General features: G+C 39.8%; 8 protein-coding genes, 1 long non-coding RNA gene and 2 pseudogenes across 38 annotated transcripts in view; 4 read left to right on the top strand and 7 right to left on the bottom strand.

Moving 5' to 3' along the window:
- Positions 1–1,720, top strand: part of LOC103710682 (chlorophyll a-b binding protein 8, chloroplastic-like) — a 3,207-nt pseudogene extending 1,487 nt beyond the window's left edge. Inside the window, exon 3 of the transcript XR_015975523.2 lies at positions 1–1,720. This exon is cut by the window's left edge and continues 166 nt beyond it. The product of XR_015975523.2 is annotated as a chlorophyll a-b binding protein 8, chloroplastic-like (transcript).
- Positions 1,721–16,154: 14,434 nt separating this feature from the next.
- Positions 16,155–23,765, bottom strand: LOC103710642 (uncharacterized). Of its 3 annotated transcripts, none has more exons than XM_088716381.2 (4): positions 23,598–23,765; positions 21,956–22,341; positions 19,844–21,071; positions 16,155–19,124 (listed from the first exon to the last, which is right to left on the bottom strand). In XM_088716381.2, exons 2-4 carry the CDS (start codon positions 22,105–22,107, stop codon positions 16,407–16,409), a joined length of 4,098 nt encoding a protein of 1,365 aa, XP_088572507.2. In that variant the 5' UTR covers positions 22,108–22,341; positions 23,598–23,765; the 3' UTR covers positions 16,155–16,406. The 3 variants fall into 3 exon arrangements, with proteins under 3 accessions (XP_088572507.2, XP_038983086.3, XP_008794680.4); XM_039127158.3 differs by having other exon boundaries at positions 23,378–23,601; XM_008796458.6 differs by lacking the exon at positions 23,598–23,765 and having other exon boundaries at positions 21,956–23,570.
- A 2,999-nt stretch (positions 23,766–26,764) lies between these two features.
- LOC149768318 (uncharacterized) lies at positions 26,765–39,103 on the bottom strand. Its single transcript, XM_089928164.1, has 2 exons — positions 35,468–39,103; positions 26,765–27,001 (listed from the first exon to the last, which is right to left on the bottom strand). The coding sequence occupies exons 1-2, from the start codon at positions 39,101–39,103 to the stop codon at positions 26,765–26,767; spliced, it is 3,873 nt and encodes a 1,290-aa protein (XP_089784290.1).
- Positions 39,104–41,672: 2,569 nt separating this feature from the next.
- LOC148714806 (uncharacterized) lies at positions 41,673–42,975 on the bottom strand. Its single transcript, XR_015975522.2, has 2 exons — positions 42,420–42,975; positions 41,673–42,158 (listed from the first exon to the last, which is right to left on the bottom strand). It is a non-coding gene; the product is annotated as an uncharacterized LOC148714806 (long non-coding RNA).
- LOC103710641 (uncharacterized) lies at positions 41,929–52,808 on the top strand. Of its 12 annotated transcripts, none has more exons than XM_039127166.3 (5): positions 41,929–42,136; positions 44,235–44,290; positions 44,608–45,649; positions 50,177–50,232; positions 52,502–52,808. In XM_039127166.3, exons 3-4 carry the CDS (start codon positions 44,623–44,625, stop codon positions 50,188–50,190), a joined length of 1,041 nt encoding a protein of 346 aa, XP_038983094.3. In that variant the 5' UTR covers positions 41,929–42,136; positions 44,235–44,290; positions 44,608–44,622; the 3' UTR covers positions 50,191–50,232; positions 52,502–52,808. The 12 variants fall into 12 exon arrangements, 8 of the variants coding, with proteins under 8 accessions (XP_038983094.3, XP_017699172.4, XP_088572502.1 ...); XM_017843683.5 differs by having other exon boundaries at positions 52,499–52,808; XR_003386376.4 differs by lacking the exon at positions 44,608–45,649 and adding an exon at positions 43,560–43,612 and having other exon boundaries at positions 41,935–42,136; positions 52,499–52,808.
- A 493-nt stretch (positions 52,809–53,301) lies between these two features.
- On the bottom strand, positions 53,302–58,054 carry LOC103710681 (putative WRKY transcription factor 2). 2 transcript variants are annotated; one of them, XM_089928989.1, is made up of 6 exons: positions 57,534–58,054; positions 56,925–57,390; positions 55,813–55,998; positions 54,218–55,026; positions 53,984–54,142; positions 53,302–53,860 (listed from the first exon to the last, which is right to left on the bottom strand). In XM_089928989.1, exons 2-6 carry the CDS (start codon positions 57,333–57,335, stop codon positions 53,395–53,397), a joined length of 2,031 nt encoding a protein of 676 aa, XP_089785115.1. In that variant the 5' UTR covers positions 57,336–57,390; positions 57,534–58,054; the 3' UTR covers positions 53,302–53,394. The 2 variants fall into 2 exon arrangements, with proteins under 2 accessions (XP_089785115.1, XP_038983116.3); XM_039127188.3 differs by having other exon boundaries at positions 56,925–58,054.
- Positions 58,055–64,329: 6,275 nt separating this feature from the next.
- LOC103710640 (brassinosteroid LRR receptor kinase BRL1-like) lies at positions 64,330–68,901 on the bottom strand. 4 transcript variants are annotated; one of them, XM_008796457.6, is made up of 3 exons: positions 68,648–68,901; positions 68,473–68,555; positions 64,330–68,375 (listed from the first exon to the last, which is right to left on the bottom strand). In XM_008796457.6, the coding sequence occupies exon 3, from the start codon at positions 68,260–68,262 to the stop codon at positions 64,624–64,626; it is 3,639 nt and encodes a 1,212-aa protein (XP_008794679.4). In that variant the 5' UTR covers positions 68,263–68,375; positions 68,473–68,555; positions 68,648–68,901; the 3' UTR covers positions 64,330–64,623. The 4 variants fall into 4 exon arrangements, with proteins under 4 accessions (XP_008794679.4, XP_088572499.2, XP_088572498.2 ...); XM_088716373.2 differs by having other exon boundaries at positions 68,477–68,555; positions 68,648–68,877; XM_088716372.2 differs by having other exon boundaries at positions 68,473–68,576; positions 68,648–68,872.
- Positions 68,902–80,459: 11,558 nt separating this feature from the next.
- LOC149768317 (secreted RxLR effector protein 161 pseudogene) lies at positions 80,460–81,251 on the bottom strand (annotated as a pseudogene).
- Positions 81,252–89,807: 8,556 nt separating this feature from the next.
- On the top strand, positions 89,808–91,340 carry LOC103715904 (putative 4-hydroxy-4-methyl-2-oxoglutarate aldolase 3). Of its 2 annotated transcripts, none has more exons than XM_008803697.6 (2): positions 89,808–90,096; positions 90,680–91,340. In XM_008803697.6, exons 1-2 carry the CDS (start codon positions 89,932–89,934, stop codon positions 91,181–91,183), a joined length of 669 nt encoding a protein of 222 aa, XP_008801919.4. In that variant the 5' UTR covers positions 89,808–89,931; the 3' UTR covers positions 91,184–91,340. The 2 variants fall into 2 exon arrangements, with proteins under 2 accessions (XP_008801919.4, XP_008801920.3); XM_008803698.5 differs by having other exon boundaries at positions 89,957–90,096; positions 90,675–91,340.
- A 1,082-nt stretch (positions 91,341–92,422) lies between these two features.
- On the bottom strand, positions 92,423–113,698 carry LOC103715905 (bifunctional aspartokinase/homoserine dehydrogenase 1, chloroplastic-like). Of its 3 annotated transcripts, XM_088716369.2 has the most exons (20): positions 113,483–113,662; positions 113,019–113,084; positions 112,425–112,492; positions 110,389–111,784; positions 109,986–110,266; positions 108,751–108,839; positions 108,361–108,664; positions 107,971–108,023; positions 107,665–107,879; positions 107,440–107,527; positions 107,248–107,361; positions 98,334–98,432; positions 97,997–98,191; positions 96,658–96,740; positions 94,630–94,855; positions 93,779–93,924; positions 93,419–93,554; positions 93,090–93,173; positions 92,920–93,012; positions 92,423–92,833 (listed from the first exon to the last, which is right to left on the bottom strand). In XM_088716369.2, the coding sequence occupies exons 5-20, from the start codon at positions 110,074–110,076 to the stop codon at positions 92,588–92,590; spliced, it is 2,262 nt and encodes a 753-aa protein (XP_088572495.2). In that variant the 5' UTR covers positions 110,077–110,266; positions 110,389–111,784; positions 112,425–112,492; positions 113,019–113,084; positions 113,483–113,662; the 3' UTR covers positions 92,423–92,587. The 3 variants fall into 3 exon arrangements, with proteins under 3 accessions (XP_088572495.2, XP_008801921.3, XP_088572496.2); XM_008803699.6 differs by lacking the exon at positions 109,986–110,266 and having other exon boundaries at positions 111,410–111,784; positions 113,483–113,698; XM_088716370.2 differs by lacking the exon at positions 109,986–110,266 and having other exon boundaries at positions 113,483–113,685.
- A 6,697-nt stretch (positions 113,699–120,395) lies between these two features.
- LOC149768316 (uncharacterized) lies at positions 120,396–142,375 on the top strand. Of its 9 annotated transcripts, none has more exons than XM_089928987.1 (5): positions 120,396–120,621; positions 123,281–123,369; positions 138,785–138,974; positions 141,204–141,299; positions 142,178–142,375. In XM_089928987.1, exons 1-4 carry the CDS (start codon positions 120,434–120,436, stop codon positions 141,232–141,234), a joined length of 498 nt encoding a protein of 165 aa, XP_089785113.1. In that variant the 5' UTR covers positions 120,396–120,433; the 3' UTR covers positions 141,235–141,299; positions 142,178–142,375. The 9 variants fall into 9 exon arrangements, 3 of the variants coding, with proteins under 3 accessions (XP_089785113.1, XP_089785112.1, XP_089785114.1); XM_089928986.1 differs by having other exon boundaries at positions 120,403–120,621; positions 123,275–123,369; XM_089928988.1 differs by lacking the exon at positions 141,204–141,299 and having other exon boundaries at positions 120,409–120,621; positions 123,275–123,369; positions 138,785–138,892.
- Positions 142,376–142,927: the final 552 nt, after the last annotated feature.

The raw sequence follows: 142,927 nt of genomic DNA, 5'->3' as shown, positions 1-142,927 counted from the left end.
CTAATTCCGGTGGTTCAAGACCGGCGTCATCCCCCCGGCGGGGACCTACGACTGCTGGGCTGACCCCTACACCCTCTTTGTGTTTGAGATGGCCCTCATGGAGTCATGGGGTTCGCCGAGCACCGGCGGTTCCAGGACTGGGCCAAGCCAGGCTCCCTGGGGAAGCAGTACTTCCTGGGGTTGGAGAAGTTCTTGGGTGGGTCCGGGGACCCTGCATACCCTGGAGGTCCCTTGTTCAACCCTCTGGGGCTTGGGAAGGATGAGAAGTCCATGAAAGACTTGAAGCTCAAGGAGGTGAAGAATGGGAGGTTGGCCATGCTGGCTATCTTGGGATACTTTGTTCAGGGCCTGGGGAGTGGGGTGGGGCCCTACCAGAATTTGTTGGATCATTTGGCTGAACCAGTCAACAACAACATCTTGACCAGCCTCAAGTTCCACTAAGATCATGGTTTTAGACTTTTGATCTGAGCTTGGTGTTTCTCCATCTCCCTCCGTGTGCGTGTGACATTTTGTGAAGGCCTTGTGAACGGTGTATCATTAGCTACGGGCATGTTGAAAAAAAAAGGATTTTTTTGCATGAATATCTTCCTAAATATCAGATTTTGCATGAATACTCTTCCAAAATTGATATTTGCATGTATACCCTCGTAAAATACTTATTTTGCCATTCTATCCTTTTTTATTTTTATTTTTTGCATATGCACCCATGCTATCTAACGATGTTAAAAAATTAACGGTTTCAAATTAAAATGACTAAAATACCCTTAATGGGTAGACATGCAAATAGATCACGATCCCGATAGTAGAGAAAGAAAAAAAGCGATAATAGCGTAATTCTAAAATTTTATTTTATTTTTAATTAATATAAATATGATTTTTCTTAACACCGTTAGAACAACCATTATATTACGGGCATTTGTACAATAACAGAGTTTTACGAGGGTATACATGCAAATATATATTTTAGAAGGGTACTCATGAAAAATCTGATATTTAGAAAGCATCCTTGCAAAAAATCCAAAAAAAAACCTATGACCTATGTAGTTATGATCCCAATCTCTGTTAATTAATAACTTGGAGAACTTGTGATGAAATTGAACTTTGAAGATGATGATAGTGGCAAATGGTTGATGGGCGTTGTCCGACCTATTGGAGAGCTCGGAAGGTAATGCTTGCTAATTTTCTTACAATGATAAATAACATATTTGTCGTGGCTGTGGATGCATGGTTTAGGAAAATATATGAAAAATATACCATTCAAAAAATTTTGGCCATCTAGCCATTTGATCCAACCATGCCCTGCTTGTAATCTAAAGATTTGACATGATTCTTCCCTAAAATATAGGCAAACAAAACTACTTGAAGAATCTCCTTTGCTCGAATTCATAATTTTGCATTACAGGCTGTACCAAGATGTGTGGCCCTTCAAGGAGCCATTTAGTTACATGGTTCAACATGCTTTTGAGATAATTTCCTTTAGCTACTATCATGGGACTTCGGAATCCTTGCAGGGTGTTTGATGAGTGTTGGTGTATATGAGCTGTATGTTGGTGTATATGAGTTGTATGATCTTGGGTTGCCATGTTTAGCTATATTGTGTTGGTGTGTGTGAGTTGTATGAAGATGGATGTTGGTATATATGAGCTGTATATTAGTGTATATTAGTTGTATGATCTAGTGTTGCCATGTTTAGCCATATTGTGTTGGGGTATATAAGTTGTATGAAGGAGGATGTTGGTATATATGAGTTGTATGATCTAGAGTTGCCATGTTTAGCCATATTGTGTTGGTATATACAAGCTAATGAAGGAGGATGTTGGTGTATATGAGCTGTAATTGATTATTTATAGGGTTGATTAGATGAGTTACCATTCTTGTATAGCCACCTTTAACTATAAGAGGTAGGCTCTTGTACTCGTTGAAATATACAGAATATATGACAATATTCTTAAAGTTCTTCTCTCCTCTCCCTCTACATTTTTACATGATATTAGAGCCACGTTTGAATCTTGGTATAGGAGTTCCTCCTCTAGCCGACAATCCTGTCTCCCTTCGGTCGCACCTCGTTCCCTCCTCCATGCCATCATAGTCCCTCGCAGCAGCGTCGGAGTGACATCTCCGTCGTCACCGTCTCATCATAGTCCCTCTGATATTTAGAGATCTGCTCCTGTTATACTAAGGAATGATCATGATATTTTGTGTTGTTTATTGATGACTACTCACGGTATACATGGCTCTATTTTTTATGTGATCGCTCTGGGTTACTTGACACCTTTCGTGATTTTTAGCAGATGGTCAAAACTCGGTTTGGTCGGCTCATAAAAGTTTTTCGTGGTGATAATGCCATGGAATATACCTCTATCTCATTCATGGAAGCACTTAAACAAGATGGAATAGTATCCTATCGTTCTTGTCCTTACGCATCTCATCAGAATGGCCATGCTGAAGGAAAGCATCAACACATCTTGGACACTATCAGGTCCCTCTTTTCTGCTGCCTTACTTGAATCTTTCTGGGGAGAGACTGGTCTATACCATCAATCGGGTAACTTCTCCCATGATCTCAAATAAAACACCATATGAGGTTTTTTATGAGAAAGTTTTTTTACTCATTTCTAAAAGTTTTTGGTTGTGCCTAGTTTGTTCTGCTTCCTTCACATGAGCATGCTAAACTTGAACCATGCTCATGTCTTTGTTGTTTTCTTGGTTATGGTATAGAAAATAAATGTTGTCGTTGTTAAGATCATATAGCCAAGTGACTTTGTATATCTCGACATGTATAATTTTGGAAACATAAAATGTTTACTAGTATCTCTCCGCGCTTCATGGGTCTTCCTTAGTATTCTCTTATCTTCAATAACCCCAATGTTGATCTCTTCTCAGACTCTTTTTCTATTGCAGGTGATGGAAGCTCATCAGGTAATCTCTCAACGTCCGATTCCACCAGGTCTAGATCGTCCACTGATTCGATTATCACACCCGGAGCATCCGAGCCTCTCCTCAGTACTACCCTTCATCGCTCTAGTAGGGTAAGATCCATCCTATCTCATCTTAGTAATTACCATTATTTTTATGCCCTTGCTACCCTCTATGAGTCTCGCAATTATCGCGAGGCTAGTTCTGACCCTCTTTTGGCAGAAGGCCATAACTGATGAGCGTCAAGCCCTTCATGATACTCATACATTGAATCTCACTGACTTGCCTCTTGGAAAGACTATAGTAAGATGCAAGTGGGTGTATAAGTTCAAGAGTATGCTAATAGTTTAGTGGAACGCTTTAAAGCTCGTCTTGTGGCTTAAGGATTTACACAGGAGTATGGTATTGACTATGAGGAGACCTTTGCTCTAGTAGCATGACTTACTACTTTTCGTTCCTTACTTACAGTTGCAGTTGTTAAGCAATGAAAGATGTATCAAATGGATGTTAAGAACATTTTCCTCAATGGTGATTTAGTTGAGAAAGTATATTTACAGCCTCCTCCAAGTTTTGCTCATTCGTTTGGAAAGGTTTGTCATATTTGTAAGGCACTTTATGATCTTAAGCAATCTCCTCGAGCTTGGTTTTTCAAGTTCAGTTCAGTTCTGACTTAGTAGGATTTCACTCCTAGTGCATATGATTTTGCACTATTTCTTCAATGATCTGAGGCTGGTGTTGTTATTCTCTTGCTATATGTCGATGATATGATTATTAATGGAGATGACATCTCAGGGATTCATGCACTTCAACAGTTTTTTAGACAACAGTTTAAGATAAAGAATTTAGGATCCTCAGCCACTTCCTTGATCTTGAGGCTACTATCTTTTCCAGTCTAAGTATGCTTCTGAGTTGTTGTCTCGTGCTGGTTGATAGATAGCAAGACTGTGGATAGTTCTCTGAAAATGAATGTTAAGCTTCTTCTCATTGATGGTGAGCTATTGACAAATGTGACTTTGTATCAGCAGTCGGTTGGTAGTTTCATCTATTTGACCATTACACATCCTGATATTTCTTATGCAGTCACCTTTGTATCTACCACTGGCTATTGTTTCTTGCTTGGTTCCTCTCTTATCTTTTGGAAAAGCAAGAAACAGACGGTTGTCTCTCACTTTAGTATGGAGGTTGAGTATCGTGCACTAGCAGATACTACCTCTGAGTTTTATGGCTTCGATGGCTACTATATGATATGGGTGTTCTTTTGACTAGCAGTTCCTCTCTTCATTGTGATAATATGAGTGCCATGCAGATTGCTCATAATAATGCATTTTATGAGTAAACGAAGCATATTGAGATAGATTGTCGCTTTATTCGGCATCATATCAGGCAGGGCACTATTCAGTTGATACATATTGCTTCTACGGATCAGCTTGCGGATATTTTTACGAAGGCCTATCCATCGAGGTCTATCATGATTTGGTTAGCTATCATCTTAAGTTGTCATCTTCGCTACCATCTTGAGTTTGAGAGAGGATGTTAGTGTATATGAGTTGTATGATCTAGGGTTGCCATATTTAGCCATATTGTGTTGGTGTATATGTGCTGTATGAAGGATAATATTGGTGTATATGAGTTGTATGATCTAGGGTTGCCATGTTTAGCCATATTGTGTTAGTGTATATGAGTTGTATGAAGGAGGATGTTGGTGTATATGAGTTGTAATTGATTATTTATCGAGTTGATTAGATGAGTTACCATTCTTGTATAGCCACCTTCAACTATAAGAGGTGGGCCCTTGTACTCGTTGAAATATACAGAATATATGACAATATTTTCAAACTTCTTCTCTCCTCTTCCTCTATGTTTTTACAATGCGTTATATGAATTGTCAAGTAAGGAGTTGGAAGCTTGGAGAGCTGTTCCGTGGGATGCATCATGATCCATTGAATAAGCTAGTGATGGTTTGGTATTATGTAATAAATTATGGAGGAAAAGTTTCTAGTTAGGTGACTCTCTTCTTCAACAGTCTTTGACATCTGATGGTATCTCATTTTTACTTAAATCATACACTAAAATATGTCTATATTCTAACTAGTTTTTTAAAAAAGATACCCTACTCCACCATCCTCCTCCGATATTTCTTTGTTTTTTTTTAAAAAAAAAACAAAGTTACTAGCCCGCCGATCTTCTTCCTTATACTCCTTGAGGACAAATAAACTGCTACCAACCTATAGTCCCAATGAAATAAGCTAGACTAGATGTTGATCTGTGCTTTATTTTATCATTGTTAAGCGACTACCTCATGTAAAGGAAACAGATTGGAATCAAAAACTTTCTTGAAAACTCTTTCGGTACTTCATGATTAATGGACTGACAATTTAACTTTACCACAAACCATAAAAAGCAACAAAACTTTAAACATTAAATTACTGAATACGTAAGGAAAGTTATGGTACCCTTACGCATCACTTTTAACTTTCAGAAATAAAAATAAAAATAAAAATTATACTTTTATGTCTAAATTTTTTTAACTAAAATATATTTAGTATAATTAAATTATTTTAAAAAATATAAATATGGTAGATAATTAAGGTGGTGGAGATGCCCATGGTGTTGATGACGGAACAGTTGTGGTAAGGCAGAGATGGTAATGATGACAATAATGGCGGTTGTTGCGGCGGAGAACTAGTAACGCAGAAAAGTGACCATACAATATGGTGAAGGCAGGAGTAGTGAGGTATAGCTGGAGCGGTGACGATCATAGTAGCAATATAGTGACAATAATAATGATTATGGTAGAATATTAGTAAAAATAATGATGGAAATGGTGGTACCGTGAAGATGGAAACTATAGCGTTGGGTGTGACAGGCACGATAATTATGATAATAATGGTAATGGAGATGGTGTATGCATTCTAAAAATATTTTTTTTTATTTTTTAAAAAAATAAAAGTAAAAATCTCTTTTTTTACCTTTTATAAAATAATAAAATATTTTTTTTTAAAAAATAATAAATAGATTTTATTTTTATTTTTATGATTTTATTTTAAAATAAAAAAATAAGAAATTAAAGTGATGTGAAACATGTTTGGGAACAAAAATCAAATGGGGCGGGCACCGTAGAAGGAAATATAGGGCAGGGCTCTTTTTTGGCACAACTTTTTTTATATTTATCTTAAAGGGAAAATCTAAAAATCAAATAAGAATAAAAAAATTTCTACTAATGGAGTCGGTCAGTCCCCTAATTTATAAAAAAATAAAAAAAATTGCATGCGCTAAGAGAGACCATCCACATCCTCCTTTCTTGTCAAGCCCTTCCTTCTATCCTCTTCCTCATTGAGCCTTCTCTCCCATCTATGAGAGGTTCCTTCTCCTCTCGAGTTTCTTTCTCCATTCCTTCGGAAAACTATATATTGATTTATCTAAAGGTGTATATTAAAGTATTGGATGATTATTTTGCTAAGTGTGTATCACCTGACCGTGCAGTGTGTACTTATGAATAACATATTTTAGAAACTATATATTGATTTACTTGAAGGTATGTATTGAGTTGCTGCTGGGTGTATATTAGAAAAGCTTACAATATGTACTGGAAAGCCGATAAGTATATATCACCTAACTATGTAATATGTATTAATGAGCATCATATTCTGAACTGTGTATCGATTTATTTGGAGGTGTGTACAGTGAAGTTGGATGACTATAGCTGGGTGTACATCGACTAGCCATATATTACGAACTTGTGAACATTTTATTCTCAAAACTATATATCGATTTACCTGAAGCTATGTATTGGGTTGCTATTAGGTGTGTATCAAAAAATCTTATGGTATATATAAGAAAGCCGATCAGTGTGTATTACTTGATGAGAAAGAGAATGTGACTGTATTTCATGCACGATCTCTATTAGCGCGTGAAATCGTTTTTATTTTTTAAGCTATGGAATTGTTGAATTTGTAGAAGAAATATGGCAAAAAAAAAAAAATCCTGTCCCAAATGGTTTTTATTTCTTTATTTCAACGAAGGGAGGCTAGAAAACCTGTGGTGCGAGGATGGAGGCGGCTCCGGTTCAAGTTTTGTCGGGGTGCAGCGAATTAAAACCCCCGTGGATCTTTTTCCCAGCGCGACAATGAAGACGCGGGCCCGCATCTTATGCCTAATCCAACGTGGCAGACCACTATTGGACCACGTCCACCTCCGTACACATCCGTCGTAGTTCTTTCGTTTGATACTCAGCCTCGTAGTTTTTGGGGTCTCGTCGTTCTTCTCCAATCAATGCACGGATGCCGCCTACTCTATAAACCCCTTTGAAGAACCGGCGACCAAGAAACAAACACACAGTAAGTCGGACAGTACGAACTGACCGGAAATAATGAAGTAATACAGAGGCAGTGCTACGGTTGGGCAGCAATGTTCGTAATTGGGAACTTCGCATTAAGCGTCCTCTTCTCTCTCCCACTCTTACTGACCATGTACTCCTTGGACTCTTTGTGCGATAATGCATTCAGAAAAGTTAGTAGGGACGCTTTCACTGGTTCAGACTTTTTTTGTTTTTTTTGGATCAACTGGGAGGACGAAGGCCTTAAGAAAATAAATTATATAGAGCGAATATAAGTACAACGCAAAGTCACATAGACTCAAACGAGCAAGATTTGGAGGAAAGGAAGAGCGTCCAATGAGATCCAAATTTATGTGTTGTCCAGCAAATCAGTCTGCAGAAAAGTTTGCCTCTCTATATACATGATGTAGCTGAGATATTGCTTGGGTTATATCTTGAAGCAAAGGATGAAGTGGGTTGCCCGTGGAAGCTTCTGATATCCATTTAATCAACAGCAGAGTTCCCTTTTAAAATGATCTAATGCACAGATAGAGAAAGAGATGCAGCAGAAAAAACTCTGGAGTCAGCAGTCGATAGAACCTGACCGAGATGATTTCTTACCAAAAAACCAGCACCAACCTAATCTTGTACAAAAGAGCCATTGAAATCAACTTTAACTACACCAGACGTAGGCGGTATCCAAGGAACCTCCTTATCCAATAGTTGAGATGAGTTGCCGAAGTTGCAGGTATCCAAGTGCCCTACAGTAGTTGTAGTCACCTATGGCGTTCTAGCTGTTTCTTTTCCAAAACTAACGACGAAACTGCCACCTTCGGCAAAAGCATGAAAAGGTATCAAACTTTGAAGTACTCAGGGGCTGTTTGGCCGAGCGCGTCTAAGCCTCAAATACTATATCCTAGTTATAGGCGGAATGCAGGTTCTTAATTGGTTGCTTGCAATTGAACCAAATGCAGGAAATTAAGTTGCACCCTAAAATGTTTTTGCTACATCTAGAGATGCAGATAGAAATGGCCCTGAAGGGCTAAAATCATATATTTTCTCTCTCTAATACTCATGTAACAATAATATTACCATTATTGAAGTAATAAAAATTTATTATAATATTATCATGATATGTACATATATAGACATGTACATTTATATGTACGTGTGTGTGTGTGTATGTATATATATATATATACATATATATATATATACATATATATATACATATATATATATACATATATATATATACATATATATATATACATATATACATATATTTATATATACATATATTTATAGGGGATTGATAACCTACTCTCTGTTATGGTAAGTTATCAAGCTACCCATTTTTCATTGGACAAAAAATACCCTTACTTTTTATAACTCTTAAGAGTATTTTTATGTCTTTTTACAATCTCACATTAATTCATACTCTCAATCCCTCAATTAATACTCTCTCTTTGGTGTGTGTATATATATATATATGTGTGTGTGTGTAGGTATATATATATATATGTACATATATGTATACATGTACTTATATGAATACATGTACTTATATGTAGATACACACACACACACACACACATATATATATATATGCATATACATACGTATATATACATACATATATCTATATATATATGTATATATATACATACATACATATACATATATCTATCTATAATATATATATATATATATATATATATATCATCTTATAAAACTCCACCCTACCAGGCTCCCTTCCATTATCATCCATCTACAACAAAAAGTATATTTCAAAAGTATACATGCTATATGATAGAACAATTTAAGATAAATTTAAAGAGTTTCAAAAAAATTTACGAATTCAGCTCTACGCCTCGTATAACTTATGGAGCCTGAAGTGTGAGAAACAATCTGTGATGCTCGAGCAGCTCTACCAATATTGGAATATGTCTTCCCAAAATACAATAAACATGTAATTTATATAATATATAAATTTCTAATCTATAATAATAATAAATACAATCTAAGGTATTGAAAAAATATACACAACCTGAGCTCTCTCGGAAAACTAGTAGTGGACAAGCTCCCTCCACTGATGAGAGATTACATCTGGAGGACAAACACGGACCACCTCCTCTTCAGTCATGCCCTTGTGCTTCCAATCCGTCTTTAGCTTCGCCTTATATTCTTTCCATTTGTGGTTGACGGACTTCAGCACCCAATCATGGCTATTTGTAGGAAGGACAATTTTTTTCTACATTAAAGTCAAAAATGTTATATCAATGTTAAATCAAAAAATAAATGAAAATAGTAAGCAACTTCAATTCTTTACCTTAATAACTTTAAGAAGCTTAACCTTATACAAAGAAAGCATTTCATTCCATTTCGTATAGTTGAGCGGACACAACTATCCCTTCCACGCAACCAATCCTAAAAAAGTAGATAAAATGCTTGCAGCCTTCTTGATGGGCTGCCCCAGTTCGTTGCAATGGACGATGATCTTCTCATCCTCACGTAGGGTCTACACGTCCCGTGCTCGAGTGGGCCCTCGTGTTCTCCTCACTCTCCCCAGTCCATCTATAAAATAAGAAGTCCATTAAAGGCAAATGATTTAAAATAATTAGATTGTAAGAGGAATTAAAATAAAAACTATAAATCAAATTATCCAGGACGTCCACGTCATCCGTGTCTGGACAATCTGAAGGTGGCGTGTGCTCAGACTGGAACTCGGGCTGAGTATGGGGCATATCGGGCTGCTGGGGCTCGTCGGACTGCTGGAAACGATCAGAAGTAGATCCCACGGATGTGTGCTGAAACTCAATATCTCTGAAACATTTTTCTCGCGGCATGTTGTAATCTAGTATGCACAAAAAAGAATCAATATTAGTTAAATATTAAAAAAAATTCAAAATTGCAAAATAATTTAATGTATAAAAGTAATGTTTTTCTTACCATGCAAAAACTAGCCAGCTCTCATTCAACATCCATCCGAACCAAACTAGTAGAATTCAGTTCATCAATTGACGCAACATTAAAAGGCATATACTAAGTATAAGTCTCATCATCCTCCTCTTCTAACTCTTTTTCCATATCATACCAGTTCCTAGGTTTAATCTTAATAACAACAGACCAATCTTTATCTTTCGAGTCTTTCACGAAGAACACTTGTTGAGCTTGAGATAAAAAACAAATGGGTCATCTTTCAATAGCACACCAGTATGTATCAACTTTGAAAAATTTACTAGTGTGAAGCCATTTATATCTTGCCTTAAACCTCTAGATGAGTTTATATCCACCCAATCACATCGAAATAATACTATCTTAAAGTTTCCGTTATAATCCAACTCATAAACATCTGTTAGGGCACCATAATAAATTTTTCCATCCGCCTCAACTATAACTCTACTATTTTGGGTTTTTCTAAATTTTTCATATTTTTTAGTATGAAATTTAAAACCATTTATAACGAACCCATCATATCTGTTGACAATATTGTTCGGACCTCGAGCAAGGACTATTAATTTATTGGAACAATGTCTCTCCATCATGGTCGGTACCTAAAAAAAATTATAGAGGTAATGATTAATTTTTCAAAGTTCCAATCGTAGAGTATAATAAAAGACCTAATAGGATTAAACGTCTAACCTATTTTAATAACCATTCAGGAAATATCTCAACCAATCATCTTTGCTCAATCCCTGGGGTAGGATGAATGTTATTGTTGGCGCTTCACTGAGCCACTAAAAATTCTCTGCACGAGCAAAAATGTATTTGTTTTGAATATTATATCTGATATGATAGTAAATTGTGATTTCTTATAACCATACTGGCATGTGATACTCGGATATTAAGTCACTGTGAAGTAAGACATAACGATGTGCCTGTGCCAATAATTTGTGATGAATTACAGTACTTTCAGCTTTCCCTAGAAATCTTCCACCAGATGAGATCTTGTACTCCTCTGCATTCTGTACAATATCGTAATTCCTTTGTGGTCAATTAAAAGCAGTTTCAACACCTTTAAGGAATTTCGAGCAAAATGTCAAACACTCATCAGCAATATATTCCTCAGCAATCGATCCCTCGGGATAGGCTCGATTGTGTATATATTCCTTTAAGCGCACAAGATACCTTTAACAATAAATTTTAATACTCAATATCAACATCGAGGAAGATAATAGGATACATATCCATATTAATAATAAATATGGACATTCGAGTTTAGAAAAATCACATCTCAATAGGATACATCCAACGATAGTGAACCAGTCCACCATGTTTAGCTTTCTCAACCAAGTGAATGAGTAGATGAACCATAATAGTAAAAAATTCAGGAGGAAAGATCTTCTCCATATGGCATAGTGTAAGTACAACATTAGACTCCAATTTATCAAGATCAAGAACTTTGGAACATAATGCCTTAAAGAATGATGATAACTGAGACAATTGCAAGAACTTGTTTCTGCATTGACGATCTTAAAGCCAATGGAAAGATATCTTGCTTCAAAATATAACCATCGGGACTTTTAAGATTCGAAAGTTTTTCTCTCTTTAAGATTAACACATCTTGAAATATTCGATGCATACCCATCTAGAACCTTCATATTTTTCAAAACCGTTAGAAAAAAGATCTTTCTCTGGAGTAGACATTGTGTAACATGCAGGAGGTATAAAATACTTATCATTGGGTTGTTCTTTCGGATGAAGCTCTTGTCTTATGCCCATGTCTTTCAAATCAAAACGCGTTTTAAAGTTGTCTTTGGTCTTTCCTTCAAGATTTAACATTATTCCAATCATATTATCATAAACATTCTTTTCTATATGCATGACATCAAGATTATGTCGAAGAAGATTGTACTCCCAATAAGGTAATTAAAAAAAATGCTCCTTTTTCCATAACTGCTTCTGTGTAGATATCGAGTTTGTGTCATCGTCATTTTTCTGTCCATAAACGTTGTCATCATTCTCGAAGTTGTCAGCATCCTTAAAAACCTGTGTCATTAAGCTGCCCTTCCCCGCTTCTTTGAACTGTTGGATACCTTACTGGGTATATAGTTAGTGCCATGAGTTTGTTTAAGAACTTCAGACCCAGTTGGCGGAATAGGGGCACATCGCAACTCTATGGTACCATCAAACTGATTATTCTGATGTCGAAATGGATGGTTTGCTTCTAACCATCGACGATGACCCATATAACATAATTTTTTTTCTATATTTTAACCAATATGTATGAGATGAATCTCCATAAGAAGGGCATGTAATACGCCCCTTAGTGCTCCAACCGGATAAATTAGCATATGCAGAAAAATCATTGATTGTCCAGATAAGAGATGCACGCAATTTGAATGTTTGGCCAATGAAAGCATCAAATGCATTAATACCCTGCAATAACTTTTTCAATTCATCTATTAAAGGTTGCAGAAAAATATCTAACCATTATCTGGGCTCTTATCACCGGGAATAACCATTGACAGAATGAGTGAAGACTGTTTCATACACATCTATGGTGGCAAATTATATGGAACCAAAACAACTAGCCAAGTGCTGCATGTAGAACTCATCGTTGGAAATGGATTAAATCCATCAGTAGCCAAACCCAGCCTAACACTACGAACATCAGAAGCAAATTCGTGATAGCTATCATCAAATGTTTTCCATGCTAAACTATCCGCTGGATGTCTTAACATTCCATCCCTTGTACGTCCTTTATCATGCCATCTCATTAAGGAAGCCGTCTTTGATGATGCATACATCCTTTTCAATCTAGGTATGAGAGGAAAATACCTCAAAACTTTAGCCGAAATTTTTTTAGACTGTGCAGCATCCACTTCATTCGACAAATCATGCTTGTCTTCATTTTGTTTTTTCCATCGTGAAGATCCATATGTTCAGCACGAATCTTCATTAATATTTTCACCACGGTATAAAATATAGTCATTTGGACAATTATGTATCTTCTTATATCCAAGATTCAAGTCTTTTACTAGTTTTTTGGCTTCATAAGAAATTGACGGCAAAATAACACCTTCTGAAAATGCATCTTTTAATAATTGAAGAAGCATAGTAAAAAACTTCCTAAACCATCTATTCAAATATTTCAAATGGAATAAATGCACCATAAAAGAAATCTTCGTAAAATTCTTACAATCCGAATATAGTTCTTTATCACAATCTTTCAGCAAGTTATGATATTGAGTTGTGTTATCTTCAGAGTCTATAGGTTCCTCAACATGTATAGATTCAGTAACAGTATGCTCGTCACCTATTTGAGCTCCTTTTTGCTCTCCACTAAAATCTGTTAAATTTCTAATATTATATTCAAGAGCATCTCTGAGTAAGCCCCTCATATCATCTTCTACAACAGAATTTCTGTCTGTGTTACTAGATCCAATACTAGCAGTGTGTTCCATAATTAAGAGTTGGTTAGATGAAGACGACAATTTAGACTCTCCATGAAATATTCATTTTGTATAACCCTTTAGAAAATCATTCCATACCAAATGTTCTTCAACAGTTTGTGGAGCGATAGCAAAATAGTTTACACATTTTTAATATGGACAAAAAATATTCTCATTCATTTCAGATTTCTCAAAAGCAAATTTAACAAAATTATGAACTCCATTCAAATATTCGGCACTGGATCTCGACTTATTTATCCAACTTTTGTCCATTCTATTAAAATACTGATTGAACTGCAACTAATATAAAAAAATAATAAACATAATTAGGGTATGAATCACCAATACGAACTCATGGTATAAAAATAACTATGCTAGCTCAAAAGCGAGACAACATGTTTGATTTTGCATCATAATTTAGCATCAGTAGGCAGACGCATCACATAATACACACACACACACACACACACACACACACACACACACACACATACATATATGCATGCAGATCTAACTGTTGATTCTAAACTTATCTCCTATAGATGAATTCTACTTGCTTTGATTGTTAATCAAATTTATACTTCATATACTTCATTCTACCCAGAAAATGAATTGGTCTTCAAGTTTCTCCTATATATAAAATGTACACTCATGAAAATAAGCCTTATCCTTTATGAATGTATATCCAATTTTCTTTTCTATTTCACCATAATCAGGCAATGGTCACAGCCACGAGGCTAACACAACATAGATGGGTATATCCAAATACTTAAGATCATATAATATTAAGTGCACACTGTAAACCTGAGAGAGACCGCAGACGAGTGATGCTAAAAGCTTCTTGAGTGCATTCAACCTACAATGAAAATCAAGGGGATTATATAATGAAACATGCAGTTGTACAAGTTCCCATACAACAGAAATTAGCTGAATGTTCTAACAATTACCAACATCAATGTATCTAAAGCTATCAACTATAATGATTTTCTACTTGTTTGAATCTTATATTTCTCCTCTTGCCACATACATAAATTAATGAGCAGAAATGACTTCCCTTAAAGGTGCTCCTCCGACATACATGAAAGTAGAGAGCTGCCTTCTGAGGCATAAAAATAATTGTGCACATTCAAAGTAATTTTTGTTGTATATTGAACTGTTAAGAACAATTACTGTGCCCTAATGGTTATCGGTACTGTTGTCAACAGAGCTGAGCTTAGCTCATGCTTGCATGGAAATAGCAAAACCGAAACACAAGCAAAAAACCACCCACCAACTCACATGGACCGGAAGTTGAAATCTCTCTCTCTCTCTCTCTCTCTCTCTCTCTCTCTCTCTCTCTCTCACATGGACCGGAAGTTGAAATCTCTCTCTCTCTCTCTCTCTCTCTCTCTCTCTCTCTCTCTCTCTCTCTCTCTCCAAAAGACTGAAAATGATAAAATCTCGTAAAGAGACACCACAGATGCACCAATAAGAAGGGCAAGATTGACAAACTTCTGTATCAAACTTCAATACCTTATCTAATGGTAGAGCATACAAACTCTTATCTATAAAAAAACCCGTCAAAACCCTAATCCAATATCTTCTACGGATCCACAAAAACAAAAATCCAACAAAAGGTTTCTTCCCAAATGATCAAACACAAGAGAGATTCAATCAAACATACCAAGAATATGATCAAACCGAACGAAAACAATGGAATCGAAAAGGGAAAGAACAATTATACCTTCAAGGCTCTCCTGGTCGGCACCGCAGAGGAGGGAGTAGGAAAGGAGGTTGCACTGCAGAGGACGGAGGAGAGGAGGTCGCTTGACGTCAGAGAGGAGGGAGAAGGACGGGACAAGGGTCGTCGTCGGAGAGGAGGGAGGAGCAGGGAGAGGAGGGTCGGCTATTTTAAGGCTTGATATATCGATCGAGGATGGAGGAGGGGGGTGGCCGCGGGTTTTGATGAAAATTCGATTTTCAACAACGCGAATTAGCATTGTCGTAGGACAAATCTACGACGACGCTAATTAGTGTCGTATATTGCCGACGCTTTTAAAAGCGTCAGCTATTTTTAGCGCTATATGGAAAATTCAAGCGTCGGCGAAAAAGCATCATTAAAACCTCTTTTTTCTGTGGTGTATGTTAATTTCTAAATTATCCTCACATAAAATCTGATACAATCTGATACCATGTGCATTTGCATGCATCCAAAGCATAAGGAAGAGGACTAGCTATGGCTCTAGTAAGGAGAGCAACTTAAAAGACATTTTCTTCAAATGTTAGAAATCATTAGAAAAGGATGGTTGTCGAAAATAGTTGATAAGGATTCATAAAAAATGAATAACTTCAAGGCCTAACCGAAATTAAAATGAAATTGATCTGCCATGATCACAAGTAACTACAATTCTTTCCACAAGACCAGTTTGACCACAAGCCATTAGTTATTTCATGCACTGTAAATTCCATGGAAGAAAAAATATCAATATGGTCCTCACTCAAGCAGTATGAAAAATGAATGAGGACCATAAAGAACATGTTAGGGGATTTCCTCAGAAAAGAAAGCTACATGAAAGCTTTCTCTAGTTCAATAAACCGATCACAGTCATGGATTATTCTGAGCTTACACATAAAACATACTCAGAATAAGAGTAAGACCATCAATCCAGAGAGGTAGTCGCAACATTTAACATCATTTTTCATGCTTTTGAAAAGACATTCAAAAAAATTACAGCTCCCCATAATTCAGTTTCTCCGCTTTCACGCTTTCAGTCACCACGATAAGACGAGGTCCTGGCTTCATTCCAAGGTCCGACTATAATACAATGATGGTGTGAGACGGGCTGTCAAAGGTGATCGGAACATATAAGAGCTGCATGGAACCGAGCCTTCTGAAGTGCTATCATGCTCAACAGGGATATAAGCATCGGCCTTCGGATATGAGATGGAGGAAGGCCTGATCATTCCAGAGACCTCTCTTGACATATACGGGTTCTTTGGTGGGAAACAGGAGGAAGGCCTCGGAGGAATAAGATTGGAACCTGGAAAAGCTGGTGGTGAAGTTACTACTGGGCTAGATATGCTTCTGTTTGGTTCGGCCTCGATGCCAGGAGAGTCGTCAATTACAGTTACATCTCTGTTGGGAGCTTGAGCAGAAGAAATCTGGCGATGTTGAGATGCAGCCCTTCTCTTTATGCTACATGGCAAAGAGGTATGGAGTTTCTTTGCTCTCTTCTGCTGAGACTTCATTGAAGCAACCCCCACGAAGCGGCTTATGTGCTGCTGAGTTTTTGATGAAGCCTTGCTGGGGATTGTAGAGCCACTTGAAATCTGATGTTGTTGGTATGAGAAACTAATCTTCCTTGACCCATTATTCGTAGAAGTAAATCCAAGAGGTACAGATTTCATTGTCGAGGCACAGTCTGAATCAGAAGGGAGAACTGTAAAATGTTTTGCCAACTCTTCTTTTTTCACAATTAGATCCTTGCCCATCAGCCTCAGTAATGGATTGGAAGAGGCCTGGCTCTGAGCCTGAGAATATAGACTTGGTGGCCCAGAATCACTCCCTAATGGGAGTTTAGAAGCAAGATATGCAGGAGTTTTTGTTAAAATGGATTCAGCTAGCGACTCCAGGATGGGGGCAGACACTTCACCAGATCTCAAACCATGAGAAGTACTGGAAGACAAGATGGTCGGCCTAATGCACAGGTTGGATACCGTCTGCTTTATTTTTGAGTTAGTCATGATACTTTGTCTTAAGGGCTGTGGAGATTCTTGTGAAAGACTTTCCCTGTGAGAGCAGCAGCAAGGTTGATCATCTGACAATTTTTCAGGTTCCTCCGCCACTGCAGTTGCCTTACCTTTTTGATCCCTTTTCTCTTTCTTCATTCCTTCAGTTCCTCTAATGCTTACAATGGATGGCAATTCTGAGTTATTTGACAAGCTTGAGCTCAAATTATCCTGGTCAGCATTATGTTTCATGCATTGTTCTTCGTTGGTATCTTCTGAGTGGGGAACTTCAGGAGAAGGGAGAGAGATGTTTGAGGAAGTTGAAGGAGAAGCAGATGCTTCTACACCACCAGCCAAATTAAGATCTTGATTTGATGTCATCCTTACCGAGGCTGCTGATGAACTCTTTTCAGGAGATTCAAGAACCATATCCACATGGCAAATCAAACAAGCAGAAGACCGTTTAATGGAAGTGTCTGTTTGGTCTTCTGATTGCATAAGTCTTAACAAATTTCCCTCTTCGCCCACCCTTTCAATGTCCTTATTAATGATTCTGGCAACATCACGACAAAGCACGACCTGCTTATCAATCAATCCACCTTCCACTGGTGCTTCAGATCCACAGAAATATTCTAGGTGTTCTTGTCCAGATGGCCATGGGTCCAATCTGGGACTGGAAGCTGATGTCAAATGTTGAATAATTAGATTTTCACTGCCACCATGTTCATCAATAGCTTTATCCATGGAATGTTCATTTGCAATATCTTCACAGTCCAAGGGCTCATGCTGCATATCTGAAGCTTCAACATCAAAACCATAACAGTCAGCTCCCAAAAGCAACCTCTTTTTATTAGACTCCTGCTTAGCCATTGTACAGAAGCCATCTCTTTCTCGTTCAGATTCTAGGACACTGGGGATTGTTATATTCTCAGAGAAATTGGGGGGATCGACATTACTTGTCTCAGTAACTCGTGGAGAGTATTCAAAGCCAAAATATTCAGTAGAACCATGCAGTCCTTTGTTGATGCCAGATGGTGACTTTTCTCTCCATTTACCAGTGCTTAATATGGATCTTTGCCGACCGAACTTCCAAACGGTCAATCTTTTCTCACTCTCATCACCTTTGCTCACTTCCAAAGAGGATGATTTTCCTAGCGAAACATTATCCTTTGGCATTAATCTTTTTTTGGTTTTAAGTGAGGGATGACAACTTCCAGAAGGTATTATAGTAACGTCAGGAGAATTATCAGACTTACGTATGATGCTCGAGTGTATCTCTTCTCTTTTTCTCCATGAAGAAGAAACAAAATTCCTCGATGATCTTGTCAGTTTCTGCATAAGACCACCATCCGAAGAAATGTTTTGAGGGGATACTAATCCAGAATTCGAATCAAGAGGTTTTGGAGGCATTGTCTTCCCATTGTACGTGGCATGGACAGAATTAGATAGAACATCCACTCTCTTGGTTTTTGTAGAAGACAGCAAATCCTCGGATGACCTTGAAAGTTTCAGAATATGGCTTTTAACAGCAGAAGAGTCAGCTCGATTTGACTGATTACCTTCCACAAAAGTGTCCAGAGTGCTAGGCACAATGTTTTCCATGCTTTTATCATAGCCCTTCTTGTTAATTTTTCTAGAGGGACCCGAGCATTTAGAGCATACCCGCTGTCTTAAAGTTCCAGGACCACGACCCTTGGCTTGGTCTTGATCATTCAGTATGCATGATAGGGATTCTTCCTTCTCTTCATACGTGCTTGAATGACAATCTCCAATTTGTGTCACTCGAGTCTGATTAGAAAAGGAGAAGGAGAAGAGATACACAAGCCATCACATCTCATATCATGCTACAAGAGTGAAATTCCATGACGACTCAAACTAATCAGTAGAACCATGCTGAGGTACAAAAGATTCAAATATGAGTACCAAATGCTCAAACAAGAATTAGTTGTTTACCATTTAACTTCACAAGAAGGATTCAAATAAAAATGGACATTATGAGTACCAGACAATACCAGAGTTTTGCAAGGCTAGAACCTCTCAAAACTACAGAAAGTTGAATGGTAAGCATAAGCAATGAGCATGACATCACAATCATGAGAATATTGTAACTATATTGAGACTTCAGTGCAGTGCCAAGCAGTCCTAATTATGGGTTACTAGCTGATGACCACATCAAATATCAGCCAATAAAAAAATAAAAAAAGAAAGATTATGGTTACTTCATGCTTCAGATTGCATTTGTTGAAGCGGAAATATAAATTTTGAAACATCTGACAGAAATATTGGAACACTTTAAGAGATGACAGCAAGACAAACTTATGTTCAAGATGATAGATTAAATCAAAGGTCTCCAATCAACCACATTCTACTGATTTTGGGAGATCAAACAGCAACCACATATTGATTCATCATGAGTTCAACTAAAGGATAAGGCTTCTAGGTTCGCTCAGATTTAGCAGCATGTTGTTCTATTTGGACTTAAAAAAGGAAAAACTAGTGCGGCATACCTTCCCATTAAACAGCTCAAATGAGCGTAGTCTTTTGTTCCGTTGATTAATTTTTGTACACTTTGAGTACTTTGATTTGAAACACTCTTTCTGGCTAATCAAAGAACTCCTGCCTGCTTTAATGCCTTTCACATGCTTCCTCAGCTTAATATTCTCCTTTGTAATCACTGGTGGTACATTGTTGAAAGATAGAATTCGAAGCTTCGTCCCATTTGAATCAACATAAACAGCTTCTTCATTTCCATCATCTGTAGCACCTGATATTGACAGCTTTGATCTTTTGACTTCAGTGCTAACCTCCCTGGTCGGTGCCACCAAAGTTAAATCTGTAGCCCAGTTTGTGCCATTTCTTCTGTCAAGGTCTTCAATGGTGCAGTGGGGTGCAGTTGTGTAGATATCCACCATCAACCTTTTCTTCCTTGGTTTCACTTTCAGTTTCGGGAGTTTGGTCATGACCCGCATGGTTTTAAAATCCTCAGAGAGGCACTGATCGATGTGAGCATTCAAAGTGGTGTTGGATGTCGATGCGAACATCTTACAAACAGGGCAAACCTTCGAAGCCATCGGATCTGAAACAGTGCTAGAAGTGGATACTATGTCTTCTCCCTGGATGGTCTCGGAAGTGCTGCTCGACTTTACTATTAACTTGCACTTCTCTGATGATTCACGTCTGACGTCAAGCTTTTCCAGCAGTACAGGAGGTTCCTCAGCCTCTAATGCTAATGATCCTGCTGGGGCACTTCTAGTTACATGTACTGTGCAAGGAAGCTCACTGATCTTACCTGAGGTTCTCTCGATCTGATCATGACTCATAATGGTGGAGATAGGTTCAGCTTTGACGCTAACCAGTTCATCACCTGAATGGATTTTGTGATCGACCTTAGATTTCATTGATTTAGAGAATAAGTTTTGAGCTTGATTTGAGCACTCTATAACCAATTGATCTGCTGGCAAGCACAACTCATGCTTGATGATATTGGGCTCCTCCTCAATTCGACCAACATCTTTAGTTTCAAGTGATTTGACCTCTGCTGAGATTTGTTCACTGTATGAGCTTTGTTGCTGGGATTCCACTCTTCTTGTGCAGAACTGGGCTCTTACCAAATCAGGCGGTTCAAAAGGTGGCAACATATCTTTGATATCATACTCTAAGCAAAGCTGCAAAAATTTGCAAGGAAATGGCCAATTCTTCACGACATCCTTGCTCCGCAAATTGAGAACATAATCTCTGCAAGACAAACCACAAATCTTCTGGATCAACCTCTTCATTTACAAAGTTACATGGCTAATAACTAATTAAACCCCATCGTTGAAACCTCACATCCCATCTTCCCATTCAAAGAAAGATTACATTAAAATCTAGGAAGTATATCCATCACTTTTTTTTTCTCTTCAGAAATTTTCAGCAAACTTTTCAATGAATTATCTAAAACCTTGTCACATGTAAACTTCGATTTTTTTTTTTTTTTTTTGGTACATTGGCGGTAAACTTCAATTATTGGAAAACAAAAATAAGCCATGGAACTGAACATCGATCGCATGACCGGTAGGCCCGCCAAATTAGTCACACCATTAAGAAAGAAGCATACTTTTTAACTCCCGATATTTTGATAGAAATGAATGGAGAATCAGAACCATAGAAAAAACACAGAGGCATCTGGAGTAAGAAGCAAAGAATTCATGAAAATTCATGCAACCAATTCTAGGCGCTTGCAATCTCGAAGGACAAGACATGAAATCATCATGATAGAAACTGGGAGAAAAAAGATTTGGAAAGCTCAAAATCAACAATTTTTTCCCCCTTTGCAAGCAGCAGCCACCATAAGATTCTTCTGACCGAACCCAAGAAAAAGGTTCCTGCAAGGACTTCCTCAAAACCATGAACAAAATGAAGATGAAAACCCTGAAACCACATACCCACATAAAATTTAGCCCCACATCCAAAAAAATTTGCAAGACATGAACCAAGATATGAGGAAACAAAGACATCTTAAGTCTTCCAGAAGGAGAACAACCCAGCCTCTGATCTGATTGAACCTACTAAGATTCTCTCATGGAAGAAAGAGTCCATGACATGACAAAGGCTTTTTATGTGGTAAGAGAACCAGTTACCTTATGGAAAAATGAGAGGGCTGGGTCTCGGCAAGGCCTGCTGGATCTGCTGCCTCTTGGAAGACAAGCTTATCAGAAGCCCTCTCATCACTTTTCAATGCCGAAGCCTTGCAGGGAACCAAAGGGTCTGAAGGGTTTTCAAATGACAACATTGAGCTCGAGGAAGGCCTTCTCTATTTTCCCAATGCTCCAAATTACAGCAGTACTAGCCTTAAGTGCTTTACTGCAACTGGGCCTGCTCTAATGCTCAGCCTCCAGTTTAACCAAGGACTTTGAGCTCCGAAGCAACAGCCCTCCATGAAACATGCTGAGAGAGCACCAAACCCCATACAGCAAAAGAGACCCGCCCCGCCCTTTTTTTTTCCTCCCCCCACCTGATTTGATGCCTGCAAGACATAAGTAAACTGGAAATTAGACTATATACGGTAAGGAAAACGGATAATTCTGGGAACAATAATAAGGTAGAAAAACAAGGAGGATCGCTCCAAGGACATCATTTTATGTAGCCGTAAGACAGAGAGAGATTTGAGGACTCGGAAAGCCATGGAATCAGATCAGACTCCTCTCAACTTGAAAGCCATGAAAGCAAATAAGTGTTATTTTATGTGGTGAAAAAGGCGAAGGAATCCATGGAAGCACATAGAGCTCTGAAGTAACCGATCAGAAAAGTAAAACAGCGGATCCAAAATATCAGGAGGAATAAATCAAAGAGAGGAAAGGAAAGATTGCAGCAGCCAAATAAATGCCATCACATGAAATATCAGCCATGTGAAAAAGAAAAAGAAAATACAGATCTGAGTGGAGTGAATTATAGATTGGGGGAAGAAAAAAAAAAGCAAACTATAAGGCAAACTCGCCTACCAGTTTTGCTAAGAAAGAGGCTAAAATTTTTTTAAACATAGTTTGCACAAAGAATTAGAGACAGAACCGAAAGAATAAGGAGGGAGAAGAGGCAACGAAATCGCGGAAGATTTCGATGTTGAACTTTATTTTGATGGCTTCCTACCAGGATCAGATAAAGAGAAGAAGAGGGGTTGCACTCAAAACGGAGTGGTACGTACGGATGATTCTAGAGCCAAAAAAGGCACATGGGCATAATCATAAGCAAATCTACAAAAGATCCATCCTAGATTCCCTCTTAGAAGGTCCTAAGACGCCATAAAACTCCGAGATCCAAGCGAAAGATAGATGATAAGAAAGGAGAGGAGGGGAGCAGAGAACTCAGAGAAAGGGTGAATGGATGCAATATCACAAGAGAATCTTTATAAAAAAAAAAAAAGGCCAGTTTCCGAACGACAAGCCTGAAAGACTCGCTATTTTTCTTCCAAAATAAAAAACAACAAAAGAATAAGAGGAGGAAATGAAAGGATATAAAGACCCAAGAAGAACAGTTATACAAAAAACCTCTGCTCCTAATCTTACCCCCTCATGTATTTCAACTTGTCTGCAAAACAGAGCAAACGCTCAAACATAGTAGATGAGATTTTTTTAGGGTCCCTTCAGGTGCTGAAAGGAGGACAGAGGAAAGAACATGGAGATTCACATATGAGGGGAGAGAGAGAGAGAGAGAGAGGAGGGTGGGTAGGGGAAGAAGATTTTGGAGAGAGCAGCTGTTGGGGAAAAGAAAACACCACCCACTCACATATAGAAAGGCATCTAGGTTGTCCATCCCAAAGCAGGACGCAGTACACTGAACAGTAACCCACAATGAGAGAGAGAGAGAGAGAGAGAGAGAGAGAGGGAGGAGGGGAGATGGAAGGGGCGCTGTCCTGTACCATACGTAGTTTGTCAGCTTTTCTTTTTTCTTCTTGTTTTTTCTCTTTTGCTTCCCAGCTTTATTTTCTTTGGTATCGCGCATGAATGGCGAGGGTGCTTCCATTGTGCAGACACCTATTTAGTTTAGGTCAGTTTGGTAGATAGATTTTAAGTATTTATATAAAATTAAAAAATTTAAATAGTATTTTTTTATTAATTTTTTTAGATAAGAACTTAAATTATAACAATAGTATATGTGCGAATTCGATTTATAGTCTATATGGACTAGTAAATACTACAGTAGAAATTTATTATGGTTAGCTATGGACCGACCATGATGCTTATGATTAGATTTGAATGAATTTGATTTCTTAGTTTTAATGAGGATGTCAGGCTTAAACAGAAAAAACATGTGGGGATCCGTGCAGGCATGTGACTGGTCTTTTTGAATGAGTTTCATAGTTGTGATATCTTCCTCTGACTATTTTGATTGGCTAAAATACTCCAAATATAATTAATAACGAAAAGTTCGAATTAGGGCTTTCTAGTGTAATTAATTGGAGCGTTCGTTTATCTCAGTCAGATATAAAAATTCAGAGAAGTTTCACTTTTATAAAACTTGAATAGAATTCAGAAAATTTTTATTTTTATTAAACTTAAATCGCTGATATCTCGAGGCATTGAAAATTCCTCTACTTTGCGATTGATTAGGAGCGATCCGGTTCATCATCATCATCATATACGGTAAGAAATTGAACTATTAAAAATAATTGAGAAATAAATATTATAGCAGATATTAAAGTTAATATTTGTTCGTTAATTAAAATTTTATTCCTTATAAAAAAAAATCAATATATTGTGGTTAGAGGAGTCCATAAATTAGCACATTCTTGTTATACAAAAGTTTGATATTTCGAGATACAGCAATTTGCGGCATATAATTTGATATTTTGGTTTGCGATGGACAACATGACGGCTGCTTTGGAAAAATGAATGATGTGATTTTTAAATAATTTTATGCATTGGAATAAAAAGAGAAAGCATGTTGATCCAAACAGTTATGGCATGTATAGCTCCCATAACTATAAATGTAAAACAAAAAGAAGAACGGTTGTTAACAAGAGGGATGAATTTTCAGTTAATCTCATCCCATTAGTCATAACCTTAACCCTTGGAAATTCCGGATTTATGCTATCAAGATATCCTATCTGGGACGAACTATCTGGTTGACTTAATTTTCACGTAGTTGATTATTTTCATGCATATGATTTTATGCGAGACCTCTATAAAATAACTAGCTTTGCATGACTAGTAGAAGGTCAAAGATTAGGAAGATAAGAAAGAAGTATTACGACAAATATTTAAAAAAAATAGTGTTTAGTAATAAATAACATCCACTGTTATTTATATCCACTGTTATATACAAATTTTCGTGATTTGCTCTATTGAGAACAACTCAATAATACTAGCCTCGAGGAAATTAATTAACAAAGAGTATACATGAATGAGTCTTCACGTATTTGAAAAGAGTTTTCTCGAGAGAGCACGACGTTCTAAATTGTTTCCTTTATGCTATATCTATATATAAATATATAGATATATATATATATATATATGAAAGAAGACATAAGAAGCCAAAATGTGGAGTCTAAGCTAGCAAAAGAAATATTGCCGGGTTCATTTATTATTAGTCAATCCTTCTAAAGGCCCATTCTTTGGTAGATAAATATCATAAAAAAAGTTGGTCGGCTTTCCCATCGACTAAGTTACCTCTGTTCTTATGCTTCGTAATTTTTCTATGGTTAGCATTTACCCATAAAATTAGAAAAAAAAAACCTTATCCACCTAGAAGATAGAAAAGTCATTTTTCCATCAGCTGAAAAAATAATTTTTTTATTTTATTTCTAAAATATTTCAAACTAAAATTCTCTGGAGGTTGCCCAGTGGCTGAAGGGGGGCTGATCTATAGGGAGTGCAATAGGGCATGTGGAGAACAGAAATGGGCTCACTTGTCCCCCGTGTGATGGGCTTGCTTAGGACGTAGAATCTCTTGTCCTGAGATAGATCTCCAAGATCTATGAACTAAATGGAGAAGATCTCATTTCTCCAAGGATCTGCAGCCGGCTAGTTTTAGATTTATGGCTGCCTTCATTTGGCGTTGCTGGTAAAAGAGGAATGCTCATATCTTTGCTTCTATCATCGCTTTTAAAATCTAATATATATTTTTAGATTTTGGTATGGTTTGGAGATGATTAAAGGTACCGGTAGGTCTGCTGCCTTCACAAGGTGACGGGATCCTTTTGGTGCTTTCATTGATCCGCTGATGTTGCTTCCATTTGTGACTCCGAAACTCAGCATCTTTAGTTTGGTTTTCAATCTAGCATGTCTTGACTGAAGTTTTCTTCAGCACCCGCTATTTGTTTTCTTCCTCAGATCTCTTGTTATCTCTGCTTCTCTTGGGTGCGATTACCCATTTGTTTTCGTTACTATATTTCTGCTATTAGCTTTTCTTTTTATTATCCTCTGACCTTGTATCTTTGTTTCCATGCGCATTCCTTTCATGGTGGCATTCCTTGCTTTAAATGCTGACGGTCTCTCTCCCCTCTCGATGACCGCCGACGGCAAGCCGCCGGAACGAGAAGGGCCAGCTCGGAAGGGGCAACCGCCGGTCCAAGGTCCCTCCCTCAACCCCATATTCAGCTTGATTTCGCCCGTTTTGGGAACACCCAATTCTTAAAATATGTTGCTTGGGATGATTTTTGGGTGATGGATTTCTGCTTCTTGGGCTCTCTCTCTCTCTGCAGTTTAATGACGGTGGTTTGGAATCACTCCATCGGTTGTGTTCGAGGTTTTTTTTTTGATCTTTTCTATTGTTATAGTTCAGAATTAATTCGGGCAATGCCTTTGATTTCTTGATTTTCTTTAGCAATTATTTGATCTAGCTTTTATGTGATCTTGATTTTTTTTTCGAAAATAGGTTTTGAAGTTCAGATTAGTGATAACGGCCAACTTTTCTATTTTTTTTGGTCAAAACGGCATTTCATATCCAATAAATCAAGATTGAGTACATCCTGCCAGATCAAAAGACAAAAGGCAGTGCAGCAAATGGGGAACGACTGCTAGACTGGTCCATATGACGTCCCCGGAATGACGAGCCACATATGAGGCGACCCAGTCTGCAGCTCGGTTCACCTCACGATATACATGACCAATCTGGACAGCTAATAACTCCTGAACTAGTCTGCGTGTATCCCGAATCAAAGGGTGACCATCACCATATCTATCCACTCCCTGTATCCAGTCAATCACCGTGGCAGAGTCTCCCTCAATGCACAGTCTGTCGGCCCCCAACACACATCTCGCATATCGGATACCCTCCCAGGTAGCTCGTAGCTGTAATAACCCTAAAATTTTTATTTTTTTATTTTTTTTTTTTAAAGGGATAGAATAGTCCTTTAAAATTGATATAAGGGGTAAAATTGGGAGAAATCAAAAGATAATGGCATAGTTGTAGATCCGTTGAAGTGGTAAGGGTAAAATTGGAAAGGAATCAAAAGTTAATGGCATAACAGTAGATATGTTGAAGTGTTAGGGGCAAAATGGGAAATTAATAATATTAAAAAAAAGGGTGAATAGTATTTTGATGTGACTTAATTGGAGGGTTTGCTGTGGCTTTGGAATGAAACCGGGAGACAGAGAGAGGGGGTTATCAGGCGTGGAGGAAAAGAAGGAAAGAAAAGGAGAAGAAGAAGAAGAAGAAAGAAGAAGAGGAAGGGGATTCGAGGAGGAGGGGGATCCCGGTTGCACTTCCAGCTGAAGGGAAAAACGTAGATCTCCTTCCCCTCTACGCAAGGACCTCGATTTCCAAAAAGAAAAAGGTAAATATCCGTCCCTATCTAGTCTTTTGATGACATTAGGCTATACAAAGGGTGGATATAGTCTAGAGGGGTCGGATAAGGGTTGTAGAGGTGGTTAAAAGAGGAAGAATCGGATTTTAAAAAATTTTTCCGGCACTACGAAAAAACTGTGTCGAAGTCCCAACTTCGGCGAATTATTTAGGGGGTCAAACGGCCTCCGATGATGATGCATGTTATCTCTTTGGAATTCTCTATGAGTGTAGAATGTTAGGTAAAAATTTCATCAAATTTGGAGTCCTGAAAGTGGATCAAAACCGGGATGAAGTAACCCACTGTCAGTTCGGGTTACTGTTCATCCGGGTGGAAAATAAGGGATTTCATGCCATAATAGGGTATTAAGCCTAGATTAGGCTAAGGGAGACCTTGTACTCGTGCAAGGGAGTCCCTAATACACATAAATGATGAGTTAATTAATAGAAAAAGAAAAAGAGAAAGAAAAGAAAAGATTTAGGGAACGGGGGAGTTGAATCAATTAAAGTTCCCTATATTATAATTGGCACGTAGATTATAGCCCTTGATACAAGACTAAATGTATTGTAAATGCATGTCACAGTTGGGCAAGAAGCTAGGGAACAAGAGGAAGAAGTTCCCCACTGCCTGCTGTAGATTTTCGGAGGCGTATCAGGGCTGTGCCGGATTGACAGGTGAGTGGGAGTCATGTACTTTGCACTATGAGCATCCTTAATTCATTTTCATGAATGTCGCCAAGTGTGAATTGATTCCACTTGAGCATATTGATTGATATTGTAGTAGATTCCTCTATAATCTTGATTCTCCATGCTTGATTATTCTGTACATGCATTTGAGGGAACATTGAGAGGAATTACGAGGGGTTGATGAGTAATCAAATTGATTCCGAATTGTGAAATGATTTCTTTTGTAAATTGATTTCATTTCCTCTATTTTAAAGACTTGTGAGTCGTAGCTTGATTATACACTTTTATGAGTAATTAAATTGGTTCCAAATTGTGAAATAACTTCTTTTGTAAATTGATTTCATTTCCTCCATTTCAAAGATTTGTAGAGCCTTCTTAGTGGTATATTGAGTTGTATTGCACTTCCTTGACCCTCACTCCTAACCCTGATGTTAGTTTATGATTGGGTCATGATCGAGTGAGTGGTAGTCTTGATCATACTCCTTTTTAGTAGAGTATTGGGAGGGTGCATTATGGCATTTATGCATGGCTTGGCAGTATCTGCAGGACACCTATAGTCGATGGGGTTGAACATCGGCCTTTGTGCACATAGTAGCCTTCTGGGTGGGCGGAGCCCAGTCCCTTCCTAGGGGGGGACACGGCCCTAGGCGTAGGATCGGCCGGTCCTACGACTTATATTCTGCTTGCCGCCGGGCATAGTAAGACCCCGCGAGGTGCAGTATGGCTTTCCGCGGATGTAGAATTCCCGCGAGGTGCCGTTTAGTATGTAGATGTGAGATGGATTTCTGTTCTGGATACTGGCCAGCATTTATATGATCAGTGTGGTGTCTTATCCTGCATATGCATGTGACAGTAGGGAGTTGTTGCTGGTTCGCCTGGGGCGTAAAACCCACCTCCCGATAGCTGTCTAGCATTTATGTTATCGATATGGTGTCTTATCCTGCATATGCATGTGACAGTAGGGAGTTGTTGCTGGTTCGCCTGGGGCGTAAAACCCACCTCCCGACAGCTGTCTAGTGATGATTTACATATTGGTGTGGTGTCATATTCGATATATGCATATGGCAGTAGGGAGTTGTTGCTGGTTCGCCTGGGGCGTAAAACCCACCTCCCGATAGCTGTCTAGTGATGATTTCAGCATATTGACACCTGATTTGTATGTTCCAGCATTATGATCTGTTGAGCATATTCATGAGTAGCATATATGTTTACTTGATTATTCCATATATGCTTCAGATGAGTTGATATTGATTGTGGTGATATTGATGATTTACTCCATATTCTCTATGTTGAGATCATGTTCATCTTGTTATTGATCTTGAGATTTCATCTCGAGCCATGATTATATTCTGTCTCATGTGCATAGTACTCTCTACTCCACTCACTGAGTATTTATATACTCACTCCCCAGTTTGGTGTTTTTGATTGCAGGGCAGGTATTGTATAGAGAGGAGCAGGGTTAGAGATTGCCTGCTAGCTGTGCCGCTCCATAGTATAGTATAGTATAGTATAGTATAGTATAGTATAGTATAATGTAAATAGAGGTTTATACCTTTTGGTGTATTATAAACCTTCTATTATATATAGTGCATAGTTACAGTCATAGATCCTGTTGTGGATATGGGTTTGACCATGGATGGATTGGGAAGCAGGTATATATATGTGTGCAGATCAGTTGTGTGCCTGTGATAATGTATTGCTATATATTGTCCAGGTTTATATGTGACAGATTATGTGATTGCTGCTCTGACAGGTAGTGTGTTTTATGTATTGAGATAATCCTGACAGGTCACTATAGGAAAAGTGATCATTTTGTGCATGCATCATGCCAAATTTTTTCAAGATTTATTGATGATTGATAGGTAGTAGGGTTCTACGCGGTGGCTGGTGGCCTTATGCCTACCCGCACCCTAGGACCGTCGTGGCGGCCCGCCGGGAATGGGGCGGGGGTCGTGACAAAGCTTGGTATCAGAGCAAAGGTTAAGAAGAGTCCTGTCAGAGCAATAGGATGAGTCAGGATTAAGTATAGGATTATACTATGGAGCATAGGATTTTTCTGTATGTTATTTTATGAGTCATTTACAACTCAGTAAAATATATCATGACTCAGTGTGTAACGACCATCCTCTCTTTTTGACTTTTTTAGAGAGATATAAAGAATACCTCCAAGGAGAGGACCTACTCGTCCTGGAAAGAGGATGGAGCCAGATATAGCATTGGATGTGGGTTCTGCACATGTCGAGCCCCAAAGAGAAAAATCTCCTCCTGCTGATAGACGGAGGGTTGATGATCAAGGAGAGGTAGGAAGTAGAGATGCATTGATGGAATAGTTACTGGCGGAGAATCAGGCTCTGAAGGAGCAGATTGCTCGGGGGAAATCTCCTGCCCTGTCAGTAGTATCCATCCCACCTCCTGTAGTTGTGCCAAGAAGTTTGGCCAGGCGGGCTCTAGATGATGAGGGGATTACTGTACAGGAATTTCTGAGGCTCAGAACCCCGGAGTTTAAGGGGAAAGAAGGTGAAGATCCTCAGAGATTTCTGGAGGAGACTGAAAAGATGATACGGAGACTGCCCTGTTCTGATGCAAGAGTTATAGAACTTGTAGGGCTTACAATGAAGGAAGATGCCTGGGACTGGTACCAGAGACAAGTGGAGGACAGATTGTACAGTAGGAATCCTCCAACCTGGAAAGAGTTCAGGCAAGCAGTGATGGATGAGTTTTTGTCTCCGGCTGAGAGGCAAAATCGGGCTCTTCAGTTTGAGAGGCTGAAGCAGATGCCCGGAATGAGCGTATCTGAGTACGCTCGTGAGTTCACTAGATTGGGAAAGTATGCTCCTTACATCATCCCCACTGAAGCTGTCAGGATAGAAAGATTCAGGCGGGGTCTGATTTCCCCGCTTTATAATGCGGTGTTGGCAGTAGAGGTCCCCACCTTGTCTAGGCTGATAGATAAAGCAAAATAGTGGGAGACCAGAAACAAAGAGGAAAGAGCTGAAAGAGAACAGAGAAAAATGAGTGTGGGGAAGGAGCAAAGCAGAAGAAGTAGATCTGAGGGAGTAGATCTCTCGGAGGGCCCGACGGAGCAGTCTGTATGCTCAACTCCACCTGCCCCACGTAAGAGGAAATGGAGGGAAAGAGGTCAATCACAAGATACTTTTCTACCATCAGTACCTCGTCCTCCGGTCACTATGGCCAGAACTGAATCTAAGTTTCAATCATGGCCAGTGTGTGGCATATGTGGGAAGCAGCACCCTGGCAGATGCAGAATGGGTCAGGGAGTGTGCTACAGATGTGGACAGCCGGGTCATTTTGTCAGAGAATGCCCGCAGGGTGCCACCCAGCAGTTTGTGCCTTTGGCATCCTACCCTTCTGTGCAGATGGACGGGCCTAGTAGTAGGGGGCCTGTAGGCAGAGGCAGAGGTCAAACACCAGCATCACAGCAGAGTGTTGGACCATCTCAGCCATCAGCTCCAGTAGGTAGAGGGCAAGGAAGGGTGTTCACGGTAAATCCACAAGAGGCACAGGCATTAAATGTAGCTGTGACGGGTATGCTCCTCATTGATAAGATTAAAGCTAGAGTATTATTTAATTCTGGAGCTACCCATTCATTTGTGTCCCTTTATTTTGCTAAAAAGTTAGCTAAGGATAAGATATTAATTCATATTCCCTTAGCTATTAGTACATCTGTAGGGGATAGTATAGAAGCGAAGTATGTGTATCCTACCTGTGTGGTAGAGATAGAAAGTAAAACACTTCTAATTGATTTGATTTCCAATACCACACCGAGCAGAATATGAAAAGCAGATACACTCACCCCTTTGAGTAATCAGGTAATTTACTCTTTTAAATTCGAGGACGAATTTTATATAAGGGGGGGAGGATGTAATAACCCTAAAATTTTTATTTTTTATTTTTTTTTTTTAAAGGGATAGAATAGTCCTTTAAAATTGATATAAGGGGTAAAATTGGGAGAAATCAAAAGATAATGGCATAGTTGTAGATCCGTTGAAGTGGTAAGGGTAAAATTGGAAAGGAATCAAAAGTTAATGGCATAACAGTAGATATGTTGAAGTGTTAGGGGCAAAATGGAAAATTAATAATATTAAAAAAAAGGGTGAATAGTATTTTGATGTGACTTAATTGGAGGGTTTGCTGTGGCTTTGGAATGAAACCGGGAGACAGAGAGAGGGGGTTATCAGGCGTGGAGGAAAAGAAGGAAAGAAAAGGAGAAGAAGAAGAAGAAGAAAGAAGAAGAGGAAGGGGATTCGAGGAGGAGGGGGATCCCGGTTGCACTTCCAGCTGAAGGGAAAAACGTAGATCTCCTTCCCCTCTACGCAAGGACCTCGATTTCCAAAAAGAAAAAGGTAAATATCCGTCCCTATCTAGTCTTTTGATGACATTAGGCTATACAAAGGGTGGATATAGTCTAGAGGGGTCGGATAAGGGTTGTAGAGGTGGTTAAAAGAGGAAGAATCGGATTTTAACAAATTTTTCCGGCACTACGAAAAAACTGTGTCGAAGTCCCAACTTCGGCGAATTATTTAGGGGGTCAAACAGCCTCCGATGATGATGCATGTTATCTCTTTGGAATTCTCTATGAGTGTAGAATGTTAGGTAAAAATTTCATCAAATTTGGAGTCCTGAAAGTGGATCAAAACCGGGATGAAGTAACCCACTGTCAGTTCGGGTTACTGTTCATCCGGGTGGAAAATAAGGGATTTCATGCCATAATAGGGTATTAAGCCTAGATTAGGCTAAGGGAGACCTTGTACTCGTGCAAGGGAGTCCCTAATACACATAAATGATGAGTTAATTAATAGAAAAAGAAAAAGAGAAAGAAAAGAAAAGATTTAGGGAACGGGGGAGTTGAATCAATTAAAGTTCCCTATATTATAATTGGCACGTAGATTATAGCCCTTGATACAAGACTAAATGTATTGTAAATGCATGTCACAGTTGGGCAAGAAGCTAGGGAACAAGAGGAAGAAGTTCCCCACTGCCTGCTGTAGATTTTCGGAGGCGTATCAGGGCTGTGCCGGATTGACAGGTGAGTGGGAGTCATGTACTTTGCACTATGAGCATCCTTAATTCATTTTCATGAATGTCGCCAAGTGTGAATTGATTCCACTTGAGCATATTGATTGATATTGTAGTAGATTCCTCTATAATCTTGATTCTCCATGCTTGATTATTCTGTACATGCATTTGAGGGAACATTGAGAGGAATTACGAGGGGTTGATGAGTAATCAAATTGATTCCGAATTGTGAAATGATTTCTTTTGTAAATTGATTTCATTTCCTCTATTTTAAAGACTTGTGAGTCGTAGCTTGATTATACACTTTTATGAGTAATTAAATTGGTTCCAAATTGTGAAATAACTTCTTTTGTAAATTGATTTCATTTCCTCCATTTCAAAGATTTGTAGAGCCTTCTTAGTGGTATATTGAGTTGTATTGCACTTCCTTGACCCTCACTCCTAACCCTGATGTTAGTTTATGATTGGGTCATGATCGAGTGAGTGGTAGTCTTGATCATACTCCTTTTTAGTAGAGTATTGGGAGGGTGCATTATGGCATTTATGCATGGCTTGGCAGTATCTGCAGGACACCTATAGTCGATGGGGTTGAACATCGGCCTTTGTGCACATAGTAGCCTTCTGGGTGGGCGGAGCCCAGTCCCTTCCTAGGGGGGACACGGCCCTAGGCGTAGGATCGGCCGGTCCTACGACTTATATTCTGCTTGCCGCCGGGCATAGTAAGACCCCGCGAGGTGCAGTATGGCTTTCCGCGGATGTAGAATTCCCGCGAGGTGCCGTTTAGTATGTAGATGTGAGATGGATTTCTGTTCTGGATACTGGCCAGCATTTATATGATCAGTGTGGTGTCTTATCCTGCATATGCATGTGACAGTAGGGAGTTGTTGCTGGTTCGCCTGGGGCGTAAAACCCACCTCCCGATAGCTGTCTAGCATTTATGTTATCGATATGGTGTCTTATCCTGCATATGCATGTGACAGTAGGGAGTTGTTGCTGGTTCGCCTGGGGCGTAAAACCCACCTCCCGACAGCTGTCTAGTGATGATTTACATATTGGTGTGGTGTCATATTCGATATATGCATATGGCAGTAGGGAGTTGTTGCTGGTTCGCCTGGGGCGTAAAACCCACCTCCCGATAGCTGTCTAGTGATGATTTCAGCATATTGACACCTGATTTGTATGTTCCAGCATTATGATCTGTTGAGCATATTCATGAGTAGCATATATGTTTACTTGATTATTCCATATATGCTTCAGATGAGTTGATATTGATTGTGGTGATATTGATGATTTACTCCATATTCTCTATGTTGAGATCATGTTCATCTTGTTATTGATCTTGAGATTTCATCTCGAGCCATGATTATATTCTGTCTCATGTGCATAGTACTCTCTACTCCACTCACTGAGTATTTATATACTCACTCCCCAGTTTGGTGTTTTTGATTGCAGGGCAGGTATTGTATAGAGAGGAGCAGGGTTAGAGATTGCCTGCTAGCTGTGCCGCTCCATAGTATAGTATAGTATAGTATAGTATAGTATAGTATAGTATAGTATAATGTAAATAGAGGTTTATACCTTTTGGTGTATTATAAACCTTCTATTATATATAGTGCATAGTTACAGTCATAGATCCTGTTGTGGATATGGGTTTGACCATGGATGGATTGGGAAGCAGGTATATATATGTGTGCAGATCAGTTGTGTGCCTGTGATAATGTATTGCTATATATTGTCCAGGTTTATATATGACAGATTATGTGATTGCTGCTCTGACAGGTAGTGTGTTTTATGTATTGAGATAATCCTGACAGGTCACTATAGGAAAAGTGATCATTTTGTGCATGCATCATGCCAAATTTTTTCAAGATTTATTGATGATTGATAGGTAGTAGGGTTCTACGCGGTGGCTGGTGGCCTTATGCCTACCCGCACCCTAGGACCGTCGTGGCGGCCCGCCGGGAATGGGGCGGGGGTCGTGACAGTAGCTCTGCCCCAACAGCCGTCAAACCTGGCGTGCTCCGACCACCGGCTGCAATAAACCTACCATGCTGGTCCCTGATAACAAAGCCCACTCCTCCAGAAGCTCTATCCATGGCCATACCACCATCAAAATTCATCTTAAGATAACCAGGGGGTGGGGGTACCCAAGAAAGAGAAGCATACCCAGTCGCTGCAACAGCAAGAGAGGTACCCCAGATATCCCTAGCCAATAAAGATGAATTCGATGAAGTAATCGAAAAGACCTCCGCCGCCTGTGTCATAGCTCTGTCCACCACAAACCTCGGGGCCGACCCTCGCCCCTCAAACAAGCGTCCATTCCTATCCAGCCATATATGAAATGCCAAGTAAGCTGCCATGATCCCCTGTCGTACTGTACTAGTTCTCCTGGTGGAATCCCGCAAGAACTGTAACAAATCCTCCACTAACTCCCACCTCGGAAGTGAGAGCCCAGATAAGCTACTCCAAATCTGTACAGCCCTAGGGCACAGAAGTAAGACATGATGAATAGTCTCCTCGGTCTCCACGCAAACCTCGCAAAACTGTGTCATCCTCAAACCACGCCTAACCAGAACACTCCTGGTCGGAAGGCAGCCCCAAGCCACCTTCCAAAGGAAGAGCGCTACTCGAGGATGCAGCCTCAACCTCCATATCCAACCCACATCCATCTGCCTATAAGGCATCCTACCAATCCGAGCATGAAGATCCCTGGCTCGGACTCCCGATTTGCCCGTCGGCTCCCAAATCAGTCTGTCCGGCTCCTCCCGCGATGGTACAGGTAACGCCATGACTCTCGCCGCTAACTGCTCTCCAAAGACCTCCCGTATCAAACCCTCGTGCCATCGTCCCTCTCCGGGATCAATCAGATCACATACCCTAAACCCCTGCAACCTCTCTGTGTCCACCATCGTCGGCATCTGACTGATAGGGAACTCCGTCACCCAGCTGTCCTCGAGTACATCAATGGATCGACCATCACCCACCGCCCATCTGATCGCCGACAGCACCATCGGACCTCTGGCACAGATCTCCCTCCAGATGGGGGACGAGTGGCGCCCTGCACGGGTGCCAATAAGTAGTCTCCCATATTTGGCCCTCATCAAGGAGGACCACATACTGTCAGGCTCCAATAGAAATCTGGCTGCATGTCGCATCACCAATGCCTCCTGTCTCAAAATCAAAGAAGTCACGCCCAAGCCCCTCTGCCTGATCGGCTGGCACACCACCTCCCACGCCATCAGATGAATGCCACCTCTGTCACCCCGCCTACCCCATATAAAGTCTCTGATAAGCCTCTCAAATGATCTCAACAACGCCACTGGGAGTATGGAGCTAGACATGAGGTATATCGGAATGGAGCTCAAAACTGTCCGTGCCAAGGTAACCCTGCCCATCATAGATAGAGTATGTGTCTGCCAACCCTCCAACCTGTGTCTGAAGCTAGTCTCTAGTGAAAGACAATCACCTCTGCGTAGTCGTCGACCCGTGATCGGAACTCCCAAGTATCTCAGGCCACTGTCCTGCTGCCTAACCCCCAAGATCACCAAAATAGCTGCCTTCACTTGTGGTTTAATCTTCGGGCTAAAATGTATCGTTGTCTTAGCAAAGTTGACTCGTTGTCCAGAAGCAGCACAATAATCAGAAACAATCGATCTAATCACCTGAGCAGCCTGCCTGGTCGCCTGGGCCAGGAGTAAACTGTCATCTGCAAATAATAGATGGGATATCGACCTGGTCCCCCGTGCCGGCCTATATACCTCCAGCCGCTGTGAGTCCGAGGCACCCCGCAAGGCCCTAGAGAGAGAGTCGGCACACATAATGAAAAGTAAGGGAGATAAAGGACATCCCTGGCAAAGACCAACTGAGGACTCAAAGAAATAGGAAGGAGTCCCATTTACCAATATAGCAAAGGAAGGGCCCCTCACACATCCCATAACCCATCTAATCCATGTCTCATGGAAACCAAAGCTCTGAAGGGAATGCTGAACAAAGTCCCAACTCAATCTGTCATATGCCCGCTCCATGTCAAGTTTGATCCCCATTAAGCTTCCCCGTCTAGGAGCCCTGCCAAGGTCATACATAAACTCCTGGGCAATGAGCACATTATCAGTAATGCTCCGCCCAGCGACAAAAGCACCCTGCTCTGGGCTGATGAGCCTGGGTAGTATATCTCTCAATCTCACAGCTAAAATCTTTGCCGTTGCCTTATACAATGTGGAGCACAAACTGATGGGGCGAAAGTGGCCCGGCTCAGTGGGGTCCTGTCTCTTGGGGATCAAAGCAACAAAGGTTCTCTGCCAATCAGATGACATCGCCGCCGTACGGAAGAACTGCTGGATAGCCTCAATCACATCCTGCCCGACTAGCATCCAATATCTACGGAAAAATACCGGGGGAAAACCATCCGGGCCGGGTGCCTTGTCCCCCGCAAGGGACCATACTGCCTCCTGAATCTCCCTCCCCGAAACCGGCCTAGTCAGCACCGAAGTCTCCTCTGCCGAGACCCCCACCGAAGGCAAGGGTAGATCTGTAGAAATCCCACTCCCTGTCTGCTCGGTCCACCTAGCTCTGAAGAACTGCTCCACCACCCGTATAATCCTGTCCGGCTCCTCTGTCAACTGACCATCCTCTCTCCTGATAACCCTGATCCTATTCCTCTGCCTCCTGACTAGTGTAGATCGATGAAAGAATTTAGTATTTCGATCCCCTTCTAAAATCCATTGAACTCTTGATTTCTGCCTCCAAAATATCTCTTGTTGACGAAGAAGAGAATCATGCAAGGATAGAAGAGATCTAAGTTCTGTCATCTCCCCTGCCGATAACCCTCCCCTCAGTACCTCCTGAGACTGTAGTCTAGTGATAGCCTCCTCGATTTCTTCTATCCTTCTAAAAATGTTCCCAACCTCCTCCCTATTCCACCTCATCAATCGTCTCCTTGTCAGCTCCAACCTCCGAGAAACTCGATACATCGCATCACCCCTAACCGGCATACCCCATGCCTCACTCACTACTTCCCAAGACCGGGGATAGCAACACCAAAACTTCTCAAATCTGAAAGGACAACGGTGTGGAATAGGGATCTCCGTACTCACCAATATAGGGCTGTGATCCGAAGCAATCCTCGACAGATGCTTTACCCGATACTCTGGAAATTCCTGAATCCATTCAGCTGTAGCAAAAGCTCTGTCTAGTCTCTCCCAAACACGAGCCGAGCCCTGTTGGTTGTTGCACCATGCATACCTTGGCCCCACAAAACCCAAGTCAATCAATCCATTCCCCGAGATAAACTCTTGAAACTCCCTCACCTTCCTATTGTAACTGAAGTTCTTCCCCCCCATTTTTTCCTGTGGATCATCAATGCAGTTAAAATCACCTGCTATCAGCACTGGTGCTCCCTGATCAACCACCCTGGATGCCTCCTCCCACAATGTCCTCCGACCCCTAAAATCAGTGCTGGCGTAAACTGCTGCAAATATCCATGGCCGTCTACCCCCCTCAGATATTACCATAATAACTTCTTGATTACACATATTGAAGATATCCAAATTGCTAGAATTTAGTCTCCAAGTAACTATTATTCCACCCGATAGCCCAATGGAGTCCACTGCATAAAAACCCCAAGATCTCGGCACTGCTCTCCTAGCCTTCTGTAAACTACTACCGGACAAACGAGTCTCGAGCAAGACACATATGTCTGGACTATGCTGCTGAACTAATCTACGGAAAACCGGAGCAAAAGAAGGTTTCCCTGCCCCCCTGCAATTCCATAGTATAATCTTCATGAATCACTCGAGATAACGACACGGCCCTCTTCCTTGGAGCCGTTCCCACCACTAGCTGAAGAGCCTGCATCACAGATCACCTCATCTGAACTTTTCTGCACAGAGGCCATTACCTGGAGCAGCAGCTGAACATGGCTGGAATCCCCCTGCACACTGTTCCTTTGTGCCATCCGGCACGCCTCATCCACAGTAACAGACCCCTTCACTATGGCCGATAGCTCCTCTGCCACCAGCTTGCCAACCTTGCCTTCCATTGCCGTGGTCTGCGCCGTCACACCCTCCATCTCCGGCGATGGCGTACCTCCCCCAGCCATATGCGTCGATGAATCTTCCGCGGAGTCGAGCCGAGAGGTCCCGCCCGGCTTAGTTTTTTCACCCTCTCGTCCTCCCCCAACTACCAGCCCTGTACTGGATGGCCGGCTAGACTCCGGCGAAGTCGGTGGAGGGGAGCTCCAACATCGCCGGCGACCCTTGCCTTCAAATCTCCTCATCCCCTCTGCCGGGAGTTTCAGGCCGTCGGATCTGTTGAGATACAGATCATCAACCACCATCAGGCCAGAAGTCGGGCTCCTCACCCGTTTGAATGAGCTCAGATCAGCCCCATTTAACCCGGGTGTAGCGGGCTGGACCATGTCGACCAGAGGCGAGCTTACTCCAGCCCATTCCCGAGTCGGACTCTGGCTAACCCGCTTCGGATGTTGCCCACAAGCCTGCTCACCAAACGGTTCGACCGCGTCACGACCCCCGACTTGGTTGATGCGGCTCGACTCAGCCTGAGACAAAGCTGCCCCACCGGGTCGACCCGCTCCGCCGGACGGGACCACCGAGGGAGCATCCGCATAGGATTTCCCGGATGCTTTCCGATGAGCAAATTTTGATGGTGTCTGCCAGCCGTCTCGATCCTCCGAGCTGCTTGCAGCACCCTTTCCCTTCACCGCCGCTCTCATCTCCGAGCTCGCCGGCATCGCCGCTGAAGTCGACCCTCCACCAGACTCAAAAATCTTCTTCGGTCGGTTCCCTTCTTTCACCGGCCGAGGGGGACGAATTCTATGTGTGACTAGCCAAGGGCCGTAAGGCATCGCCCCGGTTGTTCCCTTCCCCTTTGCCTTAACCTCCCCATTGCCTGGAGTTTCCGTCGGGTTGATCCCATCCACCGTCGTTGCATCACCTAAAATCTCCACCGGTTCTGGCTCCATCGTTGCCGGTGGGCTCCGTCTACAATCCTCTTCCAAGTGACCCACCCGACCGCACTTGTAGCAAAGGGATGGCAGATTTTCGTAGAGGAAATCCTGCCAAAACTTTGCTTCCACACCATCCTTCCTACCCTTCACGAAGATGCCAGGTCTCAGAGGCACCTTGAAGTCTAGTTCGATCTTCACTCGTGCAAAGCCCATCTTCTTCCTCTGGTCCGTGAACGAGTCCACCTCCAGCGGCTTCCCGGCCATCGCCGCCATCTTTAGAATGATCGGCGTCCGCCAAAACTCTAGGGGTAGCCTGGGCAGCCTCAACCATGCAACACCACTACCGATCTCATCCCTGCCAGGAACGAAATTTGGACGCCATCGTTCCATAGCATGGAGCTGTCCGGCCACCATCCATGGACCAAACCTCACCGCCGCCTCCCGGTGCTCCACACTAGCCAAGCGGAGGGTCATATAACCATCCATCATCATAAAACTCTCAGGATCATAGTCAAGCTTCAAGGTACGGCGAACCTCCTTCACAACCCATTCCGCTGGGATCTGTCTCCCCAAACTCCTCACCAGAACCGCCACATCCTTCCAAAAGCCCTTGATTCTATTCATGGCTTGGAAGGTTGTCTTGATTCTATGGCCCGTCATGTGGTCGTGAATTCTTGTACTTGTTCAAGTTGTTGTCAAGTTGATGCCTTTGGAATTTCTGGTAACGCCCTTGATCTTGCTAGCTTTTCTATGATTCATGATGGTTGCAAGGTGGATTTTGGGGTACCTATTGAAGTTTGCAGGGCTTCTTGGGCTCTACGTGTTACGTATCTAACATCCAGCCTTTCAATGTACCTTTATCTTGAGCTGATTGATGCCTTAGTTTATTCCAGAAAACCTATATTAGGTTATTTGTTTCTTGAAGTATACGGTATTTTCTTGGTTTTGCAAAATTAATGGTTATCGATGGAAATAAGTTTCTCAGTTCTTCAAGTATTGCCCTAGAGTTTTAGGGTTTAAGAGTTTTGAATGAGATTTTGCAGAAAACCAGTTAGTGTTCCTGACAAAAATTCACATTGAGTTGTCGACAAGTATTTCATTGATTTGCTACAGACATGTTTCTTTTATGAGGCTAGGCATATAAACTTGTCCTTGTTTACATTTGGGATAAGGTTTCTATAATTTTGAAACTGAACGAAATGAATCAAGTTCCAGATTTAAACTGAGTGGGCTTTTTCAGAAGAAATAACTATTAGCAAAACCTCCATTAGATAAGAGTCGTTAAAAGAATTCTTCAAAGCTCACCGTGATAATAAATTGAATTGTCTTTGCCAATAAAGCAAAATTTAAGTTTTTGAGTGCTGCAAATGAAACAACTTTTCAGCTGGTGAGATTAGAAGAGTATTTCATTGTCAACAATGGAGTCAATGAGCCTGTTCTCATGTTTTTGTGATTTTACTAATGTCAGAGACACATGGAACAGAGCAGAAAAGGGTGGCAGGGTTGGATCATGTATGCAATACCTGGGCCTTAAAAAAAAATTAACTGGGCTTATATTAAACATTGGCCCAGAATATGTAATAGGCCAACTGAAGCCCATGGTTGGCAGACTATTTGATGGCTGCCACCTCTGGGGATGGAGGTGACAAGGGCCAATCAGAGGAGGGCGCCCTTCACGGGAGAAGCTGGGGGTGACACCTCACCTCAGTGGTTGCACCGCTTAAGGATGCCTAATTAAACCCTTTTACCGTATCTGGTGTTCCCTCAGAACCTCAGGAACCCGTCAACCGGCGAGAGCGGTGTGAGCGGAGGCACCGGAGCACGGGATACTGCAACCTCTTTCGGAATCAAGGTAAATCCCTCCCGGCTACATCCTTTTAATTTGTTCAGTATATGAATTAAAAGAAAGAAAGAAAGAAAGAGAAGAAGAAGAAGAGGGAGGGGAAGAAGGAGGAGGGGGTTACCCATGAGCGGCCGGGGACGTCGCCGGCCTCGGCTCGGCCGCAGGTACAGGCCGCAGGCCGGCCGCAGGAGTCAGCCGAGGATGCCGCCGGCCGTGGCCTGACCCCCAAGCTTGGCCTCCTCCCGTTCGAAGAAAGAAAAAAAAAAAGAAAGTAAGAAGAAGAAGGACTCACCTGGCCGCCGATCGCGAGCGCCGGCGCCGGCCGCGACCTCGGCCGCAGGCCGCAGGCCACCCGCCGCGGCCGTGAGCCGCCCACGCGGCCGCCCTCCGACCGCGCTGCCGTAGGCCGCCCCGCCGCTTGCGCGGCCGCAGGCCCGAACGGGCGCCACCGGCCGGCCGGGGAAAGGGGGGGCTGCTCGGCGTCTCCCGAGCGTCCTCCTCTTCTTCCTTGAGAAGGGAAGAGGAGGAGATTAGAGTGGAAGGAGGGTTTTGGAGAGCCTTTCTGGAGGAGGAGGGGAGAAGGAGGAGGGAATGGGTTAACGGGTTGGATTCGGGTTAACTGGTTGAGTCTGAACAATCCAATCCGATTTAAAGAAATTAAATGGATTTGGGTTAGCTCGGGTTTGGTCTGATTTAAATCCAACTGGGTTCAATCAGATTGGGATTTAAATTGATTAAGCCAAATAAAGTTTAATAGGGTGAGTCCAAGTTTAATTGGGTCTGAACCTAATTAAATTGGATTGTGCACTGATTGGACTCGGGCTGGCCTTGGGCCGAGCCCAAAGTATTTTAAAATGATGGATCAAATTGGATTCAGTGGACTCGGGCCGGCCCTAATTCAAGCCCAAATCAACTGTTTAGAGACCAAATTAGCCGCGGGCCGACTCTGATTCAAGCCCAAATAATTTAAATTAACCCTGGACCAAAGTTAGACCTAATTAGACCTTGGACTGAGCCCAATGACCCAATCGGAAGACCAATTTGACCCAAAAAGGACTAGACTTAATCCTGAACCAGGCCCAATCCCGTAATTAAAGACCAAATTGGTCTATGTGGACTCGATTTGATTTTAAACCAAGCTCAAGCATTCCAATAGTGGGTTAAATTGAGCTGGGACTAGCCTAAAATTGAGCTCGGAAGCCTTGTGACTCAAATTACATGAAATTAGGTTAAAGGCTTGCAAAATAAATAAAAACCCTACATCCTAAAAGTTCAATAAGCAAGAAATTTTAAGAGGATTTCAATCTAAGTTCTCCATACGACTCGAATTCAAGCAAAACCCCTACGTAGGGTCTTAATGACTCGATTAATTATGGAATTAGGGGAAATAAATAGATTACTTACTAAATAAATGTCCTCTTTGACATGATAGGCGATCAAAGAGCCAATTAGCAAGTTTAAAGGGATTTTTGAACAAATTAAAGGGTAAGTAATCTGCCCTAATCTTATTGTTTTATAGATCATGAAAATGCTTTGTTTATAGAAATTATAAAGTATTATTTATGCATTCTAAATTATGCACTACATGAATTATGATGTTATGAGTACATTAAAAATAGTATTTGTGGCATGAACATAAGATTAGTTGTTTAAGATGCTATTAATGAGTTTTCACTGTACTTATGAGTATGATTTGTGAAAAGTACTACTTATAGGCTCTCAGATGCTATGAATGGCCCCTGCCAGTGGGTAAGAATAACTGAGCATATGAGCCTCTGCTAGTGGGTAAGAATAACTAGGCATAACGATCCTTACTGTGGGAGTTAAGTACGGTCGTAGCTAAAAATCTGAGAGTGTAGATTTTAAACCTGAATTACCAGCATATAGTTTTACGATGCATTCTCATGAAAAGATATGTTGGTACATATACCGATTTACCGGCTCAGTATGAATATTTTATTATGAAAAGTTGTTATTTGATGCACATATTAGCTTCTCAAACCCAAGTATTAAAAAATGTTTAGTATTATATTTGATTCGGTAAGATTATGCATGATTACTTACTGAGCCGTATAGCTCATACTAATTTATTTATATTTTCTTTCAGATCACCGTCAGTGATAGCGGCAAGAGACACTTTTTACATCAGGGTTTCATTTTGGGGTAAATATATTTTTTTTGTACATAAAATGTTATAGAAGCTTTGTACTCTGAATTATCCAGTAAGTTATATCGGTAATGTTATACACATGAAACTTGACTACCCTGTTATTCGTATATGAGGCTTCGTGCTATTGTGAGCGGTAGTTGGCAATAGCGAGGCCGTGTCACGGATTCGGATCCGGGTCGGGACATTTAGTGGTATCAGAGCTCTAGGTTTAACAAGATTGTAACCTCAAAAATTTTGGGCAGTGGGTAGTTAAGATTGTCATAAATACATTAATGGAAGGAAGTAACTTATTTTAAATTTTTGACTGCAGGTAGTCGTAAACAATATGGAGGATGAAAGAGAAATGAGAGCACCTTCTCCAGACCCTAGCAGCCAATTAACTACACAAACTACTCCACACTCCATAGCAACCCAGGCAGACCTAGCAGGAGTGTACCAGTTAATGGCACAGCTGCTTCAGCAACAGCAGCAGATGCAGTTGACTGCCCGACCTATACAGCCGACGGATTCCTATTACGAGAGGTTCTGTAGGCTGAACCCACCGATGTTTGACGGTGGATTAGACCCTTTGACTGCTGAGATTTGGATCTGGGAAATGGAGAAGATGTATCAGGCACTTCAATTTCCCGAAGAAGTACAAGTCAGACTAGCTATTTCTATGTTGAGGGGAAATGCAGAATTTTGGTGGTCAGCCATGGGGGCAGCATATGAGGTCAACGAAATGACCTGGAGAGAGTTTAAAGGGTTATTTTATGCTCAATACATTCCGGACTCAGTCAAGCAGACAAAGCAGAATGAGTTTTTATCACTGACTCAGTCCGAGCATATGACTGTTTTGGATTACGCCAACAAGTTCAATGAGCTGGGCCGATTCTGCCCCCAGTTCATGGAGGACGAGAGGAGTAAGGCTAACCGGTTCGAACAAGGGCTGAGATATGAGATCAGGTCCCGGACATCCTCACATTTATTCACCAGTTACCAGGATATTTTGGACAGAGCCCTGAAAGTGGAGGCTGAATTAAAAAGATCTGATAGGGAAAGGGCTGACCTGAAGAGACCCTGGCTAGCGGGGAGTCAGAGTGGTAGGCCAAGAAACTTCAGGGGGCCTCTGATTCAGAAGAGGCATATCAGGGTTTGCACTTACTGTGGCAAATCCCATAGTGGGCCCTGTTTAAGGAGAGTTGGGGCATGTTTTAGTTGCAGGCAGATTGGACACTTGGCACGCGACTGCCCAAACAAGAGGATGAATGAGCCCCGACCTCCTGTACTTGGGGACCAGAGGCCAAGGATCAATCCTCGAGTCTTTGCACTGACCCATCAGGATGTCAGCGCCAGTGACCGGATGGTGACAGGTACATTACTAGTTAATTCGGTTGATGCTTCTATTTTGTTTGATTCTGGCTTTACACATTCCTTTGTTTCAGTTTTTCTAGACAATTACATTGCACAACTGAGAAACTAGAAGAACCATTGCATGTTGCTATACCTTTTCAGAAAACAATAATTGTTGACACTATATACAAGAATTGTATAATTCAGATAGGGGTAAGAGAGCTAGTGACAAATCTTATACAACTTGACATGCAAGACTTTGACATTATTTTGGGAATGGATTGAATGTCTCAGTACCACTCTCAAATTGACTGCTACAGTAAAAGAGTAGTATTTCAGATACCTGAAGAACTAGAGTTCTTCTTCCAAGGCAAAGCACCCCTGCAATGTCAATCAGCATTACATTTTATTTCTGCCTTGAATGCCATGAAGGCATTAAGGAAGGGGTGTAAGGCTTATTTAGCCTGTGTAACGGATACCCGAGAGGACACCAAACTGCCTTGAACGCCGTGAATTATCGGGATTATCCCCTGATCGAGAGATTGAATTCACCATCGATCTTGCACTAGGAGTAGGACCTATTTCCAAAGCTCCTTATCGAATGGCCCTTGCCGAGCTGAGAGAATTAAGGACCCAGCTATAGGAACTCCTGGACAAGAAGTTTATCCAGCCTAGTGTGTCTCCGTGGGGAGCCCGTGTCCTGTTTGTAAAAAAAAAGAAAGATGGGAGTATGCGGATGTGTGTCGATTACCGAGAATTGAACAAGGCAACAATAAAGAACAAATATCCTCTGCCTCGAATGGATGACCTATTCGATTAGCTGCAAGGTGCCCAGGTTTCTTCTAAGATAGATTTGCGGTCTGAATATCACCAATTAAGGATAAAAATTGATAATGTACCGAAGACCGCATTTCGAACTAGGTATGGGCACTACGAATTCTTGGTTATAACTTTTAGACTAACCAACGCTCCAGCTGCTTTTATGGACTTAATGAACAGAATCTTCAACCAGAATTTGGATCAGTTTGTGATAGTCTTCATTGATGATATACTGATCTACTCAAGGAGCAAGGAGGAGCATGTAGACCACTTGAGAGTGATACTACAGACTCTTCGGGAGAAGGTTGTATGCCAAGATGAACAAGTGTGAATTCTTGCTAAGCAGTGTGGCATTTCTTGGGCATGTAATCTCTGAGGATGGAGTGGCAATGGACTCCACGAAGATAGAAGCAGTGGTGGATTGGTCTCGTCCCACCAATGTCAAAGAGATTGGAAGCTTCTTGAGACTGGCTGGTTATTATCGACAGTTTGTGGAAGGATTCTCCCGCATCACCACCCCTTTGACTCGTTGACTAAGAAACGAGCCAAGTTTATTTGAGACGACGATTGCGAGGAAAGCTTCCAGAAGCTGAAACAGAGGTTGGTATCTGCTCCAATTCTGACCTTACCATCCACTACTGGAGAAATTCACTATTTACGGTGATGCTTCCAAGAATGGGCTAGGCTGTGTACTCATGCAAAATGGCAAGATGGTGGCCTATGCCTCCAAACAGCAGAAACCTTATGAGCAAAATTACCCGACTCATGATCTGGAGCTAGCGGCAGTGGTCTTTGCCCTGAAGATTTGGAGACACTATTTATATGGCGAGCACTGTGAAGTATATACAGATCACAAGAGCCTGAAATACATTCACATAGAATGAGTTAAATATGAGGCAGAGAAGATGGCTGGAACTATTAAAAGACTATGACCTTAGCATTAAGTACCATCCAGAGAAGGTCAATGTTGTGGCTGATGCTCTGAGCAGAAAGTCAGCAGTGAGCTCCACCGCATTACTCACCACTCAACCGCAGATTCAGAAGGATTTTGATAGAATGCGGGTTGAAGTGGTTACACAAACTGCAGGGAGTCTACTAGCCACTTTGATAGTGCAGCCAACACTGATTGATAGAATAAAGGTTGCTCAGCAGTCAGATGCACAAATACGTCAGCTCAGGGATGAAGTGGAGAAAGGGTTGCGACCCAAACTCCAGATTCACCCAGATGCACATATACGTCAGCTCAGATTGACGTATGTTAATTTCGAGGACGAAATTTATTTAAGGAGGGAGAATGTAATACCTAGGCCCCAAAAAATCAACTGGGCCCATATTTGAGCATTGGGCTAGGACACGTAATGGGCCAACTGGGGCCATGGTTGGCAGCCCATTTGATGGTTGCCACCTCATGCCTTGAGGATGGAGGTTACTAGGGCCAGCTGGGAATCAGAGGAGGGCCAAGCTGTTAGGCCCTTCATGGGGGAAGCTGGGGGTGACACCTCACCTCAGCTAAAAGTGGTTACACTGCTTAAGAATGCCTAATTAAACCCTTTTACCGTACCTGGTTCTCCCTCAGGACCTCAGGAACCCGTCAACGGGCAAGGGAGGTGTTGGAGTGGAGGCACCGGAGCACGGGACACTGCAACCTCTTTCGGAATCAAGGTAAATCTCTTCCGGCTACCACCTTTCAATTTGTTTAGTATATGAATTAAAAGAAAGAAGGAAAGAAAGAGAAGAAGAAGAGGGAGGGGAAGAAGGGGGAGGGGGTTACCCATGCATGGCCGGGGACGTCGCCGACCTCGGCTCGGCCACAGGTACGGGCCGCAAGCTGGCCGCGGGCACGGCCATGGACACGGCCATAGGAGTCAGCCGCGAATGCCGCCGGCCGTGCCCTGACCCCCAAGCTCGGCCCCCTCCCGTTCGAAGAAAGAAAGAAAAAAGAAAGAAAGGAGGACTCACCTGGCCGCCGATCGCGAGCGCCGACGCTGGCCGCGACCTCGGCCGCAGGCCACCTGTCGTGGCCGTGAGCCGCCCACATGGCCGCCCTCCACTCGCGTTGCCATAGGCCGCCCCGCCGCTTGCGCGGCCGCAGGCCCGGTCGGGTGCCACCGGCCGGCCGGGGAAAGGGGGGGCTGCTCAACCTCTCCTGAGCCGCCTCCTCTTCTTCGTTGAGAAGGGAAGGGGAGGAGGTTAGAGTGGAAAGAGGGTTTGGGAGAGCCTTCTGGAGAAGGAGGGAATGGGTTAACGGGTTGGATTCGGATTAACTGGTTGATTCCGAACCCGAACCAATCCAATCCGATTTAAAGAAATTAAATGGATTTGGGTTAGCTCGGGTTCGGTCTGATCTAAATCCAACTGGGTTCAATCAGATTGGAATTTAAATTGATTAAGCCAAATAAAGTTTAATAGGGTGAGTCCAAGTTTAATTGGGTCTGAACCTAATTAAATTGGATTGTGCACTGATTGGACTCGGGCTAGCCTTGGGCCGAGCCCAAAGTATTTTAAAATGATGGATCAAATTGGATTCAGTGGGCTCGGGCCGGCCCTAATCCAAGCCCAAATCAACTGTTTAGAGACCAAATTAGTCGCGGGCCGACCCTGATTCAAGCCCAAATAATTTAAATTAACCCTGGACCAAAGTTAGACCCATTTAGATCTTGGACTAAGCCCAATGACCCAATCAGAAGGCCAATTTGACCCAGAAAGGACTAGACCTAATCCTGAACCAGGCCCAATCCTATAATTAAAGACCAAATTGGTCTTTGTGGGCTCGATTTGATTTTAAACCAAGCTCAAGCATTTCAATAGTGGGTTAAATTGAGCTGGGACTAGCCTAAAATTGAGCTCGGAGGCCTTGCGACTCAAATTACATGAAATTGGGCTAAGGGCTTGCAAATTAAATAAAAACCCTACGTCCTAAAAGTCCAATAAGCAAGAAATTTTAAGAGGATTTTTATCTAATTTCTCCATACGACTCGAATTCAAGCAAAACCCCTAAGTAGGGTCTTGATGACTGGATTAATTATGGAATTAGGGGAAATAAATAGATAAGTATACTTACTAAATGAATGTCCTTTTTGACATGATAGGTGATCAAAGAGCCAATTAGCAAGTTTAAAGGAATTTCTAAACAAATTAAAGGGCAAGTAATCTGCCCTAATCTTATTGTTTTATAAATCCTGAAAATGCTTTGTTTATAGAAATTATAAAGTTTTATTTATGCATTCAAAATTATGCACTACATGAATTATGATGTTATGATTGCATTAAAAATAGTATTTGTGGCATGAACATAAGATTAGTTGTTTAAGATGCTATTAATGAGTTTTTACTCTACTTATGGGTATGATTTGTGAAAAGTACAACTTATGGATTTTCAGATGCTATGAATGGCCCCCGCCAGTGGGTAAGAATAACTAGGCATAACGATTCTTGCCGTGGGAGTTAAGTACGGCCGTAGCTAAAAATCTGAGAGTGTAGATTTTAAACCTGAATTACCGGCATAAAGTTTTACGATGCATTCTTATGAAAATATATGTTGGTACATACACCGATTTACCGGCTCAGTATGAATATTTTATTATGAAAAATTGTTATTTGATGCACATGTTAGCTTCTCAAACCCAATTACTAAAAAATGTTTAGTATTATATTTGATTCGGTAAGATTATGCATGATTATTTACTGAGCCGTGTAGCTCATACCAGTTTATTCATATTTTCTTTCAGATCACCATCAGTGATAGCGGCAAGAAACACTTTTTGCAACAGGGTTTCATTTTGGGGTAAATATACTTTTTTGTACATAAAATGTTATTAGAAGCTCTGTACTCTGAATTATCTAGTAAGTTATACTAGTAATGTTATACATATGAAACTTGACTACCCTGTTATTCGTATATGAGGCTTCGTGCTATTGTGAGTGGTAGTCGGCAATAGCGAGGCCGTGTCACGAATCCGGGTCCGGATCGTGACACAATGTGGGAGTTCAAGCTGCTTTCGCATCTGTTGTAGTCAATGCACCTTATTGGGGATGATGATTCTCTATGGGTATGGGGGGAAAACAGAAGCACTCGCAAGGCATGAGATAGTAAAGGTGCTAATTGACCTTCTAGTTCTATCAAAAATGATAGAAATTCAAATTTTTCTTTATCCTTATTGACTGAAGCCTTAAAAGCCGCTATGTATATCCTGAATAGGGTTTCACCTATGGTGTTTCCTAAAATATCTTTTGAAATATGGAACGGATAAACTAAGTTTAAGACATTTAGACATATAGGGTTGTTCAGTTGAAGTGAGGGTTTATAATCCACACCTACATAAATTGGATGGAAGAATAATAAGTGATTTTTTTATTGGTTATGATGTTAATTCTAAAGGATATAGGTTTTATTGTCCCTCATATACTCCAAGAATTGTTGAGGCTAGAAATGTAAAATTTTTTGAGGATCATGAATTTAGTGGGAGTGAATTTTCTCATATGGTTGAATTTAAGAAAATAAGGGAACAACTTGTGGTATCCTTAAAATAAAAGTTGGTAACTTTTCAAAATAATCCTTTAGATTTCATTGAACTACAACCAATCCAACAACCATCATCTTATGAGGAGCTACCCCATAAAAGAACTGATAATATGGAAACTACTAGTCTAGATACATATGGAAACCACTATTCTAAATATATATGAAACAGTGGGAGCAAGGTAATCCTCAAGAATTAGAAGGCCAGCAATTTCTAGTGATTATATTGTATACCTTCAAGAGTCTGGCTATGATGTTGGACCTAAAGATGATCCAAATTTATTTTCACAAATTATGAGTGGAGAAAATTCCACACTTTGGTACGATGCTATGAAGGAAGAGATGCAGTCAATGGCTAAAAACAAAGTTTCGGATTTCATTGAATTACCAGAAGGAGCCTTAGTCATTGGATGTAAATAGGTTTATAAGACCACAAGAGACTCATCTGGTAATATCGAATGACATAAATCTAGACTTGTAGCTAAGGGTTTCACTCAAAAAGAAGGCATTGATTATTATGAAACTCTCTCTAGTTTTAAAAAAAGATTCATTTAGAATAATCATGGCAGTGGTAGCTCATTTTGATCCTGAGCAACATCAAATGGATGTGAAAACAATACTTTTAAATGGGGGATCTTGATGAAAAGGTATACATGTGTCAGCCTGAAGGTTTTCATTTCGAGAAGGATAGCCACTTAATTTGCAAGCTAAAAAATCTATATATGGACTAGAACATGTTTCTTGTTCATGGTATATAAAGTTCCATAATGGCATATAAAATTTTTTGGTTCTAATTATTTATTTTCATTCAGTTTAGCTTGGGAACTTAAAGCTCATTATTCATGATTGTTCGGACAGGGAGACCGAGGAAAAGATAAGACTGAAGAATTGTTACACACCCTGACATTAACGGTCGTATTCTTTGAAACAAGGGGGAGGTGCGATCATTGAAAGTATCATGTAGGCAACAAGAAAAAAAAAAAGATGTAGACAACTTAACATTAGCGATCACAATCTATGAAACAAGATGTATGATCATTAAGATCATCATGACCAAAAGAACATCACCTTCTAATAGCTCCAGATTCTTTGTGAAGCAATACTTTCCCCAATAATCCTCATGATCTTCCATGGGTAACAAGAATACAAGAATCCCTCCTTTCAATGAATTTTCTTTTCAATTCTTCTTCTGGTAGCCTGTTTGTAAGGAGATGGTAAAACATTGAAGCAAGTTTATTTAATCTCTGTTCTTTTAAAATCCTACAAACTCACAAGGGTGTAAGGTTTTGAATGCAAAGTTAAAAGAGGTTGGAGCAAATGTTTGTGCCAGATTTATTTTAATGCTAAGGACAAGGTTTAGCACATGGAATTGCTTGAAGAATTCAAAGCAAAATAATGAGAGATAGATGTAGCCAGACACTCTCAATTACCATGTACGTACTGTCTGCAGTCTCCTAGTCATAGTAAAGGGCAAAGATGGCTGAATACTATGAATATATGTGACGACGAATTTAATGTTTTACTAATGCAGCAGGGAAAGATTTCTAGGTGAGGGCCCTTCCACAGTGAGAACTCATGCCACAACAACAGTGATATGATCGTATAGAGACAGACGAGCAAACCAGTCGGAGCAGAGTAGAAGTTCGAGTGCAGAACAACATGGTGCCGGAGGATAAGAGCTGACAGAACCCGTCATGCAAGGTTTGGCTCAACGGATGGTGAGAGAAATGTACCAAAAATTGGATGGTGAGAGAAGTCTACTGGTTTGAGTATTTTGTTGATGATGGCAAACCATCGACTTCCTTCCGTCAAATTAATTATGGGCCAAGTATAGCTGAAAACAGATTCGACCATGTCTGCTTTTGCATCTGGTATTCTCTGGATTTATGCATATGCATGAATCCATCTATCCTAAGCATGGATGTAGATTGAAGTTCTTCCTGAATCTAATTATGTAGATAGAAGTTCTATGTTCACAAGCACCTCTTGCATTGTTGGAGAAGATGGTTATCATCCCAAAATTCATATCTTCATTGAACTAAAGCTTTAGACAAGTGCAAATTAATATCTAGTTTTGCGTAGGGCTATGTGTAAGCTTCAGCCATAGAGTACCTTTGTCCAAGGATGAGCACGGGCTAGGCTGGACCTCATCTGAAGTTTGAAGTTCCTTTGGAGGGGCCTGTTAAGGCTGCCTATATATATATATATATATATATATATATATATATATATATAAAGAGCATGGAATGAAGATGGCAAAAAAAGAGCTGCACAAGGAAACAATTGTGGTCTCTGCATTCCTTGTAAGAAGTAACTGATCCATACTTGTCATCCTGTTATTTAGAGCTGAGGTCCCAGAAGTACCCTTCGCGTCATCTGATGATGGTTCATCGATGCGGGCTTCTCCTTGCGTTCGAAAGAGAGGGTTCATGAACCCTCTCCTTCGGAAGCTTTGCGATGGTCGACGCGCAGATACGAGTAACCCGAAGGGGGCACTGGCATTTGCATGGAAGAAGCCAAGGGCCCAAACCCAGCCATTGCAAGGTTCATTGCCATGCCTTTGTTTATCCCAAACGAGAAGCTGGTCGTTGGTGCAAGCTGATCTCTTCCAGATATGCAAGCTCTGCCCGCTGGTGGTGGCCAGTCCAGCCTAGCCAGCCTCTCTTGCATCAGAGCCGCTAGCTCTGGCCTTCTGTGAAGGCTCTGAGGTTGGGGTGCAGAGGTTGGTGGTGCATTGAAGGATCCACAGCTCGCCTGGAAGTTGTTCCTCGCAGCTGGGACCTCATGGTTGTGCTTTCCCTCATATGTTGTGATCACCGACTTGAGATCATGAGATGCCCTCTCAACATGCTTCCGGACTGTGCAACCTGGATTCGTGCACTTGTAATAGCTTCTGCATCGCAGAAAATAACTCAAAAAACTCCCTCTCAGACGCTTACTCCACAACCTCTATGCTTTCTTTCAGTAGAACGAGAGCTAAGATCAGAGAAGAGTCATCCATGATGTACCAACTTACCTGGGATTCGGGTTCCCTTTGACCACCTTCTGTCCATATTTGCGCCAGCGGTACCCATCATCAAGGATATCAACCTCACTAGTGGTTTGGACCACAACCCTCGGTTCACGTACTGCTTTTGATGATGCACTCATTTCTAATTCTCCAGCATCTAGCTTCCTGACCCAACAAATAACGAATGCGATGTCACTCAATCTAGCATCTAAAAGCTACCAGCCAAAGGAAGCTAATTACCTTCGTTTTGGTTCGGTGTCATCTCCCTCGCCATCACAACCTCGCGACATTCTGCCATGGTTTGCCCGGTCGGTCTCATCTTGATTGTTGGATAAGTTGGAGGAAACGTCCATGGCATCTTTGATCTCACAACTGGCGGAGCCCTCTATGACTGCCATTGAATTGGATGCGTCGCAGAATGCAGCAGCTAGAGAAGGAGATGGTGCTGCCTCCGGGCCATCATTCCTCCCATCACGAGCACCGGCCTTAAAGGGTTGTTCCGAGCCCCCAAGCTGCATGCTGCTGAATGAGCGAGAGAGCCTGGGGTGATTGTGAGCTCCCTTGTAGATTATCTCAGTTATGCGGCCTTCTCGGGAGCGCTCCACTTTCTTTTTCACTGGACAATTCGGATGAGTACATTTGTGATAGCTCCTTGGAAATTCACTACCTTTAACGTGTTTCTGTCCATACTTCCTCCAGTTGTAGCCATCTTCGGCTGGAGCTCCGACAGCCAAAGATGAGACTTCTCCTTTTGTATCAGTTTCTCCACCCTGTGGGTCATCAGGAGTTGGAGAGTGTTCACTAACCATGATAGGATAAGTTGCGATCTGGTGGAGCATGGCTTTCTCAGTGGTATCTCTCTGGTTGGTTGAATCATATAAGCCATCTTTTCTTGAAAAAGAGTTGTATGAGCCATCCTCAAGGTTGAGATCTTGCCGAGGTTGGCACTGCAAACTAGCTTCAACACCCCTGGTTTGAGCAGGACAATCTGATTGAGCCAGCTCCTTGAAACTTGGCAAGGAATGCTGGTGATTAGTTGTTGGCTCCGCCTGGAAATAGAATGAATCATTAAACTGATGGGTCATATGATGGAAATAATTGGAAATTCAACTAAAATCTTTATCAGAAAATGCTGCATTTTGACATCCCAGGTATTTCATGAAGCAGGCCATAATTTGAGAACCAAATGGTGTTCAGAGAAAATTCTATTTTGTCCAGGTTTTAGCATGATGATTAAAGAGGAGCATAAAACCAACACCAACTACAAAAGGGTATCTGTTCATCAAAATGATGAATGAAAATTATAAATTACATGATTCATTCGAGCACATATGGACAACAAAATTCCAACATGGTCATCATATCATGAGCAATCCTGACTCTGAACACCTCGAAGGAACAAACGGAAAAGAAAATTAAGATAACCCATGCAAACATTTGGAAGATTCCTTTCTGATAAAATACTTCAATGTTTTCAAAATTTTGCAATCTAATGATAGAATTAAGATGAAATATTTTTACTATTTTATAACTAAGAATATTTTTGAAATGATTTTCAAAAATCTCCACTGCTTCCTATCTGTATCTGGAATGACTTTGGTGCACATAGCATCATTTAGTTAGTTAACCTCATATACACCAGGATGCGCATGCACTGCCTTTCGATATACAAGAATGGCCAGAGAAGCTTTGAGGACTTCTCTACTTTGTAGCTTAAGTAGTCAGTCATCAACTATTTCTGAAGTAATAAGTACTATAATTAACCACAATCTTTTACCAATAAAAAGGTCAAAGAAAAGCTTTTAACAACAACACAAAATGATCGAGCACATTACTTTGTTTTCTGCATATGAAGTATAACAAGAGTTTGATCCAAGCTGAGGCTTAAAGGCAAATAACTGAGGATCCATGTCTTCAACTGTGTGAGTCTCTCTTTTATCAGGAGTGCCCCAGAGAGAAACTGAGCTATTATTAGTGCATTGTGTGAAAGGAAATTTGCCTGTAGTCGGTGAAGGTTCGGCCTGAAGAAGACGATAACAAAATTTAGGTGGCGCAACATTGAAAATAATCGGTCTAAGCTGCAATTTTTGAAGTAAAGTAATAATCAGTTATAATGATCAAGTCTACTTGATTCTACAAATAAAATCATGGGTCTTGATTTAAGAAGAACAAAGATGACAACGAACTTATAGATTCATACATCAGTTCCTGGTGGAATATCTAATGCAAACAAAGAATAGGAATTAAGAACTACCATGGATGCCTGCAACTAAAAGCAAATGATTGATTAGGCTCATGAGTTAAATTTAATTCTTCCAACGGTGCGAGTTTTGATGAGAATGTTTCCGTTGAGATCTACACTGTATACGTGACAATCGAACTTAAGTATTTCATTAAAACTGTACCTCCCAAATCCGATGGATATGTAACTTAAGTTTAATAATGTGCACCTATCCTGCAGAAATCCTCCCTCCAGAAGGAAAAGGAAATGGAAAAAAGAACAGTCAGCTGAGTACAACTATAATGAGTCAGATGCATGCCAATGTTCATGTGGATAAAATTTTAATAGCTAATTCCCTGACCTAACCTTGTGGTAGTAGAAACCTGCTAAATATATCAGTAAATACCAAATAATTTACTCCAGTAAACTGCTTTTACAATAGGTAAGGAAAGTGTTTTTCTTTTTTAAAAAAATAATAATTAAGAATCTTGAAGAAAGATGGTTTCTACATTTTATTACTGTACTTATAATATTAACATACATTCAAGTAAGCTCTCCATGCTAGAAAATTACTTCAGAACCTTGCAGGGATAGGTTCCACTACTCTTCAAAAAAAATTCAGAACCTAAACATTATAAACTATTGAATATTAACTAAATCTTCTTGCATAATTTAACATATATGGCAGTCTCAAATGGCGATTACCATAAATCAAACCAACTTTACCAGAGAAGTAGAAAGAAAGACTGGAGAATTCAACAATGCTGCTGGACTAAGACCGGGAGGAATCGTGATATATAAAGAACAGACATCTGTGGTTGAGGAAGAGAAGTTCACTTGTCTTATCTCAGCTGTATTAAGCCTTAAAGAATTAAAACCAGCTCTTGCTGCTATTCTTTCAGCAAGACCTCCTCGCATGCTTGACTTTTGAACATCCAACGAGCTTGGTTCTGATGAAGAGTCACTATGCTTAAAATTCATAGTCGCATCCTGTTTGCGGGATGCCGGAAATTTCGCCTGATTTCCATCTCGCATCGAGTCGGAGAATGAGCCAGCACCGAATTCAACAGACTTGAAATCTGAAAGAAACGGCATCGTCTCTCCAATTGTGACAGCATTTTCTTCCATTCCAGCCATGATGGGAATCAAATCCTTGTCTCAACTCGGTGAAGCAAGTCTTGTGGGATTTACACTGGAAATCAAAAGTAAAATTAATGACATGAGCTACTATCTTATGTTATCCAAGATAAAATTAATTTCATAAGCTAGCTACTGTCTTAAATCAATAATGAATTATATCGATCTTCATGAAGGATGAAGAAATCGTCGACCTACTTCAGGTCATCTTTTTCAAGTACAAACCAGGCTCCATAAGCTTTCTAGCCAACCCAAGAAGCTCTTCTTTTCCTTTTTGGAGATGACCGTTAGGAGGAAATGATGGAGACGTGCAAGGCCTGAATATTTTTGAAAATATAAAGGAAGAAAAAAATTGAAATAAAAAGTACAGAAAAAACAACGCTCAAGAGACGACCAAGACTAATCGTCCAAAAGCCGCTTAAATGGAATGGAGGTAAAACAAGTCCACCAATTGGGGAATGGAGGAGCATCCGATTGAAACAAATAAACCATAATTAACCAAAAAAATCAAAGATTCTTTACATGTAGGTTGTTGAACCAACTGGAGTCAAAAAAAAAGGGAAGAAAATTACCAGCCAACAATAAATAAATGAAAAACCAGAAACATTTATATAAGTAAACAAAAACAAAACCAAATCAGTTAAAAACCCACTTAGAATAACAAGACATCAAGAAAACGGGAGAATGTGGAATTAAAATAGTAATATATAAAAGCAAAATTAAACAAGCATATCACATCAAGGAAGGAAGATACCAATGATTGGATTTTCTCAGTCCAAGCTAGAAACATAAGCAAATATAAGGAAAGTTGGACAAACAGTGAAACTTATATCATCGAGTCTTTTCAAATTTGAGAAAAGAAAACAGTCCTTCCATTACTTTTGCTCTGTAATGAATGAGAGAGAGAGAGAGAGAGAGAGAAAGGGAACGAGAAAATGGAGGAGGATAGTTTGACCGATTGACCGAGAAATGTGAAGGATTAGTTGGAACTTGGAAGGGCATTAATGAGGAGGCTTTTCGTAACTCACCTCTTTTTTACCACTTTCCTTTTTTTTCTCATTTTTTTTAATGATATCATTATAAGTTTGTTTTTTACTTTTTTAATCAAAAAAAGGTTGGAGCATAAAACCCTGTAGGATCTTGCACATGAATGGTCCAAGCTGACCAATCCGTATGTAAAGACTAATATAAGCATGTATTTAATTTTATTTTAGCTATATACTAAAAAATTTTGGAGTTAGTCTTTTAAAATAAAATTTTAATTTTTTATAAATGGTATCATAATAGATCTGACCTAAACTAGGAAATATATGAATTTATTTAGGATTAACAGTGTGATGATTATGATATTTTTAATTGGACTCGATATAATATAATAATTTGTGGACAATAACTTAAACAATGTATATTATTTTTTTTCCATTGACCGGCAACTATTATTATTATTATAACAATTGTTAATTTAATTAAAAAAATAAAGTAAATTAAATTGAGACAAATAATATAACTACTTCATGATGGTTTTTGTAGAGTTTTCTGAAACAGGATGACTAACTGCTTTATTGGAACCTTGGAAGGTAGCATAGAGTGGGATTAACCAAAGTAGAAGCATATGATTTCCTGTTTTTTTGCCTGTAGCAAACAAGAATGTTCTGGGTGGGCATTGGTGTCGGCGTCCTTCAGATAATGGTATAGCAGCGTGCTTCTTGATATGGACCTTGGGTTAAGAGCTATTTGTCGCATGTCTCCGAGCGCTTCTTTTTCTATTCGATGGGACATGGATTCTGCTCTGAAAGTATTCTCGAGTTTGGTGAAGCCTCCCATGTCTTTCTTCTGTTGAATAGCCTCAGCGTGATGATACTTAACTGGTCAAAAAGTGTTCCCAGTCAAAAATTCATTCTCCAAGTTCTAACTTTAATTACAAACAAATCAGCTGCTTCATGATTGTTTTTGTTAATTTTTTCATCAAATGGGTATCTTAGAAGTTTCAAATTAAGTTTCTAGGCCTCTTTCGCCCCCTTTTAAGATGAGCATTACTGAGCCCAGATTATATTTTTGGTTGGTCAAACATGGTATGGTGCCATCCTGAAAGCTTAGCTCACGCAACTCGTGCTTGACCAAGTCAGGGCATGCTTTATGAAATGGCACTGCACCTGGATAAAAAGCATAACCTGCAGCACCACGAAAGAAGCCATGAATGATAGTCTGGATCAAAAACAAAGCAAGGGAAGCCAGGAAGACCAACTATTTCTTGTTCTACGTGACACAAACGCGGGACATGAAAGCTAAGAACAGACGCTGAAATCCATGCACGTCCAAGTGAAACAGACAGGCACCAGCTAGAAATCCGGAAAACTAGATTGGTGGCGCGCCTGTTAGCGAACCAAAATTAGTAACTATGTAACACGTAATTATAGTAATGCTGTTGGTGCACTTGTAACAACCTATACCGATATACCTCGGGCCTAACCTATTATGGATATACGGATTAATAGGAGTTTGCTATGTGGCCTTCATTGGGGGCACTATAAAGATATTTAAATCTCCTCTGACGGTTGATAGCTGCAATAAGGTGCACATCTGTCTTACTCGGTTATCGAGCAATAAGGCGCACATTTGTCTTAATATTGACTCTTGCCGGTATAGGCAGTACCTAGAAAACCTCTAGATACACTCTTCTTGATGCTTTTCTCCATGCTGGCTTTTTTTTTCTCTCTCAAATCTCTATTGTTTTTTAAGATCCATGCCTTAACAAATTCCATCAAGTGATTTTTTTTTTTTAGTTTCAAGATAGACTATTGATGTTAGACCATCTTCTTCATCTGAGCACAGCCACAACTTTCTCGACAGACTATCTTTTTAACTCGGACCGATCTCGCCGACCTCATCAGCACCAATCTCCAAGTGCCTCATGGTCGGGCCGAATAAAATATCTATGTCAACACATAAAAGAAAGAGACCAAAAAAACTGGCTCTACTGTTTGTGCTGACATAACATTTTTTTTTTTTGTTTTTGTTTTTTGGAGGTGTGCATAGCATCGTGACAGTTCTTAGGCAGTGTATTCTTGGAATGTACAATTATTACTCTAAAATTTATGAAATGGATCCACCTAGTTAGAACATGAAAGTTCTAGTTATCCGAAGAACGTTTCAATCATTTTCACAAATGTAATCCGGTGATTCATACACAAAGTCCTTCATGGTTAGAGGGACAATTCATGAAAGACCAAATCGGACCGATCGTGGTCGACAAGCCTTAGCTCATCTAAGGTTGACGAAATTTTGATCGCTTAGATATGCAGTAAAAATAAAAATTTTAATAGTCATACCAAATGATCTGGGATTAGATTCGGCTTCTTCAAAATATAGACATTAAAAGGAGAGCAATGCACCATTGTGTAGCCCATGCCCTTTCTACAAGAATTTTTTTTTAAAAAAAGAAAAACTAAAAAGTTTAAGTGCCACCAAATATCGCACCCCAAGAAGATGCGAGTTCTAAGAAAAAGAACTTGATATATATACTTAGCATTAATGCGAAACAAGGATATCAAAATGATCCAATGTCAAGTTTAACACTGTGTCTGCGCGCGTACCTTCAGCACAGACAAAATTCACAAAGCTGCTATCAGTAACCTGAAGTATTGATTTGAGAGAACCAGATCAAGAAAATGATTTGAGAGAAAGTGACGCAACTATTTTGTTCGGAAAACTCAGGAGTAAGGACACAGCCCTCGGAAAAACTGCATCTTTATCCTGCCATGAGATCATATGGTCCATAGTGCCTATTGTTTCACAAAAAAGTTATGGTCATGTCATCCGTAAACAGTGTCAGCAGGTATTACGCACAATCTGAAAGCCAAAACATATTCCCTTCCTATAAAGTGGAAATATACGATTGTCCGGTAAATCATACTAGATTATGCAGAGCCTCATAGTACAAATCTTCGTACCTCGTTAATCTGATTAAGTGTTAGCTCATTAGGGCTGGAATTGAGCCAGGGCCGGCCTCGAGCCTATTGGACTGGGCTGACTTCGAATTAGACTATGGGTTAAATCCGAAAAAATTTGAATCTGGTTAGGGCTTAAATATAGGGTCGTATATTTTTCAGGTAGGATTCGGATATATCATTGGCCCGGCCCGAGCTCGGACAAGGCCTGAAATGAAGCCCAAACTTAGACCCAGATCTAGTTCGAACTCAAGCCGAAAACGAAGTCTGAACTTAGGTACTTGTTCATGAATTGCTTAGAAAATAGAAATGTCACTTCCAATTGTGTTACAGCATTTGATCAAAAAACTATGAAGCTACGGTATGAAAGATTGAAAGATTAACCTTCAATGGCATTTGGGCCAACCTAATATTTAGCCCAAATAGATAATTCAGGTGGCCCAATTGAGTTCGGATCAGGGTCGGATCACAATTTTTCAAAAGTCTTCAGGCCTAGCCCAACCCGTTCCCAAGCCTACAGCTCATCAACCATCACGCCAGCAATTATCCTTTGAACCAAACTTCTAGCTTGCAACTACCACGTCTCCTCTTGTTAATCAGATGTTGTAATGTAACGATGAAAGAGTACACATATGGTGAATACCTAACAACTATATATTTCCACTACTAAAACTCTAATCTCGCAGCGATCATGCTCATCTAATTTGCATGCATACCTGAACAGGCGTAAGCCAGATCTACCATGACGGTCAAAAAAGTTGGCAATGACATTAAAATGTTGAAGAATATTAGGTGTGTAAATGGTAAAGGATGATATTGGGCCAACCAAGTAACTCGAGGGACCAAGTTAAAACTTTTTAAACTAGAGAGGATCTGAGTGTCACAGGGGCAAAACTGAGAGGGTGAAGTGCAATTTAAACTAAATTTTAATATACTGGGTCAGGTGACAATTGTTGGATCCCTTCTCTCACACACAGGTCGGCAAATTAGCTTATGTGAAGATGGGCTGGGCCTTGTTATTCGAGTCCTTACATGCATTGACCTACGGGGAAAAGGAATGAACTATTTCGCAGATGACAAGCTTATGAAATGGAAATCCATCCCTTCAATTCCAGAGAATATGGCCTTGTTAAGCTAAGATACAGAAATGGATACTCATGTGGTCCGTGGGAATAATTTTTCCTTATTGAAATATAGGTGATGCTTGGGTTTATGATGTCCGAAAAATAGTTTTTGCATATTTGCTTGATCATGTGAAAATAACATATTCCGGACCAGTTTATGTTTGGTTGATCATTTATTCTTTAGAAAAAGTTGTGTAAAATATTTGTTATGCCCTTAATGAAGGAAAAGATATTATCTTATTCTGTCTAAAGTTTAAGAGTATTTTTTGAAAAATTTTGATGTCCTACAAGAATTTTTTCTTTCCCATAAAAATGTAAAAATCTTATTCCTATAAAAAAACTATTTTTCCATGTCTCTCTTTTGAAATATTACTTTTATCTTTCATACACCAGCTTTCCACCTTTGATAGCTACTACAGGGCATAATTGTAATGGAAAATACCGATCTGTAAGAACTTCTTGTTAGGATTTGATCAGGATTATTAGGAGTCACTCTGTGGAAACATGCTATAAAAGAATCCGACGCGTTGACAAAAGAGGTTTTCCTTCCTCTTGTCTTCATACGTTTTGTCTTGTATACGAAAGTAGATGACTGAATAAAACTACCATCTAAAGAGATGGCAAATCCTTATCATTTCCCTGTCATTGGGGTTGTTTCCTCTAACCTCCATTTTCAAAAGGATTTAGTCTTTGTCTAAGAAGGGACCACTTAGAAGGTGGGTCTTAGTCTCTGGGGGGGTCCCCTAAATAATTGCGTGTACACATCTCCAATCTATTCTCCTTGATTCTAAAGAAACCCTTCCATCCCCAAGCATTGGATAGCCTTATTTTGACTCCAAGGAAAAGCTCCCCTGTTTTGTCCTTTGCTTCATCCTTCTCGGTCATGTTTAGCTCACGTGTATGTCACGACCTGCACATGAACATAGCCACCATCATGGATTCATGGCCAATGAAGGCATCTTGGTCACCCAATACCTAACCTTGTTGATAAAACTATGCACACGTCCCCATTTATGAATTGTGGTATAGATAGCGATAGTTTCCCTTCCCATTTCCTTGTCCAAAGTTTACTTTAGAGAATAATGTCCATGATGCTTATTAGTTTGGTGGCACTTGGCTACAGAGTATGAACCAATTGGTCAGTAAATTATTCGTTTTTGCGTGCATTGGATGAACTTGCTGACGAGTGTGGAGAAAGAATGGTATAGAAAACAATAGATATGTGACAGCTTCCGGCAGGTGGGGTGAGAGCTTTTGTTTGATGATTTTTAAAATGCTGGTCCCTGTATACTGAATGCCGTTTGTACTTGCTCACTAGGATAAAGAGCAAGAACATGAAACACAATGCATGGTGTTATGATTCTCCAAAGTTTGATTCAAAGAAGATATCGAGTGGATTCCACATTTTGAGTTCTTTCTGAAAACCAAAAACATCAAACACTTCTGTAAATTGACACAAGAAACTATATTTTGCAGTATGAATTAACAGGGGGACTCTGCGTTACCTCTGGTTCCTTAATTAGCTCTGAAAAGGGTTCAGAAGAACAATAGACTTTTTAAGGGAACAAACAATATGAATAGTTTTTGTAGCCCAATGGTGATTAAAACAATCAGGAAATTGCCTTCTTTTTTTTTTTGAAGTAAAGAAATGTAAGTGGTCTGCAATCTAGGATGTATTTTGATTGATTACCTCCTACATGCTTAAGCCAGAGTCCATCATTGTTCTGCAAAGAAATACCAAAGCAGAGATGTTTTTAATATTTTAAGTCAGTTCCCAATACAACTTTCTTCATTTCTTTCAGAAAAAAAAAAAAAAAAACTTTGATCACTAAATGAAAAGAATCCCATGGCCAAATTTGTGTCTTAGAACTCATCACATCCACATGCATGATGAACAAGATGGACATATAAACCACACACATAAAAAAAAACAGTGGTTTAACATATATAAGAATCAAAGAAAAGTGTACATGGGACCGTGAAGTAATCCGAGATACCTTCCCTTCCCTTCCCTTCTCTCCCATTGAACAACAAAGGATTTTCTCTGATTTAGTCTACAAACTTTTCTTTCTCCTAAACATTCTTGTGCTATTTACAGTAACGAAAATGGTGTAATCAGACACTTAAAGACTAATTAAATTCCTCTGGAACGGCAGCGACCAACACTCAACCATTCCAAACACAACAAAATTTGCGACATCACTATCTCATGCAGATTTAAGGTGCTTTCTCTCTGGATTCATCGATGATGGTTCTCTCAACAGAAAACCCATCAAGGAAATCGCTGTCGGTGTCGATCTGCAGCTCTCTAAACATTGCCATCACCTGAATCATGGTCGGCCTCCGCAGCGGTCGGTCATCCAAGCACTCGCAAGCAATCTTTAGATACTGGTATAACTCGGCCTCCCCCGACTTCTTCTTCCCCAGCAATTCAGGGTCAAAGATCTCACTGCTTCTGCTCTCCTTCACCATCTGCTTCACCCAACCGACAAGATTGTTGTCGCCAAACTCCATGGGGTCTATCGGCTTCTTCCCCGATAGGAGCTCCAAGAGCACGACTCCATAGCTATAGACATCGCCCTTGGTGGTGCATCGGAAGCTCTGATAGTACTCAGGGGGCACGTAGCCTGGTGTTCCTGCGAGGGTGCTCACGCTGAGGTGGGTGTCGAGAGCATTCATGAGCCTCGCCATCCCAAAATCAGACAACCGGGCCTCCAAGTCCTCGTCTAAGAGAACGTTGCTCGACTTCATGTCTCGGTGTATGATGTGAGGGATGCAGCTGTGGTGAAGGAAGGCGAGCCCCCTGGCCGAGGCGATGGCGATCTTCTTCCTCGCTGCCCAGTCCAGTCTGATAGCATCCCCCTTGCCCCTGTCATGAAGAAGAACATCCAAGCTTCCAAATCTCATGTACTCGTAGACCAGAAGCCTCTCGTCGCCGATCTTGCAGTAGCCCAGCAGGGGCACTAGGTTCCGGTGCTTGATCTTGCCGATCGTCTCCATTTCGGCCGTGAACTCCCGGTCGCCCTGGCCCGTGACGTGGATCAGCTTCTTGATCGCGACGACGCTCCCATCCCTGAGCCGGGCCTTGTAGACCTCGCCGAAGCCGCCGGACCCGATCAAGCTGTCGGCGCTGAAGCCATTGGTGGCCTCGAGGAGGTGGGCAAATGTTAGCTTCCTCAGTGGCTTCTCGAAGGTGGCCACGTTGATGCTGAGAGGCTCGAGAACACCTGAAAGCTTCCAGCTTGCGGTCCCGGAGGTCGGGAGGCTTTCCACATAGGCACCTCTCAGCTCCTTGGTCTTTTGGTGCCGCCTCATTTTGTACAGAGCCAGCACGAGCGACAGTATGATGAGCAGAGACAGAGCGATGCCAATCAGCATGCTCGCGCCGAACAGCCGCCTCCGGCCGCCGGAATTGGAATGGAGACCGCGGTTATCACCGTTGGCCCCGCAGGGGGGCAGAGGGACCCCGCAGAGGCCGGAATTGTTCTCGTACCGTGAAGCTGGGAATGTCGTGAGCTGGCCCGATGTCGGGATCGGGCCGGTGAGATTGTTGTTGGAGACATCCAAGTCGCTGAGGAACGTCAGCGTGCCGAGCGCCCCCGGGATGCAGCCGCTGAGATTGTTGTGTGAGAGGTCGAGCGCTCCGATCATTCTCAGACCTCGGAAGCTCTCCGGTATGATCCCCGTGAGCCTGTTGTGGCCCAAGTTCAGAACTTGGAGATAGTCCATGCCTCCCAGGTTCTCCGGCATCTTCCCCGAGAGCAAATTGTAGGAGAGATCGAGGTAGATCATGCTCCCGTTGCTCGTGAAAGAGTAGACCGTTGTTCCGGTGTATATTCTTGTGGAGGGGCAGGAATGCACCAAGGGGAAGTTCGCAAGCCTCTCAGGGCGGATGCTTTCGAACTCGAACAGAACGCCGGCGCCGGGGCAAATGTTCCCACCCTCGTTCCTCAAGAATGCAAAGTGTTTCCCGGACACGATGCCGGGGACTATGAGCCCTGTTTGCGAGGCGAGGGCGGGCGGGATGGAGCCAGTTAGGCCATTGCTATTGAGGTCGAGCCATATGAGATTCCGGCAGCTGCCGAGCTCCGGTGGTATGTCGCCGGAGAGCGAGTTGTTGCCCAATTGGAGGATCGCCAGGTTCTGGAGGTTGCCGATGCCGCTGGGGATCCTCCCGACGAGGCGGTTGCCGGAGAATGACACCCATATAAGATTCACGCACCTGGTGAAAGACGAAGGGATGCTTCCGCTGATGATGTTGTAGCTGAGGATTAGCGTCTCCAAGCTCGCACTATTTGAGCATAGGTCTTGAGGTATCTCGCCGGAGATATTGTTAGCCCAGACGACCAAGTCGGAGAGCCTCGGAAGCGACCAGATTTCCGAAGGAATCGGGCCGCCCAAGAAATTGAAGCTCAGGTCGATGGTCCGGAGACTGGTACAGCTTCCCAACTCCGGCGGCACCGATCCTCTCAAGAAATTGTTGGGCAGCAGGATCCTCTGGAGAGAAGGGAGAGATGAACAGAAGCCAGCTGGGATTTTGATATCGCCGGCGAACTCATTCGATCCAAGGTCAACTTCTTCGAGCAATGTACAGTTGGTCAGCGCCGGCAACGGCACCCGACCGGTGATGTTGTTGAAGGGAAGGTGGAGACGCTTTAGAGAAGGCAGAGTACCGATCACTTTCTCGACAAAATCGCCGGAGAGCTGGTTATTGGCGAGGTCTAGCATCTGGAGAGAAGAGCAGGAGACGAAGGTTGGCGGCAGCCCGCCGGTGAGCTTATTCCCGGACAGGTTGAGCTCGACGATAGTCCCACATATCTGGCCTAGCTCCAGCGGGATTTGGCCAGCAAAACCATTGTTAGCCAGTGATAGGTGCTTCAGATTGGTGAAGTTCTTCCAGAATGCTGGGATTTCATTCACGAAATGATTGCCGGAGAGGTCAAGCCTCTCCAGCTGCCGGCAATTGACCAAGCTCGGCGGCAGCCTGCTGCCATTTAGGCCATTGTTGGACAAGTCGAGCGCCGTGAGCCCACCACAGCTCCCGAATTTGAAGCTTGAGAAATCACCGGAGAGGTTGTTGTGCGAGAGGTCTAATTGCTTCAGCGAGGCCGGCGAATCTGATATGAAGTCCGCCGGAATCTCCCCGGAGATACTATTGTATGAGAGGTCAAGAACAGTGAGATTAGTGCATGACGGCACGCCCTTCAGGCCCCGGGCGAGCTTGTTGTCGGACAAGTTGAGATAGTTCAGATTGCTGCAGCTCGAAAGCGAGGAGTTGAACAGCCAGTGATCCGATATCTGGTTGCGGGACAGATCGAGCACCGGGATCGAAGATCCGAATGGAAAAATGCTGCCGGGGATCGAGTTTCTCGACAGGTTGAGCGAGACCAGGCGCCGGCAAGAGGCCAGGAAGTCCCCTGGAATGGTTTCGTTGAAGCTGTTCGACGACAAGTCCACGGTCTCGAAGCTGCAGGGGAGAGAGGAAGCTCTGCTGCTGTAAGAGAGATTGCCGTGGAACGAATTTCCATGGAGATCAACGTCACGGAGGTCCGGCAACGCCATGAGCGCATCGATGCTGAGCCGGCCAATTAGGCCCAGGTTGCGCAGCTTGAGGCCCCGCACCCGGCCGCCGGCCGGCGAGCAGATCACACCAGTCCACGAGCACGGGGCGTCCGAATTCGGACTCTTGGCACTGCTATTAGTGGTCCAGTTCTGCAAGAAGCCTTTGGGATCGTGCTCGACCGATGAAAGCTTGAATGAGATCAAAGCGGAGACTTCGTCGGTCGCCGCCATGGAAGAAGGGGAACTGCACAACAGCATCAATAGGAGGACCAAGAAGGCGAATACGCTCTCCATAGCTCAAAATAAGTGGAAAAGATCTCAGAAGAATCGAGCGCTCTCCTCTCTCTCCCTCTCCTTGGCTACCAAGACTCACACATCCCGGAGGCCTCCAATGGAAACAGAGAGCTCTGTTGATTCCAAAAAAGGGAATTTTTTTTTATAATCAATATGATAAAACTAGGATGTGCCAAAGGATGAAAAAATTCAGGAGGATCGAATACTTACTGACCAAAGTCTTTACGTTGTTGAAGAAGAAGATCAAATTTTGATACAAACCCAGCTTTCTCGTTTGCCCAAGAAATCAGAATCTACGGATAAAAACCGATAAACTAACATCAAAAAAATCGAATTTTTAGAGGGAAATAGATGGAAAGCTTGCATCTTTGAAGTCAGAACTGACCTTTGTAAGCTCTGGGCGGCCATAATATTCGATTATTTGGAAGAAACGGGGCGTGGGAACCTTCTAAACCTCTCAAAAAGGGTTTTCGATGGAAGCGTTTGAAGGAGACATGGATTCACAGTGGGTGGATGGAGAAAGACCAGGGGGGGGAGAGAGAGAGAGGAAGGGGAGAAGGTGAGGGAATCCAATAAACCCAGGTGGAAGAAAAGCGCCCGGTAGGAATCCAGAGCATTTAGTTTTTAATCATGGGGTTTAAGAGGGGTTTGTTTGCGTCTTACTTCAATTATCAAAAAAAAAATGCAGTTTAATTACCAAAGATGAAATTTTTTTATTTTTTTCTCGATATCTCAAATTCCGAGTCCAGTCAAACTCGGGAATTGATTCTCCCGAGCCCGCCTTTTTGGCCCCCCTCTTTCCCAGATATATCTTACGTGCCATTTCATCTTTTTATTTTTTTCTTTTCACCCCTCCCCACTGATGAATTTTTAATGGCAAAACTTTCTTGCTGTGCCTCCCAGTGACTCTTTCAATTTGGTACTAAGCCCTTATACTACTTAGTACAGGTCCTCGTCAGGTAGTGCTTTATACGTACCTCAAAGCACTTCGAATCTTTTCAATCATCCATCTACATAGATCTCGAAGCAACCATCACGCGGTCCAAAATGAATTCAAAAGTGAATCCTTTCTTGGTGCAAAAGATGCGACTCTATCCCTTTAGTTCGTTAGTTAGGACTGATGAGGGAGGATTTTATATTATTGTATCATTTAAGCAGTAGAGGGTTGATAAATTGATGGAACAACTTCGTGGCTTTGTATTTCGCAATTGCCATGAAAGTTGGTTGATTTCTTTGTTGAATTATGAGGAAGGTGGGGGATGTATGACATAAGACGATGTTATTATTGTTAGAAGTGTATGCTAAGAAACTTTATAGATAAAGGCAAACGACCTCACAAGCAAAAGAGGCGCCACATCTTCTCTCACGGAGAACATCAAACAGTGAGTGGGAAGCTTTGTTTTTGCTCCACTTTGGTCTGACATTACGTAAGATGCTAAAGGGGGGAAAAAAAAAAAAAGTAAGAAAGCTCAACCTCAGCTCGTGAACTTGTTTCTAGGTACGTGGAATTCCTGTCTCGGTGAGAAATTTCTCAAATTTGGTTGGTGGTCCTGAAGTGCCTTTTAGGATAATAGAAGATTAAAGGGCATCGCTAAATAGATATGAGTAATAATTAGCTTTGTTAATGTTTAAAATCCCACAGAATTTCTTGAATCTAATGCTAAATTTTATAAAATTTGATTTAAAAACAAAGCAACAATAAGGCTATACAGAAATTGTTTTTTAACTAAAAAAATACACGATAAAGAAAATATGAGCCAATTTAATGTATTATAAATTAAACAAGGTGGACCAATTAGTTTTCCAAGAAGTCGAGAAAATAAAAAAATAATAAATAATTTTTTTAGTAAATTTTATTTAAAATGCAAGGTCAACAAATAAAATGCATACCTTCACAGAATCAAGTGGAAAATTATTGAGAAGCCACATCTTAAACCCCATTTGGAGGGCTAAAAAACACTTTTTGATAGAATATAGATATTTGGTAAAAAAATCGAAAATTTTTGCTTTACCACAAAGCTAAAACAGTTTTTGGCCAAACAGGACCTTAGTAATTTTTCGTTTGTCCTTGATTTTCTCCTTGATTTTCTTCGAAAATGTTACTATAAAAAGGTTGTCAGGATTTATCCAGATGAGCTATTCAATGAAAAACTTTGACAAATACCTCCCTTAACCGGCAAGCATTACTTATTGCCTCCCGAAAAACAGAACAAATTAGTATGCAATGCTCCACATATAAGTAGAGCTACGAAAGGGTCAAGATTTGGGTTGGACTATGCTGCATCCGCTTCTAAATTTGATAAGAAAAATTGGATTTGGATGCAGCTTAGGTTCCATCAAAATAAGTATATTTTAGCAGCAACTATGACTTTTGCTAATAGACTACCCTTGTAGTAATTGTTTATTTATCTTCTAATCATAGTTGTTAAACTTTGACTAAAGAGGCTGGTGAACCAGGTCCTATCCAGTTCAGCTTTGTAACTGAATTGGCTGGATCGGTTGATAGAAATCTGTGCTAAAAAATTCTTTCAAGTTACTGCAGGACTGCAAAATAGAACCCTGGATCCGTTATGCATTTAGAATTTTAGAACCCTCTAAACCACCAATACATATCTTATATTTTTTTTTATTGTTATAACTTATTATACCTGTAGAAAATATATCTATCATTAAATAGTAAGTAGGTTTTGATATTTTAATACTCAATTAAGTTTTGTAACATTACTATTTATAAAACATAAAGATATTTCAAATCATTAGATGTCTCATAATATTATTTTATATTTATGTTGTAAACAAAGATTCATGTACCATGTAGAACCATATGACTTATGGAGTAATCTTTAAATTAAAATTTATCAATAGTTATGCTTGCTTTTCTTACATTATATCTTTTATTCTAAATTTTTAATATTCTAAATATAAATTGGAACCAGGATCACTGCCCCGACGACTTGATCCCTTGCTCGGGTCGCTCTCTGGTTCAAGTTTACTAACTATATTTCTTGGGATGGTTTTCTCAAATTTTAGCGGCCATTTTAGTCATAGCTAATTGTGCACTTTGGCAATAGTTTGCTCAACTTTTAATAATAATTATAATCATAACTAATTGTTCATGCTTGGTAGTCCTAAAACTATAACTAATTGCAAAATAATTAGGGACCCTTTAGCAATAGTTCAAAAAGTTGTCACTAAGTAATAATTTAGCAGCACTCAAAAACCATCAATCTTTATAAAATAATTGGTAGCAATTTAGCAACAATCTTAAAAATCGTCACCAATCTTAAGACAATTGGTCAAGGTTTAGTGATGGCTAAAAATTGCTGCTAATTGGGAGAAATTGGTGATAATTTAAAAATGAACTACAATTTGTTGCTAGTTGCAAGATAATTAGTGACGATTAGACATCAGTTCAGGAATCATCACTAAGATAATTAGTGATGATGAAACAATAGTTCACAACAAGCATTACTGAAAATATATTTGGCATAAATTTTATATTCATTGATGAAACTACATTGCTAAAAGTGCTTTTTATTGCAGAGAGTTATACATAATTTCTAATTGCATATTTGTAAATCAAAATGCTGATATTATTTTGAGCAAAAAAACTGGAGTTCTGGTTCCTTGACATTATACTTATAACTCTTCATTCATTAATTAAGCTTGTTCAGTTTAGTCTTGGACTTCACAATGACTTCATTTTCTCAGAGAAGTTTGATGATTTATTGTGGGTATTTAGCTTGGAAAGAGCAATGGAATGTAAGTGAATATTTTTTTATATCAATTAATCATATTGATCTTCCCTCCATGCTTTTAACTTAGACATTGATTATGTTTTTCCTCAAGAAGACTCCAAGAAAATGCTAAGTGGCCAAGGAGATACGAAATAATTCACACGTTATATATTTGTATATACTACCTTATTTATTTTTTAGCCGCTCCACAAAGAAATTGGTTTGCCATGTACACCTTGATAAAACTCATGCCTGATGGAGCTTCTTCTACCACTAGCCATTTCCTTCCTTGGTAAGAGTGGATCGTGTGAGCTAAGGTAACATACCGTCTATTGGGGTTGTACATCTCCTGATAAATGAATGGGGGTGTCTTTGATATTTTATAAATGAGTAAATTACAAAAATCTCTTTAAGATTAGGGGTAAATTATATTTACACCAAATAGTATAAAAAACCTACATTTATCTTTCTGAGGTTAATTTTTGTCTAATGTTTTAACTCATAACATAACAGAATGTTAGTCAAACTATTAACTTTTAATGGAACCGAAATGCCATTTCAGAAATATTTTTTAAAATGACTAAAATAACCTTATAAAAATCTTCTGGAGATTTACATTTATTACACTTGCACCTAATATTTTGTAAAACCTACACTTACACCCAATTAAATTCACAGTATTAATAACATTGTTTATCAATTGTAAAAAATTAAAATTACCTTTATAAGAAAATAAGGCTCCTTCTTCACTTTTTTGACTTCCAGATCTCTTCGAAGTCTTCTGTCTTCATGAGTTTTCTTCTCTTCGAGATTGAGCAATTATGGATTCTTTTTCGCTTTGCCACCCACTATGAGTGTCCTTTCTTGACAAGCGACCGACAATAAGCTTCTTTCCCAACTAGCATCTGGCGATGAGCATCCTTTCCAACCAGCATTCGGCAACAAGTGTCCTTCTTGATAAGATTTTATTATTGCTTTTCCACTCACCATGTTATAGAGATTGGGGATGTTAGTGTATTATTTGTTGATTATGAGTTCTACTTATCCAATACTATAGACATGGTTCCTTAATATTGTGGTTGTGGATCAGGATTCCTATGTCTATATATGGAACTATGATAGCTTTAGCAACTTATCACCAAAAGGATCCACATCAATATGTGCATGAAAACTTTTCTTTTTGGAGAGTGCATCAGTTACAGTTCCATGGTCTGACTTAGACCATGGACAAGCTAGCTCGAGCGACAAAAGTTTTGATATTAATTTTCTGTAGCAGAAAATTTTAAGAACATCCACTTGCCTAAAAGATTTAAATTACTTTTTTCTTGGTACATGGTTGTTTTTTAATAATTCATCAAGATCAAGCCTCAGATTGTGGCGCCTCATGATTGTTTTCCTTCTTGGACAGATGTTATATCACTTAAGGCTAGTTTGGTCATTTTTTAAATTTTTCTAACATGGCATTTAGGTCCCATTTAAGTTAACTGTTTGGCTAAGATTTTGTTAAGTTATGTTTAAAGTGTTGGATGAAAATAAACTTCAGAAGAATAAGCGTATATTTTTCAAACCATTGAATATAAGTACAATTTATCCATAATCTCAGAGGTTTTTTGTAATTTACTCATCACTCAAGAGCAATTTTAATATTTCACATGAGGTAAACGGATTTACTAACGTCGTTAATTTAATTAGGTGTAAGTATAGATTTTACAAACTATTGGGTACAAGTGTAATAAACATAAACTTTAAAGAAGTTTTTGTATCTTTATAAATCGAAATGTGCCTTGATAAACCCATGAGTACATAAAAATATTTTTATAAATTAAATATTTATAATCAAACATCTGATTAAGCTTGGTGTTACTTAATCGAGATGTTTTATTATTCTTGGGCTAGACAGCTCATCCTACTACTGGCAACAACTTAATTCAACAAGGAAGTCTAATTGCACAAGGCTCATAAAATTAATTTCCAACTAAACATTGTGCAATGACCGGTCGGTCATCTTATACACACCAATGTAGTGCATAACTTTTGGAGTGATGTGTGATGATCCCTACATCGAAAGGAGCCTATACCAAAAATCGCAACATTATAAATGAATTCCAATTTTATATACAACAACCCCATCAGAACCATGAGATGAATGAATTGATTAAGTGCACCAATTTTATTAGCAATGGTGATGGCGAGTGTAGGTTATATACTCGAGATCTATGTGATACCCAACAGCCAAAATTTTATATAAATAAATAGTAATTTTTGGTATGATGAACAGTGGCAGTTTTGGGGTTAATTGGGAAGGGGAGGGGGTGAGCAAGGGCGTACGAAGTGGGGCGATGGGCGGCGATCTTTTGGGCCGCGGGGGTTGGGGTTGGTAAACGAATTCCTCGGAAGCGACTCGTGGCTCGAGAGGGGCCTAGGATTCCTCCGCGAGCGACCGAAATTAATCGCTGGAAGACGACGCAATCCACGGATATAAACCGCCGATTTTGGGCCGTCCTCTTTCGTCCCGAAGCGCTCCTCTGATTGTGGGGCCCGTACGGTGCACGAGCGGCCCAAAATTTGGATTTTGTATTCCTAAAATGCACTTATCATTCTTCCAAATGCCTCCTTCCATCCCTAGAAGGCCCCGGGTCCGACCACCGACGGTGAGCTTACCAATGTCAGGACCGGTGTAGAGAAAAAGATTTACCCAGCATTCAATGACTACTTAAGACATTCAAGATATACGGACTATAATAAGTAGTAGTATGGTCATCTAAGCCAAGCATGCTTTTAGAAAGATAAATTGGGCTACGAATTGGGTGGTTTCAGATATTGTCCGTCGTTGCAGAAGTATTCTATGGGTTAGAAAAAGGAAATTGTCTAAAGCGCTTTGAAACTTATTATTTTCTGATCTTATTACATATATCCATATTAAAAATGTATGAATCATCCAATTTTTTTTTAAAAAAAGTAACATTTTAGAAGAATACAGTCTAATAATTATCTATGAGGCCATTATCGATAATTAGCTCGGACATTTATTTTCTATTTATAGTAATTTTTTCTTTGCAAACTTGTATGGGATTGCATTGTTAGTCCAGTAATCAAACACTAACCTATAAATACCTGCCAATTTCAGTATATTAGAATTCCATCACTTTCTTTTTTTTTTAACTTTTATTGGTGAGTGAATGCCATCATATAACCTTCCACATTGTGCTCTTCCTCAAATCTCTGAAATCCAGGCCACCAGGGGCATTTTGGGTATCACAAAATAGGGTCCGACGGTACGGTCGCGTGGGACCGAACCGCACGGGCGCGTACCTACCGGACCGGCCGCGTTCTGACCCTTAACGAACATGTCAGGTGCACACGTGTCGGCCGCACCTTCACTCCCGCGCCCCCCGTTTTACTTCCCTCCACCCCACCGCACGGGTGCTCGTGAAAGACTCCTCACAACCACCAAAAAAAAAAAAAAACCAAAAAACAAAACAAAACCAAGTCCTCCCTCCAACTTTCATTTAATTAATACCGCCATGGATCGTCAATTATGGACCCAAGACAAACAAATAGATCCTATCTTTCGTGCATTATCGTATGATCTCACTAAGCTAATCGAACACTCCTCAAAGGTATCACATCTTTGGGGTCATCCATTTGACCCATCCCTCACCTACTATCTTGCACAAAAAAATATTATGATGATTGCAATAATTTAGTTTCTTCTGTCCCCATCGGAGGGCGTGATCAATGGTAACAAACACCAATTTGTGGGCGCACAACTGGATATGAAATGATATATTATTCACATAATTTTTTCTTAATATATTCGTTCTTAATTTCTTCAACATGAAATACATGCTTAAGCGCTCGTACATAAAATGTAATCATTTTAAATAAATCGAGATTTTTCAAACAAGTGTTGATCGATCTATCTTGAGATTGCATATGTAGTGTTCGATCAATGAAAGCAGCATGATCAAGAACTAGAGCAAGCCCCAACTCATCGATCATCATAGTTTGAGTGCAGAATTCTCAAAAAAGAAAAATAATAAAAAAAAAGCCATGATTTCAGATGTGAGGATGCCCGTGCGTGCAGGGCCCTGCAGGTGATCCTCACACGTGTCAAGCCGTCTCGATTGGCTGAATGGAGATGGGCGTGGGATGCGTGCCTTTAATCCTCTCCTCCCATTTTCCTAAACCCTAGCATTATTTAAACCATGTGGTGTCACTCTAATCTATGGATTTGTTTTGGCAAGGCAGTCAGGGCTCTGGTGAAGGGATGATTCCTTGATATAGAAGAGTTTCGTGCTATGTGTCGCTTCCATCACATACTTTAATGAATAATTATATACATGGAGGGGCTTTCCCAATGCAGATGCACACATATCAGACCTCCATGAGCATGGTGCATGGATGCTTGCATGGGTCTGAACTTTGAAAGGTTCCTTCCTCTTTCCTATATGACCGTTTTCATGGACACCTTGGGCATGGTTGGATTGGGAGTGTGTGTGGTTGGCATGAATGTTGGTGCTCCTTGTGACATCTCTATCAAAATAAATGAATTCAGGGCATGAATATGTGAGCTTTTGCTTGAATGAGTTTAGGGCATGGATCCCCTTTTTCCAATCTTACCCAGTAAAATAAGTGAATAAATCCAAAGGATCTTGTAATTTGTGTATCTTGAAACAGGGTTCTAAGATTACTATTTTTTTAATCCTATTCTGCTCTTATAGTATTAGCTAGGCATTTAAGTTTTCCATGGTTGGCTCTCATGGCTATAATAGGGATGGAAAAAAGAGGAGTAGCCATGAACCTTTTTCTCCATTCTACTCTTTGATTGTCCTATATTTTACTCCCTTTTTTTTCACTACAATACAAATGAACACTAGTTTTCTTTTCCTATTCCTTGAATCCGAGCCATAATCTTCCTCCCTTTTAATGAAAAACACTTTCATGTCATTGAGGTCATCTCTTTGGTCCACTTAAGACAAACACTTGAGATAAGTTATATATATATATATATATATATATATATATATATATATATATATATATATATATATATATATATATATATATATATATATATATATATATATATATATATATATATATATTTCTGAAAAACTGAGCCAATAATCTGCAAAGAAAAGCAATCTGCGAGCTTTAATAAGTTGCTAAAGCGTGAAATAAGTCATTTGCTTATTCAATTTTAATACGTTCTCTTCACAACCGGAAAGAAAACTCTAATACATTCTCTAGAAAGTTGAATGATATTTTCAATGACAAGATTTCATCATAGCAGCAAATATGCTACGATAAACATAGCCTAATTGTAGCGAACTTCATTAACTAGACAAATTAAGACTCAAATCTTATTTAATTACTCATAAAAATTCCTATAAAATTGAAATCTGAAGTACATAAAGTCGGATTTGGGTCCAAAATTTGGACTTCTACAAAGTTTGTGATGCATGAGTCATATGTATAAGTAGACCCAATGGAGAAGTAGGTAGCCTGATTTTAGAGAAGTTAGGTGTGGGCATTTTTTTAACTTGTGTTGACCCAATCGGCGATAATTCCTAAAATTTGAAGTCGAAGAAAAACTACGTACTTTTAACTTACTCAACCTACTTCAAATTCAAGTAAACTAGAGTTGGATGAGAACTTACCTTTACTCCATTAATTCCAACATACTAGATCTTTGATTTTGTCCTAGTCCTACTGTAATACACGTGCTGTTGCTTAGAAGGTATTCTTTTAGCAAAATATATTGAAATAGATCATCAGATATAGAACAAATCCTCCAGTGTTCACACGTGCCAAATTTATAAGAATGCCTTAATCTTTCTGCATTGTTTGGCCTCATATTTGTCATAGTGCTCCAAACTTGTTGATATCAGATGGGATTGATGAATTGATTAACAAACAAGTTTCTTCCGTGACCTGTCGATTTTGAACTGTACAGATACAGTCGATCGACTCGAACAAAAATATTTTAGCCATGGCAATAATGAAAAAAATTTGGCTTGTGGCCATCCAGTGATGTGAGCTTTGGTCATGGCCGGTAGAAAAGAATGATAAGATCTAAATATTCTATACCAGTCCTACTCCCATTCTCTCTTGGGAATGAAGGTTGCTCATATTATGATCGATACTTTATGGTGAACTAAACTTATACTGAACACCTTTCATCTTTTATTTTAACTGGCAGACGTATGAAAGAACAACCTTGAGATGACCAATCTGTTCATGAAAGCAACTTTGTTGCATCACCTAATAGAATACCTCGCTTGCAAAAATAAAATTTTACATATCAGCAACCATATAGTAGTAGCGTGACAAATTGAAAGGGTCTAAGAATACTCCCAATTGTAGCTGCCAAGTGGACATATGGTCATAAGCATTCTAGAAACGCATGGACAAACCCTAGGAAAATGGTGGCATGGTTTTGTTCCACAGAGAGAGAGAGAGAGAGAGAGAGAGAGAGAGAGACTAGTTTTTGCACCCTATACTCAAACCATGGTTTTTGTCACTGCAATCGTCGCATATTATTTCTATAGGAAACTAAATCGACGAACGAGTTATGGTCGGCATCTTTTTTTCACCAAAAAAAAAAAAAGAACAGAAAGAACAAAGCAATCACTTTACCTACCTATGGTTGCAAAGAAGATACCAATGATCTATGTTTTAGTTTCACATGAGTTGCAGTAGAGTGCATCAAACCCTAGGATTCTCAAACCTACAAGTAAATGATGAATGCTATCATTGAAGACGAGCATGGCCCAATTAGCACCAACTGTGCACATCAATGGCTAGACTTGGGAGGTTGCTATTAAAGATTGCCAGAAGGCTCAGCTTATGGTGTGCACCATCACTAGCATGTTCCTGCTAACACGGCTGCACTGCTTACCTCATCACACCTCTTAGTCATGAATTGTGAATGAGTAGTAACCTAATAATTAATAACGTCCTCTCCTCCAAATAAACTTCTAGATTTGGAAGATTGAGAGATCTTTTTATAATTATTATCCAACTACCTATCAATTTCTCGAAGAAAAAGGACACTTCATTGGAAGATCACTGGAATTGCATGAGAAACCATAGGGAATTATGGAGAAATCTCATATGAAGTAAAAGATTTTGCACTCCACATTTTGCTGTTCCTTTTGTTGCTTTCCAAGAAGTTGTTACTCCTATTCTTATTTTAGGCATACTTTGACATAAGATATACCATATTGTATTGAACCGAGCAGTACGAAACGTATCATACCGTATTGATCAGTGCTGCTACGCAGTATGAAAGATATATTGACACTCGGTATGCTAAACCGTCCTTCATATTGAATGTATCGATCCAATAATAGAGAGCCACCAGTATAGAGCCCGGTATTAAGATGGCGTTGTTAATCATAAATAATAACATGCTAAGATTTAGAATCACAAAATAATACCGTATTCAAGTTTAAGGGATATACCTGCGGAAGACATATTGAATACGTTCTTCAATCACCTGGAATAATAGCGGCTGGATCTTCCCTTCCTTGCTCCTCACAAAGGATAGCCGTCAATGGGGCAAGCTATCAACCATCAGAGAGGAGAGGGGGACCTAGCCTATATATAGGAAACAAAGAGGAGCCTTCCCATTAAAAGCTCCAAAACCCTAATTGGGTTTCCTGGCCTACATACCAAAAGTACCACAATAAATAGGACTCAATCCTATACATCCAAGGTGCACCAAAGCCCATAAAACAAAATGATCACACATCATATTGGGCTTAATCATAATACCATTCTGAGCCATACGTCTAACCCGTTTTATAAAACAAAAATATGCAATCAATGTAAGCCCATATTTTGAAATTATTCTAACATTCTCCCACTTGGGCGAACACGGATTGTCATATTAATTTAAAAACTTTGTTTTGAAAACGACTCTCGGGTTAGACTACAAAAGTGGCCACACATATAGCTCAAATGATAATCACCTTGGATACATGATCCGGTCCAACAAGAACATCAACATTGAGCATGGAAGTCGATACACCATTTAATCGATGTAAGACCACTCCACAGCTACAAATGCTAACATCCTTATCGACATGGATCCCCATCCTCCAACCAATGTGGTAGTATGTAGTATGAAATTAGCACCAAAATGTGATCAAAGGTGTGCTAATTCATATCGGTCCTCATAAATGCTTCAAAAGAAGCCATATGTCTCAAAAGAGACTCACATCATGTCTTTATGCATTATATCTCGAGATCAAAATGATATCATAATAAAAGACATATGTGAAATGCATGCTCAAACATAATTATAATTTCTGTGCACAAAATACAGAATTATAAATAGAAAGATAAATATTTTATAATTGGAAGAGGCTGTACCCGAAGCATATGGGTTGCCTACGTACCTCGTAAAGAGGATCAAGCCAAAACGTAGTTCTTTTACATAAATAACTCCCACTAACCCAAAATATCAAAAGTTTCCACAATGCCCATATTGGCAATATGTGTCTTAAAGACTTTCGGTGCGAGTCCTTTAGTCAATGGGTCTGCAATCATTACCTCTGTATTTATATGCTCTATTTTTGTCTGCCCTTCTTTAACTTTATCTCTGACTACCAAGTACTTGATGTCTATATGCTTAGAGCCACCAGAACTCTTGTTATTCTTTGAAAAGAACACCGCTGCACTATTATCACAGTAGATGGTAATTGGTCTCGAGATGGAATCAACAACTTTTAGTCCAGAAATAAAATTCCTTAACCAAATGGCTTGGACCGTAGCTCCATAACATGCCACAAATTCAGCCTGCATAGTAGAAGAAGCCACTAGAGTTTGCTTAACGCTTTTCCAAGAAATAGCACCACCAGCCATCATAAAAACATAACCTGAAGTTGACTTCAGATCATCTTGACATCCTGCAAAATCAGAATCTGAGTAGCCTACCACCTCAAGATGATCTGTACGCTGAAAGGTAAGCATATAACCTTCAGTCTTTTTCAAATATCTCATAACTTTCTTAGCTGCTTTCCAATGCTCATGTCCTGGATTCGATTGAAATCTACTAAGGACGCTTACTGCATAGGCTATGTCAGGTCTAGTGCAAACTTGAGCATACATCAAGCTCCCTACAGCACTTGCATAGGGTATGTTCTTCAAGGATTCTCTTTCAAGTTCATTTCTTGGACACTGGGCTTTGCTAAACTTATCCCCTTTTACTATAGGTACATCACCGGGTGCACAATTTTGCATATTGAACCTCTCTAGGATACGTCGTATGTATGTCTTCTGTGAAAACCAAACAAGCTACGGTCTCTATCACACTGTATTTCAATTCCAAGTACAAAATAAGCTTTCCCAAGATCTTTCATTTCAAAATTAGCAGATAATATTTTCTTTGTCTCATGAAGTAACCTTAAGTCACTACTGGCAAGTAAAATATCATCCACGTACAAAATAAGAAAAATGAATTTTCTCCCACTGATCTTGAGATAAATGCATTGGTCCACTGTATTTTCAACAAAACCAAGAGAAGTCACCACTTCATCAAATTTCAAATACCATTGTCGGGATGCTTGCTTGAGCCCATATATGGATTTGTTCAACTTACACACTAAATTTTTCTTTTCCTCTACGACAAAACCTTCAGGTTGCCTCATGTAAACTTCTTCATAGAGATCTCCATTTAAAAACGCTGTCTTAACATCCATTTGATGAAGCTCCAAATTATAGTGTGCTACAAGTGCCATGATAATTCTAAAGGAATCCTTGGATGAAACCGGTGAAAAAGTCTCATTATAGTCAATGCCCTCTCGCTGAGTGAACCCTTTGGCAACCAGTCTAGCCTTTTGTCGTTCAACATCCCCTTTTGAGTCTAACTTGGATTTGTAAACCCATTTGCAACCTATGGCCTTAACATGTGGTGGAAGTTCAACAAGTTCCCAAACTCCATTTCTCTTTATAGAAAGCATTTCATTTTCCATGGCATTCAGCCATTTATCTAAATCAGGTCTTGTTAATGTTCATTAAAAGAGACAAGATCAATATTATGCCCAATATTAAAATCACTCTCCAGTAAGTAGACAATATAGTCATTAGGCAAGGCAGACCTTCTTTCCCTTTGTGATCTCCTAACTTGTGGTTCAGAAAATGACTCTACTGGTGTTGGAGGAGGAACGTGAAGTTCTTCTTGATGCTCAGGTTCTTCATTAGCTATTGTAATTGGCTGAGAAATAACTTTTTCTTGTACAACAGGAATCGGAACCACAACTTGATCCGGTTCAGCAAAAATTTTATTTAACACGGAGCTCTTACTATTACCAACATCATTTTCTAAAAATTTTGCTGTAATGGACTCAACAATTCTGGTGCCACGATTAGGACAATAGAACTTGTAGCCTTTTGATCTATCTGGATACCCAATGAAAAAACCAGGTGTGGATTTGGGGTCTAATTTCTTTTCATAAGGATTATAAATCCTAATCTCAGCTGGGCAGCCCCAAACTTTAAAATGGGCTAAACTGGGTTCACGTCTTGTCTACAATTCAAAAGAAGTTTTCTCAACAGCTTTACTAGAAACCTTTTTCAGAATGTATACGACAGATTTCAATGCGTCACCCCATAAGAATTATGGAAAATTTGTTTTACTAATCATACTGCTAACCTTATCCTTCAGAGTCCGATCATGCTTTTCAGAAATACCATTTTGCTCAGCTATTCCTGGTATTGTGTATTACGGAACTATCCCACATTCTTGTAAAAATCTCGCAAAATCACCCATGTTTTGACCGGACTCATCATACTTACCATAGTATTCACCACAACGGTCAGATTTCACAATTTTAATACTCTTCCCACATTGCTTTTCTATTTCCATTTTAAATATCTTGAATTTCTCAAGAGTGAAAGATTTATCATTACTCAAGTAAACATAACTATAATGCGGGAAATCATCAATGAAGGTTATGAAATATTTGTTCCCACATATAGTAGAAAGTAACGGTCCACTAATATCGATGTGAATAAGATCCAAAAGAACCATCGCTCCTAGTGGATCTCTTCCTTATAGTTTTAGTCAGCTTTTTCCTAATACAATCTATGTAAGTGTAAATATCTGAAAAATAGCTTAGGTTTTTTTTTTTTTTTTTAATCCGAAAATAATATACAATGGCAGATTTAAATTAAAATCAAATCTGATATTTGATTATCAATGAAAAATCTGTGTATGCAGATTTATGCAGAAGATCCATTCACCAATGCATAAAATTAATCTGTAAGTCCAGATGAAATCATAATTGTGTATGAAGGACTCTAATCTTAGCATGGAGGCTCTGATACCAATTGTTAATCATAAATAATAACATGCTAAGATTTAGAATCACAAAATAATACCGTATTCAAGTTTAAGGGATATACCTGCGGAAGACATATTGAATACGTTCTTCAATCACCTGGAATAATAGCGGCTGGATCTTCCCTTCCTTGCTCCTCACAAAGGATAGCCGTCAATGGGGCAAGCTATCAACCATCAGAGAGGAGAGGGGGACCTAGCCTATATATAGGAAACAAAGAGGAGCCTTCCCATTAAAAGCTCCAAAACCCTAATTGGGTTTCCTGGCCTACATACCAAAAGTACCACAATAAATAGGACTCAATCCTATACATCCAAGGTGCACCAAAGCCCATAAAACAAAATGATCACACATCATATTGGGCTTAATCATAATACCATTCTGAGCCATACGTCTAACCCGTTTTATAAAACAAAAATATGCAATCAATGTAAGCCCATATTTTGAAATTATTCTAACAGGCGTATCTCTCTCTCTCTCTCTCTCTCTCTCTCTCTCTCCTATCTGTCAATTCTTTACTTTCCTCAGCTCTTGGCGATAGAGAACTTCAGAGTGCATCTACCCATCTTGTATGCGGAAAGGGTGCACAAGGTCAAAAAGGCCTACTTAAAGGCCACTGTAGCCTATTTACTAGGTGGGTCCTAGATTGGAAAGTCCATGTCCCATAAATTTCTTTGTCTTGGAAAGTCCATGAGCACGCCCAAGGGAGAAGCTACGATTTCAAAAGACTGATGCTTTTACGTCTCTCTCTCTCTCTCTCTCTCTCTCTCTCTCTCTCTCTCTATTTAGCCACAAGCTTTTTCAAGTTTTTCTCTTGCTTCCACAAACATATATACACAAAATACTATATTTGAACAACTCTCATGGAGTCAAGTTCTACGACGTTTATGGCCTAATCTATTCTGTATCTGAACCTGTACCTGGGGTTTGAATTCCCCGGGCGGGTAAAGTTACGGCCAACACTGAACTACTGCCATATGAACCCAATGAAATAATTGAAATGTGTCACACCTTGTGAAAGATTTAGATACGGTTACATCTAATTTGGGGTGTGTTTGGTTCGAAGAAATTGGGTTCTAAAATGATAATGAGTGACCCTCATTTCTTCCATTTGGTTGGAAAAAGTTTTATTAGAAGAGGATGAGAATGCTCTAATCCTCCGAGTTTCAATTCTGGCTCCATCCTCAATATTTAAATTCATTCCGCCATACGTATTTTAAAAAAATGACTTACCAAAACTATCTCTCTATTTAATTTATTTTTCAAAAATTTACATGAAAATACTCTGATTTGAGTATGAACCAGAATAAATCCGCCCTGATTCTTGTTCTCGTTCCGATTCCGGTTCCAATCTGGATCATAAACCATATGCATCTATATCAAAATCCGACAGAATTCCGAGGCTTGAGTAAATGGGCATATGTAATTTAATAGGACCGTATTCATGCCCGAGCTGGGACCAATCCAAGCCATTTCAACACCTATCGTTTTGCTAAGGATAGCGCAACGAATATAGGTTGGATATTTTCCCCCACCTACTCTTCCTCCCTTCTCTCTTACTCTTGTGACTTTCTTCTCGGATAATCCTACCAGATCTGGCCGGAACTTCCTAAACAAGCCTTAAATATATATTTTTTATTTTCTGATAATTATAAAAAAGGCATGCTTTCCTAAAATGAAAAATAACTATATAAATTGTTCTCTCAACATTTGTTATGTCTAATATAAAGTAAGATTTACAGGGGTGGCATTTGGGTCAGCCAGATTGGATACAGATCGAGTTCAACACACGTTAGGTCAAAAATTGATCAATTAGAATCTGACGTGCTTATTGAACTGGTAATCTAATTTGACCCGTATAATCTCTTATTGAGTAGATCAAGTTAGGTTAAACGGTAGATTTTTAATGGGTTAAATAGATTTAAACGGGTTAAAACTGGCCGGGTTAAACGGAACAAAAACAGATTGAGCAGATTTTTTTGATGGAAAGGTAGGTAGATTTGAACCGCTTAAACAAGTCTTAAGCGGATTAAATGAGTTAAACGGGTCACCTAGCCCTACCTGATCTGAATATTAAATTGATTAAACAGATTAAACAGGTTAAACATATTTGATATCCAAAATCCAAACCCGATCCAAATATTAAATTGTTAAATAAATTGATCTGTTTACGATCCGTACCCATTTAGTCCAACTCCAAACCGCTTATGGCAGCTCGAACATAAACCTGATTACGGTCGGAGTCACATTTTGCCAGCCCTAAATAACGTTAGCATAAGCAAGTGAACAAGTAACCGAGGTCACTCTGTATCATTTTTTTCATATTTAATGGATAAGGCTTAAATTTGGGCTTTGGACTGAGCTTGCGCCTAAATGAATCATAAAGAATCAAAATGAGGTTGACCCGAACCAGTGAAAATGGTTGCAGTACATTCATAAGGTCCTAGATTTAAGAATTGGTTCCCTATTTTTAGTTTTTCTTCCCTCAAATTACAATTTTTGACACTTGAGTAGAATGGTTTCAAAGGTGCTAAAGCTAGAGTTGGTAAAGTTGGCAGCAAGAAATTGATGGAAGACAATCTAGTTCCATGTTCCACTAATTTTTTTTCCCATTTTCCTAAATGTATCCATATATTAACTTAGAGGAACCATCACCTTCCTGCTTCAAAAGCATGAACTACCACGATCTTTGTCCCACAATTTAGGTGTGTCATCAAATTTTAGTCTGATATCCAGCCCATCATCAAGAATTAATTTCCGGGGCTGACAACTTTGCCAACCATTCAGAATTTTATTTCATTTCCAGTATATTTATCTATATATTCTTATTTTATTTTGATTTATTTGAATGTTTTTGGTTGATGAGAGTTTGTAGGTCATTGGAGCTCTACTGGGTTTTAGGCAAAGTAGGCCCATGTCCATTACCTTGGCCCAACAGATCATGTTGCAGCCACAAATTTGAGACCCAAATAAGATGATTCAAACATTGGACTTGCGCCATGAGGGAGAATGCACAAAACTTTTGGCCCAAGCTCGGAATGCAAGATTTTGGGCTTGATTTGTTAGATGTACTTTTTAAAACAAGCTATCCTAGTTTTAGTGTGAAAAGTAAGGACTTCATTAATCATGGGCAAAGTTAAGAAAAGAAACATGATTATAGATTATGAAGAGTGTTTGATAATAAAGCTTTCTCCTATTTCTGTTAAGCCAATTACGATCTTTACGTGGAATTAATCAAGAGCAATTAAATTCTTCGGCAAAGAATTTTGACATTTAAATCCAAAGTTGGGAGGTTGGCCTCTTTTGGAAGAGATCAAGAGAATTCAATAATTATTATGAATTCAATAAGTATTTAAAACCTTGTGAGCAGGCATTCTGAGAGGAAGATTATTTAGGGGCTCGAGGATGATATGATGGTTGCATACCTTCAAAATTTGAAGCTTCAAATAAATTAATTTCGAGAACAAAATTTTTTTTAAGGGGGGAGTATGTAATAACCCAAAAAAAATTAGGGCTCATGGGCCGGCCTGGAGTGGCCACACCTAGCCCGACCTCGTGCGCCTAATCCCATGGGCTTGTGCGCCGGCCCGAAGGGGGCCCGATCCAACCAGACCATGCACAGTGGCACGGTCCAGGCAAAGAAGAAGACTCCGATGGATATCTGCTTCCTCCTTGATTCCGACGGAAAGGAGGACTCTCTGAGGGCGGTTTGAGTTCGAATTGAACTCGGAGATCTTGCCTATATAATTCTCCTCCCCCTCCTTCGATTTCCTCCACCCAAATTGGTGGAAAACGCCGCCGATTCCAAGTTTGCTTTTTTGACTCTTCTCTTTGAATCTTCGCCGGAAATCTTGCCGGAAGCTTCGCCGGACCGAAGTGAGAGCTCTTCATCTCCTTCTCCTTCTTTTCTCCGGTCATTGAGCCACCGTTCTCCTTGAATCCAGCCAGCAAGCCATTAGATCGATGTGAAAATAGGACTCCCCTGTTTTGCTTTATTTCCTCTGCTCGGTTGGCTTGCACTGGGCGTGGCCACTGCTGGCATCGCCATGGGCCGTCGGCCATGGGGCGTCGCTGACCATGGACCACCTACCGCCGAACACCCCCCTTCCGTCGGGAAGAAGGAAGAAAGAGAGAAAGAGAGAGAGAGAGAGAGAGAGAGAGAGAGAGAGAGAGAGAGCCTCTCAGTCCTCTCTTGCCTTTTTCTTATTTTCTTTCTCCTCTCTCTAGTTTCTCTCTATAGCTTGATCCAGAGAGATCATTGTTTTTAAGGATTGTTGGATAGTCTTGGGATGCTAGGTACTGGTGGACCCTTTAGAGTATCAATAGAGGGTTCTGGGTTGTTAAATACCTTGGATAATTTTTAATGTTGACTTAGTTATGTAGGGGAACAATCTATTCAACAAGACGACATTGAGCAGAGTTTTGCGCACCCCGATCTATAGATCACGGTGTGGGCAGGTGGTCAGCTTGTGTGGTTGTCAGCAAAGAAGTAAGAATCCTTGTACACCGACTACATGATATAGATATTTGTGTACCTATATATGTATGTTATGCTATGATCCAGATAAGTAAGAAATAAGAATGATTTTATGGTGGTTTTGGTATTAAATCGTATTTTGATCATGACTATATGCATATATGAGCATAAATTATACTTGCATGATCGGACTAATGGATGTGGTGTTCTGGACTAACCATATTATATTGATTGCCCCATCATAAGCCAGAAATATGACAGTGGTTAGTCTAAGTCGGAAATAAAGTTAAAAAGGAATTGATGCGTGCATGTGAACTAATTAAATTAACAAGGATTTTGGGCTTATCTCTTTACTAGTTGCCCCATCACATGCTGGAAATGTAACCCGTCATAGGCCAGAAATGGGAAACTACTGGTTGTACCATCATAGACTAGAAATGTGATACTATTGATTGTCTCATCATAGGCCGAAAATGTGAAACTATTGGTTGCTCCATCACAGGCTGGACATGTGATCCTATCGATTGCTCCGTCATAGGCCAAAAATGTGAAACTACTGGTAGCCCCATCGCAGGCTGAAAATGTGATACTATTGATTGCTCTGTCATAGGTCGGCAATGTGAAACTATTGGTTGCTCTGTCACAGGCTAAAAATGTGATGCTATTGATTGCCCCATCACAGACCGAAAATGTGAAACTACTAGTTGCTCCGTCATGGGCCGAAAACGTGAGCGGGATGTAGCCTAAAGTCAAAAAGATAATTTATCCGAATTAAATTAATAAGAAACAGAATGGAAAGCATTGAAAATACTAATGAAGGTTTATGAGATATTATATGATCTAACACTCTTGAGTGGCTGGATTTATATTGGTATTTGATGTGCATATTTATACTAATTATTTGAGCATTATTGATAATCAGTTTGTGATTTCATAATGTGTGCAATGAAACTTATATTACTGGGCTGTAAAGCTCACCACCCCTTCTTATTTCTCTTTTTCAGAGTCGCAGGATGCAAAGTTTCGGATGGATTGGGTGCAGAGTTCAAGTGTCAAAATCATCAGTTAGTTAGTTTATTTTGATACCAATAAATGTTGAAAGTTCTCGTAATTGAACTAATTTAATTATTTGGATATAATAGATTTATTTATTTGAATTAATTAATTAATTGTGGAGTTATCGGATTTTTATTCATTTTAGGCCTTGCATGATTTTTAGGGTACTACTCTAGGGCTCATGCAGTCGTGTCGCGTACCGAATCCGGATGCTGGGTTCGAGATGTGATATTTGGGTTTGATTTTTTAGATGTACTTTTTAAAACAAGCTACCTTAGTTTTGATAGTAGAACACCACCTCCTAATTGGTAGGGCTAATCGTGAGCATTGCCAAGTAGCATTTGGACAAGCATATCGAGAGTAATCCAATCTCTAGAGAAGCAAAATAGCATCAAAACCGGATGTATATTCACCCTATTGTTGTTTGTTTTATAACATTTTCCCCTAAAATCAACATAACACGCTTCCGTAACATAAGACCTCTAATTTATATTCTTAGATATCTTCACCTACCCTAGATGCAGCAAATTTGTCTACAACTTTATATTTACTACAAACAGTTCAATTATGACTTGGTATCTCTTGGCCATCAATTTTGACCAGACCTTGATTTTATACCCACTCATATCAAAGATCAAATGTACATTCAATCAAAGCATATCTTGTCCAATAAATTAGTCCAACTAACTCTGACATGATGACCTATTGAATTCAAAGAATCTTATTCAATAACTATGTGTCAAAAAATGGTGGATTCCAAGGGCAACTCCATGCCTCTGCCTTGCCCTTACCACGGCCCACAGTTTGAAGATACCCCTATGCATGTTGGTAGGATGCCCATTGGATTGGAGGGTTGTGAACAATTGGCATGCAATAAGTAACCAGATGCAGCCAATCTCCTTCCAAAGCTTCCAACCAAATAATCCCCTAAGATGAGTGATGGAGAAGGAAAGTTCCTCATCTGTTTCCCAGAGTTGGCTAAGAACGAAATCCCATATGCTTTCTACTTGTCAAAGTCTCTTTTGACTGGTTGGCTGGGGTTCTTTAAATGCTTTTGGCTCTCAATCTAGAAGCAGTTTCAGGCTCCAACTGCCTCATCTCCTCCCTCCCCCCTCCCCCTTCCCCAAATGGGCGCAAAAACATCAAGAAACTTCGATGGGTTTGTGATGGTTTTGTATTTAGGATAGCAGGCCCCAGTTTGCTATTCCGAGAGGTATGTCTCAAATTTGGTGTGCCGAATGCAGCGGTTTGTTATCGCAGCTTCGCTGTCTGATGTTTTGTTTTTTTTTTTAAAAAAAAAAAAATCGCTTCCTGATGTTAAGATCTTGTGTTGGATCCTCTGCCCATGTACTAATGTTATATCGTGTTTCTGAATTTCCAAGCGTAGATTAAAATTGCAGTTGGGTTAAGTTCTGATGAATTAGTGATAAAATGGAGAATATAGCACCTTTACGGCTCTATTGTTCTATTAATGTTCTAATAATATCTTTGCACTCGGGGCAATGACGCAGCTAGTAAGTTCAACGTTCTAATGATAATTGCCGTAAAACGAATCGGTTGTGTCATGCTTTTGTTCTTGCATGCGATGATTTTCTTCTGGAAAAAGAAAAACAAGAAGATTCATCCCTTCATATCAAAAACAAAGGAAAAAAAAAAGCAAAAAAATAGAGCCAAAGAGTCTCTTTGAAACACACAGTATATAGTTTATCTTCAATATATTTGTAGGAAAACGAGTATTCCTTCGATACCAGCTGGGTATTAATATATTGGCGACACGTCTCCACTCTCCAGTGCAGATGGCGTCTTCTTCAGCAACTGCCGAACTTTGCGATGCAAACCCAACCCTTCTTTCCGAGGGGGAACTGCGAGTTCTTGCGCCAATCTTCCAAACGTACGGCCGATGCCGAGCCTTCTCCGGCCCCGTGGTCACGCTCAAGGTGTTCGAGGACAATGTTCTGGTCCGGGAAATTCTCGAGAATCCCGGGGATGGAAAGGTCTTGGTTGTGGATGGCGGAGGGAGCCGGAGATGCGCCCTCGTTGGAGGCAACCTGGCATTGCTGGCCCAGAATATGGGCTGGGCTGGTATCCTTGTGAGCGGCTGCATCAGAGATGTTGATGAGATCTCCGGCTTGGACATTGGAGTCACAGCCTTGGGGTCCAACCCCTTGAAATCGAACAAGAAGGGGCTTGGTGAGAAGCACGTACCGGTCGACATTGGGGGTACGATGATCCATGAAGGAGAGTGGCTGTATGCTGATAGAGATGGCATCCTCGTCTCCAAGTCAGAGTTGTCTTTGTGACTGTTGCAGCTGCTCTGGTTCGAGCAAATCAAAGATACCCTGAATAAGAACCATTTGTTCGCTTTCTTTATTGCACCAAGAATACTAGGACTGTAACGTCAAATTGTCTTCATATCGTATGCATGATAGCCTTGTATTCAGGGATTGTTTTCAGCTACTTGTCCATGGGATTCTTCTACTTGAACCTGTAACAAACACCACTCATAGCTCATGCTGTAGGCCTTCGATTGTACAGGACAGCAGATGGCATATTGCAACATGGTTGATCGAGCAGCCACATTGTTCATAATTCAAGAATTAAGCCATGGAGGTAGAGGCAGCTAGAAGGATAAAGGGAAAGCATTTGAAATGTTTTCGGAGTGTATAGGATATATATTGACATGGTGAGGAATTTGACAGTGTTAGTGCAAAAGAATTCTTAAATTTTGATGGGTTATGCATTGATCTATAAAGCTGATATAGTATCTAGATGAGATAAAAGAAGAATCTAGATGATCAATGGGTCAATCTAGTCCATCAGATTTCAAGCTATTCCGCTTCTGCTGCAAGGGGGGTTTGGATTGCATTTTTCGCATGAAAGAATGATCGATCTTCTTCCCTAACTTTGACAATGGGATCACCCCTTGCAGAACTCTCAGAGAACACCGAACTCCATCGGTTGCGCGATTCAACCGTCCTACTGCACGCATATCCGCTGGCAGTTATCACTAGCTTAACAATGCAGTAATGGTGCAATTCCAAACTACTTCAAGGCATTATTGTACATAAAACCGGTCCTGAACTGCCTTTTTTTTTTTTTTTCCAATCATCAAATCCATGCAAGACACAGCACTATCACGTCAGGAGGTGAATTAGCAGGCCTTCTGCGTTTAGAGCTCTGGGATTCCCAGAATTCATGACCAGAAAGTATCCAAATACAAACCAGCCCGTATTTGAGATGTATAATGAGCTCCAATTCAGACATGAGCAGAAACATTTTGTATCCAGTGGCAAAAACTGCTCAATCCTGAACTACCTCTCTGCATGCAAATGAGCTGAGCCCAGGCCAAAAATTATCCAAAACTACCCACAGGGCTTGCCCAATGACGCATCCAGATCAATGTAACACTTGGCCTGCAGACCAGACCATTTGCATCCCGTGACTCTGATGCTACCAGCTCAAATCTTTTATAGGATATTTTTCATTGGAGAAAGCCTTCTTAAGGCACATCAACATGCAGCATTTAGCTCATAATTACATATTTCAACAGGAAATTTTCCATTCACTGCATAAATTAATGTAGATAAAGTATAAATTAGAACATTATGACCTTGTGCATGCTTTGATTACTTCATATTTTAAATAACATAGTGAAGCACCTCGGAAAGAACATGAAAAATGTTCATAAGATCACAACAAGGTTCTTATGATGGAGCACCTAGATACGAAGCCAACCGCAATATATCACTGAAAACTCCACCAGCTGTAACTTCTGCACCAGCACCTGGTCCACGGACAATCAGGGGCTGGTTGTTGTATCTCGTGGTGGTGAAAGCTATGATATTATCAGAGCCTGATAGCTGTGCAAATGGGTGCTCCCTCTTGTATCTCCTTAGCTCCACCATTCCTTTCTCATTAACCATATCCACAACCCCAACATACCTCACCACCTTCAGATCAAACAAAACTCATAAATCCTCCAAGAAAGTTCATAGCATATCGACAAAAAGGGGCATGGGGTCACTAAATCACTAACCTCTCCTGCAGCCTCAGCATCATTTAGTTCCTTTGTCCTATCCTCGTCAAAGTTTGGAAGTTTCTGCATGAATTCCTCAGCTGACGAACATGCCTACAGATTCACTAAATCTTTAGCATCGTGCATTCATTAGTTAGAGAGTATTATAGCTTAAATTTACAAGTTCTTACTCTTAATGGCTCTGGTACAAGGCTTTGGACAGGTATATCTGATAGCTCAAGCTTTAAACCTGACTCTCTTGCAAGGATAATGACCTGCAGCAAAATAGCTTTATTTAATAGATGAAGCAACAGAAGCCAGGAATACTAATTCACATGGTAAACTCATCAAGTCCTGAGAATACGGCTAAGATGTTAAGAACATTTTTGGATAGCCTGTCTCTTCTATTTGGGGGTCTGTTTGGAGGGAGGGGTGTGCAGGTTCATCAATCACTAAAGCAAACTTTCTCGTAGACTAATCCATATATAAATCACAGAATAAATCTGGAACATATCCTCACCTTTCTAGCAACATCTGTTCCAGATAGATCATCTCTTGGGTCAGGCTCTGTATATCCAGCCACCTTTGCTTCAGCCACCACTTCACTGAAAGATCGTGTTCCTTTGAAATTGTTGAAAATATAACTCAAAGTTCCACTGCAATACCGCCAGTAATTAAGAAAATAACTGGATCAGAAAATTAGAAGGGTTTACGAATTTTGTTTAGGTCACTGTTATTGAACATAAAGATAGAAACCAAGTATCTTCTCTTCCAGCGCTTTCACCAAATAGGTCATTCAGCATATCTTTATATAATATGATTTAGGCAAACCAAATGTTCTTCACATGAGCCTGATCAGATACATGTTTGGCAGACTGACCTGAAAATGCCCTCAATATGCAAAATCTTATCACCAGTTTCAAGGAGTCCCTGCAAAGTGCTAATGATTGGGAGACCAGCACCAACAGTTGCTTCATAGAAATAGTGTGTATAAGAGAGCCGTTGTAGTTTCCTCAACTTCAGATACTATAAAGTATAAATTGAGAATGCATGTTAGAGAGGGTTCCAAAAGGGAAAGCAAAACATTAAATGAGGAACAGAAATGTAAATACTTATAGCTCATTCAGAAAGAATAATTGGGTCACCATAAAACCCAATCTCTTTCATTTTTATTATGAAATCTTAGACTACATGTAAGGGGGAAAATCATTAGAATGGTACTTTAACTGGGATTCAATGGTACAGCGCTCAAGCCTTTCAAGCCTCAATAGATTCAAGTGCTAACATATCTATCTACTCAAGATGCTAATTTCCCCAAGTCATTAGTTCTTGAAGCTAGCATTATTTCAACAATGTAGCAAGGCGAGAAATGAAAAAATTCTAGAAATCTAAGGCTACTTTAAGGTACTGGTGCAGCTAGCAACTTGGTTTAGCATAGACATGGGTGTTACGAAACATATAAAAACAAGGAAGAAGTCAGTCTAGTCAGTTGTATAATGTCGCTGGGGAGCTTTGCATCATAATGAATATATTGCAGTAAAGATTTTTGTAGCACAATGGATTGATCTGTTCATTAATAACTATACTGCACTGCAGAAATAAAACATGGGCAGGATGACCAACGAAGCCAACAGGATAAATAACTAAAATAGAAGGTAGAAATTAAAATATAATATCTATCACAGGAAATAAATTAGAAGCAAGTTGGGCCTGTCCAAAGAATATAATTACCTGATCAAGTGGTCCTGAATTTGCCTTTTTGTTTGGTGTAATAACATGAATTCCTTTGCGTAACCAATCATAGTAACGGCTTGCAATATTTGTATCTGCTGTGCAATCCACCAGAACTGTATTTGGGAAAAAATGATTTTCATGCACATGCTGAGCAAATTTGTCTAGGTTAGCTGCTTCTGATTTCTCTTTATAAAATTCTCTCCATCTGGTTAAATCTATTCCTCTGCACCAAGCAACAAAAAAAAAGGGTTAGAAGAACAATGTAATGTGCATGGCATGGAAACATGCTAATTTTGTGTGAACTGACCATTGAAACAAAATCAAGGGAAACACTGAAGGAGATATTTTAAACCAAGAGAATGATATATAACTACATCAGTTAGTAATATAAATTGAATAGTAGATGGAGCCAAGGTAGAATAACTAAGTTCTAAGAGCCTCAGTTAAAACAAGTCTAAGTGCAGGAGCTGCCTGTTTGAAATTTTAGTAGTAAATAATCAAATTCTGAACATCATAGAAAACAAGAAAGTTACTATAACAATGATATGAGAAATCAAACTAAATTAATCCAAAATTAAGTACAGCTTTGATAAGCCCAATATTGAGGGTTACAAAATAGTTTATATTAAACTAGAACCTACTGACCTTAAAAAAATGTCAAAATACTCAAAATAAGCGAGCATGAAAATATGCAGCGTTCTGTAAACACTACTTAGTTGTTACACAAATATATTTCTTCATAATTGAACATATATGATACTCATGCGTGTCTCTCAGGTAGAGTTACAACACACGCAAGGCAGGAAAAAAGGAATTAAAAGACACTGCCAAAATCAGATGGGAGTTGCAAAGCAGAATTCTGCTCCTTTTGTTTCCCACTCTGCTCCTAATCAAGACATGTCAAGCAATTTTCTCGATGAAGGGTTGATAAGGCTGAAGGAGTTACAGGCATTTTGGCTCTAGTACCATTCTCTATGATGCGTTAATTGTTACTAATAGGAAAGTAAAGTTAATCAGATGAGTATGATGAGTTGTGTGTTGGCATTTCTTGGAATCAAAAAGAATATCAAGTGGGCCATCTTCAAAGAAATGGGTGCTAATGAGAGCAAACATGTGGACATGATCATTTTGGATAGATAAATACATAGTAGTTGGCACCAATCTCCTTGAAGTGGAGAAAAGCTGTTATCAACCCATTTGGTTTATCAAGTGCACCGCAGGGAATACTCTATTCATCTTAGCCCTATGAAACGGGGAGAGTAACCACCAAGATCATTGGAAGAGTGCATACGCAGTAGGGGGAAATCAAACCAAGACAAGTTGCCTCGCCATCACCATGACTGTGGGGATTGAGGGTGAGATGAAAAAAGTTGTTCTGATAGCTAGAACTTGTGTTCTGCAATGTAAGGCTGATGTTGTCAGGTTGTAGCTCATGAACTAAATGAGTCATGAAGAGCATCACTGTAGCCTTTGCTACAAGACTATATTTCATATATTTTACTTAAACATAGCAAACATCCATTTTCTAAGAACATTCCACATATTGCCTCTTCTTTTTACTCTGCTTGCTGCATGTTTTCTACTTCCGACAGGTTACTTATAGCCTTCTTTCTTATTATCAACAAACTTCAAGACTTGCCAAAACATCACTATTTAAACTAAAAACCTAAGATACAAGTATACCCAATAAAGGAGGTACGAGAAATGCTAACTATTGGTGTAAGCATTACATTCATACAAAAGTTAACAAGAATGAAGAATAAGATTTTGACCTTAAAATTTACAGAGACATGAATGATCAATCACGCAAACAATCAGTTAGCAAAAATTGCCAAGAAATCAGTCGAGATTCTTCAGAGTTCAGGACATAATGAAGAATGTATAAGCAAGAACATGAAACACACCTCATGCATTAAAATGCAGAAGTTGAAATGATGAAATTTTAGTTTTTATGCTTCAACTGCAGTACAGCTAAAATAAAAACTTGAAAGGAGAGCATAAATTCACCAAATAATAGTAGCTTACATGTCACTCAAAACCATTGTCCTTAAGCCGGTGATTCCCATAACCCGCAAATCAATGTTAAACTTTTCTTTTAGATGTGCTGCCTGCAAAGTAACATACATAAGTTTCATGTGAAGATGAATAATCATTTAAAAAAAAAAATCAAATTCATCGATGTCGCTGTAAATTTTAAATGCATTGGATAATGATAGAACATATAAGAAAAAAGAAATAAGTGCATCTATTAAAATATGACAATATCAACCTCAATGATATGTGTATGATAGAAGAATATAGTTAAGCAATGTCTGCATACAGAAATACAAGTTCAGCCTGATGAGAAAACATGAGGGTTGAATTGTATAGTGTAGTTGTTTAGAAATATCCTGGAAGACAATGATCTGAGGATTAGTACAATAAAACAGAGTGCTGTAGCTGTTGTTGGCTGAATTATTAAAATAGTTGAATTTCAGTTGCTGTTTGAATTCAAATTTAGCCACCAAGGAAAAAGAATGAACCAACACCATGAAATTCGCAAAAGCTGGCACTCTTTCAGTAAAATCATCAATTAAACTTTGAATCCAGTGATGTCAAGAAACACTGAACCAATGATTAAACTACTGGTCCATACTGGCAGTATCGAACTGGACCGGTGGATAACCAGTACTTAGAACATCCTTCTCACTGATACAATCTGGCACCAACTACCATTGTGTTGGTAATATAATCTACGAATAACGAACTGGTACTGTACCAAACCGGCACCCAATCGATACAGGTACTCATACTGAGATGTTAAGCAGGTGTACAAGGACATAGCCCCAATAGTGCTAATAGTCAAAACGGAAGTGGATACAATTGGATAATATCAAACGAACACAGTTGGATAATATCCAACACTTTCAGCTCTAAATATACCATCTAGCAAAACAGGTAGACAGCCAGGCTACTGGATCATAAAGAATTAACTGACAAGAGCAGAACACAGCAAATGCTGAAGCAAACACACCTAGACTCTCAATTTGATGATGTCAAGCAAATATTAGGCAAAATTTAACAACCAGAGCAATCTTGTAATTGTATTGTGATTAAAATACTTACAGTTTTCAAGGAAAAACATAGGTGACATAAATTCATGACACAGTGGTTCTACAAAGTCTGAACAATCAAAAAGAAAAGAAAGCCAAACTATGTATCGCCATGCGCCCAAAATCGCATTCACCAACTTGAAAATTAAATCAATAGTACGCGAGAGAAATTTATAGAAGAAAGCTATAGAGTTATTGTCTAATAAAACCAATTTAGGCCTAAATTTCATAGAAGATGTAATCAGGAATATATAATTCAACTTTTCGAAGACCTGATCCCTTAGCTGGTCAAGCAGTGTGCCTCCTATCAAGCCTGGTCCAATGATGCCCACAGCTAATGTTGTTTTAGAGAGGTAGAATCTTGAATGAACAGCCCTTAGCGCCCTCACACAATCTTCTTGCTTCAGCACCACAGTAATATTGTACTCACTGCAACCTTGAGCTATAGCGCGTACATTTATGTGTGCCTGAAAGATAACCATAATCAGAAAAAAGTAACAAAATCTAGGAGCATACTAACAGATAAAAGTCAAAACGAAGATTTCAAAATTCTATGAAATGAAAATCAGGTCATTTTATTAGTGTGTGTTGAGATATTATATCTAATACCTTTGCCAGTGCATCAAAAAGAGTTGCACAAACTCCAGGAGTACTTGCCATTCTCTGGCCAACTGCAGCCAAAATGCTACAATCTGGAATAACCTCGACCTGAAGAGAGTTTAGCCAGAATAAAGTTGAAATAAAGGAAGAAGAAGAACAAAATGAAGTGCAGAGCATAGTTTCATTAATTGATGGTTCAGGAATACATTAATTTTAATATTGTCCCTCAGACTGGTACATCCATATTGAAGAAACTGTGTTTGAGACAAAACGTTAGTTATGACCCACCAATTTGACCACTTTATCTCTGTTTAACATGCAAATTGACCATCTTTAACTTTCAACCTTATTACGAGAATAATTGCAACTCGTTTAACATGCTTATATCTCTCACAGTAGACCAGGTTATTTGATATCGCCCAATAGTCATAATTTTACATTTGACTTTGCAACAACAATATTTTACCTTCTTTTCCAGGACATTAGATTTCCGCAATAAAAATGCAGTATGTGTTTTAAAAACAAGAAAACCTGCTGACCTTATATCTGAAAACATTCAGCATCCAGATTCATAAAATGCATAAACAAGGAGAAGCATCAGCAAAAGTGAACACAAAACTAAAGCATCAAGACAGGATTTTCTAGAGATATGCATAAACTGGTTAAAGCGCAATCACAAGGTGTATATATTTTTTTGTAAGTACAATAATTATCATGATTACTTATTTATCACTCTACATAACCCCCCCCCCCCCCCCCAAACAAACACATGCACACACCACGCGAAAGAAAAAGACAAAAGACACATGAAAGAAAAGTTTATTGGGAGTTTGAGACTTCTATGCAAGGTTGGTTGAAACAGTACCGTGACCCATACAAGGTGTGCCCAATCTAGGGTTTTACCCACAAATTGAGAGAGGAAGGGAAGGAGGGAGGTTAAAGTCCTACTAGTGGCTGGGGCCGGGGGATCAAGGGCATCGAGGCTGATTGGTGACAGTGGAGACATGTTCGGTAGGGTTACTGTGGGTGTTCTGACCAAATTGAGGTTGTCCAGGCAAAAAACGTCAAATTGAGGCTGAATAGGCTCACTGCAAGCATCGCATCTAAGCCATGGTAGGAGAGCTCTCGGAGAGAGAGAGGAAGGGAGAGAGTGATCCAAGAGAATCATCAGACCCAATGTGGACCATTGGGCCGCTATGGGTAGGTCTGAATTGGTCCAGCAATAAGATACTTCATATCAAGAAACCGAATCATGCGCCAAACTACTGAAAGCCCTAACTAACCCATAAAATGCCTGATTGAGGTGCCCTTTTTTAAAAAAATCTAGTAATTTTTCAAGCTCTATGACATGATGCCTACTTTTAAAGTGTTCAGTGCACCTAGAGATCAGGGCAAATTCCATCACTTAGGTCTCGAAAAAGGCTAATCGAAGTACTTTTTTTTGGGGGGGAAAGACTTTGACCAAGTATATCTCTTAATTCAAAAAGAATTAGGCGACATGGCTGCAAACAAAGTTAACATAGCAGTTGAGATCTATTCCTGTAGGAGTTTAGCTTTTTTACGATTGTTTTCACTAGGCATGTTTAATTTGGAAAGCCTATGACCTCTTTTAACTAGGAGCAAAATCCATCCGAACCAGATCATGTAAGTGCAGACCTCACTAATATAAATAGAGACCTTGTAATTCAATTTTATCATCTTTAATGAAAGAAAAGATGACCAAGATCAAGGTTCGCCGTTTCGATACCGGACCCCGTACCAGTGTCACATTAGCACAGTATCGGTATAGTACGGTACGGAATTTTTTTGGCATACCAAGTGTCGGTACACCACCCATACCGAGTACCAATACCAAACCAGTATAGTACAGTATGCCCCGTATCGCCCGGTTCGAGCCGGTACGACATACCTTGACCAAGACCATACTTTTGCCATTTTTTAAATATATTTTTAAGAGATTTGAGTTAAGAGGATTGAAGGAATTTCATCCTTCTCCCTGACTTAGATAAAGTTGGTAGCAGAGTGGTCGCCTTCTAATTTGGGAGGCTCAAATTTATGGTTCAAACTTTCAAGCAATATAATTAGACAGGAGAACTATTATCAATGCTTGAGGTCCATCGAAGGACAAAGACGAGTATAGTTGTTACTTCTACCTCGATGTGTGATGATATGAAGGGGCACCTCATATAATTAGAGAAGTTACCGAACTCACCAAGATTGGATCTCGACTCGTGATGCCTTTAACTTAAGCATCAACAACTCTCGTAGCAAAGTTGTTTCCAATGTCTAGATACAAGGACCAACTGTCAAATACTCAAAAAAATCTCCCTATTCAACCTTCCAAAATCCAAGCTAGAATCTAGTTTCTTTATATGTTGGAGCTATCAATACAGAGAACCTCGATAAGTGGTTAGACCAGTTCTAACTAGTCAGAGACCTATTCAACTATCTATGCATCACTAGTATCCACAAAGTAGCTTTTACCTGCCTCAAGCTTTTCAATCATGCCCTTACCTAATGAATTTTGTACATCAGAAAGAATGATATTTCTAGTCTAACATGAAGCAAATTCAAGAGCCTGATCAAGAAGCAATTTTATCCAATCAATCAAAAAAAAGATCGATAGATCAAGTGGCAATACCCAGTATAGAAGTATAATCAATCCAGGACAACATCACTAAGTTCTATAAGCAGGCTATTTTTCTCAAGATCTCCATCGATGATCATGCAATCTTCATGAAGTATATTCAAGATCTCCAAAGAGCTGAAGCTCTTAAAAGTTGAAGACATCAGCAAAGCAAGCGTGAAGGCTCTAGGAATAAAGGAAAAGAACAAGCTAAGGACAGGTGAGAAAAATAACCAGTCAAAGAAAAGTGGCAACAAACCAAGTCAGAAAGGAAAGTGGAATAAGAAGCAAGCCAACAAAACTTAGAAGAATCATTGCAATCGTTGTGGGATCAGTGGGCATAGCAAGAATGCTAGAAGCTACAACATAAGCGTAGACATGAGGAAAAAAAGACCAATGAGGATCCGAAGAAAAAGGGGAAGGTGGTCCTCAATGTGAATGAGGTTGAGGAGCTGCCTCAACTCGAGCAAGTAGACCCAAAATTGAGTCTCATGAGAGGGAAGATCGGCACAACAACTGGTGCAAACTCACAAAAGTGAGAAGAGCTCTTTCACTAAGAGATTCAAGTGAAGTGGAGTATCATTTACCCAATCATGGATATGGTGACAACCAAAAAATCTCATCTTCGAAAGCCTGGCGTAGAGAAGCTAGGGTTGCAAGATACCCAATGTCCTCCTCTCTACACTCCAGGATAGATATAGAAGGATATCGAGCTGAAGATCACCAAGCAATGTATCTTTAAATTTGCAATAACTGAGAGGAACATTGACGAGGAGGCGTGCGAAGGGGTTCCCTTGATGTTTATCAAGTCATCCTTGGGAGCCCCTCTCCATAGAATCGGGATGCAGTCTTCTACAGGCGGCAATTAAAATAATGGCACATGAATGATGGGAAGGAATTCAAGACTAACATTGCCCAAATACAAGGAAACATCAACCTTATAGCTGCTGCCTAAATGAAGAAACTAGTCAACCCTTGCAAAAAGTTCATGTTACTAATGCCGAAAAGGGTGATGTCACTCAACAGAGACCACATCCCTCGACAGAGGCCTTGAGTTCTAGCCAGAAAGTCGATGTCAATCGACTATTGAAAAATTTTGTAGATTTGTTTCAAGAAGTGAAGGGGATGCCACCTAAAAGAGTGATTGAACATGAGATTCAGCCAATCAGGGGTGCTTCCAACTTACACCTCAATCGAAAATCAATAATGGATAATGAAGATATCAAAAGACAAAGCACCTAGCTACTAGACTAAAGTGTGATCAAGCCTAGCAGCTCATCATGTCAGTTGCCTATGGTTCTAGTACCAAAGAAAAATAGTGGCCGGTAAGATGTGCATTGATTGTCTTGCCTTGAACAAGATCACCATCAAGAACAGATATACTCTAACTTGATTTTGATGATCTGTTGGACCAGCTCAAGCATACAAGCTATTTCATTAAGACTTGAAATCTAGACATCATCAGGTATGAATCCACCAAGAAGACACCTAGAAGATGGCTTTCAAGATGAAGCTGGTCTTGTTCGAGTGTCATTTCATTTGATTTATGTAATGCCCCTGCCACCTTTATGACGTTAATGAATGATGTGCCTCGGCCTTTCATTGAATACTTCATGAATGTGTACTTCAACAATATACTGTACTACAGCAATACCTAAGAAGAACATTTGAACACAACGCAAACGTCAGGTTTTGCAGGAAAACCAGCTGAATTTAAACTTTAAAAAAAAAAGAGATCGAGAAGCAGTCTTTGATGTACCCAAGCTTCGTGGTTAGAGGCAAACTGAAAATTGATTCAAAGAAAGTAAAGCTCATCAGAAATTGATCTCAGCCCAAGACAATGACTGAGGTGCAGAGCTTTATTGGGGCATGCTAATATGTTAGAAAATTTATTAGGTACTTCTTTATAATAGTAGGACAATTATACAACTTAACAAAGGCAAATCAAAAGTTCAAGTGATCCAAGAAGCATGAAGACACCTTTTAACTTCTAATAGGAAGATCTACAAGGCAACAGTCCTTCCATTGCCCAATTTGCAGAGGCCCTTTGAGATCAAAGCTAATGCATCATGGTATACACTGAGAGTTGTTCTCATGCAAGATGGAAGACTAGTAGTATGCCACTCAGAGGTGTTCTAGGGTGCAGAGTTGAACTATCCAAATAAGCAGTTGCATGCCCAACATCAAGCTATAAAGCATTAATATTCATAACTGTTAGAAAATGAAACTATCATCCATATAGACCACAAGCCACTTCAATTCATCCAAACTCAGTCTAAACTGCAACAAACTGCACATAAAGCGAATATCTCATCTGCAGTGGTGGATAAATATAAAAGGGGGCTATAAACAAATTAGCTAACTTGTGATCCAGGCCTCAATCATCAGTAATTTCCATCTTTTTGGTTGCCATGCAGATTTAGCCACTCTACCATGATGAGTACAGGGACCTGTATGCGACAAATCTAGATTTTCAGGAGGAGTTAGAGAAATTGAAGAATGGCTAGTTGACAAAGTTTGACTACTATATGAGGAGCATGTTTATGTACCCTCAGGCTACTGATTGAGGACATTGGATTTGAGAGACTCACATTTCAAAGGTTGCAAGATACTTTGGAGTAGAAAAGACTACATTGAATCTGAGAAGATATGTATCTCAGATATGTCCACTAACCCAAGATGCAGCAAGATGTGGCTCAATTGCTAAACATGTTCTATGTAGCACATCGAAGCCCTGCAACAAAAAGGCAGGGACTGTATACACAACAAACCTTTGGAGAGTGTCTTGATGGATTTCCTGGGAGGTTTGCCAGGACAAGACCATGACTATTGTTTGTGGTGGTCGATTGATTTATAAGATGACATGCTTGATTCCCTACATAAAGACAATTACAAGAGAAGAAGCAACTGGATTGTTCTTTCAGCATGTTTGGAAACTTTCAAGCTACCTTCTCTCATTATTTCAGATGATGATAACCGTTTTCTTAGCAATTTCTAGAACCCTTATAGGGGATGATGGATATCACATTGAAAAGGAGCACCACCTTCCATCCACAAACATATGGACAAATAGAGGTCATGAATTGGACAAATATGTTTTTCAGGGATATAATTCCAAGCATCCAAAGACTTGGGATGCTAGCTTGTTTTATCTCCAATTTGCCTACAATTGAGTTATCTATTGTTCTACCTAGATCCAAAGATACATCCAAAGACTTGGGACAAATAGAAGTCACCTTTTGAGGTCTACATGGGCTATCTACCACAAAGCCCCTTTGACCTAGAGTTCAAAATTGGTTCTAAGACAAGAAACAACATGGAGGATGACCAAGCACGAGCTCAGAGATTTCTGGAAAACATCAAAAGGGTGCATCAGGAGGTTGGAACTTAACTACATTAATTACAGCAATGACACTAAGATAGGCATGATAAGTGTCGAGTGAAATGCAGCATCTAAGAGGGAAGTTAGTCTAGCTTCACCTAGGGAAAGAGAGGTTAAAAAACGAAGAAAGGAAGCTAAAACCAACTTGATATGGTCCCTTCAAAATTCTAGAGAAGATAGGGGAGAATGCCTTCCAACTTGGGTTGCCACTTTATATTGAGATGTTCCCAACTTGATTTGCCACTTCATATTGAGATGTACTCATTAATTAATGCTAAGAAGCTGAAGTTGTTCAAGCCTTTCATGCTAGATGAAAACCAAGGCTAGGAACCAGTGCTACTAGCTGTGGATGATCTATAGGTGGAGAAAGAAAAGCCGTTGACTGAAGACTTTGTTGTTGAGAGGAAGGTCAGAAAAACCAAACAAAAGAGGATGACTCTTTTCAGTTTGGCCGAAAGGGTTAGCTTCTAAGCAAAGCTAAGTAGTTCAACTACAAGATGGGGATGTGGGTGTTTCCACATCTCCAATTCTGACTTCGCAAGAGTCAAATCCCCTAAGGAGTCTTGATCCAAGAAGATCATCAGATTGGATGTGGACCATTCTGCCCACTAAGGGTGGGTGTAGACAAGGTCTGGGAGTAAGATCCTCCATAACAAGAAGTTGAAACATGCGCCAAACTTCTAAAAGCTCTAACTTGATTGAGGTGAATTATTTTTTTTTGTTGAAATCAGAATACTTTTCAAGCTCCACGACATGACGCTTATCCCTAAAGGATTTGACACAACTAGAGATTAGGCACAAATTCCATCATTCAGGCCTTAAAATGGATCGGCTATATCTCTTGATCTAGAAAGAATTAGGTGACATTGTTGAAGACAAAATAGATATGGTAATAAAGATCTAACTTTTGCAGGATATTAGCTTTTTTATAATTATTTCCACTAGTCATGCTTATTTGGGAAAAGTTGTAACCTCTTTTTATTAGAGGAGAAATCCAATGCAGATCAAGCGACGACGAATCTCATGAGTATTAATAAAGGTCTTGTAACTAAGATTTATTATCCTTAATGAAAGAAATGGGAACCTAGACCCAACTTTCACCAATTTCCTATTTTCTAATATTCTATTAAGAGATTTGAGTTGAGTAGATCGAAGAAATTTCTTCCTTTGCCCTATTGTATTAGATATAAATAGAGAGAGAGAGAGAGAAATAAATTCATATCGCAATTGAAATTAAATATGGAGGGAAGAGGAGCCTTTATAAGATGACGCGTGAGTTTGGCGAGGTCAAATCGGGTTACTATCACTTGAAATCAGGCAAAACCAGTCGATTCTACCTGGTTCATGCCTCTTTGGCCCAGTTCACCAACTATTTCATCTCGAAACGTTGAACCATCCTAGTTTCCCGCCGGTTTAGTTTAGGATGGTTTGGCAAACGTTGCTTCTATGTTATCCCTCCCAGTTTATGAGGTGTTAAAATATTTGTTTCCACTTAATCCAAACTCTAATAGGAGACCCATAATATATATTTGGCAAAAGTACCTTTCATCTCTAGTTCTAGCCACCTAAACTCCATGAAAAAGCATTGCACTTTATTGATTTACTTAGTACGGATGTGATGTACAAAAATTTTAACTTCTCAATGCCTTTAGTGTCATTTTATGTCAATATAGGTAATATCCACGTCAGATGAATGGACAGTATGTCCATTATAACTGAGTGAAAAACATAACTAAATCTACAAGCTACAACCACTTGAGTACAAACCTAGATGCAAAAGGATTATATGATTCCATGATAATCATGTTTTCTGTTGTAGAATTACTTACTAGCCCTTCTACAACAGAGGCAAAAGGTTACTCACTATGAGAAAATTATATCACTGTGCATGCATGCACTATTAACATCCAACTGGAACGATATTCAGTTCCCATTGGCTGGAAAAAAAATAGAGTTGGGTTATTGCCTCATTGGAGAGAACACTGGAAAGTAGTCTGCATATTATACGTGCCTATCCTTATTAGATATCTTGCCATTCTATCTCCTTACAATTAAATATGGTCAATTCTTCACATGTAAATCTATTTGCATCCAACAAGCATTTCTAATTGGAAGGACATAATATATGCCAAGTGTAGATATCATGAAGGGCTTTAATTTCCTAGTTGTTTGCTTTCTGTCAGCATTCATAAGAAAAGACATTGGCCTTATAAGACAATGAAAAAGATGTGTGAAAGATAATTGAAAATAGCTTGAACAAGGGGAGAAGGCAAAACTGGAAATCAGTCATAAACATAAAATTACCTTTTGTTCTGCAATGATAATGTTTAAGATATTGCAAATCAATAAACATTAAGTAGATTATGAAGGTTGAGGAAGAGCTAGCTATTTATTTTGCCCAATATAACTTGGATAGAACCTTTTCCAACTAGTTAATGCAAAATTGATTTTCTTGCTCAAAATATCATCAAAGGGGCTATTTTATTTAGTTTTACATCCAAAGGAACATTAACAAAAAGGTGACCTGCATGCATAGAGTTTGCATTACAGGGGACCAGAATGCTGAAACTTTTTAATTATGAGAATGTCCAAGACTATACACTTCACAAACAATCTTCCTATTCGTCTCCCCTTAGTAACAAATTATTGGGAATACAAAATCAATTGACACTCAAGGAAAGATGATACAAACAAGGCATGAAAAATATTGATTTATATAAAAGTACCCCATCAAGTTCATTAGAATGGCCTATCACAAGCAAGAATTGTGTGGGGTACACATTCAGACTCCACTATCCCAGAACTAGCCCCAACTGCATTTGATAAAAGGGTTTCTAGTGACAAATGTTTATGGGGTGACACACAAAGGACTTCAAGCACATGTCTGTGGGGGAAAAAAAGGGAAAATTATTTACCCGAGACAGCCTCCCAGCATCCAAAGCTTGGCGGAATCTAGATTGTAAGGCTGCAGAAACGGCTGTGACTTCCTTTTCGGGCACAGCAAAACAAATGGAATGCTCGCTGCTAGCCTGAGTCAAACTAATAATTAGCAAGAAGATGATAAATAACACAGACCAAGATAGGCAAACAGAAAAACTAGGAGATACCTGAGATATCATGATAACGTTAGCTCCTACATCTTTCACAGTACCAAAGATACCACTGGCTGTACCAGGAACACCAGCCATTCCACTTCTGCATAACAATGAGCTATACTGAATAAAACATTTAAATATTTGCATCCATAGCTTGCAGCATGAAAATATTGACAGCAAGATATACATACATACATACATATATATGTATGTTTGTATTTCATAAAAAAGTCTCACCCCTCAACATTAACAAGAGCCAAATTATCTATCGTAGCAAATGCTTTGACAACAGACTCCAAGCTCTTTTTATCACCATTTTCATTCACAGGTGGTTGGCAAATCATTGTTCCAGGAGCAGAAAGATTGAAAATATTTCTAATCACAATGGGAATGTTATGCTTCATTACTGGAATGATGGTTCGTGGATGCAAAACATTTGCCCCAAAATAGGACTGCGAAAATAAGCAAACTTTCAAGTTACAAAGTATTTCTGAGACAAAAATTAAGTCGTTTCAGCAAATAACAAAAGACAATGGAGCTGACCATTTCCCAGGCCTCCTGATAAGACAATGTTCTCAATATCACAGCCTCACTAACTGCAAATAGGAAGAGTTCTTCAGCACTGACATGTACTTATTATTACATATTTTCAGTAATTGCCATGCAAGTATCTACTATTTAAAGTTTGAAACCAGTTTTTCAAGCATTCATTATTTGATATGTATGTATATGTAAGCTTATTGAAATTTTTGTTTCACTAGTGGATGCTTTCAAAATGGGATGCTGAAACCTATCTGATATATATGATTTGTAAAAATGTACATATTTATAATGATAATGCAATATGGATCTAAATAGGATTTATAATTTGCATTAATATTATTATGCACATTAACATAAAGAAATAATATACAATTACGAATAAGATGAAACCTTTTCGAGGATCTGCACTGAATACACCATTAACATCAGTCCAGATAGTGACTTGGCGAGCCCTTACAAGCGCACCCAGTATGGCTGCTGAGAAATCGCTGCCATCTCTTTTCAAAGTTGTGGGAATATTTTGGGGTGTACTGGCAATGAAGCCAGTGGCAATTATTGTATCAGCTGGACATTGTGCAAACCACTTCTCAAGTCTCTTCTCAGATTCTAAATAGTCAGGATCCACTTGATTAGAACTAGTGGGATTAACAATAAGGACATCCCGTGTATCCATCCAACTGCAAGGCCTTCCAGACTGCACCATAGAGAAAAAGATCCTATAAAAGGTAATCTTGAAGTTCTAGAGAATAGGTAGCTGAAATTGTTGTAAGTCTAGCAAACCTTCTTTATAGCATATGACAACATCTGAGCAGACCATAGCTCTCCATGACCAACAACAAAGTCAGAAAAGGATTCCGTAGCATGACCAGCTGCAGAGTTTATTATGAATGTCAAGAAGGATCATCAATAAAATAACACAGCACAAAGAAACAATCACATTACAAATATGCATGGATGAGTATAACAAATGATGGACAGTGCTGATAATTTGGAAAAAGAGGTTAGAAGCAAAGATCATGGACTATCAGCTTTTCGAACAGAACTACAAAAGGAGGAAAAAGCCTGGAATAAAACCACCCAGTGGAACCCAAATGGAATTCCTGAACTGTCATAGTCCAACTAGAGGTGCCAAATCTATTATAGACTCCAAATATGTTCCCTTGTATCAGCTTTGGGCATTGTCCACAGACCTTTAGTTAACCCAATTTGCCATAACTGTTCTAATTTCTAACTTTTCTACCCCAACCTTATACCAAATTAATTCAGCAACAATTTGCAGCAGTGCTAGGAAACATCATGGCCTTTAGAATCAAACAAACTGATAAAGGACATGATGCAAAAGTACAATTCACCCTTCAATGTGCCAAACATTTTCTAATGAAGGTAATAGAAGTCAGAGAATTTCCTTATATACTTCTTGTGCAATAATAAAAATACCTTGCAATAAGATGGATAATGCTAAACAAATCAGAATAAGAAGGTCTCCACACAAATACCCTGGAAAGTGGAAATGAATAGGTATTCTAGCTATTCAGTGGATAGAATTTGAAGGTGATATCCTAAATAATACGCAAGTTAGATTTACCTGTGAATGTGTGAAATACAGGATATCGTGAAGAAGAAATGCAACAAGCAGCAAGACAATAAAATAATACCAAAGAAAAGTCATCAGATCTAGTTTCATATACATTGCATGGAAAAGGTTGTGGGTAAAAAAGACACAAGTGATGTAGATACAAAGAAAATGTATCTGGTGATTCTTAGGAGCATCTTCTTGGGCAAAATCTCATGCTATTCATGGGATGTTACAAAAAAAAGCAAGTGGAAGTTCAGTTTGTCTCCTTTTGCAATAGACTTACGAAGTTAAAAGGTTTGGAGGTACTACTTCTTGACACTTGTAATTTGTCACACAACCAATAATCAAAATGAAGTATGTGTCATTAGTCCCTGCATATGTGTGCGCATATATATACACCCACGCAGACATGCATAGATGCAGTTTAGTTTGGAGCAACCTGCAAATCTGCAGCTGCCACACAACCGCCTGATGGAGCATCTGACAGCTCCCTGTGAATAGCTTCCGCATGCAAGTAGAGGCAAACACATTTCATGGGGTCACTGGATGCCCCATCAGTGGGCATTTGGAGGTTTACAGCAATCTGCAACCAAATCATTACTTGCACATATGCCCCCACCATGATCTACTTTGTGAGGCCAACCATGGTAGTTAGTAGTCACCATGTGAAACCTACCACGCAATCCCACATCCTTCCATTTCCATGCATATTTTCTCTTTCTGCTTGATCAAACAATCAGTTGCACATGCATATTCTCTCTATGTAATTGATTGACAAACTTAACAAAATTATCTTTTCTAAGGGAAAGAATTAAATATCAATAACAAGTGTGGATAAACACCTATTCCAAGGCACATAGTCTGTGTCATCCATGCACTTGATTTGAGTGTCAACCCTTCATGCATGAAGTGTGTTCCTCTTCCTTCCTCTCCTATTGATCTCAATTGCCTACACTCATGACCAAACTGTTAGAGATGTTTTTCATCTCAGGTGATATGAACTGTATCAAACACTCACCGTCGTACCTTTTCTCTCTATTTTTTACCCATCAACCATGTGATTTTCAGGAATCCAGAACACATGTTAGGCGATGTTGATTTTCAGCCATTCTATCTCATCAAACGAGGTTTGCAAGTGAAGTGAAGATATGATGCACTAGTGTACATGGGTGTGTTATGTATGTATGTGTGTGTGCACATGCGCACGTGTAAATGCGTGGATGTGTGTGCGCTCAACTAACATGTACCTAGTATTTTCTCATCACAACCTCCAAAAATTAAAAGGTCTTTCCTGCACGAGCTTCATGTCAGTCTCATGCAATCGTTTCCATTTGATTGGATTTGGTATGTGATTTATGTACCATGAAAAATATCACCTGAATTCGAATCAATTCTATTGGGCTCTTTGTTGGCATTCGACAAAATCACAGTGTTAAATACACATAGAGAAGTTGCAGAGATGTAAACAGTATAAAGCATTTTGCATCTTAAGGATGATATGTTTAAGAAAAAACAATGTCAACAATCAAAGGAATAAAACAACAAAAATGAAAGTTAAAAAAGGAAGTAATCCAATAATAAAAAATTTAGCATTAAGAAATTCAGAGACAGTCAGGGCTAAGGATAAGAAGTACTTCAAGAGTCAAAGAAGTGGAAGATCCATGGAAGAAAAACAAAATGGACAACAGATCAGCATATAACGTTACAATTTTAAATGACTCATGCATTTTGAAGACCATGAAGAACATGCAGTAGAAACTGAAAAAGGGAATCAACAGATTACTCAAAAAATGCAGCAAATTTACCAGCAGAATTGACTTTTGTTAAAATAAACATTAAAAAAAAAGCTGAATAATTTGGAACCTATGTAAATGGCACGAAGCATTGCTTTTAGGTTACTGATGTCAAATTGCAACTGAGATAAGAATCTAGCGAGATCCTCTCCATCAAGGAGGTCCTTTGCTGCTAACATGTGCTTTTCAAAAACATTATCAATTGCTGACACGTAAGAGTCATCCCTTGACTGAGCCTTGTATACAAGGTCATACATCATGTCTGTCACTTTTGACATTGCAGAAACTACAACCAACTTTCTCTCTGATGAATCATTCAGGACTATGTCTGCAACATTCTGAATTCTTTTGGAGGTGCCCATACATGTCCCACCAAATTTATGGACAGACCACATGTCACCTCTAGGAAAATGAGCATTTTCAACAGACTGTTCAACCAAAACATCTGTCAAGAACAGAAAAGGTAAAAATGAGTAATTGATGTTAATTAATAAAAGGCTGGTATGCAAAACTGAATAGTAAAGATATGATTTCAGTGCATGCAGGCCTTGGGTGGAGGGGTTTGGGGGGCAGTGACTGAAATGCACCAGCACAGGTTGACATAGGTCAGTATGCACAGCAACATAGAGGTAAATACCAGCTGTACTATGCTCATACCGGGCAAACACAGTATGTTTTCTGCAGTACGAACTAGTACCTACAGGCACCTAAATGCTTGGTTAGAAGGAAAGGTTAGATCGAAACGAATAATGATTTAGATATAAAAAGGTAGAGAGCTATTTAAAAAGGCCTAGCTTGTTAAGTACTTATAATATGTATTTTTTTTTTTTTTTGGTTTTGGGTTGGGTTGGGGGGGGGGGGGGGTGTGGGGGTGTAGTAGGAGCCTAAAGAAACTAAAAATAAAGTTGCAAGAAAGGATTGGAAAGGTTGGCAGAGATATCAGATGTAGCCTTTCATAAGATGGAAAAAAGGCCAACAACCAAATATTGGGCTAACGTTTAGTCGCTTTGATCAAGGAAAAAAGAGCTACATGCCCACAAATCACAAACATTAGTTTGTAATCATTCGGCTAAAATTACAAATACCTGAAATAGAAGCGAAGATATGGTTATTGGATCCATCCTTTCTTATGCTTCGAGAAGCACAATCTATCCTGAAACAGCAATAAAGGCAGATTAACAAAACCAATTTGATGCTGTGAACTTCTGAAGACACAAAAGCAACAACTTAGATTGTGGATCACTTATTTACCATCAAAGCCACATTTTGTGGTAAAGAATACGTTCCTCATCAAGAAATGACTAGATTATGTAGCACTAAAGGCCAACACATAATAACACCCGAATACCCAAATGGCATTGTTAACAAATTATAAAGAAAGAAGGGGTTAACTTGGAAGTAAAATACTCCATAACACTCACAAAAAGGGCCCTTAAAAAAATCTGGAATACCATCCAGATTGACCGTGAACTTAAAAAGAGACAGATTAGAGATGTACTTAATTAGCCCAACTCACTCACAAACCCAAGAAAAGGATGAAAAAAAGTCAAAACAAGAATTTGGTGGTTTTCAAGAACTTTATACCGTTCACAAAAAGTTGGATACTTTTTTACGCAACTAAAAAAGCACTCAATATACAACCTTTTAACAAATAATACGAGCAGAAAGAAATTACTCACCTCAGAGCACCGCCAAAATGCCAACCTCCGGGTTTTCCACCACTGCGACTTTGCAAAAGAGCACAGCTGCATTACCCACATGCATCCAAACCACATCAATAAACACCAAAGTACGAACCAAGTCGCAATTTTAGCAATAAAACGAACATGAAAGAACCGAAAAACTAAAACCAACAGACAATATTGGATGTTCGATGCTTAGGAATCGCAAGAAGTGGGTTCAAAGTGACACGAATCCAAATCACATGGATCAAATGCCATTATACCAATCAAGATTCAAGTTTTCAACAACAAAAGGAACAAGAAAGAACGCAGGACCAAAGCCCACCCGTAGTCTTCGATTCTTGATGCTCACGAAAAACAAGAACTAGTTTGAAGCTATAGCTTGTACATATCTTCATGGTACATACTAAATCGACGTAGAACTCGAATCCAAGAACAGTCCGGAGGAGGGAAAGCCGAACCTGATGGGAAGAAGAGGCGGCGAAGAGGGATCTTCGGAGCAGAGCGGAGATGAGCGGCGGAGGGCGGAGGAGGCGCACGGGTTGGCGATCGCGAGCGACCTCATCTCTGAGCCGGGGAATGGTGTAGTGGCGGCTTCGGAGAGGAGAGCCGAACGGCAAGGGGCCAAAAACCAGAGCGAAGGCTCAAACCCCTTTTGCCCACCAATCTTATCACGTGCTTCCAGGATGATTAAAAAGCCAAGCTCATAAATACCCTTGTAAAAATTCAAATTTACATAAACACCTTCCTAAAATTTATAAAACATTGTTTTTTTTTTCAAAATACAAACTTTTTTAACCCATTAATAAACTATACTTTAATTAAAAATAAAATAAAATTTTAAAATTATTTTTTTATTACAATCGTGTTATACGCCTATCAATTAAAAATATTTTAATTATTTTAATTTAAAACTATTAATATTTTAACAAAAGTAGGTATATATATAAATAAGAATAAAAAAATAAAATAGCAGATCAAAGATACATGCAAAATTCGATATTTAAAAAATATTAAAAAAATCCATAATGTAAAAATAAAATTTCTATTTTACCCTCATAGGTTCGCTGTTTTAATAAGAAAGGGCATCACGGCACTGAAGGCGGGCGACGCTCGAAGGGCAAGGTTCGGGTACTACAAACTCATGCGTGGCATGTTTTGGTGGGTCGTTATCCCGAATTTTGTACGGTTTCGGTACATTACTTCAACGTAGTCCAAAGAGATGGGCCCGTAGGTTGCACAGTCAAGCCTCCGGTAAAACGTATTTCAACGGCCGGCACGTGTTTCTCTCGAGTCCGGCCAATGGGCTGAGAAAGACAGCCAGCGAAGTGCACCCGGTAATGTTGTTTTGTTGACCATCTTGCTTGGTGATGTTAAAGGGAGGGAAAGAGGATGAGTCAATGCACGCATGCAAAGTTTGGCATGCGATCTTGTAAGTTTTCTCCATGGGCATTGGCTCTATCTGTGAGCTAAACCAGGTGCTGTGGTGGATTTATAGGATTCTTTGGTTAACTCTCTCCACGACTAATGATTATAGTTTAGGCCGAGCAATCAATAGAAATCTTGCTTTTGCTTGGATGTGAAACGAATGCATGGCGAGCTTTGGAATTCATTTTTGAGAATGATTGGTTTTGGTGCATCAATCTATTGGCATCTTACTCCCAATGCAGACCCCAAACTTATTTCGTTTGGTACGCCCAGCAATATAGTGGGCCTAACCAGTGGGCTATGACTAAGGCCTTGCATATCATTATCTTTTTATTCGATTGGTGTTGCTAGATAATTTAAAGTGCTAATATGTCCGTGTCTGTGTTGCTTTGGATCAAAGTAGATCTTGAATTGCATTCATGGTTTAAACCACAAATTGTTCTATGTAGAGATGGGATATTGTATCCTTAATTTCTATGTATCACTTAGTGAGGAAAAACTTCAACCCCCTCCCCTCTTTTTTTTTTTTTTGATACAGCGGCGACTCACACAAGTTATGTGTGAGTGCATCCAATAAAGTCAGAAAAAAGTATATAACATGGTGGGAAAGGAATAGACTCCTGGTCCTTCCAGAAAAACTCTTCCGAATGGTGCGCAACATAGGAGGCAACCCAGTCCGCCGCACTGTTCGCCTTCTGATAGATATGAGAAGCCCGGGAGGAGCCAAACTCTCTTACAAGCTCGTGTATGTCCCGAAGAAGTGGATGCTGATCATCATAGGTGTGTTGTCCTCAAATCCACTCGATTACCGTGGTTGAGTCTCCTTCCAGATAAATATTGTCTACTCCGAGAACTCGCCTCGTGTAGTTAATCCCCTCCCATGCCGCCCTTAACTCTGCTCTGAATGTTGACTTGTCAAAAGTGCATCGCCCCTTAGCTGCGATGAGTCTGGAGTCGTGATCCCTAATCACAAAGCTAACACCTTCTTTGCCCTCCGTCCTGCTATCAAAGTTAACCTTAAGAGTGCAAGGGAGACGAGTATGGAATCGTGATCCCTTATTTCATTAGCAAATGAAATCAAAGACAAGTGACCTCATGAGCAAAGCCCAAGGGCAGAGTCAAAAGCTAGCACTTAAAGCAAAAAAAGGATCCCGAAGAGAAATATATTTTTAAAAAGAAAAAATTACAATGACACCTTTTTAACTTTGGATGTGTCTTGGAGACACCCCCCAACTTTAAAAGCTTCAAACTAACCCTTCAAGTTTTTAAACAGTTCCAAAGTGCTCCTTTGACTCCCCAACCAGTAGACGGTGTTAGCCTAATGTTGCTGCTCAGAATCCGACCTAATAAGCGGACATTCTAATGAGCAAGCTGCTCTGCTTGGCTAAATTAGGGGAGTGTTGCATAGTGCTAGAGCCAATCTGCAACCACATAGCACGATTAGAGGGTCGCTAGAACTTATTCGATTGGGGCAGAGTTTCGAGAGAAAACATAAGAGATGAAAAAGAGATAGAAGTATGAAAGTATGTTATTCAGATTTCTTTTCATACCTGATGGATCTCCATACCTGATATTTATAGAGGAGAGAATGAGAATCTGCATAGTTAGTGTTGCGGGGACGGCATTCTGCCGGAGCCTCACACAACAGCCTAGCCCACATTAAGCTAGCAGAGAAAGAGGACCGCGTTCCTCCTGAGGTATTGTCTGCTTTGGGGGTCAAGCGTACCCGGAGCCCTTCTCACGGTTTTGTCCCATAAAAGGGCCCTCGAGAGGAAAGGATTTCCACCCCCCATTTAAGGCACGGAACCTTTCCGCTACTAGCCGATGTGGGACTAAATTCAAGGCCCCTCCCCCCCCCACAACATAGCCCCCCCAGCGGGAAGGTTCCGGCCAGGTTTTACCCCAACGGGCCCCCACAGTCCTGGAGGGTAGTCAATGGAGAGAGGAGGCGCCCCTTCATGGCGCGCCATCTGTTGCGGGGACGGCATTCTGCCGGAGCCTCACACAACAGCCTAGCCCACATTAAGCTAGCAGAGAAAGAGGACCGCGTTCCTCTCGAGGTATTGTCCGCTTTGGGGGTCGAGCATACCCGGAGCCCTCCTCACGGTTTTGTCCTACAAAAGGGCCCTCGAGAGGAAAGGATTTCCACCCCCCATTTAAGGCACGAAATCTTTCCGCTACTAGCCGATGTGGGACTAAATTCAAGCCCCCCCCCCCCCCCCCCCACAACAGTTAGTATTGCATGATTGTGAATTTGCATGGTTAGAATCGTGCGACTGCAAATATGCATGGTTAGGATCGCGCAACTTGTGGACTAATAGTTGGGTTTTTTTCACATCCGTTGATCGAGACAGTTAGGATATTGCCTTTCATGTGCACAATGATGCTATTAAAGTAGCTACTATCTCAGTATGTTGCCCGATAACTATGATTGCTTCAGTCTAAAGAGACATTGCTAGAAAAGTGACTGATCAAAAATTAAATATCATGAGGCGAAGGAAAGACTATTTAGAACCACATATGTTAAGCTTTATATTCACTGTCGATAAATTATGTCACTTCCTAGAGTTGGGGTATAATCATGGGTATTTTACCATGATGGGATTAAACATGGCTCTGAGATCAGAACTCGAGAGGGATTAGAGAAGTTTAATCTGAAATAGTGGCTAAATGTGTCTAGGGCATAGCGAGACACTTTTTTGAAACTAATATAAGGACACCTATAGTGGGCAAACCCATGTCTGTTTTTGTTGCCTAACTCTTCATATTTTAGCATGTCTATTACATGCTTTGAAGCTCAACAAACAAGCAAATGAAGGTGCGCATGGCTTGGTAATTGAAAAGTCAATCGTTTGGTAATTGAAGAGCCAATTGAAAGATATAAGCTATCTAAATAAATTAAGTTAATGGGATGGGTCATTTATTGTGGGTTTCATAGAGAAACTCCTATACATAGGCCTCCAAACAAACTTCATGTACCTAAGCCAAGTGTCAAAAATATTTTTTTAAAAAAAGCACTTTCTCTCTTTCTTTGTGTTCTAATTTTTTTAGGTGGATTTGTATGTAACACTCTAGTAGTGTACCCTACCATGAGTTAACATTTGGTTCGTAACGAAGTTTTGCTTCGAAGATTACCGATGTACTAATCAAAGTTTCTAAAGTTAATTAGTTGTTCAAAAAGATATATAAAGCAATGTGAAAATCCCTTTCGAAGATTCTAAGTAGTCGGTTTTGTGCTAGTGAGGTATATGCAAAACCCATAAGCTTCCATTTGATTTCGTAAATCCTTTTTTTTAACATCAAGGATGTCAATGGAGAAGTATGGAAGATGATCCATGAGTAGACAAAGCACTATCAGTAGCAGGCCAACCATACACAACGAGATGTCTAGTTCAAGTTTAGTATTTGATGGTAAGAATGACTCCAGAAAGATTTGCACCAGGAACCTTCTACAGGCTGCATCAAAGAAAGAACCTCATAAAATCCTAAAGAAGTTGGGAGACAATGCCAGCCTATTTAAGCTTCCAAAGGATATTAAGATTAGCATTATCTTGTACATGTCCGATCTCAGCTTATTTTGGACAACAAAAGCACCATGTGAATTCTTAGAAACCAGCACTAACTTGCTTACCATTAGAAAGCAAACAAATTACTGTCCGAAGAGCAACCTTATCATTGTCGAAAGGAAAATTTTCTAGAAGCAATCTTTTCTCGATTTTTTTCAGTTGAACGACTTCGGATTTTAGTTTTTCGGATGTGTTTCAAGAGGCCCTCATGATTTTCCTCTTAATGCAAGGGGTCTGAAACCTATAAATACCCCTCCCTTTTATGTACTCTTATTTATCATCGAAACAATAGCAAAAATTTTCTCTCAAGATTCTTCTCAAATCCTTCAACGGTTAGAGGCTGCTTCAGATCTTATGGTGCAAGGCCACGGTTCGGGAGAAGGCTTTGGCAAGAGGTTGGAGTTTGCTTTACTGAGGCCCTGTGAAGCATGGAGGTGCAGGCTAAAAGTTCAGCAGAAAATAAGGTTAACCTTATTTACTTGCTTTAGTTTCTAATTATTAGTTTAATAATTTTGCTCCTAGTTTATTTTTCTGCTTCTAGTTCTGGTTTCTGTGGTGCTATTTTAATCTCGCATGGGATAAGAAATCCTATAAAGTCTCTTACAAGCATCAATTAATAACTATGTTTAAAATAAATTTGATTTAGAAAAATGATATGATAAATAAAATCATATACATGATGTATTTCAGCACTTGCATCATAACTAGTCCCTCTAATGTTAAAGTGGTCGACCATGACCAAATTTATAGTTCGTTGCCTGACCACATGCCAACCTCTCCATGTGGGACTTATAAATAATTGTCATTAACGTAGAGATCCATAAGTAATTTTCCTTGTTGGATTTTCCATACCTACAAATAACTTTTCAGGACATCTAGTATACACGCACAAACAATCAAAATGGAGGCTTTGCTTATGGATACCTATATTAATGACGTTTATGGATAGAACTCTTTATTTCGGATAATAGGTATTGTTTTTATTTAATACAGTTTTTTAACAAAATAAAAAGGTTATTACCTCATTAAATTATATTAGGGACCAGGAGATGCCAGTTCCTAGTTGATTCCCTCTGCCATAGCAATCGTTTGATCATTCTATCTACCACCCTCTTCTCTCCACCTGACGCAAGAAATTTATTTGACGATTTGTTGCTAAAGATTTTACTAGTATTACTAAATTGATAGATGAATTAATAATATTATCAATAATCATATTTGCTTGATATATGCTAATGTATGCTTAATATATATTTATGAAACCAAGAATTCATTAGCATGACTAAATAAATATAGAATTAATCATATTTTCTTGATATATATTAATATTAAAAAATACTTTTCATTAGTATTGCACAATGCCAACGCCCCACTCATGTCATTAGATTATACTAATATTTTATTAGTTTTTAATGCATTTTTTTATCATAATCTCACGTAAAAGTGAAAGGATAAATATTAATGATCTTGCTATATTGTATTTAAATATGATTCAATATTTTTTTATTTCTTATTATATACTGATTGGATCATCGTAATCTTATTATTTTATAATAATATATTATTTTATTATATTGATAAATATATATTATTAAATTTTTTGTAAAGAAAAACTACATGAAGCATGGTGTGGGTATCATTCTTGTTATTTTATATTTATTTTATGTTATATTTAACAATAGTTAGAAGAAAAAAAATTGTATCCCCCATCACGCGGGTTATATGCTTCTGGCCTTTACACAACCAAGTCGTCTAATCCACCAATTTTATGCGAACTTGTTGGCTTTAAGGGTGCAAATGGGTCGGGTCGGATTGGGTCATGAGTGATCTCAACCCAACTCTGTTTCTTGTTTAGGTCCTAATTCTGGACCTAGACCCAACCCGATATCGCTATAATTTTTGACCCAACATGTCATTTGAGTCGTGTCGGATCCATGTATAACTCAGACCCAACCTAAAAAATTTGAGTCTGGTTCGTGTCCGGATCGGATCAACTTATCTATGGTTTTAGAACTTATGTTTATATCTCCGCGGGCTGCAGCCGGTGGGCTCAAATAATTTTATAAATTTGAGTTGGATCAGGTTGAATCGGGTTGGATCAGATCGGGTCATAACATTGAAAATCTAAAAATATCCAAATTTTAAATAAGTTGGGTCGGGTCTGAATTCACTAAATTCAGGCTTGACTCCGAAAATAGAATAGATCTAATTTTAGAATCTGATCGGGTCTCTAAAATTGGTCGGGTCAGATCGAGTTATGATTAATGCGACCCATCTGCAGCCTTAGCCGGCTTCAGCTTGTTACTCAGATAAATTATTGTTAAACAAGGTGGTTAAAAACAAACTTCCTCGTCTTCAAGGCTCATTACGCGAAGTCGTCAAGGCTTGCGGACCTTACGTGTCTATATATAGGCTTCCATGCGTAACCTCCTCGTCTTCAGGAAAACAAGGCTGGAGAGAGAGCAGTACGACGAATCGATCGGTTGCTGCGCCCTACGAGGAAGGATCAGACAGATGGCGATGAGGGATATCGTCATCGGCACCACCGCGGCCGCCTCCTCTTCGAAGCCAAAGCCGTTCTTGGATCCTCTCCCTCCAAAGGCCAGGTCCCTTCTTTCTTCCATTATTTCCTTTTCATTTCAAGAATTCTCTCTCCGGGTTTGTTTTTGTTGTTTTTGTTTAGTAGAATCTTCAAGAACCATCTGAAGAATTCGATCATAATTCTTTTTTTAATTAATCTTTTCGCTCTCTATTACAATCTTATGGCCTCGGTTTTTTCACCTACTTCTTGCAAGCCGATATCTTTTCTTCGATTTCTACTGGGACAGTGTTTTCAACCTTAAACGCATATCCATCTTTAACAGTTTTGGCTTTAAGGATCGAGATATGATCCATGAAAGCGCGAACTTTTTAGAAAATTTACGAATGTTGGATATTATAATAGGTTCTTGGTAGGTCACTTGTTACCCTAGTGAAAAAGATTTAATACTAAGATTGCTGGTGCAAGAGATTCAAGAAAATGATTATAATTCGGTCTGCCATGTTCTAGTTCATATGTAGTGGTTCAATCATACATTAGATATGGATCATCCAATAGCCATTTTCTTGAATTCAGCTAGTTCATTTCTTCTCTTGAATTTTTTTTTTGAATATATATGAAGGGGCTTTTCTTGAGCTGAAGCATTTTCTTGGGTAGATTTCTTTTCTTGGTCAATAGCCATTTACTTGAGTTGATTTCTTGAGTTGGTAGCCATTCTCTCATGTCACTACTTATCCACTATGGTATTTCATATGCACTGTTCTACAGCCATTCGTGAGTTAATGCCCATGTTCCTGAGTCATTATTCCTAAGTGTGGGTTGAATTACAAATGGATCATCCAATAGCCATTTCCTGAGTTCATATATAGTCATAGATACTGGTTGAATTATATGGTGAATGTGGGTTGTTCGCAAACTGTTTTCATGTGTCGACCTCTTTATTGTAATATTAAAATAGCTGCCCTTCTAGCAACCAAATTAAAATAACTAATGCTATTAATTTTTTGTAATATTAACTAATGCTATTAACTAAGGTTCCAGGTAATTGAGAAGAGAACCATGTCCTCTTGTTGCTTGCTGAACCTTTTTGGGGGCCCTAGCTATAGTTCTGTTCCTATGATTGTTTTCCAGCTGTGGGTATTTTGTTGTTTCTGTAATCAGTACCCAGCAAACATCCTGCTACTCTTCTCTTGTCGGGGCTGAGGGTTAAATCTCTGCCTTATGTTGGGGCTGAGGGTCAGAATAGAACATCTTCTAATCTTTCAGACTTTAGGGAAGAAACAATTGAAAAATCAAGCGAATGCACGATCTTCTTTTCCCTATGTCCTTTCGGCCATTTGTAATAAACAAGGCCTATTTTTAGCTAATAGAGTTGGCATAGGCAAGTATGTAGATTTCCTAGTTTCTTACTGTAGATGTTTGTAGTCATCAGTTCCTGAACAGGAGTTGCAGGGGTTTCCTGGAACTACAATTGGAATTCCTGATTCTTCCTTTGTACCATGGGCTTGAACCACTACTTACAACTATACCAGGTTCACGGTTTGACAGTCAGAAGTATCAGAAGGCAAACACTGAGGTTGAATGCTATTTCTAGAAGATTATAATATCTCTCTATTTTCATAACTCCTGTCTTGCTGTACTTGACCTTTTTAGCTTTAGTTTTCCCAATAATGGGGGCCTTGCCAAGGCTTGGAATGAGGATAACCGGGCTCCAGTTCTTCACCAAGTTAAGGACAAAGAAAGAGAAAATGGACCTCACGTTTCTGAGTTGAGCTAATTTAAGACCATATCTCTGGCTCTCACCTTTAACCCTCTTGGGATGGTATGTTCCAGAAATTTCCCAACCCAATTTATACTTTCTTTCTGACAGTCATTCCTTTCGTCATTTCATTTGATTAGCTCAATTTATGTTAATTAAGCTCTTCTCCACTTTGGATTAGTGGCTTGTCTGTTAATGCTGTTAATCTTTAACTTTTATTGTAAGGTACCTTATCATGTGCTACCTAAAGTTTTATATTGATTTGGTAAAGCTGAAAAATAGGGAGGAATGAGTTTTAGGACAAGCGGACCAATTCAAGGACATAGCAGTCCTATCCAGTTTAGCAACATGGGTTTGATCTGGTTTCTGGAGATGAAGATCCTATCCATTGTTGTTTATGTCATTCATTTATATATGCTCAGATCCATATCGTTAGTTTAAGAATATGGAAATTTGCATTATCAATTTGACGTAAATGTTGATTTCATTAATTTGAGGAAGTCTTTTAGGGGCTTTATAGTAAATCGAGGTCTATTATCAGCTGATGGAGTTGGCATAGCTTGGTATGTGGAATTTGTAATTCCTCACAGAATCTGTTTCTAATGCATGCTCCACCCAATTATATGACCTGTCATCAATTTTGAATAGGAGGTGCAGGGGTTTCCTGAGAGTACATCGACAGTTGTTGATGCCTCCGTGGACTATGACTTGAAACACTTTTAATGACTATTCCAGCATCAGAGTGCAAGAGTCAATAGTATCGCAAGCCAAATACTCAGTTTGAAAGTTATTAGTTTATAAGTTTTAACTTATGATATCTTTCTCAATCTCTTTAGCTCCTACCTAGTTGTACTTCATCTTTCATATGGGTATGGATTTCTTTGCAGCTTCAAATTTTCCTAATAATGGGGGCCTTGGTGAGGCTTGATATGAGGTTAAGCAGTTTCCTGTTCTTTCTCAGTTCCAGGTTGCAGAGAGGAAGTGGAGCTCACTCCTTCAAGTATAAACAAATTCATAACCACAGCTCCAGGTCTCACCTTCAACACACTTGGGATGGTAAGGTTACAAAATTTTCCCAACTCTCTAAAATTTCTTTCTGTCAATAATTCCTTCATTTTATTTTATTTGATTAGCTGATTTTATATTAATAAAGCTCTTCTCCATTTTAAATTAGTAGATTGTCTATTGATTCTATTGATCTTTATTTTCATTATGATATAGCTTATCATGGGCATGTCCAAGGTTTACACTTAGTTCATAAAGCCAAAAAATAAAGAGAAATGAATTTATGAAGAGGGATCAATTGAAGGACATAGAAGTCCTATCCAGTTTAGGAACTTGGGTTTGATCAAGTTTCTGGACATGAAGATCCTGCACCTTGATGTTTATATCATTAGACTGCAGATGTTCAGATCTATATCATTAATGTTGATTTCATTAAGTTAAGAAAGTTCCTAGGCACTTTTTACTAAATCAAAGTCTATCAGTAGTTGATGGACTTGACATAGCTTGTTTAAGCCGACTTCATAATTGTTGGTGTATATGAGCTGTACGTGAGCTGTATTATTAGGGTTGCCATGTTTATAGGGTTGATGATTTACCATTCTAGTATAGCCACCTTCAACTATAAGAGGTGGGCTCTTGTAATGGCTCAGGCACTAGTTGATTCATGGAATAAATCACAAGTCCTTCCCTTCTCTGAGTTTCTCTCTTCTCCTTCTTCGTTAGTTTATCTTCTCTCTCTCTTCGTTCAACATGATATCAGAGCCTTGTTGGTATGGGAGTTTCCTCCTCTAGCCGACAATCCTCGTTCTCTCTGGCTGCGCCTCGTTCCCTCCCCTAGAACAACTTCGCCCACAGCCTCGGCACCCTCATTTTCAGCGGCATCCACTTCGCCCCGGCAAGTCCGTCGCCGGCCATCTTCCGCGTCTTCCATGCCACCCCCGAGTCCTCCACCACCTTCTCCTTCCCCTCTACCGGCTTATCAGAGGCTGGCTTCTTCTCGGCCTTGGGCGGCCCTGGGAATCCATTGGCTTCTTTTCCAGCGCCACCGACGTGACGCGAAAGGGAACAAGCTGAGGAGTGGAAATATAGGAGTGGAGACATGACATCCCACGCACCCCCTCTCTCTCTCTGAGTATGTGACATCCCACCCACCCCCTCTCTTTGAGTGCATGACATCCCACCCACCTCCTCTCTCTCTCTCTGAGTACGTGACATCCCACCCACCCCCTCTTTTTCTCTGACATTGGAGACGTGACATTTTACCCCCCCTCTCTCTCTAAGTACGTGACATCCCACCCACCCTCCTCTCTCTTTCTCTCTAACATTGGAAACGTGACATCCCACCCATCCCTTTTCTCTGAGCACGTGACGTGCCACCCACCCCCTCTCTCTAAGCACGTGACATCCCACCCCCCCTCTCTCTCTGAAATTGAAGACGTGACATCCCACCCATCCCCTCTCTTTGAGTATGTGACATCACACCCACCCCCTCTTTCTCTAACATTGGAGATGTGGCATCCCACCCACCCCTTCTCTCTCTCTGAGTACATGACATCCCACCCACCCCTCTCTCTCTCTGACATTGGAGATATGACATTCCACCCACCCCCCCTCTCTAACATTGGAGACGTGACATCCCTCCCACCCACCCCCTCTCTCTCTGAGTACGTGACATCCCACTTACCCCCTCTCTCTCTGAGTACATGACATCCAAGGCCGGCCCAATCCTTAGGCAACTGAGGCGAATGGTCGCTTGAGGCCCCAACCCAAAAGAGGCCCACCACATAAAAGGCCTCAAAGACAAAATGGAAAGAAAAAAAAGCCTCCTATGAGTTCGCCTTAAGCCGACCGACTGCAGGGAAGGCGTCAAAGATAAAACAGTTTTAGGCTCCCAAATACATTGGGCCGCTCTTGGTGACATCCCACCCACCCCCTCTCTCTCTGAGTATGTGATATCCCACCCCCCTCTCTCTCTAACATTGGAGACGTGACATCCCACCCACCCCACTCTCTCTAACATTGGAGACGTGACATCCCACCCACCCTCCTCTCTCTCTAACATTGGAGACGTGATATCCCACCCCCCCTCTCTCTCTCTCTCTGAGTGTTCCATTTCTGACAAAGGGAGATCTAGGGGGAGTGGAGATCTGAGGAATTTTGAGGGCTTAGGAAGCGAAACAAAAAAAGCGACAGGTTTTGAATGGGACTTCAATCATGGCTTCGTCAAATGATGTTGTGCGTCCTATTGAAGTCGTTCTGGATGGGTCCAACTATAATATTTGGTCCTAGGAGGCGCAGATTATGAAGATTCGTTACTAGAGACAAGAAGGCTCCTAAAAAGGGTTCTACAGAGTCCAATGCTGATTTTGAAAAACAACAGGAGTGGGATAGTACACACTGTAAGATTTTATGTTGGTTTATTAATACATCTGTTCTCTCTATTCAGACTCTTCTTCCGAAATTTCGAAATGCCAAGCTCATATGGGAATTCTTGGCAAATCGTTATAATTGTTCGAGCGACTTGGCTCTTCAGTTCTAGTTGGAGTCTAGGATTCATCAGTTGCATCAGACATCTATTCAATCTATTCTTGACTTCATTTCATAGATTAGCAGTCTTTGGGACTAGCTTTTCCAAACTAATCCTAATTTTATAAACGAGGGCTATGCTAAGAAGTTTTTAGGAATATAGGGATCGTCGGCAATTTATTTAGCTTACGATGGGCGTTCGAGATAAATTTGAGAACACCAGAGCTTCTTTACTTCATCGATCTCCTCGACCGACTGTTGAGGTAGCCCTCACCGAGCTCATCTCCAAAAAGACTCGTCAGGCCACTCATCGAGGTGTTTCTATTGATATGGTTATGGCCACATCAATTGGTATTTTACCCACTCCCTTTATTCCTTCTGCCTCTATTCCAGTTGTTGCAGCTACCCCTTCGAAGTCAAATAGGGAAAAGCCTAGTAAATTTCGGGGACAGTACTTCCATTGCGGCAAAATAGGTCATAAGATCTAAAAGTGCAGAAAGAAACAGGCTGAGGAGAAAGCAGCTCAAAAAGCCCAAGCGGCCTCATCACACAGGACTGCGGCTGTTGCTTCTACTGGTTCGTCAACTTCTGTGACTTCTTCTTCTAAGCCCACTTCATCCATTACTACAACAAATATTGAGGCAATAGTTCATCGGGTTCTATCTCGCACTGCCCTCTCTACCATCTCAAGTAAACCTTTTTCCTAGTTCATTGACACCGCCTGTTGTAATCACATGACCTCTGATCCCTCCTTAGTTCTTTTGAAAACAAACTTAAATCTTCTTCCTATTATTTATACTGCTAACGACTTCCATATGGCTGCTAGCCACATAGGTCCTGTCTCTACTTTTACCCTTTCCTTACCAAATATATATCTTGTTCCGAAATTATCTTTTAACTTGCTGTCTATTGGTCAACTTGTGGAACATGGCCTTAAATTAACTTTTACTGACAAAAGTTATGATGTGCAGGATCAGAGACGGGTCAGCTCGTTGGGACGGACGTAAACTTGGTCGTCTGTTTGAGCTTACATCATTACATGTAGCTAGCTCTAATCTTATTCCATTAGTTGCTGCTGTATCCTCGAGTCTCTGGCATTCTCGTTTGGGGCATGCTTCTTTGTCTCATGTTCAGTCTTTGGCTTCGAGTGGTCATTTGGGAAAAGTTAACTTTCAACCTTTTGATTGTATATCTTGTCAATTAGAAAAACAAAATGCTTTGTCCTTTAATAAAAGTGTTTCTTTCTCCACTGCACTTTTTGATTTGATACACTTTGATATTTGGGGACCTGCTCCTGTTACGACCAGAGGCGGCTCAATGCATTTAGAGGCCTAAGGCGAACTCATTAAGGGAGGCCTTTTTTTAAAAAAAATGATGAAAAAATTTTAATAAGTGCAAAATATTTTAAAATTTATTTAAAAATAATTCATCTAGTTTTAAATAATTGTTTGTTTGTGACAATAAATCTATCTAGAGCTCTCTTTTGAGATTGAATCAGTTTTTCGATTTTTTTTTTTGAGTTTTTCATACCCACATTCATATTTTCGATTAGACATTTAAATATAAAAATAATATTATCAAATAAAGCAATTAAGACAATCACCACAAACAAATCAAAATATAAAAAAGTTGAAAATGATAAAACTTGATCATGTCAAAAGAAACAAACTCAAGTCCCAACAAGCGGTGCCGAACTCGACAGTGAGAAAGCGGTGCTGGAGACTGACAGGTGGAGTTGGAGAAAAAGCTGAAGTCGCAACTGTCAAGATTCGAGAACGTCCAGAATGCAAACTATTCAAAAATGATAAAGATAAAACTTATTCAAAAAAATCTACATAGGATGCAAACTATATTACCATAAATAATCCTACTAAAATAAATAAAATACTATAAGGAGAGAAAAAATTCAAACTTTAATATCATGATTCACCAACCCATCTTGTCCACAAAGAAAGAATAGAAGGGACGTAGAGAAGATCGATGGAATTCCCACTTCATTAACCTTCCAACAGAAGAAAGGTGGGAGGTATAAAACAAAAGGCTAGTCCGTTCCCACCCGATGCTTGTTTTATTTATTAAGCAAATGGAAGTATTGAAGAGCCCGTGTTATTATTGCGTACAGGAATATGTTAACTGTTAAGTAGAGTGAATCAAGCTTTTAGATGTCATGCCCATAATTATATCTAAGAGTCATGTCGGGGTACTTTGGGTTAAACAGAAGGGACCAGGTAATACAGCCTCCACTGAAGCATCATTTTGCTGTTTATGACCTATCTTTGCACTTGTGCAGTCTCGGTAACTCAGTTCAAGATCTATAGAACCAAGAACATTCATTCTTCATGATTACTCAATACAAAAGATGGTGCTATGTTTGAGCAACCCATTACGAAACACCTTTGGAGAAGTCTAAGAATCCAAAAAAGAGAGCTGGTCCTTGCACATTTGGTTATCAAGTCTTGCAACAACAAATCAAAGTTCAATTTAGCCTATGGAAGAGATAAGCAGTTACTTGTATATCTATGTCATACACACCTAAGTCTATGCTATATCAGATTTTTTTTTCCCACGAGTGTGCCTTACTGCCTTGTACTAGGATTGGGTTTCCCGATGACTTATTTCACGATGTGTTTAGCATTCTGACAAACATGTGTTCCATAGAGAGAGAACAGAAAGGAAAGGAACGGAAGGAAAAAAAGAAAAAGAGAACAACCAAAGAACCATCGACCTACAGAGAAACTTAGTAGATCCTTAGGTTTTTGCTCGGTTTCCTGAACCAACATTAAGTTTAGGAGTGACGAAGTGGAGATCAATTGCATACTTCTTGAAAAATTACTGGAGCAAGAAAGCCACTACTTAAATGTTGTCTGGGAATCCCATGATGAATGGAGAAGTGGAGCAGCTCGGCGATCGGAGGATCACGATATTTTGTGCTATTTATCGATGACTACTCGCGGTATACATGACTCTATCTTTTACGCGATCGCTTTGAGTTGCTTGACATTTTTCATGATTTTCAACAGATGGTCAAAACTCAGTTTGGTCAGCCCATAAAAGTTTTTCGTAGTGACAACGCTATGGAATATACCTCTACCTCATTCATGGAAGCACTTAAACAAGATGGAACAATATCCAATCATTCTTGCCCTTACACCTCTCAGCAAAATGGTTTTGCCGAACGAAAGTATCAACACATCTTGGACACTGTCAGGTTCTTCCTTCTTTCTGCTGCCTTACCTAAGTTTTTCTGGGGAGAGGCTGCTCTTACAGCAGTCTATACCATCAATCGGGTACCTTCTCCCACGATCTCAAATAAATCACCATATGAGCTTCTTTATGAGAAGGTCCCTGATTACTCTTTCCTAAAAGTTTTTGGTTGTGCTTATTTTGTTCTGCTTCTTTCACATGAGCATGCTAAACTTGAACCACGCTCACGTCTCTGCTATTTTCTTGGTTATGATATCGAACATAAAGGTTATCGTTGTTATGATCCTATAGCCAAACGACTTCATATATTCCGACATGTTCAATTTTGGAAACACAAAATGTTTACTAGCATCCCTTCACTCTTCACGGGTCCTCCTCAGTATTCTGCTATCTTCAATAACCCCACTGTTGTCTCTTCCCAGACTCTTTTTCTGTTGCAGGTGATGAGAGCTCATCAGGCAATCTCTCAATGTCCGACTCCACCAGGTCTAGATCGTCCACTGATCTGATCATCACAACCGAATCATCCAAGCCTCTCCTCAGTACTGCCCTTCAACGCTCTAGTATGGTAAGATCCACCCCATCTTATCTTAGTGATTACCACTATTTTTATGCTTTTGCTATCCTCTATGAGCCTCGCAATTATTACGAGGCAGTTCTAATCCTCTTGGGTAGAAGGTCATATCTGATGAACTCCAAGCCCTTCATAATCCTCATACATGGGATCTGACTGACTTGCCTCCTGGAAAAACCGCAGTAGGATGCAAGTGGGTGTATAAGATCAAGACTCGTGCTGACGGTTTAGTAGAACACTACAAGGCTCGTCTTGTGGCTCGAGAATTCACACGAGTATGGTATTGACTATGAGACCTTTGCTCCAGTAGCACGTTTTACTATTTTTCATTCTTTACTTACAGTTGTAGCTGTTAAGCGATGGAAGATGCATCAGATGGATATTAAGAACGCTTTCCTTAATAGTGATTTAGCTGAGAAAGTGTATCTACAACCTCCTCTAGATTTTGCTTATCTGCCTGGAAAGGTTTGTCATCTTCGAAAGGCGCTCTATGGCCTTAAGCAGTCTCCTGGGGCTTCATTTTCTAAGTTCAGCTTAGCCCTGACTCAACAAGGTTTCACTCCCAGTGCATATGATTTTGCACTGTTTTTTCGACGAGCTGAGGCTGCTGTTGTTCTTCTCTTGTTATATGTGGATGATATGGTTATTACTGGAGATGACATCTCAAGGATTCATGCATTTTAGAAGTTTCTTAGACAACAGTTTGAGAGGAAGAATTTAGGATCTCTCAGCTACTTCCTTGGTCTTGAGGTAACATCCAGCTCCGATGGCTACTATCTTTTCTAGGCTAAGTATGCTTCTAAGTTATTATCTCGTGCTTGGTTGACAGATAGCAAGAGTATGGAGAGTCCTCTGGAAATAAATGTTAAGCTTCTTCCCACTGATGATGAGCCCTTGACAAATATGACTTTGTATCGGTAGTTGGTTGGTAGTCTCATCTGTTTGATCATTACACGTCCTGATATTTCTTATGCAGTCATCCTGGTTAGTCAATTTATGCATGCACCACACTCTACACACTATGCAGCAGTCCTACATGTCCTTCGGTATGTTAAGGGTACATTGTTCCACAGCCTTCATTTCTCAGCTTACTCCACTTTGGATATTCAGCCCTATTCAGATGCTAATTAGGCTGGAGACCTTACAGATCGTCACTCTATCACTGACTATTATTTCTTGCTTGTTTCCTTTCTTATCTCTTAGAAAGCAAGAAATAGATGGTTGTCTCTCGCTCTAGTATGGAGGTTGAGTATCGTGCACTGACAGATACTATCTCTGAGTTTTTATGGCTTAGATAACTACTACATGACATGGGTGTTCCTTTGACTAGTAATTCCTCTTTTCATTGTGATAATATGAGTGCAATGCAGATTGCTTATAATTATGTATTTCATGAGTGAATGAAGTATATTGAGATAGATTGTCACTTCATTCAGTATCATATCAAGCATGACACTATTCAATTGATACATGTTGCTTCTGCGGATCAGCTTGCGGATATTTTTATGAAGGCCCATCCACCGAGGCGTCATCGTGATTTGGTTAGCAAACTCAAGTTAGCATCTTCACTACCATCTTGAGTTTGAGGGAGGATGTTGGTGTATATGAGTTGTATATATGAGTTGTATCTGAACTATATGATTTGGTGCACATGAGCTGTATGATTTAGGGTTGCCATGTTTATAGGGTTGATGATTTACCATTCTAGTATAGCCACCTTCAACTATAAGAGGCGGGCTCTTGTAATGGCTCAAGCATTGGTTGATTCATGGAATAAATCACAAGTCCTTCCCTCCTTTGAGTTTCTTTCTTCTCCCTCTTCATTAGTTTCTCTTCTCTCCCTCTTCATTCAACAATAATTTCTTATTAAAGATGTTTTTGATGATGAGTGTTTCAGCTGAGTAAATTATCAGTCATCAAATTTTTGGACAGGAGTTGCAGGGCCTTCATGGAGCTGCATTTATAGTTTCTGATGCTTCCTTGTACTATAGGCCTGAAACACTGCTAACGACTATTCCAGGGACCCGGGTATGGGACTAATTAGTATCAAAAGACACATTCACAGGTTGAATCTCATTTCTACTAGCTTATAATATCTTTCTCTATCTTCTTAGCTCCTATCTATTTCATGCTTAATCTTTTCATATAACTATCGATTTCTTTTCAGCTTTAGTTTCCCAACAATAGGCCCTTACCAAGGCTTGGGATGAGGTTAACCAGCCTTCATTTCCTTCCCAAGTTCAGGACAGAGAAAGAGAAATTGGAGTTTACTCCTCGAAGTTTGAGCAAATTTATGACCATAGTTCCAGGTCTCACCTCCAACCCACATAGGATGCCAAGATTTCTCTCCGTCAATCATTCATTTTGTCATTTGATTTGACAGTAGTTGATTCTATGTTAATAAAGCTCTTCTCCATTTTGGATTAGTGGCGCCCGTTGATGTTGTTAATTTTTAATTTCCATTTAACATAGCTTTTCATGGGCATACCCATGGTATGCTGAATCGGCCGGTACCCGGTTCAGCACGTACCGTGCCGATCCGAACCCTGACCGGGTATGGTTCAGCCGGAAAAAAAGGTACAGAGCCCATACCGGCCGAACCCATCCGGAGAAGAAGAAGAGAAGGAGAGAGTGAGCGGGGGCAGGAGGGAGAAGGAGAAACCTCCGCCACCCGTGGAGGACCGTGGGGGGCCATCGGAGGCCGCCGTGGGGGCGACGGAGCCTGCGGGGGCGCTGCAGAGGCCTCTCCTCCCTCCCTCCCCCGCTTGCTCTCTCTAGGCCTTTGTCTCCTCCGGCTCCGGCTGGGTCCGTTTCGGTATGGGCTCGGTACCGTTTCCGGTTCCGAATAAGCCGAACCGGTCCGATAGGCCACCGGTACCGGTTCAGCATACCTTAGGCATACCCGAGGTTTTACAATAAGTTGATAAAGATGGAAAATAAAGATATTTTGGGAGGAGAGCAACCAATTCAAGGTCTTAGAAGTCCTATCTAGTTTAGGAACTTGGGTATGATCTAGTTTTTGGATACGAAGATCTTTTATATCATCAATTTATAGATGTCTAGATCTGCATCATTAGTTTAGAAATGTAGAAGTTTGACTTATCAATTTGACATTACCATTAATTTCATTAATTTGAGGAAGTTCTTACTTCTTAGGCACTTTATACTATATCAAATCTGTTACCATTTGATGGAGTTTGCTTAACTTGTGTATGCAGAGTTCATAATTTCTCAAAACAGATGTTTCTAATGCTGTTCTCCATCTGATTACATGACCAGTCATTAGTTTTGAATGGGAGTTATAGGGGCTTCCTGGAACTACATTTACAGTCCCTGATGCTTCCTTGGAATATAGGCCTGAATCACCACTAACAACTATTCCATAATTCCCGGGTCAGACTATAAGATTCAACAATATCAGGAGCCAAACAACCTGGTTGAATGTCATTTCTACCAGGTTATAGTATCTTTCTCTATCTCCTGAACTCCTAACTAGTTTTGCTTCATTTTTTCCATATAACCATCAATTTCTTCTCAGCTTCACTTGTTCCAAATTGGGAGCCTTGCCAAGGCCGGGATGAGGTTAACCAGCCTCCGGTTCGTATGCAAGTTCAGGACATAGAAAGTGAAAGTCGAACTCAGTCTTCAAGTTTGACCCAATATATGACTTCAACTTCAACCCACTTGGGATTGTAAGATACAAAAGTTTTCCCACCTCACTCTATGATTTCTTTTTGTTAATGCTGTTCTCCAGCTGATTATGCGGCCAGTCATCAGTTTTGAATGGGAGTTACAGGGGCCTCCTGGAACTACATTTACAGTCCCTGATACTTCCTTGGACTATAGGCCTTAAGCACCACTAACAACTATTCCACAATTCCAGGGTCAGACTATAAGATTCAACAATATCAGGAGCCAAACAACCTGGTTGAATGTCATTTTTACCAGGCTCTAGCATCTTTCTCTAACTCCTGAACTCCTAACTAGTTTTAATTCATTTTTTCCATATAACCATGACTTTCTTTTCAGCTTCAGTCGTCCCAAATTGGGAGCCTTGCCAAGGCTGGGGATAACGTTAGCCAGCCTCCAGTTCTTCTGTAGGTTCAGGACATAGAAAGAGAAAGTGGAACTTACTCTTCAAGTTTGATCAAATTTATGACTTCAACTTCAACCCACTTGGGATTGTAAGTTACCAGAGTTTTCCCACCTCACTCTATAATTTCTTTTTGTCAATCATTTCTTTTGTCTTTTTCAACTTCAACCCACTTGGGATTGTAAGATGCCAGAGTTTTCCCACCTCACTCTATAATTTCTTTTTGTGAATCATTTCTTTTGTCTTTTCATTTCACATTAATTGATTTTTTATGTTAATAAAAACTCTTCTTCACTTTGGTTTAGCGATTTGAGCATTGGATTTGTGGCTTATCTGTTAATGTTATTACCACAATCATGTTATTAAGCCTTTTTCCTAACCATTTGGGACCAGCTTTATGGATCCTCATTTGATGATATTCCTATTTAGGGCATCAGCCAAATAGCTTATCATGGGCACATCCAAGGTTTCACACATCGTTGATAAACTGACAAATAAAGAGATGCGTTTGAGTAGGAGAAGGTGCCAACTTAGTGGCATAAGAGACTTTTCAGCTTAGGAACTTGAGTTTAATCTAGCATCCAGATATGAAGATCAAGTGCTTTGATGTTTATATCATTACTTTTGTAGATATTCAGATCCATATAATTAGTTTAAGAATGTAGAAGTTTGACTTATCAATTTGACAGTAATGTTGATTTCATTAATTTGAGGAAGAAACAAATTTGATTTCATATAAATAAACCAGAACTTTAGGATTAAGGACCAACTAACTATCTATAGCTGCTTTCAATTTTCAAACTCAGTACAAGTCATTCTTGCAATCTAGATCTCTAATATCAACATGGACAAAGGAATTAATTTGATTTTATTTATACAGACTTCCAGTTTTGTAGTTTCATATACCTCTGTGCGTGCACGCATGCTTGGTCTCTTCTTTTCATAGTTTAATGTTAAGATGAGTCCAATTTCATAGTTCAATGTTAACATAAATTCAAAAATGATATGGATAGAGCTGCAATTGATATTGTATTCCAATTTTTTATTGTGATATGAGTCATGATCGTGTGCTTCACTTAGTTCAGGTTTTAGTATGGTCTAATGGAGTATAATAATTTATACTGGCTTACCCTCAACTAAGGTAGAATTTGAATTATCCCTAAGGGTTTGAACAGATTGTTGAGTCATAAATTGATATGAATCAAGGAATTGATTTAATTTGGATATACCTCCAATCAGGTTGTTTTTAATTGCCAACTTTAATTGCCATTTGTCTAGCATAACTTGATAGATTTTGATGCGTATGGGGTTCACAATGCCTACCCCAAATTGTTGGTATAAGGCTTGATGTGGATCACTATTTGAACTAAGATCACCTGATCCAACTAGTCAAAATTCGATATGGGCAAATGGGGTAAAAGATTTTAACTAGTTTACTTATCAAACTGATGGAACTTGAACTCATAGACTAGCTGCAACTATGAGCTTTTTGACCCTTTTTGTTTACTTCATAATGACTAAGCCAAGCCTGGCTGGATTCCTATGCCTATAATTGTATGTTAGCTCATTCAGGGGATTGACTCTATATAATAGACCTGATGCTCTGCCAGGCAAGATCCATATTTGATGTCAACCAATTTTGAGCTGTCCTGGCTTGGTGTACTTGTTCAATCACTCAATATGTTCGAAATGTCAACCTGGTCTGGATGATCAGCTTGATGTTTTGCACCTGATCTTTTGTTGGATTGGGCTATATTTGAAATTTCAAACCCTTTTAGGAGTTTTGCCTAGACCTGTTTGAACTCGTTTTCTGCCTTGACATTGGATCCTTTTGTGTGTGTATGTGAGTGTAGGGGTGTGAGAGAGTAGCTTCCATAGCTTATGTCAAGAGAGATTTTTGACTCCTAATTAAACTGGCACATGGTAGGTCCTGCTTTGGCATAGGTAGCTTGAGTAGTTGCAAATCATCAGGTGCAAAATCTTGGTGAAACAAAAAAGGTAACTTGCAAGAATTATGGAACAATTTGTTCTGAAAATGTAGCAAGTGGAAGATGACCTTACTAATTACAACTTGTCGACAATTTCAAGATGAAATCAGCACCATCAGATCTGACATTGACTAAACTGTTCAATGGTTGGGGAATAATAAAACTTGGGGTTCAGACCCACTACAGGTTTCTTTATTGAAGACTCGTTGAATCTGCTGAAAAATACATATTTGCCACTGATGCAGGTGAGGATGATAGTGGTATTTTGATGATTAACTCAACCATTGAAGGAATATCTAATTAAATTTTACAAGGTAATATGATACATCATTACTAAGTTCGTCACTCTCGGTACATTAGTAGAATGAGATCAAGATGTATTTCAATGATTAATAATGAGATAAAATTTGCTTGAAGAATGATAGTGAATTCTAAATTCTAATTCGTCAAAGTTTCAAGTAAAACGTACTCTCAAGGAGATGATAGTAATTTTCATTGTTAAGAGTATATAGCACCACCATGACATATATTCAAAATTGCTTGAAGAATATTTCATTGATTATATGAATGAATCTAACCCTAAGTTGCAGCAAAGTGTGGAATGAGTCGACCCCAAGATTGGTGGAGTCGACCCCGGCACATCAAGGAACCATCTGGCACACTTCTGCAAAAATGGCACGGATGAACAGTACTTGGGTCGACCCAAGTAAAGGCTGAGTCGACCCCATCTTCAAGCCTCAAGAAAACAGTTCTCTGGAATCCCTGAGAGGGTCGACCCAAATGGAATTTGAGTCGACCCCACCTTGAGTCGACCCCAACTGAACATGAGTCGACCCAAAGGCTATGTCATTCAAAAATCGGTTCTCTGGAATCCCTGAGAGGGTCGACCCAAGTGGAAATTGAGTCGACCCAACTGATCCTTAAGTCGACCCAAAAAGAGTTGAGTCGACCCAAGTGAAGGAAGGCTGAAATACAAGGTTCTGTGTTTCTTGAGAGGGTCGACCCAATGTTGCATGAGTCGACCCAAGTGAAAGTTGGGTCGATCCCAGTGAAAGTTGAGTCGACCTCAAGTCTGATGAACAGTGGTTTGAGTCGACCCCAGAAAAGTTTGGGTCGACCCAAGCACGGGCAGAAGCATAACGGCTAGTTCTACAGAAGTACTTTTTGTCCTCCCAACGGCAAGTAACGGCTAGTTTTTGAAATTTGACCAATGGGGGGTGTCCAATGGATGAGGAAAACTATTTAAAGGGACACTATTCATCAGAGAAAACATCCTTTTGCAAAATATCAAAGTTTACACAAGAGAGACAAGTGACCTAATCTTCTTCATCCAAGTGCTTCATTCAAAGATTCAAAAGGAAGTGGTTGAGCAGATTCCAAGAGACATTAAGAGCTCCATCCACTCTTGAAGAGTGAAGCATTCCTGACAAAGAAGAGAGAAGTCTCATCAAGCGATAACTATATTCTAAACTCTTCCTTGTAGCTTACAATTGTTATATTTGCTCATTTAGGAGTTTCAACTTTCTTCTCCTTTTAATCACATTGTAAAGGTTTGTTGGTGAATCCGTAAAACCATCGGTATAGGTTTGTTGGTGAGCCCGTAAAACCACTTGTAAAGGTTCGTTGGTGAGCCCGTAAAACCAACATAGATTCTTGGTGATCCCGGAAAACCAAAGTGTAAAGGTTTTTGGATTGTGAGCCCGGAAAACAATCCAACTGTAATCCGCAGGATTATAGTGAATTCCCAAGGGGTCGCTTGGGGAGTGGACATAGGTGCTTAGGAGAGCACCGAACCACTATACTTCTTGTGTGTTTGCATTGTGTATTGTTTCTAAATTTCACTCATTCATCGATTGACTAAATTAAGATAGTAAAAATTTAGAGAAACCAATTCACCCCCCCCCCCCCCCCCCCCCTCCCTCCTGGCTTGTCACCTTGGGCAACAGCAGGATTTGGCATAAAGTAATTTGACTCCTTTATTTTGTAAGATCTGAATCTTAATATATATATATATATATAGTGATGTGGTACAGGATTAGTGGTTCTGATGTTGAGGTTTTGAAAACCCTGTAATCCATGGTCAGACTGGCTTTGGTTTAGGTTAATATTTTGCTTATTTTCTGTATACAGCCTGGCATTGAGTCTTTCAGATAGAGTTAACCATTGAGAGCTGAGTATTGAATTAAAATTGAGTGATAGAATGTAATTTCTTCACGGAGCCCTTCTCCTTTCTCCACCATATCAGCTAGCTTTTCATATACATCTTCTCTGATAACCTTGGATATCTTCTGTCTAAGTTGTGACCTTCCTGCACATGTGCATGTCAAGTATACTTTATCACATGTTCGCTGGATAACTTGCAAGCTTTGTTGCATAGCATTTAAATATCTGTTGCTTTAAATTCCATTAACTATAGTTTTAACAGCATTTTGTTCTTCTGTTGTCTAATTAGAGAATGTTTGCTATTTCATCAAATATTTTTTTGTAGCTTGCTATGTGTTCAGGTAGGATACTTGTGAATTGGATTTATCTTGTTATAATCAGATTATTTAGATCACAATGTATATTTACTCAGACCTCTGATTTTAAGATCCCTCTTGGAAGCTAGATGACATAGCTCATGGTTGATTTTCCCAAGATGTGCTAACACACATGCTTAATGTCAGTAGGTTACCATCCAAGGCCTCCCTGGCCACTTAATATATCATCTGTACAATCCAACTCAAAGCGTTGGTTTATGTTTTACATTTTTTCCAATTATATGAATTTTTAATGCATCAATGAACAAGATCTGATGATATTTCTTTTTCTCTAGAAGTACAAGCGAGTAATTGTTGATTCGAATCAGATGAAGCATTTAGGTGTAAACTGTGCTTTGCTCTGTATTGACAGTTCAGCACTTCATTATATCATACATATATTCTTTTCAGATTTCAACTTTTGTCAATCTTGATATGGGAAGCCTTTGACGTGACTGACTACTCACAGTAACAATCCTATACGCCAACATGAGAGAAGAATGTGTCATACATAAGCTTGTTAAATCATTTGTGAACTGCAGGGTTTTGTTCTGTCTTGCAGGGCTGCCACAGTGGTTGTTGTCTATTTTCATGCATTTCTTAGTTGACAGTAGTTATGCTGCTATTCCATTCTGTCCAGCAAAGCTCCAACTTCTTGGGATGTCTGAAGGTGATGAACATCGAATGCGTGATTTTAACTTCATTATGGAAAGAAGTTTGTGGACAAAAGTGATGAAAATATCAACATACAAGTTGGTCATTAATCTTTCTATGGATAAACTTTTATAATTTGCTGCTTAGAAACTTGATAATAGTCTTGCTAATTAGTTTCTGACAGTTTGTTTGATGACTCTTGATATGTGCTCAAATGAAGTCTTTGCCATTATGCGGCATCAACTCTTCTTTTTTGTATAGCTGGGTTGAATGTAAGGCATCGGTATACTGTATACCACAGACTGGTATCAAATGAGGACACATAATATTGGTGTCAGACAAATTGCCGGTATCCAAATGAGCCAACAAGGGCACACTATTGTCGTGCATTTTTTAGATGCATGCATATAGTAAATGTCGGTTCAACAAACCTTAATTTGGACTATTGTGTGGAAGCCTACCTACATATTAACTCTTCTCTCTGTCTCTATTTATATATGAGTGCGGTTAGATTGCACATTGTGAAAAAAGAAGAATTTTACACCCATCACCAAATACGATGTTGGTGGTCAAAAAATAAAAAATGTGAGCCATTGGATATGATGTAGAAGGCCTAGAATATCTATATACAAAAAGTCATGAATCATGATTTCTAGACCCTGGACTATGCATCAAATTACCCCAAAATCAATGCACTATAATGTTCTATTACAACTATATATTTGGGGTACTTTATATGCAGACTAGAGATCTGCAAGTTAGATGATTTTAAGTCTAAATATATTTTAAAAGCTTCTAAATCACATCCAACAGCTTACATTTTTCATTTCTTGATTACTAAGTTGAAATTGGTGATGAATGTAGAGTCTTTTCTTTACACCTGGGTATATTATCACCAAACCCTATATATATTTTTACATTTATGCATATATATAAGTCGATCCCTGATAATTGAGACAAGTCTAGATGATCATGGTTTATTTATTTGTAGAAGTTTGTTGCAACCATTAGATTGAGATCTGGTGGCTCTGGACTAAAGGCTTTAATGGTCAAATGGATCAGAATACCTTCCACCAGCACCAATCCAATGGTTAACTGGGTCTCCACTTCTCCAGTCACAATCAAATGAGGACCTGTCCCCTCCAATTTTCTGCCTTACCAATTCTGTCTTATAACAAAAATCATAATAATGTTTTATTATGATTTTTATTATATGACCTATTAAATCAGGCTGAAGTGAACATTAGCCAAACTAACTTTTCTTCCTCTTGATTTTCTCCGTCGTATTTCTTCAGAATAGACAGATAAAGCTGATTTAATGTTTGAATCCTCTGATCCAAAGCTCCCCTGCCACTCAGCTATTAACTATCACAATCTTTACGGAAAAGTTAAGTTTACTTAAAGCAAGGGATTTTTTTGTCAATTCAAAACATTTTAGAAGCTTCATACAAGAATAATAATGTAAAAAATAATAGATATCTTATGTGGAGTACTCATACTGTAGAGACCCACGTTTGAGTTGGGCCGGCCTCTGAGAAGGGCGGCCCAACTCGTGAAAATGGGGGAGGGAGTCTCCCGAATCGAAAAGCTCCCTCCCCTGTCTTTCGGAAGCCTTCCCCTCCTCCCGAATCCACCGGGAAGGAGGATCTTAGGGCGATAAAAACCCTACCGAATCAGGAAGTCCTCTCTCTCTTCCCCTAGGGCATCAACCGAGGGCTTCTACACACAGAAGGAAAAAAAAAAGAGAGGAAGAGATCGGGTTTCTACCTTGCCGTGGGGAGGATCGGAGCTTTCGCCGTCGATCCGGTCGGGAGGACCTCGCCGGAGGCAAGGTGAGCATCTTCTCCCTCTCCTCCATCATCTTTGGCCCTTATCTCTTTGGGGAATGAGGCCGGAAAGCTGCCGGGTTGATGGAGAAGTCGACGCCTTGTTCGGCCTTCTCCTCTCTCGTTCCGGCCGGTCGTCACCGGTTGGGGACACACCGCCGGCACACCGGCCCTGCCACAGGCTGACGACCAGGGGCGTCGCCAGCCGTGGGCCACCGGCGGCCGAACCCCCTTCTCCCCTTTCCGTCGGGAAGAAGGAAGAAGAGAGGAAGAGAGAGGGTCTTTCCCCTCTCTTTCTCTTATTATATAACCCTTTTATTATATTATTTGTTTATTTGTTGTTGGGTTTCCTTTTTACTCTTGGATCCGGGAAGATCATGGCTTTAAGGACTCTAGATAGACTTGGGATGCTAGATTTTAGAGGACCCTTTAGAGGATTAAACAGGGATCCTAGATCATCATATATCTTTGATAAATTTTAATAATGACTTGGTTCTGTAGGGGAACAATCTATTGGACGAGAGGACGCTGAGCAGAGTCCTGTGCATCTCGGTTCATAGATCACCGTGAGGGCGGGTGATTAGCTTCCAACAAAGTGTAAGAATCCTTGTACGCCAATCCTACATGATATAAATATTTTGCACTATATATATGTTTGATATGCTATGATCCAGACAAAGCAAAATGGTTTTTATATTTAAATTGTATTTTGATCGTCTTTGCTTGTGATTAGTATAATGATGGATGCATGCATGCGCATAACCTACACCTGCAAAATTCGACTGATGGATGTGGTACTCTAAACTAACCATGTGATATTGGTTGCCCCGTCACGGGCTGGAAACGTGACTGTGGTTAGTTTATAGCCGGAAATAAATAAAAGAAAATTGATGTGTAGATGTAAACTGGATTGTATGAAAAGGAACTTTGGGTTTATCTTGTTTTTATGGCAGGCCCTGTCACAGGCTGAAAATGTGGTATTTTGGTAGGCCCCCTCACAGGCTAGAAATGTGGAACTATAATGTGCAGGCCCCGCCACAGGCTGAAATGTGATACTTTGGCAGACCCATCACAGGTTAGAAATGTGGAACAATAATGTGCAGGCCCCGCCACAGGCTAAAAATGTGATAATTTGGTTGCCCCACCACAGGCTGAGAAATGTGACCGAGATTTGACCCAAAGTCGGAAAGATAATTAATCCGGATCTAGTTGAAGAAAAGGCATTAAAACTATAATACGGATTTATGAGCTATTATATGCTATATTATTCTTGTATGGCTGGACTTTTATTGATGTTTGGTATACATATTTATATCAATTGTTGAGCTTTGATAGTTGGTTTATGACTTCATGGTATGTGATTCGACTTGCCGTGGTTTTCATATTTATATTATTATTGTGTTGGTGTGGATGTGTAGGGATTCTTACTGGGCTGTAAAGCTCACCCCTTTTTTTTTCTCCTTCTTCTTTACCAGAGTTGCAGGATGCATAGTTTTGGATGGGATGGGCGCAGAGTGCGAGTACCAGAGTCATTAGTTAGTTAGTTGTTTATCCTTCTTTGATGTCGATGAACATTTGAAGAGCTCGTAATTGAACTAAATTGTTTATTTGACATGTCGGATTTGTTTATTTGAATTATTAAATTAATTGTGGATTTATTGGAATTTTGTTAATCATAGGCCTTGCATGATCTTTAGGGCACTGCTCTAGGGCTCATGCGGCCGGTCGCGTACCGGACCCTAGATTCGGGGCGTGACAGAGTGGTATCAGAGCTTAAGGTTTAGGTATCCTAAGGTTTAGGTTCAGGCAAGTGTGAGTAGGGGAAAAATATCTAATGACTTATTAAAGTGCCCTCTAGATATATTTTCTTTGAAATCTTAAAATGTTAATAGTAACTTGTGTAGGTTGATATGGCACGAGGGAGTGGACGTGGGCGTAATAGGAGGCCGACTCACTTTGCCGATGGCTCCGCTGCCTGGACACCCTCCGAACAACAAGAAGGTGCTCCACCCTCGCCGGCCAGGAGTATGCACCCGCAGGAACACCATGTCAACCCCGTTGGTAGTGCTCTGGAAATGGAAACCCCGGAAACTCCAAGGACAGGAACCTCGGGAGAGCCTGGGATCCACTGAGTGCCTCTCAGATGATGCAAGTAATGATGCAACAACAAGCTACTTCCCGCTCAGACATGATGAGAATGATGGAGATGCAACAACGTTTCATGG

The sequence above is a fragment of the Phoenix dactylifera genome, chromosome 2 (genome assembly GCF_051530095.1).
Source record: "Phoenix dactylifera cultivar Ajwa chromosome 2, Ajwa_hap1_PhDact_Kaust_v1.1, whole genome shotgun sequence".
Classification (NCBI taxonomy): domain Eukaryota; kingdom Viridiplantae; phylum Streptophyta; class Magnoliopsida; order Arecales; family Arecaceae; genus Phoenix; species Phoenix dactylifera.
This window is presented reverse-complemented; position numbering and strand designations above follow the sequence as displayed.

What these genes read in the sequence shown, in the direction of transcription:
- LOC103710642 (XM_088716381.2), bottom strand. Translation starts at nt 22,107, where the DNA reads ATGTTGTCATTTGAAAACCCTTCAGACCCTTTGGTTCCCTGCAAGGCT. An exon ending in CCCTCTCATTTTTCCATAAG is followed by an intron (nt 21,072 to 21,955) that starts GTAACTGGTTCT and finishes TTTGTCTTGCAG; the next exon opens with AGATTATGTTCTCAATTTGC. An exon ending in TTGAGCTGTTTAATGGGAAG is followed by an intron (nt 19,125 to 19,843) that starts GTATGCCGCACT and finishes TTTTCTAATCAG; the next exon opens with ACTCGAGTGACACAAATTGG.
- LOC149768318 (XM_089928164.1), bottom strand. Translation starts at nt 39,103, where the DNA reads ATGAAGATTATACTATGGAATTGCAGGGGGGCAGGGAAACCTTCTTTT. An exon ending in GGTATGCTTCTCTTTCTTGG is followed by an intron (nt 27,002 to 35,467) that starts GTACCCCCACCC and finishes GACTGGATACAG; the next exon opens with GGAGTGGATAGATATGGTGA.
- LOC103710641 (XM_088716378.2), top strand. Translation starts at nt 44,623, where the DNA reads ATGGAGGATGAAAGAGAAATGAGAGCACCTTCTCCAGACCCTAGCAGC.
- LOC103710681 (XM_039127188.3), bottom strand. Translation starts at nt 57,335, where the DNA reads ATGGCTGGAATGGAAGAAAATGCTGTCACAATTGGAGAGACGATGCCG. An exon ending in GACACCGAACCAAAACGAAG is followed by an intron (nt 54,143 to 54,217) that starts GTAATTAGCTTC and finishes TTGTTGGGTCAG; the next exon opens with GAAGCTAGATGCTGGAGAAT. An exon ending in AAAGGGAACCCGAATCCCAG is followed by an intron (nt 53,861 to 53,983) that starts GTAAGTTGGTAC and finishes TCTGCGATGCAG; the next exon opens with AAGCTATTACAAGTGCACGA.
- LOC103710640 (XM_008796457.6), bottom strand. Translation starts at nt 68,262, where the DNA reads ATGGAGAGCGTATTCGCCTTCTTGGTCCTCCTATTGATGCTGTTGTGC.
- LOC103715904 (XM_008803697.6), top strand. Translation starts at nt 89,932, where the DNA reads ATGCTTTTGGCTCTCAATCTAGAAGCAGTTTCAGGCTCCAACTGCCTC. An exon ending in CCAGTTTGCTATTCCGAGAG is followed by an intron (nt 90,097 to 90,679) that starts GTATGTCTCAAA and finishes TCTCCAGTGCAG; the next exon opens with ATGGCGTCTTCTTCAGCAAC.
- LOC103715905 (XM_008803699.6), bottom strand. Translation starts at nt 113,586, where the DNA reads ATGAGGTCGCTCGCGATCGCCAACCCGTGCGCCTCCTCCGCCCTCCGC. An exon ending in GCTTCGTGCCATTTACATAG is followed by an intron (nt 108,840 to 111,409) that starts GTTCCAAATTAT and finishes TAAACTCTGCAG; the next exon opens with CTGGTCATGCTACGGAATCC. An exon ending in ATCAGGAGGCCTGGGAAATG is followed by an intron (nt 107,880 to 107,970) that starts GTCAGCTCCATT and finishes TTATTTTCGCAG; the next exon opens with TCCTATTTTGGGGCAAATGT.
- LOC149768316 (XM_089928986.1), top strand. Translation starts at nt 120,434, where the DNA reads ATGCGTAACCTCCTCGTCTTCAGGAAAACAAGGCTGGAGAGAGAGCAG. An exon ending in CCTTCAACACACTTGGGATG is followed by an intron (nt 123,370 to 138,784) that starts GTAAGGTTACAA and finishes TCTGTCTTGCAG; the next exon opens with GGCTGCCACAGTGGTTGTTG. An exon ending in ATGAAAATATCAACATACAA is followed by an intron (nt 138,975 to 141,203) that starts GTTGGTCATTAA and finishes TTGGTTCTGTAG; the next exon opens with GGGAACAATCTATTGGACGA.